This window comes from Tinamus guttatus, unplaced genomic scaffold (assembly GCF_059628265.1).
Source record: "Tinamus guttatus ecotype Peru unplaced genomic scaffold, ASM5962826v1 Tinamus_guttatus_pri_ptg000172l, whole genome shotgun sequence".
Taxonomy (NCBI): domain Eukaryota; kingdom Metazoa; phylum Chordata; class Aves; order Tinamiformes; family Tinamidae; genus Tinamus; species Tinamus guttatus.
The window spans coordinates 6,599,653-6,726,700 of NW_028288706.1; the positions used below are offsets into that span (position 1 = coordinate 6,599,653).

Genomic DNA, 127,048 nt, shown 5'->3' on the forward strand with positions numbered 1-127,048 from the left:
GGTACAGACGGCAGAAACCTGGCACAGAGGGAGCGCGCGCAAGGCGCCGCGTGAGGGGGTGGTGCCGAGACGCCCACCCACCACAGACACGCGGCCATGGCTGGGCCCTGCTCCATCGGCACCCCGAGGAGCCCCAGGTACGGCACTGGCAGCTGCTGCCCGTGCTGGCACCCACCTCCTGCAGACACTCGGCATGGGACAGGGTGCTCACAGCGGCCAGCACAGCTACACCACGCTCTTGGTTACACAGGCAGCTCCGTGCTACCACCTTGCCAGCAAAGGGGATTATTTTGCCAGGAGGAATGAACTGCTTTCCCCCCCTCATTAAGGCATGCTAATGAAGAAAGTGCTTGATGGAGGAAAAAAAAAATAATAGTATTCTAAGAGAAAAGAAAGTCATCACAGGTTGCTGTGTGGTGTTCAACTGCTAGAGTCCGCTAATTAGTAAGGCTGGGAGGAAAATTGCCTAGGATGAGAGTCTCTTGGTTTCATGAGGAAGTTCCTGTGATGGCAGAGTTACACTGCTACAAGCTGGGTGTGTCTGGATTTTTTCTTTTTTAATGGTGAATCCAAGAAGGAAAACATCTTCAGCAAGCAGTTATAGCTCTGGGCAAGCTCCGAGGGCAGCTGCTGCCCTGCACAGGGCGCTGGGCTCGCGCTGTCCCTTGCTGCCCTTAACCCTCTCACTTGCCATGGGAAGGACTCGCTGTCCATCCGGCTCCTTGTGCCGCCTGCATCTTTTCAAGTCTGGCTTCAATGTTCCCAGCACAGGCACAGCTTTTCCCCAGGCACAAATCGCCCATCCCTCGGCCACCCACTTGCCAGGGACACCCAGGGCACCATCACCTGCCACCTCAGCACCCAAGCTAGCTCAGATGCAATGTTGATAGAGTCTGTTAGGCTGAGACAAATCCAATTCAAGTGGAACCATACTGGATTTTAGACTAAAATATTTAAAAGAAAAAATACAAAAGAAGAGCCAGGAACACAGAAAGTGCAAGCTCTAATAAATTCAATAAGTCATTGGTAACAACTGAAACTAGTTTAACCCTGCAGCTCTGTCAGAGATATATACTTAGCACCCTCACTCCGGATTCACGCTCTGATCATGCAAGACTATTAGAAAAGCAGCCAGAGAAAAATCACACTGATGCCCGAGACTGCCAGGGACGCAGTGGAGACAGGCTGCATCAGCTGCATGGTAACTATTTGCAATTCAGCAGCCTCCATGGCCTTTTAAACACTGCACTAGGTGCATCCTTTGCAAGGGCAGAGCAGCAGCCATTTGAGAAACCTCACGGAGCAAAGAGCTACTGAAGAAAACCAGCCACAAGAACCCGCCCCTTTTACCAGCAGGGCTCTTGCGGTGGGCACTGCAAAACCAGCTGCATGGACCATGCAGAAGACTGTTTCCTATCTTCCAGTCAAACCAAAAATCTTTTTTGGTTGGATAAAGGTGCAAATAAGGGCTTCTTTGCTCTTTACTCCCAGCCCAGGCAAGGTAGGAGCAGATGTCTGCACACAGAAAGGCAAGGGATAGATAACTAGCATTAAGTGCCCCTAAAGTCGGTCTTCGAGTCCCCACAAACAAAGCATCATGCCACAGCTGGTCTGGAGGACATAGGGTAGAGGAAATAGCTGCTAAATGTTCCATAGCAACCAATAAACCTATTTTCTATCATTAAACACTTTGGCTAAGTCCAGCTAACTGCCATCTATGAAAGCTCGGTCTTGGAAAAAGAAAACTTTGAAGAGTAGTTCCATTTGCTGCTAAAAATGGATTTGTTTAGAACAACCAGAATGGCAGCATTTCCTGCACTCCTGTAACTCACTCTCATGAGCATCAAGGGCTTGTACTAACACTCCCACCAGGTCTGTGGGCACCTTCCCAGGCAGCAGGCTCGCCCAGGCCCAGCACCCTGCCCCCTGCTTCCCAGCTCTGCCGGGGGGCAGATCTGCGCCCATCCAGGCTGCCCAGAGAGCTCCTGCCTTCAAGGGCACGGGCTCTCTGGGCACATATCCTGTTAGAAACCTCTCCCCCAACCCAGAGATAAAAACCAGCATTCAACAGCTCGTCCCAAATTAAAAGACGGCTCAGACTCTCCCACGAGGACAAGCTGCTTGGTGCTGTTCCAATGCACTTTAGCAAGCCTGAAAGCCGTTCAACCACCAAATCAATGAGATTTTAAGCATGCATTGGGAACTTTGGGTAGACAGGAATGTACTTAAAGCCTCCATTCAAAATTAAAACACCTCAAAATGAGCAACTAAGCTGTATGTTTAAAATAATATAAGCTGTATTGTTCCAGTTCCCGCTTAATATACCACTGTGCATCAAACCCTTGGCAGCTAAAGGCTCTGTCGAGGCTGAGTTTTTTTCTCAGAGCTATTTGCAGCAGCATATGAAGCATTCATACAGCTCAACCAGCTTATCAAATTAACGAGGTGACACACACAACAGCTTCCTATTGAATATAGTGACCCCAAAACTAAGTTTTACTGTAAGTCTGTCACTTGGAGCTTCAAAATAACTAACTGAACTCCTTTGGAGGAGCAGAGGACACAAGGGCTCTCACAGCCAAGCACGGCCTGTGGCACAGGGTAGTGATAACAATTGCTCACCTTCTTCTACCTCCTTCCATCCTTGGCCTAGAGCTGTTGGGAAGCAGGAGGATGGGGAAACTTCCCCCTGCTTCACATCTCTGAAAAGTCACCTCTTCACCAGCCAGAGACACCCAGAACCCCCTGCCACTGGTGAGGATGGCAGCTCAGTTTTCTTGCAGTCCACATGGCACCAAACCTCCAGGTTTAGCCAGCTGTTCCTCCAGCCAGTAGCAACTACCATAGCTTCAGCAGGGCAGGTGCTCACTCAAGCAAGCCCCTGAGCACAGAGAAGCTTTCCTCTAAAGGCTAATTAGATTAATCATCCCTCCTTCCTCAGAGCACCTCACCCTTCCCTTTAGAGACAGCAAGAACTAATTAAGAGAAGATGATTTGCACATGACCTTGAAGGTCCACCCAACGATCCCGTCTTTGAAGAGAAGAGCTTGTCCTTTCTGTTTGCATCCTGTTGAGCTGTTGATGCTGAGAGATGTTTGAAGGGTTTGAACAGCATCTATAGGAGAGTAAAATAGAGGGAAGCCGGAAAGGGACAAGCGATCAAACCCTGGCACTGAGCAGCCCAGCTTCAGCTCTGCTAGGCAGAGGAGCGGCCGTGTCCCACGCCAGCCGTGCTGAGCACGGGCCTGGGGACCTGCTTGCTCTGAAGCCATTCCAGCATTCCCTGGGTGGCCAAGGAGGGCAAGCACAGGACCGTGATCCTCCTCAGAGCTGCCCTTGTTACCCTGCAACCGCAAGACTGATGCCTCTCCTGCCAGAGCAGAAAGGTGCTGCTCAAAGCCCCACTCCCGGCTGGGTACTGGAGGGAGAATGTCCACGTATGCTAGGGGAGGCACATTTCAACCTGCAAATAAAATTACATTAAAAAAAAAAAAGACCTGCAGATTGCACCCATCCAAGATGGCGTTCAGGCAACTCCATCTGTGCCTTTTGCTTCTTCCAAAAACAAACATGGCCCAGCTCTCCTCTCTCACTCTGCCTTCCCCCCGTGGCATTTGTTCCTCACAAATGTTTGTTTCTCCGAGGACAGATTAACACGGGTTGTGCGGAAGAGCAAGTGCTGCAGGACAGGGCACTTGCGGGCTCACCCATTAGCGCAGATGCATGAGAGACAGTGCAGCTTTCTCTCCCTGAGCTGCAAATCCTCTCTGTGACCTTTCCAGGGTCCCAAAATATCCCCCGCTTTGTCCTCTTCCGCTTCTCCCTTGCAAGAATGGCCATTTTTGGAGCCTTTAGCCTGCCTATGAAAAGGATTTCAATCGATGGTAACAAGGAACAAGTGTTGAGCTTGTTGTATCTAGAAGCACCCATGAGAAATGCGCCATTTAGCCTTAAAAAACATACATAAATACTGATGCCGGTGCATTAGGACACAGCCAGTTGGCATATGCCATTAATTCTGCAGGTTCTGTTCCTGCACGCAGACAAGGCGGCTGCCACTAGTGGAAAATTCAGGCATATTCCCCAAATGGCATATTAATAATGAGATCTTTTATAGGAGGATCCATGACTCATGCGACAAGAAAAATGGGTCATTCACTGCACCGAGGCTGAACAAAACAGCAGCTTTGGGGGTTTGGGCCATTTAAAGCAGCAAATGAAGACAGCAATGAGAGAGGGGAGGTGGCGACTGCTGCTGCGGTGACAGAGCAGGGCGAGTGTGCCCAGGCGCTTTGGAGCTAACCACCCTCCTGGGCCTTTCATGGCCTCGCGGTTGTGTGTTAAAACGGACCCACACGCATCCTCGCCAGGGCCTCACCCTCGCTCCACAAAACCACCACTCCTTCCCCAAACGCCCTGGCTCCAGGGCCAGCATCCCCTGGGAGCCCTGCACCACCACCCAGCTAAGCCCAGGGTAGTTTTCCATAGTAGATTAATATCTTCATTATTAGCATTCGGCATCAGTTTGGACCCATGCAAACTTTTCAAGGTGCTTTGGAGATTAATAAAGGCCATGACCCCTTCCTGAAGGACTTTGCTCTTCACACTGACTAAATATCATATTTAATTTCTTTGACCCTCCTCTCCGCTGCCTCCACCCTCCCATTGCCCACAACCCTCATGCTGGGTTTGCTCAGCCTCTCCTGGCCGCGCCAGAGCACGGACAGGCACAGGAACAGCACCAGGAGGGACCAGCCCATGGCACAACGGGCATGGAGAGGTCAGGGATGCGACTGGGAATGGCAAGGCCAGCCATGGCACTGAGAAGACCCGTGCCTACCGCTCCATGAGGATGCAGCAAGGAGCACGGGCTGCCCGTCCCACTCCAGGCTTCCCCTCCAAGACAGTTCCCATCGGCCAGTGATCCTCAAGAAGTAGAGTAAGGGGGTATAATCAAAATTATCACCAAATGGATTGTGATTATTAGTGCTAAACTTTTAGGAATTAGTTGGAAACTTTTTTTTAAATTCCATGATCTGTGTAATTCCTAAAAAATGTACTTTGAAGAGGAAAATTTCAGCTAATATTCTTCAAGCCATAAGGAAAAGCTCTCGTTTTCCTTATGTTCCTGACATATGATTTCCTCATCTGACCTTGCAGGACCAGCTGCTCTTGACTCTCTTGGTTGCAGAGGAAGACGGTTATTCCTCAAACCACCTTCCAATTAAACCTGCTCACCTTTTTACCTGGTTGCACCTTCAGACTTTTGAGCGCAGCCAAAAGCTGACATTTCCTTATAGTTCCTTTCAGGCTAAAGACATGCAAGAAGCAGCCCATCTTGCAAGTTTCTCCCCTTTCTCTGATATGAGCTACTCCAATTTTACATGATCCCAAGCAACTGTGAGATTACAACAAGCAGATGTCCAAAGAAATAATCAGCGCCAGTAAACACATACATCCTAATGGGAGTACTTGGTTTTGGCAGGGAGATGTAGTTATAACATACATCATACTCACGTACAATTTCCATTCAGAAATTTGCTTTATAATGATAATTCAGTCACGTGCACCACAGCCCAACCAAGCACAAACCTTGACAAAGAACTGCACAAACGATGCAATCAACAGCCAAGAATAATTTTCAAGGAATACAACTGAGTAAATATCAAGTTGCCGTGGTAACAGAAAGAATGGGACTTTACTTTTACACATTATAAAACACTCCTGTATTTTGCAACCATTTGCTACCATGTTTTGCAATGAGGTAGGAGCCACCTCATTAGAAGACACCATCCAAATAATTCTGAGAAGGATCATCTCTTTCTGCAGTCTTCCTATTGCACAGAACTAAGTGATAACCTCCATGGTGATAATCTCCCAGGAATAGTCAATGTGCTGAGGCTGAGTGCGCACCTCTCGCACTCCCCAAGTGCATACAGCCACCCCACGGGCTGGGGTCCAGCAGAAGTGCATGGAGGTCCGGATTTGCAAGACGTTCTCTAGCATGACCTGCGCTGTATCTGCAAGTCACCACTGCTAGCAAAGCCTGCTCTGCTGGGAGCAGCTTCTCACCGAGCAGCAGAACTAACGCTTCGTTAAAGGTTTAGGGGTTCACTTCCTTTCAAGCAGAGTAGCAGGCTTCTACACTATTTCCTCAAGAACAACTTTCCCAGCTTTACCAAGGGAGAAAATATGACAAAATAAAAATGAACATAAAAAGTCTGGACCAAAAAATGATCCCAAGAAATTTGGTGAGACCTTCATTTCTAGCAATTAGTCATGCCATTATCATTTTTTTGTGTGTTCATCAGATACTGAGAGTCCATTTATCTTCTAATCTTGTCAGCAAGTCTTTGTTCACACTCCTGGATGGCAGCAGACTTGGACAGAACATACAAGGCACCTAAGGAAGGCAGCTTGTTGTGGCAGGGCCGGAGCATCAGTGAGCACCCTGATCATCAGAAGCAGCACTGGCAGCACAAGAGAGAGAACGGGGTAGCTGGGCGACTGCCTTCATGCAAAGACTGTGGCAGATTCCTATTTATTGTGCCAGTTAATATTCATTTCTCTATCACCTGCCTTGGGGCATAGTGACCTTTAAGAAAGATTGGTTTAGGAGCAGAAACCATGGTGGGAGTTAATTTCTTGGTAAACCTAGACTAATCCTCCAATCCACGGCATCTGCTACACTTTCCAAGCAGGAGAGAAAGCTTAAGGCCAAGTTATAGGGCTTGCAGAAGAGAAAAGCTTTTAATAAAGAAGATGAACACCTCTTTTACGGAGCTGCGCTTCACCAAAAGGAGGGAAAGGCCCTAACCCTTGGGCTGAAGCTCTCCATTACAGCGATTTTCCCTGGCAAACATGAGCCTTCGGATCAACATCGAGCGCGCCAGACACTTGTTTCTTTAACACAGTGCTCAGATCACTGACGCTTCCAAATTTAAACTCATACCTCAGCACTTCCTGGGCCAGCTTCTCCCTCTGAGGAGGGAGGCAGGCAGGGAGGGGAGCAGACGTCTTCTGACCAGAAACAGCTGCGGACACGGTCAGCCGGGCGCAGCTGCCAGAAACCCCACGCTCGAGCTCCTGGGCTACGAGACAGGCAGAACTGCGGGGACAGAGGAGGAGCAATCGGGGCCCCAGGGCCAGCACCAGTCCCAGGTGCCCATGCGCAGCCTCCGCTGCGAGGAAAGCTCCGAGGTCTGGTGGGACAACTAAGGACCTGCTTGTGGGGAGATAAGCGCTTTGTGCTGGGTCTTCATCAGCTCCTTCAAAGCTCAAGGGGCTTTGGAAATTACTAAAGGTGCTGTTGGGCATTGCTGACTGGCAGGGTTTATAAACCAGCCTTTGGTCAGATCTTTGGCCATCATCCCAGCTGAGATTACGAACAGGAAACCAAGGGTGCTGAGATACCTGCCCACCTGGCCCGTATGCTAAGCTCAGCTAACACTGGGATGAAATTTATTTTTGAGCAAGTTTTCCCCATTAAGTTCATGTCTTTCCAGTCATTCACTGATAGCAGCAAGGAGCAGCTGTTTGACGATGGGGTGAGACCCTTAAGCAGAACAAAAGGAAAATCTCCGTTACGCAAACATCTGTTGGGCATCGGCTGGGAAGAGCGTAACACGGAGCGATATCCCACTTGTCTTCTTCATGCAAGAAGCCCTGAGACTTCACTGAACCTTCTTGAATAGAACACCATGACAGGATTGGTCTTCAAGGGCTTTCAAAACACATTTGCCCTTTTCTCATCCTGAATTTTGCTTATTAAATGTGGCACATAAGTATTAAATACTCATGCAACCCATGGATCAAAATCTCCACTGCAAACACATGTCAAACTCTGGGCAGATTTTACATATGGTCCCAAGTGATTCAAAGTGTAATCGAATTGGCAGCATGTTTGGCTGACTGATTGCAGCTGTGCAGAGCAAAATACCCCGAGCCCGAGTGGGGCCACGGTCAGTCGCTTTCTGTGCACATTCAGTCCATGCTCTTTAGTTTCTGTTGCCTTCCTGCAGAACCACTCAAAATCCATGCACTGAAGAGCTGGATCATGAGGGGCTGGTGAGCTGAACAGACCACCAGGAACCTGTAGCAAATTGACACAGAGCAGGACCTCCATCAGCCATTTACCAAGGCTTCATCTATATGCACCATGTGCCTTTTGAATTTGGTGGTCTCCTCCATTGAAAAAGCTCAAAGCCAGAGCTTTTGTTTAGAGTACCTGGAGAAATATACCTGATCGCTGAGCACCCTGGGGCTGTGCAGGCCTTCACCTGCAGCATGTGATGCACTGGCATTTTCAAGAGGTGGTATCTATAGCCTCTTCTTATTTCTTGTGAAACCAGGCTTTTCTGAGCGGAGTCTGTGTTGTGTTCTGAGAACTTCCACAAGGACTGTTCAGCATTAAAATATTACTTCATTTACAGATTAGGACTTGGTCTTCATGTTCGTAATGTCAATGCCAAAACTGTGATTAGCTCATGCAATACAGTCAGATCTCCTCTCTGGTTAGAGAGGGACTTTTTTCACTCAGCTTTCACCCATGTCCCTGAGCATACAGAAACTTTTGAAAAGCCTTCCAGTGCTGCAGCTCTGGGTGAATCCAGGGAAGTATTTGCTTCAGGGTGCCTGGCTTAGAACAGCTTCTGAGTGTCATTGTCACTTCCCACCCAGCTAACTCCAGATAAGGAGACACAACCTCACCCTTCACCCTGTTGGCCTCAAAATCTCTGCAGCATCCCTATAAGCAAATGGACTTGTTGAATCCCTTCACCTCATGAGCTTTACTAAATTACCATAAAGCAGAAAGCACCAACACAGGAAAAGATTTTTTTTCCTTTGAAGGCAGGATTCTGGAAGTTAGGGAGAAACCGAGGGAGATTTGCAAAACAAAAACCCTATTAACTTTGGTCTTGACTTTCAGAATTTCTAGTCGTGCATATTTAGTTCTTTTTTACCTGAAAATGAAGACAGTAATTGGAGCTGACAGTTTTCATAGGTTTTCCCATTAACAGTATTTTCAGCCACAGCAGGGCCCAATTCTTCCGTGACTTCAAACACTTCCCCAGGGGAACTCTTTAACCTTTCTTTTGAAATGTCTTGTGCCACTTACAGGGAAAAAAGAGTGTTCATTGACTTGTCCTATACAGAGTACCAGCAGTCATGAACTTCGAGTTCTTCTGAACCTGGGATGCAAAGGATCTGAGAGCCTGGGCATGCGGGTTGACTAGGTAAAACAAACCAGCAACAAGCCTGACGCAGAGCTTTGAACTTTGCTGACCAGTTACTAGGATGAGTCTCCACGTCCCAATGTGGCAACTTTTTCCTGCATTGCCCTGAATGTCCTGCAAGCTCTGGGCAGGGTGGAACAGCCCTGGTAGAGCCAGGGAGGTGCTCTCCTGCCCCGGGTGACACCCGCTGAGTAAGACTGAGCTTTACCCGAGAAGCTGCAGTCAAAGTTGTCTTCTGCTGGACTTTGCTGAATGGTTTTACATCATGCAGCTGATTTCAATCACAGCAATGAGACATCTCTCTCATCTCTCTGGGCCACTGGCACATTTACAGCAGCAACATCTGGAGCCAGGGTTTGATTACACATCATGGGCAACATGCCACAGGAAAGTAAGGGAATAAGGGAAACTGAAGATGGTAGAAGATAATTTGAGATCCAGCCTGTTCTAAGGGGCTACACACAGAAGGTGCTGCTTTCAGGTCTTCTGACTTCACCAACGAAGCCTCCAGAGGTTTTCTCTGACCTCTAGCTCTTGCTCACAATGTATTTTTAGAGTAATTACCATCCAATCTCCCTAAAAGCCTCAAACTCCCATCAAAGAGGGAAGAGTTTGGAAGAGAGCATGCTGGCCTCCGCCCAGCACACCATCCTCCTGCAACCACGGCCCGCTCCACCATCTGACCTCCTGCTGCCCTCAGAAACTGTGTTGTAGCCCAGGGGATGCAGGGCCTAGAAGTGGAGATGTCATGGGTGAAGTGCTGCACTGGGACATCAAAAGCTAAGGAGGTTCTAGCTGGCATTAGCCAAAGCATGGTGCTTTTTTCCAGAAAAGTATAATAAAAGTATAATAATTTGCATAGTAACTCAGTGCATGAGCATGCAATAATGGTACCACCCAACTTGAAACGCAGGACAGGGCCCTGCTGACAGCTCTGCCTGATGCCGGGCAGATGCCCCAACCCCGCTGTCCTCGTGCTGCCTGTAGCCCATCGTTCTGCAAGGCTGGCGCATGCTCTGGTCCAAAGATGACCTCTACAGTAGCACTCAAGATAGTTGCTCGAGCCATTTTTCAGCTATAGATCAGATTCTACACACTGACATTTTGTTAACTTGTTGGATCCAAGAACATTTTGTTTCTACAGCTGGTCTCTATATAATGTTATTATCTATATATAATTTATTGCTTTCATATGACAGAAGAAGGAAAAGCCTTGAGAAACCAGATTTGTTACTTCCTGCCTCACGTTTGCATCCCACTCTCTCTCTGGAAAGGAATCGACTCCTCGGCACTGCAGAGCCAGCACCTCCAGCTCCCGAGCAGGCCAGCACAACCCGGCCTGCAGCTTCTCAGCTGTTCTGCCAAAGGCAGCACGGTCCCAAGAAACTTATTTTCACTCGTAGAAGAAGGAACTTAAGGGAGAAAGGAATGGCAAGAGGAGACCATATGCACACCATCAAGAAGCCATGGTTGCCCCTCTCTCCCGGCCTGCACTGCTGGTACACGTGGGCAAACAGCGACGGCCAGTTTGCCCAAGCTCTAACCAGGAAGAACATCCCTTCGCTGTCGGTACCCAAAATGAGCCAGGGTGGAGCACAGGATCTGCTGTGTGGTGGTGAAATAGCCCTGGCCTGGAGACAGCCCTTGCAGCGCCACAGGGCCTTGGGAGGACAGCAAAGGCAGCTGGTGACCAAAGGCCAGGGCAGCCTAACAGCGGTTAGGAGTGGCAATAAAATTCCATTAGGTCATTTATGTATGAAATACTGGAGAATCCCAAGTGGCATGAATCAAACCTTGATGAGACCTACCTTGGAAATGCTGGTTCTATGACCTTTCCTGACGGCTTGGACAAATCCTCCAGGTTGTTGTCACACCAGGCCTGATCTGTTCAGGACATGAGTGCTGCACTGGGAAAAGATTCACCCTCTGTGCCAGGGATTGCTCTTCCCAACCCTCCTCCTCACACCACATCCTCAACACGCAACTTTGCGTCCTCAACACACCTCCCTGTCCTGGCAAGGCCTGGTTTTCCAAATCAGCAGTTATTCCCCAATGTGGGAGACAGCATATTGTGTCAAGAAGTTGTCCAGAGAAAGTCTTACACATAATTCGCTGTAAGAGCACAGGTATTTGCATGGAGAAATATGGTGAGTTTCCCTCAACTCTATCAGTTTTGTATTTCCATAGCAAAAAAAGAAAAAAAAAAAAAAAAAGAGGTTTTGCGTTCATTGAGGAAATAAGTGAGTTTTGCCTTCTGGAATTTGGCAGGAGGACTAAACATTGTCTGCACGCACGTGCCTCTGTCTGTCTGTCTAGGTGTGTGTATCCTGCATGTTGACTCAGAGCATTTCCCAGGGGTGCAAGGTTTCACACACAGCTGTAACTCCCGTAAGGACAGGCCAGATGGGGACATCACCCGCCTCCGTCGGTCACTGCAAGGGACGGTTTCAGGCTCAGGAGACACTTTAGCACAGTTGAACCAGCAATACAAACAGCACGGGGTAAGCCCGTGGCCAGCAATCGCGGCAGATCCCTGCAGATAGAACAGGTTTCCTTCAGAACCCTGGCTGTCCCCGCAAGCCTCTCAAGGTGGGTAAGACCTTGCAACCTTTCAGCTGTGCCAGCACTGCGGAAGCGCCCTGATTGCTTTCATAGCATGAGGTGGCTTCTGGCCATCAAGGCATCAGCATGTCTTGACTTTGGCTTAGATTAATTCATTGCAGTATCACCAAGAAATGTAAACAAGGAAGCAGCGAGGCCCCGGGGAGCAGGGCAGGCCTGGCCGGCACCGGCTCTACCTGGCCGCTGTTCTGCAGCCCAGTATGCAGCAAAACCACAGGGAAACTCGAGCCCAGGCCCTCCAGCCTCGCGCAGCAAAGGGCACTCACAGTGCCCCAGGCTCTGCTCGCGGTCGCAGAGGGAGCCAGGATCAGGGCCAACCACGAAGCAGCCAGTGAATTCAGGATTATCTGAGCAGGGAAGCATCCTCCTCGCTGCCAAGGGTTGCTCAAGGGACAAAACCATTGTGGCGTCCAAAGCACGTGCACACAGGCAAGGACAGGGGAGAACCAGCCACAGCTCATGGCTTATGCACAACCTCAGCCCCTGCCCCGGTCACACCACGCATTTCACCACAGCTCCTGCTTTTATTGCCCGAGGCTAAAAGTCGTGCAGCCTGCTTTCCACTCCCCCAAGAGCATATAGATTTTACTATATATATAATATATATATATATACACACACACACTACATATATAATACATATTCATTTGAGGGACTGTTGTCTCCCCTTGCTTGAGTACCCTCAGACACAAGTGCTCCCACCTGGCACAGCAACTTCTGCCACGATGTTTTCAGCCTCACTCCAAGCTCCCAAGAGAATGGAAACACGTTTTAGCCAAAAAGCAATGACAACACCACTGTAAATTATTATTAGCTCCCAGTGGGCCTTGGCCTCACTGTATTTAACGCAATTGTTCTGGAAAGTATTAGTTTGGAAATGTTACATTTCTTAGCCGGCAAAGGAGACACCACTACAGGGCTGCAGATCTATGCTTCCCCCTCACCTCCATGAGGGAATAGCTGTGCATCCGTGTCATGCACAGCAAAGCAAAGCAACAGCCCCCAGCAAGAGCTGCCTGCACCTCCTGAGAGAAGTCAACACATTTCCAAGTTGATTTTTAAAAGATAATGCAAAATATTTTATTATTTTTACATTATAGTTATGATTTTACTACTGTATAAAGAAAAAACAAAACACAGCAAAGCCATCCAAAGGGCTTGTAACCATAGTGGTGCTATAAATACCCGTGGCAAGCTTAGAGGAAGCAAATACACAGAGTTAGTATTGCATTTGCTCTTCTAGAGCAGCGAGGCGGGTATTACCACAGCAGAGTCCCAGGAAGAGCAGCGAGGGCAGAGAGCTCCTCTCCCTGGGCTCTCCTGGCCCAGGGTGGCCATGGGCACCAGAGCCGCCCTTCACCCCTGGATCCACTGGCAGCATGTGAGAGCCAGCGCTGGGTGGGGAGACACAATGCAGCCACTTACCTGGCGCACAGCAGCAGCTCTCCAGCCCAGCAGAGAAGGGAGCAGTGCAGGCACAAGACTGCAGCTACTCGCAAAACCCCCTCTGGCCCAGCCCAGCAACTCGCCCTGTTTCCTTCAGCAGCACCAGAAAGATGGAGGAAATTCCTCTTGCCGTTTGCCTTTTATTTCAGTGGAGAGAGAATAACTTCAGCAACACAAAGCCACTTCGCATAGCCTAACCAGAAATGCCACCTTTCCTCTGCTCTCCAGCCTCCAAAGGCAAAACCGTTTCCTAAACGCAGCTATTCTGGGGGAGGAGCGGGGGTAACTGTTTGGCATAGGGGTGAAGTGTCTTCCCCAGTATGATGCAGCACTACACTTGGAGCCAAACCCTGGCTGGGCTTTGGGTGTGCTGGCTCGGTGTGCGACGCAGTCCTGCACCCCGCGGCCCCCGCTGCTCCTGCCCCGCTTCGCTCCTGCCCGGTCACAGGAATAAAATACATGGCTGATGTTTCCTGCTGGTTGTGCAGCTGGCCCAGCTTGGGGATGCTCCGCTGACGTACCCAGCCGGCGACAAGCTCACGGTGCTTCCATCGGACACAGCTATGTACAGGAGCCGGGCCGGGCTCTCGGGAGCGCGCCGGCGGTGCCTGCGCTGGGCACGCAGCCCGCCGCGCTCGCCGCTATTCAGCCGCCAGCGAGGGGATCTTGCAGACGAAGGGGAACTCCCTGCCGCAGCTGTTGTCGTTCCAGGACCGCAGCGCTGCCAGGGGGAAGAAACAGCGGCCTGAGCTTTGTCTGCCCCGGCCGCTGCTCCGCATCGGGGCGGGTTGCAGCTTGCACGGGTGCAAGATGACAGTGGTATAACCTGCAGACTAAGGCAGAGCCACGGTGCTCCTGGGCAGGAAAGGAAGCAAAATTACATGGCAGATGCAACTAGTGCCTGGGTACAGGGGAAAAGGTCTCATGAGGAGCAGCCAATGAGCGAGGAGTTGAGGTTTGTGTCCCACGGTCTCTGCAGGTCACATTTACCTACCTCCTGTTATTCGCTAGGGAAAGCAACTTTGTGCTCCTCCACTCTGAGTGTGTAACACCCTGCAGTGACACTAAGCAATAATACCAGAGAGCATGAAGTGTTAATTTTTGCACACGCAGGATCTTGCTGCACTTCAGTGAGAACCCTGTGGCCTATAAAAGGGAGGCAAAGGCTGGCAGACTGATGGATCTTTGCACAAGCTCTGTGCAGGAGAGGGAAATGGGAAAATATGACCTTTGACTAAATGCAGTAATTCTGTATAGTGAGTGATGTTCCATTCCTGCCTTCTGTTCATCAGGACTGTGATTGGAGAGGAAACGCATTGGAGTGGGAGATAAATGGGTTATGAGCAGGGAAAGCAAGTGTGTACGTGCATGTGGGGAAGGGGGGAGTGGACCCCTGCAACAGGGCCACAGTAACCAAGAACACATCACCTCTCTGAAAAAAGCAAAAACAAACTCAGAAAATATTAATACAAATTTAAAATGTGAATTGTCAGCCTGCCACCATCCTCTTCAGAAGAGGCTGAGCTGCAACGGATTGAATTTATTTACACGCAAATAAAAAGGAAGGCATCCATGGGCCGGGGGCACTCACCGCTGCTGTGCCTGTACCAGATCTGCACACAGTCCTCCTCCGCCGGCATGGCGTGGATCCCGTCGTCCGGCTGGTTCCCGTCCCAGTAGTTGTAGTCGTACGGGGAGCCGTCCGTCCACTCGAAGTGGCCCTCCTAGAAACGCAGCCGCTCAGCTCCCGTGCTGCGCCGGGGCACCCGACCGGGGACGGGGACCGGGACATCCCCGCACCAGGCGAGCAAGCGCAGGGAGCTGGCTGCGTGCGGAAGCACCAGCCAGAGCAGCGACCTCCATCGCGTATGCTACAAACTCAAACCCGACTGCTGCAGGTTTCACTTTCTCATTACACACCTCCAAAATTTCAGCTTTTCAAAGGTTGTAGAGCATCACAACAGCGAAACCTGGTGACGCTGACAGTTCTTATTTTGAAGTTGGATACATTTTCAGCTTACAAAGGGGACAGCACTAGACTGTGTCGAGCTGAAACTTCATAAGATAATTTCCAAGTTTTTTCAGAATTTAGAAAAAGCCAAAATGCTCATGCAGCAAGAGTTCTACCAGGCTTAATGGAAAGACATAAAAAAGAGGCCAAGGAAAAAAACAGATAAAAGAATTCACAAAAATAAGTTTTAAAACTTGACTAACTACCTTGTTCAGGTTCTTTAGAATGGAAATAACTTTTATATTTCAAATAATGCTGTGCTCCAATCTCCTGCCTTGCTTACCCTGTCTTCCTGCTAGCGAAGCAAGGCTTTACTTCAGACTAAAATATTGCGAGAGGGGACATGCCTAGCATAGGGAAGCACAGCCTATTATTAATTGATTAGTAATGGCATGAATAATCATTCATGATCTATTAATTCTAGTAATACTTCTATTTTAAAAGCAGAACAGAGAAGAACAGCCACCTTTCCCTTGCACACTGCATCGTGACTGATACACCACATGCATCAGGTGGAGCAGATTAATGACTTTTTTGAGGAGAAAGGAGGAAAACCAAGCAGCTTTACAGGGACAAAATGCAGGTAGAGAATTAAAAAACAAGAATAAAATCCGCCGCGTTGCTCGGAGGCCGCACAAGGCGGCTCCTCACCTGCCGGAGGTCGTTGAGCCCCGTCCAGACGTCGGTGGGGATCCCGGGCACGCGGCTGTTCACCAGGTCGTACACGAAGACGTTCTCCTCCCAGCTGCGCATTGGGAGGTCGCGTCAGCCCCGCGCTCGGGGCGGCAGCACCGGCGCGCGCGGCGGCTGCCCTTACCTGTGGATGGAGGCCAGCTTTGCGGAGCGGATGCCGATGGAGAACTCGGCACAGTAGAGGTCGGCCTCGGCCCACGTTTTGTTGATGGGGAAGTACCTGTAGCAGTGGCCCTCGTACTCGGTCCAGAAGAGCGGGCAGGAGTAGGCCTGCACGGGCTCCGGCACGGCTGCGGGAGAGCGCAGAGGGGTCGCGGCGAGGCGGCGGCCGTCCCCTCCGCACCCCGGCAAACACGCAGCAGAAAGAAAAGCATGGTGAACAACAATACATTGGCAAAAGCCAGGGGTTTTCCAGGAGGAAAGTGTGGGCTAACGGGCCACAGAGGTGAGACTGTACCATGCCATCACCACAAGAAAATGGGGAAGCTGCTCCAAAGAGAACAACACTCCCATGCCAGCACGCCAATGAGTCCCAAACCATCAGCAAATACCCTTAATTCCCTTCTGGAATTCCCTTGCCATTTCCAGGGCTGTTCAAAGCACCCCAGCATCCCCCATGGGCTGCACTCCTCACTGCTAGGCTGGGTCTTGCCCAAGTAGGAGAGACCAGCCTGTGCAAGGGACCATGCTATTCAAGGCCAGAGGGACCGCATTTTCACAGGAAAAGCCCTCGGGGGAAAGAAATGCCACAGAACCATCCAAGCGGGTAACAGGCTCCAACCCGAGAGGTTGGACTAGAGCAAGAGAGCCTTGGGTGCGAAGGACACTGGGTGCAAACAGCCTTGCAAGGGAGCAATGGGTGCGCGGAGCCCAACGCTGCCCCAAGGCGTGCATGAAGCGACAGCTCCGAGCAGAGCACTCACTGTGCAGAACAAGGAGAAATCAGATGAATTCTAAGCGGCCGCAGGAGCATTAGCTGAGCTGAATAATTTCCCCCTAGTCCCAGCACTGGCGAGGCACCTCCTTGGGAGATAATTTTGTAATTCATCAGTTCTCTCCACATGGGAACCTCCAAGCATTCACAAACGTTAAGCAATTAATTGCACAAATCCCTCCTGAAGCAGGCGTTGCACTCGATTTGCAGATGACAGAACCCAAAAAAGCAAAGATGTCTTTGTTTTGTTTTGCTTTTCTCCAAAAGGGTGCTGAGAAGTGCTAGGAAGGGGCCTTCCCCCCTGCAGAGCACAGTCCCTGCCGGTCCCCACGCTGCCGGTGCCCAGCGCCAGGACCGGGGCACCCTGCTGAGAGGCACAGCTTCCCTGCATGGCCCTGATGGCTTTACAGGCTAGGGAAAAAACAAAGATAAGAAGCCCCTGGATCAAAGCAGGAGGCAGAGCGGTGTCTCCGCCGCACACCACAGTGTGCTGATGCTCTGCGTCCCCAGGATTTGCAGCAAAGCCTCCCCAGCAGCACTGCAGCCCATGCCTGCACGCACGGGGCGGCCTTGCCCTGGACACATTGCCCTGGCAGTCACCACAAGCTCCAGCAGCCCTGTGGGAAGCAGCGTTTTTAGAGAGGCTGTTAAAAACCTCACCAAACTCTTCACCTTTAGCAGCACGATGGCAAAATCAGCAGCAGCCCTCTGCTTTGGAGTGCTAATTGCACCGGGGACTTCTGGGGTCCCAAATGGCCATCGTGGGCCAGCGGCTGATCGTGTCGTCCGGCAAAAGTCACCTCCTTTTGTTCTGAGCAGCCAAGAAAGGTCAGAGATGGGGCCGGTCCTTCTTTGATATTCTACACTGCTTTCCCATTAGGTATCATTAATTTGATGAGCTTCAGCGAACCATAGGTGCCTGAAGGAATTTGAGGTTAAATATACCAAAAAGGAAAAAAAAAAAAAAGGGGGGGGGGAATGCCAGTGTTTAATTAGTATCTTTTCTGTTCAGTCAACATTGGAGGCTTTCACATTCACTTTGGAAGCAAAGTTCTACACTTGCATTTATCAGCCAGAAGGACCACAGTACCAAGCTTATCTGGGACCATTGCGGGCTATTTTAAGCAGAAAGGTCGTAAGAAGTTGTACACATGGTTGTGAGTATGAGTGCACTCACTGCCCTGTAGGGACACTTCACCACCTAAGCAAGCAGCTGAGGATGCTATTTTCATCTAAGAAGAAACAGGGGAAACATTTGGAGGATATTTGGGTCAGATTGTGATTTCTAAGCAGCAGGCACTGCCCCCAGCAGCATCAGGTCACCCTGCGGAGCAGGAGGATGGGGGGTCCCCACCACTATGAGCCCCTCAGTTTCTGCAACAACCTCAAACCATTTCCTAAATCCTGGGGAAAGTGAGGACAAGCTCCTTTCTTAAGTCACCTGGTCATGGCTGGCAGCACCAGCTAAATCAGTGTCCAGGATTGGCTGAAGAAATGAGGTAAAATTACCTCAGAAAAGCCGGAAAACAAGAATTTGGCGTCAGAAAAATTGTTTTGAGCTCCTGGAATCTGTTTTGCTGCTAACAAAACCAGAGCCTTTTTATTTACTAACGTGCTGAGAGCCACTGCACCATCCCCAGGATCTCTCTAGCGAGCAAAATCACTTGTCAAAATTCTTAGGAGCTGGCACATCCCCAGCAAAAAGTCTCACTTCCCCAAAAGGCCACTTTCCAACCAGAAACAATTAATTGAGAAAATCCCAGCCAGTTTCAAGCTTTTCTTATGCCAGGAGGCTAGGGAAGATGACGACATGCTGGCTGCACAACTCCTGCCGAGCTGGGTGCTCTCCCTTATCAGGACAAGGATGCATCCCACTGAGCGGGCAGCAGGTTTGAGATAGGGTGTGTGGGGCTAGAACAAGATTGGCAAGAGACCTCCATGCAAGTGACATTCCTGTAGTGGAGGACAGGGACATCAAAGCACTTTTTGCTGCAGAAGAATCAGTTAGTCTGGCAGCAGATGCCATCCTTGCTGCTGAGATCCTGCTTCCAGCACCAATAAATTCACGCTCCCTCGGGACCCAAAAAAGTGCTGGACCTCTTTAGCTCCTTGAAAGCTTTTTGGACTGGAGGGTCTCATCAGTCTCAATGGGCTCACACCAAGCTGAGGTCGAGGACAAGACCCAAGCGGGTCCCCAGGATGTGGGGCCACCAGCCCTACCCATGGAAGCCCCTCATGGGAAGGACCAGCAGCAGAGGCCGGGTGGCTTTCGGTCCCTGCATGGTGCCAGAGGAGCCAGGTTCTGTGAAGCTAGGGCTGAGCCTGGGGCAGCCAGCGATGGACCCGCAGATCATTTCATAAATGGGCAACATTTTGCAAGCATTTTTCAGTCACGAGCTGCCAAGTAAAATCCTAAACACCATCTGATCTGAAGCGTGCTGGAAAAGTAACAACCTTCCCAACAGGGTTCTGTTTTTTAAAATCCTGTAGCAAAAAAACAAGCTGTTCTTACAGAATAAATGTGCCATGTGTGTTACCAGACATGAAGACCCCACAGCTGCTCGCAGCAGCCCTCCTACCACCCAGCACCACCTTAGCACTAACAGATAGTAGCAATCTTACATTTTTTCCTCCCTAATTAGCTTTGGCAAAGCTCCCATCGTTTAGCTGTCTAGCAGGAAAACCAAGCTTGCACCCATGATTTTTCTCACTAAACTCACCAAACACACTGCGCTCTGCTCCTGTTCCTGCTCACACCTGGCAGGGCAGACCAGTGAGAGGCAGCAGTGCTCGGATGTGCTGCCCGCAGGCTCCCGCTCCCGCTATCCCCACAAAATGCTGCGGGAAACACGAGGAGCACAGGGGGAATCGTCCCTGCAGCGGCTGCTGACGGGGGAAAGAGCAGCCTGTCCCATGCACAGAGAGACGAGCCCGCGGGGAGGAAGTAGGAGCAGAAGTTTGGGGCTGATTTGTGCATGCTGGGGGGGAAGCCTGGGCTTCTCGGGAACCTCGGAAAGCCCCTGGCACGCTCTGTGAGCGGCACACAGCTCCCAGCTCCTGCCGAGGCGGCTGCAGCCCTCGGGGCCCCGCAGCAAGGCGCCGCGCTCGGCACTCACCTTGGCTGATTTTGATGTTGGTCTGCGGGAAAGCGTGGGTGGCGAGCAGCGCCGCGGAGAGCACGGCGCACAGGTCCCCCCGCAGCCCCATGGCCGGCCGCGCGCTCTGGCTGCGGATGTGCTGCTGCGGCGAGGCCGGGGCGGCCGCGGGGCCGGCCGGCGCGCTGCACCCTCCCTTCATCCCTCCTCCCGCCCTCCCGCCCGCGGGGCTGACACGCCGGGAGGCTGGCCCGGCTGTGGGCTCTGAGCCCCCCGCTCGCCACGTCCCACTGCCCCAGCAGCGCCGGGACCCGGGGGAAAGCGAGTGCTGGGGGGCTCCTCTGCCTGGACCGACTGCACAGCCCACAAGGGACCTTGCTCATCAGGTTGTGTATCCTCTCCGCATCCCGGGAAAGTGGCGGCTTTGTGCCCGCGGATTGATGGGCACCGGGCTGCTGGCACAGCACAGCTTGGAAAGGGAGCGCGGGGCATTGATCCCTGCATTTTGGTGCCTGCAAAATGCACCCGTCTGGCCCAGCGCGAGGCCAGAGCCTTTCAGATACAAGGTGGACTTGGGCAGTCGCTGGGGCTGCGTTAGGGCAGCAAAGGCTGGCACTGCGGTAGTGCAGGCAAGCCAGGACCGCACGCTGCTTCTCCCTTCTCAAACCAGGCAGAGACATCAAGAGCCACGGCTGACAAAGAAGGTCTGCCCTTATGCTAGGCTCATGCCTTCAGTGCCTTCAGTTTTATCTGTGCCTTCCCGAGCCCCTCAGAAAAGCAGGGGAAAGGTAGTGTTTCCAAAAACCTGGAAGAGGAAACGACTGGTGAAGCTGCAAGGACCATGAGTGCTTCAGCATCTCGCCTAGTTGCCAAGTTCACACTGTTGTTAAGCCATCCTATAGCACCCAGCAGCCTTCAGAATCAAGCAGCAGCCAGCACTATGGATGCTCTACGATGTCTCCCTTCAGTGGTCAAACTTCTAACTGGAAATAAACTTCAGATTTTTCAAGATATTGTTTCCACTGGCAAGAGCACACAGGAAAGAGGTAGGAGAGTTGTGAAATTTTACAGCCCTGCTCATTTCCAGCTGACGCCTTCAGCCAGCACTGAATGACCTGCCTGGAAACCCAGGCAGGGCACTATTCACTTTTTAGTCTTAGCTACAGATTCACATTTCCAGTATTTTCTGCGACTAGTTTGTAGAATCCTTGTTTTTACAGGCAAGATTCAGAAAGCAATAACTTAGGGTAACACAAAATGTTCAGTATTGCAAAATATCCAGACTTATCCAAGAGATAGAAAGCTCGTTCAGTCACCCTCACATGCTCAATTCTCTGCGCAGTTTACAAATCCTTCCAAGAACACTTTCCCTAGGAGCTCCATACATTGATGGGAGACCAGAAGGGAAGGCCGGCGAGGTACCCGACCACTAAAAACGAAGCAGTTCTGACTGCTTGAAGACAGCTCGTGCCGTCCCCTTCGCCGTGCGTGGTGGCCATCACGAGCAAGCGCAGACAAGCTCGCCCCCCAGCACAAAACTTGCTGCTTCCGAGGGAGCAGAGATCCCAAACAGGAATCCAACAGGCGCAGCCCCCGTGGCGCCTCATCCCCTCAGCGCAGGCGCACGGAGCGCTGCGCAGGGAGCAGCCGGCCTGCAGCCCTGGCCCCGCTGCGGGACGGCGCCGAGGACGCGTGTGTCGCTGCCGCACGCTCCTCTCAGTGAGGCTGTGCGGATATTTGGCAGCGTGCACGTGTCACCACCTCCCTCCCTGTGAAGTGAGGCCGCCTTGCGGCCCCAAGGGCAGCTTTGGGCACAGGAGTCTATTTTGCAGGTCTACTTCCCCCAGCGAGCACGCCGAGCTTACGCCGAGCACATCACAGGTCCCACATCAGCTCCAGGGGGTGCACAGAGCTCCCACAAACCACCCACTGAGGAGCATTAATGGCAATGCTAGTGACTGCTGACCCCACCACAACCACCTGGGCTCATCCCACGTAGCAGTAACTGACTGGCCTCCTACCATGCTCATCTGCCCAGGGCTCCCCTGGGGTTCCCTCTCCTCAGTGATTTAGGGGGAAAGCCAAAGAACAGAGAGATTTGCCACCCACTTTACTGCGGGGCAGAGGAGGTGTTTCACCTGCAGGACTGCTGTTAACTCACAGGCAGGCAAGACTTAAAAGCCATTGTCCACAGAACAGGCACTTGGAAAGAGGGACCTCAGTGGAGACCCTGATATAACCCATGTCCCAAACTCTGAAGCTTCATGCTCTTTCTCCAGCTGGGATGGAGAAGACCTAAGATCCAGGCAGACATCAGCACCTGTGTGTGACCACAAGAAGCAAGAGCATTCACCTGGTGTGGACCAAAGAAACAGGCAAAATCCTACCTGTGTTTACCCTCAGCCACATCAACCAGGTGCTGGTGCAGCCAGGAAGTCACCAAGGCCTCTTGCTGCCCTGCGTCCCAGGACGTGCCATGCTGACTTGGAGCAGTGTCCACACTGTCCCTCTCGGCCAGCTGCTGTGAGTCTTCTTGATATAGAGAGGAGAGCACATCTCTGGCAGGAAACCACAGACGCTTGAATCAGCCATTCCTTGGCCAAACCCCTCTCATTGGGCCAGTGCTGGAGATTTTCAGTTGAACACGTGTTGAAAGACAGCATATTCTGGAATATCCAAGAAGAGCAGATGGGTGTAAGACACACACTACAGCTTGCCGTTCAACCCCTGGGATTGTGCCACTGCCCTCTCCCATCAGACCACATTACGTCCCACATTCAGAGCTCGACGCAGCAGCACAGCTTTGTGCTTGGAGCCCAGCGGCTCCAGCCAGGCCCCCTCCCACTCTCCAGTTGCAGACTTTTGATGCTTTGGGTCGGCTTTCAGAAGGACTTTGCTCCTACACTTCTTACCTTGTGTTTGCCGCGATTTCCTCCTCCATGACAGCGGGCCCAAATTCAGCTGTCGCCTGTATTATGCGGAGGTCTGTGTCCAAGCACAGAGAGGAACGAAATGCCCACAACGCTACCCAAACCCAGGCAGGCTGCAGTCTGAAGGTGTCCTGTGGGGTCCCTGGCTGCAGAGCAAGCAAGAAAACACACACCCTGGAGCACAGCAAGCCCTGCTGCCCTGCACAGTTGCGCTTGCTGGGACAAGGGCCCGGCGGGCAGCGAGCGCGCGGGGCCGTGCGGCCCGACGGGGCGCAGCGCGGGGACCGGCCTCCGCCAAAAGGCCCCAGGGCCGCTGCAGGAGAACAGCCGTGCGCAGAGGGTGCAAAAGGCCACGGGTTGCTATAAAGCAATTACACAGGTGACTTAGGGAGCAGGACGGGGCCAGAGCCCTGGGGCTGTCCTCCCACCTCTCGGCTTTGACTGCCAAAGCACCGACAACGGCAGAGGAGGCAACCCAGGGCCCAAGGCTTTCCATCATGACCTGGATAAGCACTGCTGAAGACAGGACAGATGCTCCTTTCTCCGAAATGAAGATACAGAAAGACATTAAAGTCACAGGTCAGGTCCAGCTTCCTTCAGGCTGATGTCCTTTTAATTTGTTTTTGAGCAGGCTGCAAGGAAGATACAAACTATTACATAGTCACAGCAACATAGATAAACTGAGCAATGAAAATAATCTGGGGCCCAATTTTGCAAAGAATGGAGACCCAGAGTCCAACACAAAACCTTTTATACATCAGATTCCCAGTGTTCTGGGCATACCCTGTATGGGAGCTACCCATGGGAAGAACAGCACAATTGAACCTTTTTTGGACGAATCTGCACCAGCACAGCTCCCTGACAGCACCGACCCGCAGCAAGCACGAAGGGGTCACCTCCAACCTGCAACTTTCCTTGTGCCATAAAAGCAAACATTGGAGCTCAACACACGGATGAGCGGTGCTACCAAGCATCACCTCAGGATACGTGGCACAATCAAGTAGATTTTTATTTTCAATAAATATACCACCTGCATCATGTCAGACAACACGCTATGAAAAAAACATACAGAAGCAGCCAATAGAAGGGACAGCTTGACCGCAGCTACGCTCACTGGGCGACGCAGGAAACTACCTTGGTTAACACATGGGACACGGGAAGAGCCGCTGCAGTCCGTCAGAGTTAAAACCGTGGGGTTGGGGGGCGTCTCCTGCAAATCCCCCACAGCGGGTCCTTTCCGTGCACCCTGGCGAAGGCTTTGAGGGCCAGGAGCTGTCATTCCCCGTACAAATGTCATTGGCAACACTGGCTACACGGTGGCAGTATCTATGGGACACACAGAGGCTGCTATGCAGGGGGCAAGGCACCAGCCCCGGGCACCCCAGCGCGCACACATATGTGAACGCGCTACCGGGGCCAGGCTCTGTTACTAGCACAAGGACAAAACCAGTGTGGGAATTGATTTCATCACAGTCTACCGCTTAAAAAAACATATATCCTAGCCTAATCACCACGTTCACCGACGACAGCACAAGGGACTGTTATCTCCGAGAAGGCAAAGCATGAACGGAGACCGCCAAGGACAGGGGGGTGGCTCCAAGTCCTGCTGCTGGCTCCGGACCCCGGCTGGAGCACCCCGGCCCCACTCCCAGTCCCAGCCCGCTTGGCGGCTGCCGCTGCCCCGCACGGGGCTGAAGGGTGCATGCCGGGGCGCGGGTGGGATTTCACTCTTCTCGGGAGGGTTGGGGGATTTTTTGTTTGTTTTTTAGTTTTCCTCCTCCACCCGGCGTCCTGATGCTCAGGTCACCTCGAGGGAGGCGGGGGAGACGCGGTCGCACTCCTGCCGGGAGCGCAGGCTGTGCCACTGCTCCACGGCCGTGCGGTGCGAGCCCAGCATGCGGCGCCAGTGGTTGGACTCGGGGGCGCCCGTGGCGTACTGCCCGATGACGATCCTGCCGATGAAGTCGTTGCTGCTCTTCACGTTGTGGCCATACACTGGGGAGAGAAGAGACGGGGATGGGTCAAGACCCGTGTGCAGCAAGCCTGGGGAGCCCAGCGCCCCGGGGCCACTCGGAACCGCTGGTGCTCAACGTAGTGCCTCAAAAACGCCAGCGAGACCTAAGCAGTAGTTTGGAAAGAATAAAATAAGCTGCACCACACATTAAAATATAATTTAAATAAATGGGATGTTCAAAACCACAGCTCGCTACCATGATGTTCAGCGTGAAGAGGTGAAGCAGAATTGCACTGTGTGAAGAAAGGCTGAACCATCTCCCTCAGTATAACAATGTGGTCAACATGCACCTGGGCAAACGAGCAAGCAGTGTTTCGTGTTGCTTTCCTCTCACTGCTAACAATAACCAGTGCCTTTCCCAGCTCATGAACACGAATCACCGGTGGACCATGTTGCCAGAGGGACGTTCACAAAGCAGCAGTTTTCCATAACTGTCACTACAGCAATATTAAATGCCCAGGAAAGAAACCGAAGGGAGACATACACTGAGCACCCAGCCTTTCGATCGGCCTCATCTCATGGAGCAAAAAGTTGCGGAGAGCAACAAGCTGTAACTACGGTCCCGATGCTGGATGATGCTGAGCACGCCGCGGTCAGGAGCGAGAGCACTGCGCGTTTCTCAGAGCAAAGCCCTGCCTCGGCACATTAGGAAGTTGAGCAAACAGGCTGTGTGAGCCAAAGCCAGCATATCCGCAGGCACCGGCTCCACGAGGAAGGATTAAAAACCTGCTCACAAAAGGCAGGGATTTTTAAGAACAAATGTCAGCAGGGGATCCAAATCCCCTGTGCGACCCGGGCACAGGCTGGCAGAGCCAGAGCAGGGTCAGAGGGAAGGCAGCCTGCATCCCCAATCCCAAACCTTGCCCAATCTTTCCTCCAATTTCACGCACTACATTAAATACATTAAATACATTAAAACTTGGAGCATTTCAAGTCCATCTTTAAAGCTGTAGAAATGAAGTCAAGGCACATCATTGTGTTAGGAAGCCCGAGTCTGTCCTGACTGGTACCGCTCTGGGGGCAATGCCACCAGCTCCCACAGGCACCTCCACAGAAGCACCAACACAAAGTGACAGGTTGGTTTTAACGAGAATGGGCATCTTAGGAGTGTGCAGGGAGGAGGTTTAAGGCATCCATCTAAGTAGCACACATCCTGTCATAGTTATAAACGAGCTCTCCTACAAGGTAATGGATCACCAACGTAGCTGCCATGACTATGCTAAATGTCCTGGTACGACTTATTATCCTAAAGAAAACAAACATTATGATAAAATATTATGCTAAAAAGCACACAGGAGTACTCCAACCCAAATACCTCCCTTTTTTTTTTTTTTTTTTTTTTTGCATAGGCTGATTTTCTTCCTTTTTTTTTTTTTTCCTTCTGTATTTCAAGACAACAAGAAGCAGCAGCCCAGTCCTGGGAGACGATATCAAGTGATTCAAACCATAATGTCCTAAAGGCCATCGATTAATCACAGTTTAAATTAGCAGGAGCAGAATATCCCATGCATACAAATTCTTCAGAAATAATTCATGTCAGGATTGTAAAATAAGTAGATGTGTTAAATACGGGCACCAGTGATTATAGTGTTGATCCAATTATGTTGGATTCCTGTGACTTAGAGTGTCTTGTTCAAAATTCTACCTTTTGAATATTAAAGTCTTTTTTTTTTTTTCATTCTAATGAAACTGTTGGAATCCATAGGACTCATCATCACCCCTGCTGAAGAATGTGCATGATAGTCTCATCGTTGCAGGTAATTACCATGCGGATTCCTTAGGGTATTAATGTGCTAATTACACAAGCATTGTTGCTTCCATCATTAACTAGTTTAGATAGCACAGCTGCAGACTTATTGCTGAAGAACAAGGAAGAGATTTTCTGACTTTTATGACGGGAGCTTCAAGACTAAATGCTTAATCATGACCCACTTAATCATGGTGCTATAATCCACCCTGTGTTTACTAACTTGCATCTTCACCAAGGCAGCTGCCTTACAAGATAAGATGTCTTTATGTGCCAAAAATCCAGATTCATGTAGCAACTCATAGATCTTTAAAATTCCAGGCCATGCCTTTCCTGAAGGCTATTTGGTTTTTTTCTACTCTTTAAATAGCCAACATTTGCTGAGCAAATGTATTGATGGTCAGATGCTTGCATCTGCTGTAAGGACCTTACCGAGGAGAAGGTGCTAAATTTTGCACTGTGTAAATAACCTTTTCTCTGATCATGTTCAAGAACATTTTTTCCCCCTGCTACTGTCACTGGTTCTTCCAAGAACCGCTCAGGAAGAAAAACTGTAAGAGTCCATAAACACAAGTGAGAAAAGCTGAAAAGGAAACCCATGTCTCTGGTGGCTGCACCTTGGGTGTGCAAACGGGTCAGCGCAGGGTGTCCAGGGCTGCAGTCCCAGCGGCGCGCAGGGGCCCTCAGCCCTCGCCAACACCACAGCTGCTCTGTTGTGCTTCTGCTGCCGCTGTGACCTCTTCTCTTGGTCCAACAGCTGAGGAGCCCTGAGGCCGGCTCACACACACCGGCTGTCCTCTTCCACCACCCTGCTCACACGCCATTCAGGGCACGCGTGCAGTCTGCTCCAAAGCTGTTCACTCATTCCCTTGCTGCAATGTGCTCACGAGCACTCTTGGGGCTCAGACATGATTCAAAAATGCCAACTTTTCAGGTCATAACAGCTGCGCATTATTCTTGGGGCAAACCCTGCTCTGGGAAGGAAACCTGCTCCATAAGGTGAGATCTGACATGGGAACCTGCAAGGACACAGACCTGCAGCGAGGCACCCACGCCGGGCCTGAGGCCTGTGCCAACAGCAGCTGACGGCTGCACCCCTTCGCCTGCCTGAAAGGCCTTCAGACTAGCTTTAAATGTGCTCTTGGCCTCAAAAAACAGTAACTGCAAAACCCTTCAGAAGCACAAAATTACCATTCGGCTTCTTCAGGCTGGCCCAGACTCTGGTTATGGACAGGTAGGCATCGCTTTCCATTTAAGAAACCTATTTTCCTGATGGAAACTGCACACCTGATCTCATGAGCTCTTTTTTCCACCATTGCAGTAATTCGCACAATAACAACATCCATTTCCAGGCCAACACAGAGCAAAAAGCAATTAAGGAAGCAGAGGTCAAACCAATTCCTTCTGCAGCTGCTCTTTACTGAGCGTCGCTTTTGGAAGCAGAAAGGTTTCTTTAAAAAAAAAATCTCTTCATAATGGAAATGCTGAAATATAAGTCAAAAGTGGGTTCACTTATGCCCATTAAAAGGGATGGATTCTTGAGGCCCAGCAACGTGATGTAAATGAAATATTGGTACATTATGTATTTATTGATGCCTTCTTCCTAAATGGAGCCCCTGCTCTCTGTGCTCAGTGACTGTGCCCCTGGGCTCCTGCCCACGCTGGAGCAGTCGTGATCTCGCTGCTGGGTTCATGACTTTGAAAGAGGCTGTGCTCTGCGCACGGGTTTCCTCAGAGCCATCAGGTTCCAGACAGTCAGCAAAACAAGGCAGTTCTCTGGGGATGTGGTCCGGCTGGGTCCAACAGCCTCTTCTGCAGATCCAGCACGTGAGACACCACCAGACTGACCACCCTCCATCCAACGCCTGGCTCTGCAGGGAGCTCCAGCATGAGCTCTCCCTCATCTCCCACCAAACCTGACCACACATGACTGCTTGTAACCAGCTCGACAGTTTTGCTGGTGATGATATAATCTGTTGCTCACTTCTGACCCAAGACTTCTGCTGAACTGTTTGGGTTCAGGCACCTGACCCAACCCTGTTGGAACCAGGCGCAGGACAACTGCACAGGCCTTTACGGGAGCTGAGCCGGATTACAAGACACGATCCCAATATGAGTTTAGATCTTGCTCCGTTTATTAGCGGAAGTGCACATATATTTATACCTACAAGCATCTGAGGGATATCCAGGTTAGCTACGATTGGTTGCTAGGGAGGTTGCTATGTCCCGGCCGCATAGGCTCTTTCCCAGCTCTGCAAAGTTGTTTACCAGAGACGGCTAACTACTCTTTCCCACATAGCTCCCCATTCCCAGCCGGCCAAGGACAACTCACTAACACTCCCCAGGACATTATCAGCAAGGCGCAGGTGGTGCAGATTCTCAGCACAGTGCAGATTCCCAGCACAGTGCAGATTCTCAGCACAGCATTTCTCTACAATTCCCCCTTTTTTCTTTTGCACTAATAAAGCCTTGCTGGTAAGTGAGAATACCTTACGTCTAATACATTCAAAAGCAGAATACCTTATGTCTAATACATGCAAAAGCACAGCCAAAAACTATAAAGCATAAGCAATAGAACAACTAGTAATATTAGCCGCGATTTACTAATACATGCACCCATCCCCAAGTCCGTGTTGGTCTGCAAGGTCTTTCCAGTCAAGAGTCCGACGTCCTGCTGAGCAGCGTCTGTTGTCTATTGATCTGCTGATGGGCAGTTCAAGGACTCTCGATCATTTCAACACCGAGGTTTTACCAACCGCCTGGAGCCGTAAGGTGTCCTCGATCTCCAAGCCATTCCTCTATAAGTCCTCCTTTTTTCTTTTGCATTAACCAGGCGTTATGAGTAAGGGAGGATAGCATTCGCCTTAAGCATGCAAAGGCACAGCTGACTAAGCCTAGGATTAAAAGCATAATAATCAAAAGCATCAAACTTGTTTTAAGCAAGGATTTCAGCCACCCACCAATACCCAATAAATTAGTTAACCCATCCAGTCCAAAGAAGCCCACATCTTTTTCTATCTTCTGGGTGTGTTCCATCAGCTGTTGGATTTGCTGGTGGATTGCCTTAGAGTGGTCTTGCAGATCCATACAGCACATTCCTTCAAAGTCTTCACATCCGTGCCCATGGGCTAGCAGCAGGAAGTCGACGGCTGCTCTGTTTTGTAGCACCGCATGTTGCACCTGTGATAAATCTCACGCAAGATTAGAGAGGACATGACTGGTGACATTTGCTTGTTTAACCACCCAGCAAGATAGGGTGTCTAAGACTTTGTGAGCTCGCGCCGCTGCCGCCCCCGGTACAAAGAAGGATGTCAAAATTACTTCCCACTTGGACCAGAGTCGGACGTTGTCGTTACAGTCCTCCGTCTGGGTTATGCTACGTGCCATTCGTCGAGTTCTTCTTTTGACCCTGGTGCTGTTAGGATGGACCCAGGGCAAAGCCATACTTACTTGGCCTACTGTACATGGACCCCCTATGGGCTTTGATGGAATTCCGGACCAAGCCCGGTTGCCGCATATGAGAAAATATCCTGCAGGCAACGTTCGAGGGGTTACAGGGCTGGATCCCGGATGTGAGGAATTGTGGGACATCTTACCACACCATTTATTCCAACGACTCCCGTTGCTGATTGGGTACAACCAGGTGGGCGCCTGAGAGCTACTGCGACAATTATTACTATAACCCGAAGCGCAACCCTTATGCGATGCATTAATATAAAGGCAAACAGAAGCATTAAGAGAATCTATTAATTCTATCTCCTGTGGTTCAGGCCCTGCAGGCAGGTTGTGGCTCCAAAGATCGAAACGGTTGATTCCCGTTGCCAAGTTCTCGAGTACTGTCAATCTTTTCAAAGTTTGAGGATTCCCAAAGACGGCATTGCCTTTACTGCATTCCAGAAATACTTCCATGTGGTCTCGTTTACAGGTACCCCAACTAGACATGTTACAAAGGGAGTACTAGGGGTGGCCAGACTAGCGCAGAAGCGCGTGGTATTTAGCTCTCGAGCTAAGGTCACCCAGATGTTTTGTCGAGGATCAAACAACCGTGGCTGGTACCCTGGAGCCCCTTCCGTCCCAGAGCCCAGTACCCAGAACATCAGCAACGCTGCTGCCCACCACTGTCCTGCATGTCCCTTTCGACAGGACTCTCCCTCGTATCCGTGGGTCCTTTCGCAGGGCGAGTCCATCTGCTGGGAACCCATAGTGGACCTGTGGGTGTAGAAACACACATATGCCCTCGACCATTGAATACAACTTCTGCTGGACCCTCCCATAACCCGGTCCGAGGGTGCCGGTAGTGCACGCTCATAGATGATTCTTGTATCTTTTGACTACGGACCCGCTGCGCGTGCACCCACATGGGGGGTTCCGTGTCATCTCCAAACACACAAAGATGGTTTAATACAAACAGTGTATAGGACAACCGTTCTTTTGGGTCTGTCATTTCCTTAAATTTCATCAGGTAATCTTTTAAGGTGCGATTAGCCCGTTCTACCATGGCTTGGCCAGTGGGTGAATTTGGAATTCCCCTGACATGCTTAATACCCCATTGTCTGTCACTGTCACTGGCATATGCCGGACCGTTGTCTGTCTTAATCACTTCTGGGACTCCTAATACTGCAAAGCAAGCGGTTAGATGTTTTTTCACATGAAGGGCTCTTTCCCCAGGCTGAGCGGTTGCCCATATTACATGCGAGTAAGTATCGATAGACACATGCACATACTTAAGTCGAGCAAACTCCGGAACATGTGTTACATCCATTTGCCATATCTCTAATGCCTTCAGGCCCCTGGGATTCACACCAATGCCCAGACCTGGCCCATGATGACTACTCTGGGGACAGGCCTGCACAATTCCGCGGGCATCGGACATAGTTATACCATACATCCGGATCAGGCCTTTGGCATTAGTGTGGAACTGTTCATGAGCAATATGGGCGATTTCAAAACAACTCAGTGGCCCATGCTCACGCACCAAGCTCACTAACCGGTCAGCCCGATCGTTACCCTCCCCCAAACCTAGTGTCCATTGATGACTCCGGACGTGGATGATACAGAATGCTGTCGAACGCCACCTCACCGCTCTTTTGATTTGTAGAAACAGCTGGAACAATCGCTGGTTAGAAGTTTCTTTCAAAAGAGCATCCTCAATTCGCTGTACTACTCCGAGGACGTACAGGGAGTCCGATACAATATTCAACGGGGTGTCCTTCCAGTGCATCAGCGCCCATGCGACAGCTGCCAATTCTAAAGTCTGCAACGAGTCACCTTCTACCGCTTGTAGCGTGTGGGCTTTCCATAGGTCTTTCTCCTTCCAGGTGATGGCTGCCCTTCTGGAAGATTTTCCTGCATCTGTGAACACCGTGAGGCCATCACGCAGAGGTCTTTCTACACACTTTGGTCTTTCTACCCACGAATAGCTGGTAAGGAAGTGGCCAAGCTTTCCTGCAGGCCTTTCCGAAGTTACCTCCCCAGGGAACTCCAGGAGCGCTAGCTGCAGCGCAGTGGAGTGCCACAGGGCCCACTCCAAATCTGCCGCCTGCAGGGGAAGGTGGATCGCCGCCGGCTCACCCCCCCGAGATTGCCAGCACCCGAATTCTCCCACGGCGGACCATGTGAGCCACCGCTTCCAACCGAGGGGTCACACTCTTGCACGGTTGAACTGAGGAGAAAATCCATTCTAAAACTGCAAGGTAGTCTTCTCCCCCTTTTTTCTTTTGCCACTGCATGACTACCGCCGTAAGGGAATTCTCCCGTGAAAGAATGAGAAGGCGCAAAGGCAATTCTGGAAGATACTGCGGGCATAAGCGCGTAGCTACTAACTCCCCTAATCGTTCGACACAGGCTTGCTGCGCTGGCGTGAGCAAAATCGGCTTCCCAGCATCTGTACCTTTGAGCAAAGGACGTAGTGGCTCAAGGTCCTCATTAGAAATACCCAGCAATGAACGCACCCATTGTAGATCTCCCATTAGGGTCTGCACATCAGTTAATGTACGTAAATTCACATGTAAGGTAACCTTTTGAGGAGCGACTGTGGATTCTGTAATAACCCAGCCAAGGTATTTCCATGGGCTGGTATGCTGTACCTTTTCCGGAGCGATGACCAGACCGGAGCTGCTGAGTGTGTTGGCAATTGCTTCCTCATCCTCTGTCGTGAATCGAGTCTTTCGGGCAAACAGGATGTCGTCCATATAGTGGTAGATGATGGTATCAGGCCATCGTTGTCGGAGAGGCTGTAAGGTAGCAGCGACAAACATCTGACACATGTTTCGCATACCTTGAGGCAGGACGACCCACTGGAAACGCTGTGCCAGTTCTGCATGGTTCACCGAAGGTAGCGTGAAGGTGAGCCTCGAGGAATCCTCCGGATGTAAGGGAATGGTATAGAAACAGTCTTTTAAATCCACAATCAATAGATCCCACCCCTGAGGTAACATGACAGGGGATGGAATCCCTGGCTGTAGCGCACCCATAGGTTCCAGTATCTGTAATGACACAAGCATACCCTTTCCCCCAGGTTATCAAGTCCAAGGCTCCCGTCCATTTTCTCGTGTTCCAGGCTCTCAGCATCACCTTACAGGGACCCGTTTTTACTTCTGTCAGGGCCCCCTTTAGCCCAGCCCTATGCTTGACCATCCGAGGGACCAGGCTACCCTGGTGCAACCTCAAAAATTTAAAACGTATACTGCTCTTGCCAATTTTTCGTTTTTCGTAGCTGGCATTTCAGCGTTTGGTTCATATGTTCCACTATGTCATGGTCCTCAGGATGCAATGGTATGGTGAAAAAACAATCTTTTAAATCAATTAGTAAGTATTCCCCTAAGCTCTGTCCAAGGATACAAGTCAGAGTACGGCTCCCAGTCCTCCATCGGTGGGGGAGGTGGGCGGGGGAGGTGGGGGGGAACGCCGTAGTCTGAGTTATTCCTGGCTTTCCCGTTTTCAAATTCTGCACTTTCTTGTTGTGCTTATTTAGCCCTCTCTGCTGATATATATTACACAGTAAAGATCTAAAGACCACAGACACAAACAGCACAAACACAATTTCTGTCCAGTGGCACGACCTCACATAGCTGTGCACTCCACTAGTGAGTTCCACTGGTTATCGGCAGGACACTGAGACTGAACATTCTCTCGATTTGGCAGATTAGAGGGTTGCTGACAGGCTCCTAACTCGGCGGGCGTCCCCGCAGAGACAACGTGGGTCTCAGTGTTAGGAGTCTCACCCCGCCTCTCTCTGCACTGTCTGTTTACGCCCGGTGCATCCTGCCACGTAGGGCCAGTACGTGCCAGCAGGCAGACCGGGGGGGGGGCGGACAAACTCCGCCTTCAGTCACATAACCTTCCCTCCTGGGTGCGCAAGTGCGCATGCCAGTAAGTGGTCCCAGCTGTCAGTCTGAGGGTCCTGCCTTTCTCATCTCCCTCCCTCTCGGGTGTTTGACCTTCAAATTAATTTAGAGGATGTTTGCAGTTAAGTTGGCTACAAGCTCGGTCGAGCAGCCGCCTTCAGCTGCTTTTGGAGGAGGTCGGCTGTGAGCCTGGCTGGGCAGCCGCCTCCGCGCTCCTTATCTCTCAGCCTGGGCAGGCAAGCATCTTCTTTCTTAAGATCTTGGATTCTATTTTGCACAACAGTTTTATGACTCTACGGATCATACAAATTTCCAGCTTTCAACCATACCTCGTGTCAGCATCAATATACAAAGGACACAACACATAATAGAGATGAACATAGCAAATAGAAACAATAGCCCTAATAACGGTTTCCGTCCTCACTTAAAGCATTACAGTTCTACAACCCCCACTTTTAAAAGATGAATCAAATTCCTCTGCACCTCCCTCCTGGCTTTCATCAAGGCCTCAGCAACATAAGTCTCCTTGATCTCATTCGCACTTTATTCGCCCCCCCTTTTTTTTTTTTTTTTTTGAGTTTATCTAACAAGTCCTGGACCCAGCCAGGCCGTTCTTCAGGCGCAACGGGGGGGGGTCCGGAAGCGGAGGCACAGACGGTGTAGGCACCGCAGGTGCAGGCACCGGGGCAGGCACGGGCGGGGGGTTTGGCGATGGATCTCCAAACACCAGCCGTTGTCGGTGGCGTGGCGGTCCCGGTCCTGAAGTGCTCGCAAAGGCGGACATGACTCCGGCGGCCACTTTGCTTTTGGCTTTCACATCGGATTTGAATACTAGGTGGGCCTCGGCTTTGAACCCATTCTCTCTGCACCAGATCAAAAGCTTGCAGAGGGTCTGTTCTTCAGTAGCTTGCTCCAGGGATTGCATGAGCCTATTCACCAAATTTCCGTAGGACTTCTGCAATCCCTGCTTCACCATCGTAAATGATGGGGCCTTTCGTTCTGACGGCACTAAAAACAGCGCCTGCTTCCGTGAAGCATTATACATGGGCATCGAGTAGGTTAGCTGAGTCGCGGGGTCACCATAGAGATCCCGTCCCATAAGCATCTGCCCAGTCACACCACACAACGGATCTCCCGAGATGTTACGTGCGTTCACCACCTCTTGGATTTGTTTCTCCCACTCCCGTTCCCATAACAGATATTGCGCGGGAGTGAGGAGGACCTTCGCTATCATTACTTCTTGCCACGTACAACCCGTGTCCTTAGCCGTTTTACTACCCCCAATGGTGGCATCGCAGAGAGAGTCCCCTATCTCCTGCCACTCAGTGGCACTATACATAAGTTCCAGAGTTTGCAGATGTCCCATCTCTTGTGCCCATCGTAACAACTCATAGAGTTTCTTCGTACTCACAGCCGCCTCTCGCTTGGCGAGAATATACAATAGCAGCTGTGTTGCCGCCCCCCAGTCCATGGTTAAGGCGGTCTTCGCGGAGGGGCCCCGACGGCTCAACCGCCCCCGCCCCTAGACCCTGTGCCCAGCACTGTCCCGGCGGTGTGGGTACCTCACACCGGACGCCGCTTCCCAGCTCCTCAATCCTCCGTCACGCTGTGGTGACCCTGGATTTTCCGCGATCCTCCGTCAAGCCGCGGTGACCCCGGATCTTCCACCCGCGGATCTTCCCCCGTCAGCCGTGGCTATCCAGGATCTCCGACCTGCCACAGCACCTTCCCGCCACCAGGTCCCGACGACCCTGCCGTTGGGTCCCTGTTCGGGCGCCAGATGTTGGAACCAGGCGCAGGACAACTGCACAGGCCTTTACGGGAGCTGAGCCGGATTACAAGACACGATCCCAATATGAGTTTAGATCTTGCTCCGTTTATTAGCGGAAGTGCACATATATTTATACCTACAAGCATCTGAGGGATATCCAGGTTAGCTACGATTGGTTGCTAGGGAGGTTGCTATGTCCCGGCCGCATAGGCTCTTTCCCAGCTCTGCAAAGTTGTTTACCAGAGACGGCTAACTACTCTTTCCCACATAGCTCCCCATTCCCAGCCGGCCAAGGACAACTCACTAACACTCCCCAGGACATTATCAGCAAGGCGCAGGTGGTGCAGATTCTCAGCACAGTGCAGATTCCCAGCACAGTGCAGATTCTCAGCACAGCATTTCTCTACACAACCCAATCTCCTTTCACTTTGCTTCTGCACCGAGACGCCCAAACCGAGCGCCCCTAAAGGGCATGACTGCAAAGTGTTCAGGATTTATGGCTTCAGTGCAACAGTGCAGATTCAGCTAGTCCTTAATTCATCCTTCAGAACACATTAGCAGCCCTGAAATAACCAGGGAGAAGCACTGACTCACAGTATTCCCTTCAGCCAGCTCCAGGCTGAGTAGCGCAGGGACGAGCCCAGCGGGAGCCCCTTCTTTAGCTGGGGCCACCAGTGACCCCCGAGAGCCCCGCGTGGGAGCAGGCGCGCGGCAGCTCCTGCGCGCGGAGCGCAGCCGTGCAGGGCTCTGCTGCCGCCTGCCGGCGCGCGGCCCCGGCCCACGGGCTGCCGCGGCGCCCGCGGCCCCAAGACCGGGGGCAGAGACACCTCCACCTACAGCAGGGACTGGGAGCTCTGGCACAACGAGCTTAACTCTTTCCCACTCACCTCCAATGTGATTTCTACCATCTCACTGCAAAAGAAAAGAGAAATCCCAAGCAGGAACCTGCCTCCGTTTTTCATTTGCGCTCTCATTTAGGCTAGCTGTCAATCAGAACATCTTCTCCCAATTTATAAGCCAATTAACATATTTAGAATAAATGCCACCCATTCCCTTAACAATTTTTCCCCAAAGCTTTGTTTAATGCAATCTTCTTGCCTATCGCATATATTAAAAGGCCTTGAATAATTAAATGCCACTGTGCAGAACACATGCACCCAACTCCACACTGCACCGCAACACACTAACCTGGGCAAATATCCAGTCCAGGGCAAACTTGAACCCAGCCATAGGAACAAACCCCATCAGGGCAGAAACTCACCAAGAGTAAGGCAGCCCAGCCCGAGTCAGTGCAGATTCCAAAGAGCAAATATTCAACTTAATTTTCATGGCTGATTTTGCTGAGAATATTGGCTGCTTGCATCAACCATTAGGCTTGGAAATGGTTTAAAAATAAAAATAATATTAAATAATAAAACCTTTACCCGTTATTTTCTTCTACCATTTCTGTTGCCACAGTCTGTATAAGTTTCATCTGATGCTGTAGACCCACCAGATCAGACCCTGGATAAGCACCCACGTGGTACATGGCCTTGCCCAGCAGCTTTCCAACATCTCACCCTGCATCCAGGGACGTGCACACACTCCATGCAGGTATGTTTTCTGCTACGTGATTATGATACAAAGTTCCCAGAAACCTTCAGCAGCCGTGAACCTCGTGCAGTCCTGCTGCAAGCTGTACCCAGGAATACCCCTGGAGTGCAGCCAAAGCATAGGAAGGGGGAAGAGAAAAAAACAAAAACAAGCAATGACTTGCCCAAGACAAGGGTTATCAAGTAGCAAAGTCTCCCTGAGAACATAGGTCTCATGAGACCACCAGATCTCCCTGAAGGGAACAGCAATCCTGTTAGCACAGACCCGTCAACGCTCGCTGGTCACCTCTACCGTAGTCGTGGGGCTAGCGAGGGCAGCCCTTGGCAGAGCACGTGAGTGATGCCAGCCCGACCCGAGCTCCGGCCCTCGCTGTGCCGGCTGCTGAGATCTGCCCATCAGCAGTGGGCCTGGCAGGTTAAATGGGTCTGAAACTGCGCCTGAACTGCTTGACATCAATACTAAAAAGCTATTTAGCACAAAGAGCATGCTAATAGGAACAGTGGACCAAACCACTGATGATACGTGCTCTGAAAGCCACAGCTGTGGACTAACTCTGCCCTTTGCTCCTTCAGCAGGGCCCATAAAATTTGATAAAGATGACAGAAAAGCAGGGGAGAAGATGCAGTGCTTTCACATTTATCCATCTAGTTTCCATCAGGCTCTGATCTGCATGTAAAATTTGCTGCTCAGCATCTCCTTCATTAAGCTGCTCCCTGCAGCATCTGCGGGCACTGAGCTGCAGACAGAGGGTAACCACCAGAGCTGGTGGCTGAGTTTGCACCTCCACCACCCAGCTGCTGCTTCACATGGGGAAACACCACCAGGGCAAGGAAATTCTCTTTTTGGACAACCATCTCAAAAAACCACATGGGCCTTGCCCTCCCACAGGTGCAGCCCAGTGCTTTTGCTTGTATCATGTAAGGGAGCAGCCACCACTGCTCCTGCCAGCAGCAGTGCTCCAAAAACCTGCCTTTTGCATCTGGCCTCTGGCAGAAAGTAGAGCAGAAAGTCCTGCAGGAGAGAGCAGGGGCCCAGAAGCAGGAGAGATGCAAATGAACACGTTCCTCTCGTTGAGGTCTGAAGGGATGAAGTTAGCTGGTCAGGATAAACCGCAGTAAGGGATCGGTGCTATTGCCATGGCCAGGTCCCGCCGCAGTGCTGTGTGGGTCACAAGCCACAACCGGCAGCCAAGGTTCAGCCACTCGCAACGGGAGGACCAGAGGTGTCCCCCGGCCCAAAGGGCTCAAGGTACCGTTTGTCACATGGGAAGGAAGAGCGCCTCTGTGCACACCAAAAACCCACGAGATGGGGAAAAACAACATATGAACTGCTACTTGACATTCTCCTGGTAAGTGGCACTCCACAGTATTCACAACAGCAAATCAATTATGCGAAGGCAATTTTTTTTTCCGCTGTGCCCAATCGTTTGTTTTCTAATTAAACAGGTCTAATCAAACTAGAACCATCACCTGGAGAAGGCAAGATGCACGCAGAAATTAAAGCAGAGAAACGCAGGGCCCTGTGCATCGAGCACGGTAAAGCTCGTAGCAGCGGCAGCCGGGTGGCACCGAGGGCCCAGGCCAAGGGCCGTGTCCGCTGCAACATTTAAACCCTCGTCCATGGGGAGTATTTCATGCTGAACATTTAGAAGGGAAATACCCAATTCCTTTGCCTGCCATGGCTTATGTTATCAGTTTTCTGTCAGATGGCTGTATTCAGAGCGTGGGAAAAAAATAAGAGAGAGAAGAGAATCTGGCAGGATGAGGAAACATAAAAGCAGTAATTATACCTGACCCATGAAGGGCCTTCAACAGCATCCGTTTTCCCAGAGCTTTAGAGACAAACTGGTCAACACGGAGACCCTCCAATGCAGAAATCCAGCATCTAAAAAATGAAGTCAGCCACAACTGTGTTAGAGAGGTAGACTCTGTCATCACACTCATACACCCTCGGACAGATTTGGGACCACAGACAAGTGCTTCCTCTGGGGAAACTGCTTTGCCACCCAGCATCACTAGTGCCACAGAGGTTTTTCGTCACTTGATGCACAGAAAGGTAATGGCCTAGTAAGAAATGTCAATGATTTCCTTCACCATGGCATGAAGAAAGCAAGGTAAAGCACTGCGATTGAGAGTACGATGCTGTTTGAATGCATGCACTTGGCAAAATCAGCAAGAACTGGTGATCAGCCTGAAAAGATAAGGTTCTGCTCATTTCCTTAGGAGGAAAAGACTCCAGAAAAAAATCCAGAGACCTACAAGAAAAGTCAGCCTCTGTTATGACTATAATGATGTACAGATTTTGATTCTGCAGACCTCTTATTAACAAATTTAGTCAAATCGAAGAGTCTCATTTTGCCTTCTAAGCAGGCAACATATTGGCTCAGGAAGCATAAACATCTTGTTGCTTTCATCAGTATTAACACTGTTTCACTGCTCCTCATTAAAGCAGTCAGCCTGACGTGAAAAGCCAACCCCATCCCTGGAGCACCTTCCCCAGGTGGCATCACACTGAGATGGAGGTCCTAGCTGCAGGATCTCACTCAGCTTCCCTGACTGAACCATGAACCAAACCTTGCTGATGGCCCTGCTGTTATCTACCCCATTTCAAAAATGTCAGTGTTTCTGTTTAACATGAAGACCAAAAAGCTACAAACGGAATCAGTAAGATGGACAGCAAAATAAACCTTCTCCCTCTCATGACAATATCAAAACCCGTGCAGCGAGTACATTGCAGAGTGGCTCTGCCAGCGTGGTGACACCGTTCACACTAAAGCCTGAAACACTCGACATGTTTTGGGAGGAAAACAATTAATTCAGAGCAGCAGACACACTGCGTGCTGGCCGTGGGTACATATGGCCACATGAGGCTTTGGTCAGCAGGGGGAGATGCTGAAAGCTCCAAGGATTTCAGTTCTGCATGTACTTTGCAGACCTGTATCCTCTAGGAAGGAGGCTAATATTATCTGCAACCCTAAGGAAAGAGAATGACATTTTTGAAGGCACACAAATGCCAAGTGCTCCTGCTTCCCAGACAGCATTCATTATACTCAGTCTCATTATGGTTTGCAGACAGCCAAAGTGGGATATAGTGCTACCAAATGCCCTCAAAAACCCTATACCAAGGTCATTAACAACCTGCTTCATTAGCAGCTTTCCCAGCTTTGATTGAGTGCTTCCATGGAAGCATCATGTGCTGGTGAACTATGTAAGTCACCAGCCACAAGACTCATTAAATCTTCCTATCCTTAACTGCATTCAGCAGGTTCCCGAAGGGAACGCAGTAGAAAGGAGAAAAATGGAGAACAGTATCTTTTTACTGCAGCAATTTGCCAAAAGTCTCGTGACAAAAACCTGCAAGAGCTTCATACCACCCATACTGCAGGATCTTTTACAGGAGAGGCACTATCTGATTATTTTTATAGCAGGTGTTATATTTCTGAATGCTTTTTTCCATCTTCTAAATGCAATTCTGTGCCTGGATGCAGACTCAAGGGGTGCTGCTCCTCGCACAGGTCCCTGTGGCCCAGGGAACCCTACACATGTGCTTGGACACATGCCCCTTATTTGTGCTCACGCACACCACTCCTAGCACCCCAAACACCAGAGCACCCCAGTGCAGCACAGCAAAGTCAAACACCCCTCTGACAGGGATCTGCTCTTGCCTGCATCCCTGTAAATCAGGACACCTGAGTTCATGGTACTGAATTCTGGTCCTGCTCAAGCCACAGCTGCTGGGTGACGCAGGTAGGATTCATGTCCTCCTCTGCCGGTCAGATACAGTGGGATTTAGCCCTCCCCTCGCACGCACAGGGGGTCTGGACTGGAGGAAGCTGCGCGGTGCCGGTGCTGGGCACGCGCTGCTCCGCGCTGCGCTCGCTCCGTGTTCCTGCCCGGCGCTCTGCGCTGCTCGCTCCGAGCTGCACCTTCCCTCCCTTGGCGCGCGTGGGGCTACAGGGGAAGAGCTTTTGCTGCCAGTGTATTTCACCTCCTCTTCTCCCGTCACCCAAGAGCAGGCGTTGTCCTCGGAGGACCTGCTGGGTCATGTTGCAGGGCCACCAGGCCCGGAGAACAAGCAGCTGGGAACGTGGGAGGTGCCCAGAACAGCTCATCTCCTCGACAGACCTCAACAAGGACCATATGGTGTCCAGTGCATAAACACAGGAAGTATTTTATAACACCAGACACAAAGGCCAAATTCTCATCTAAATTAAACAGGTATAAATCCCCCCCCAAAAAAATCTGTGCTAACATCAATGCGCAGTGGAATATATCGATACCACTATGCTTCAGAAATACAGGGTTCTTGCATACATCCAGGCACAGTTCTCTAGCAGAAAGTTACTTAACTATCTATGCCTCTATGAGATGCCATGGTGCCCAACATGATAGCATTTTAAAACAGAAACCACCTCCTTCCTTCCATGTTTCAGCTCAGGAGAGAAATAGTTTCATTTGCCTCATATGTTAGAGAAGATAGTCGTGTTTCTCCCCCCCCCGCCACCTCTCTGTGTATGTGAGCAAAAGAGTAAGTGTCTGTGTATTTTCTTAAGGAAATGAAAAGCAACAGGAGAAATGAGATATGAGCATCTGAAACATCAAGTCCAAGTGTGGGCGTATAACAACCCGAACACTTGGCGTTTGCCGCCCCTGCAAACCAGCTCCTAGGGATGCTGCTATGCTCAGACATCTGAAGGTCCCGCTTTTGCACAGCAAGGCAACTCAAAGGTTGGGTGTATTTCTGGAAAAGCCTGAGGCTAAAACCATCATCAACCTTCAACCTGTTCAGCTAACTGGAACATTTGGAAACCGGCCTGTAATAACAAGATGCTGCTGCCAAGGCTCGACACCTCGCATCCCAGCCGCGTGATGCAATGAGACTCGTGCGACTCAGGCAAACACCAAGAGCATCAGTCTGTCCCCAACAGCTACTCCACGAGCCTGGAGTAGATAACGGGAGTCTAGAGCCAACAGACAAAAGCCAAGAAGGGTTTTAAGGTTTGAGGAGCTTCCACCACATTCTCATCAGCCAGAGGAAAAGCCAGGACCAGATTCAAGGTGTCTGGAGACCCCACTGTGGATGCAAACCAACGGTTAGCGTTATCTCAAGCTGTGATGGGTAAAGATGGGTTTGTGAAGGCTTCGACAATGCTCAGGGCCCAGGCTGAAGGGCACGAGGAGCGCTGCCAGCAAACACTCTGTGCCCCTTCACCACCAGCACCCGCTAGCTAAGGGCTCAGGTGCTCTCCAGCACTTGGGCGGGTGCAGGAGAAGGCTGCTCTCCTCCCCAGCCCTTTCACCAACCACGATTTAGCACCACAGACTCGTCACATGGATCAATACCACCTCAAAACATTTCCTAGTAAACATCCAAAAAATGTTCACAAGGGAATGTACAAAAAATCTGTCTGTAGAAAAAAAAGTCTGTACCAGATCATCTTTAGCAACCACAACTACGAAGGGCTCCATGGGGCAGGGCTGTGCTCACTAGAGCCTATTACTGTTACTAGCAATCATTTATTCCAAGTCCGGATTTGCCTGATATTGAAGTCCTGATATTGAAACAAATATCAGTCTCTGACAGCCAGTCAGGATTTCAAGGAAGACTCAATTCTTTTCCTCTCAGTTCTAGTGGCACAAAAGAAATGCACATCCTTAAACAACAGGCAGTATTTTTCTCAGAAATGCAGGCAGAATTTATTGCTATCAAAGCAAACTGAACTACCCCAAGCCACACCAGTGGCAACAGATACTAACAATAAATTTTTTTCTGTGAAAATTCAAACTTCACCAAAGGATCCTTAAATTCTCCCAAAGGCCAGGGGAAATGAGGTAATACAGAAACAAAAGTATATCACTATTGACAGCAATTTATTTCAGTCAAGTACTCTCTATTAGCTAGACGCTAATTAGAGCCCCGGGATAAAGCATCCAAATGATCTAGGGGTCTGAAGACAAGAACCATTACAGTATTGAGGTATACACTTAATGGAGAGGCACTATGAAGCGTTCAAAATCTCACTGCTCAGCCAGGCTTCCTGGGGAACCCCAATACGTTTAACAGCTTGGCCTTAAATCGTAATAGAAAACAGAGGCATGCTCTCTTTTTCTTGCAGAGTGGTGAGAATCCATCCTGCAGACGGCTTGAAAGCAAGAGGATCCGTGAGCTGTGCGGGCCTCGGTCAATATTTATTATTAGGATTTCATGAGCCGTCATGCACACATCGACAGCCACAGCCCACGTCAGCACCTCTCAGCACCCCTGGCTGGCTTCACGAGCATCAGGGATCTTGTTATCTAAACATGCACAAGAGCTTATTGAGACAGAGAAGGACACCCATAGTCACCACAGACCTCGGGGATAAATATATTACATAAATGTTGATATTAAAGGCTGTATTTTAATATGGTAAGTGATTAAAAGATGTTAGCGAGTCACTGAGATGTGGTTTGCCTTGGAGGATTAATGTGTTTTATGGGGCCATCTGGGCTTCACTGCAGCACAAACAGCATTGGCGATTATTAACACCATTATAATCATTAACAAAACACTGCTGTGTTTGGATTTCAGGTGTCATCTCCTTCCTGCTCGGCCCCAGAGGGCCGAGTCTCTCTGAAGGTTGGCTCGACCTGGAAAGCCTCCCTGGGCCACCATCCTTCTCCTGGGAGCGCGAGGCAGCCTGCCCCATCTGTCTGCCAGGGGCAAAGCTGTGAACTAGCTGTATTTAAACACCAAATGGCAAGTGGAGATGTTCGAGGTCACGAGAATTAAAAAAATTATAAAATTAAAAAGGAACCCCACAATCACACACTTCTCTTACAGTTTGTATATAGATGTTCATAACCAAGGCAACACATTTGATGTGTAAATTAAAATCAGACATCTTCTCCACTAGCTGCTGCCTCACTAATTATATTTTTTTCTTGTCAGGACATTAGACTTCGTTCAAATATCAACAGCTTTCCTGTTTGTGGCCTCTGTTGATTAGGAGCTGTCTGGAGCGGGTGTTCTCAGCACTGCAGGAAAGCGTGGCTGTGCCCATCGCCTAAAACTCCCCGTCATCCACCTTTCACATACAAGCAACTTCCTCCTGTCCTCCAAAAATCAGCCCCAAATTGGATATCTAGGGAGACAAGTGCTGTGAGCATCTGAGGTGGGTGGACAGAAGGCAAGAGACAGACAACTTGTGCAAGGTGTTCTGTACCAAGGTGGGAGGAGAAGTTTTTTAGTTTGTAAATGCCAATAATTTACAATGTTGGTTCCAAACATGCACAAGGAAGAGAAACTGATCCAAAATCCCCCCAAATCTTACTAATGTGAAGCTCATTCTATGCACCTTACTTTCCAAAGACGTTAAGCAAACAGAACCTGCAGTGAGACTGGCCGCTCTTGCATCATCCATCCAGCCCAACGTACAGCTCTCCAGAGCATCAGGAGGAAAAGAGAGGGAAGAAAGGTGTCCACACTCCGTGTTTGATGCTCTGCATGGAAAGCCTTCTTAAAAGTCATGGGAAAACTGCATGCAATTCTTACCACGATCACTGAAAACCAATTTGATGCGAGATGCACAAGAAAAACCATGAAAAGAAACCCTTACTTTGCCCAGGTGGTGCTTGGGTTTGCAATGTGGTACCAGCTACATGGAGAGAGCCAGGAACCTCAGCTGACAGAGCCTGGCACTGCTCCATGGCCATCAACTGAAACCAATACAAGACAAAGACAGCTGCAAACTGGCTCCAAAATATGAAGCCACTAAAAAAGGCTGTTTTAAATTATTGAAGGTATTCTCACTTCTGACTCCCACGACTGCCTTTGCCGGTCTTTATCCAGTCAAAGCATCACTACCACCCTCAAAGAAGGATTACTCCCTTTTTGAATTGGGCTTTGACTCCAGACAAATTTAATTAACTGACCTAATGGAGCAGACTTCAGGAGGAAAAATAAGTTTAAAACAAAGCAAAACACCCACAGAAGAGCCAGCACTGCAGTCAAAACTCCCTATAGGAAAACCCAACAGTGTGGTTTATCCTCCCGCTTTGTAGGGATGCAAAGCAACAGAGGGTCCGGGCTCTGCCCCTTACATTGCAGGGCACAGGTCCTCCACTCTGGAAACCAGTTACACTTTATCATTTTAAGTAGATGATCCCGAAGAATTTTATGGGATGTTCAGCTGCACAACATCTCACCAAACTATGCATGGAATACAACCTTGTGAGCAGGCCTGGCTTGTGCTTGGTTTATCAAAAGTCCACACTCACAGAACATGAACCTGGTGCCAGGTTTCATCCTGGGGATACAATCGCATTCATGTGCACAGTTTGGACCATTTATGCTAGCACAGAATAGGTCTCAAAATCTTTATCACCATTGAGTCCCCTTATTCCCACACCACTGGAGATGTCCCTGCATCCTTGGTTAGCCTCATCCAGAAAGACGGTCGCGTCTCAGACACCAGACCCAAGCAGGGCAAACACAGCGTGGTGCCCAAGCTGCGTTTCACCCTCCAGCCCCTTCACCCTGGAGCACCCCACGCTGCTCCAAGCGTCCCAACGCCAGTACGCGCTGGCCTGGGATTATTTATTGGGACTTTCAAAGCCAAAAACACATTACTTAAAACTGAAGCAACCACTTCAAGGCATGTCACTGAAATCCAAACTGCATCACAAACTATTATGAATCAGCTAATTTTCGAGTGATTTCCTCTAAAAGAAAAAAAAAAAAAAGACTAAAAATATCAGGCATCCACATATTAATGCCAACTTCATCAGCTGCAGCGAGGAACAGTGAATTCCACCCACCCTCCCAGATTCCCTAGACCCGGTATTCTGCATTTGCCTTTTGTTCTTCCAGGAGAAAGAGGGGAAGACAAACGAGTATTTCACTCCTGCCACAAGATTACCTGACAGAAGACGCCACAAACAAATTCATCACTGTGCACGGAAGGTATATTCAGGATGACGCGCATGCAAAGCCCTTATTAATTGCAGACTTTTTGCCAAGGAAATCTCTGAGCATGAAGGGCTTAAATTGCTGATCAGCATCACTTTTGTTGTGACATGTTTGGAAACAAACTAATGGGCTGGAATGAGGCTCCTTGTATGGCCTGCAACACCTGTTTCTCCCATGTAAGAAACAGAATTATTTCAAAATATATCTTTTCCGGATGCAGATTTTTGCTCTCCTTCATGAGATGGTGAGCAACTGGGGTGGGATATTGGGGAGAAGAAAAATTTAATTTGTGCATGTGCAGCACAGAGGGGCAAGGGCAGGCACAGGATGGGGGTGCCACAGGCCGGAACCCCCTAGGCTGACGTGGCCCCTCTGTGCTGTGCTCTGCTGACTCTGCCCTAAACACTGTCCCAGGACATGGGCTAAGCAGGACACCGCAGCAGGGCTTCGAATCCCATCCCCGTGCACACTGGATGGGAACGCACCAGCTGGTGACAAGGGGACACCAGCGGCAAGCATCAGTCCAAAGGCAGATAATGCCCCTTGCCACAAGCAGTCTTGGGTTTTGGGACCATTCATCACTTTTCTCTCCTTCATCCTTAAGTCAGCTGTTGCTGAGAAGTCCAACCAAAGCAGCCTTCTCCTCTGCTCCAAAGTGTTCCTGGTGGCACCATCAAAGGTGGCTGTCAAGGGGTGATCCCAGCCAGTCCCTATGCAGGTGGCACCACTAGGAAAAGCTTCTGCAGAGGAAAGAGCACTTCCCTGAGGAGTCTGTCAATGGATACACCTTTCGGGCCAGCTAGAAAGGCACTGAGCCACTCGGGCTCCTCTGCAGGCCCAGAGCAGCCCTTCTGCTCACCCCAGGTAAATGGCGCAACGTCAAGCGGAGAGCAGTGACCCATTTACCTGTAAATACTAAGCTGGCATTTTCCAGTTCTTCCTGTGGCACCTTGAAGCTGAAGGATTCGTTGTAGAAGGGATCAATGGTTCCCCTCATGCAGGAGGTTTTCTTGGTTTTTGTTAGCTTCAGACCATGAACAAGCTGGATTTTCACAAAGGGATCTGCCAAAACCACAAAGCACAGGCTTGGCGTTACGGCATGTGAGCTGATATCCCTGGAAAGTCTTTACCTTTCTTAGAGGCACAGCACAGCCGGGACCACCGCAGCAGAGCAGTATCATGCTGGAAAATGACATTTGGGGACAATTGGGGCTTTTAGCATGGTGCAGCTCCCTGTGAGCCGCGCTCGAGTGAGACAGAAGTTGGGCAGCGGGATTAAAAGCGCTTCCCACTGAAGCCACACAGAGCATGATCAATGACAGCCTTGACAGAGGCCAAATACACTGCTCGCTTTGAAAAATGCCACAGGCGGACGCTGCAGCAAGCGGGGGTGGGCGCGTGAGGCCATGCGCAGGGAGCGATCGAAACGGCAGCGAGCAGCACGTGCACGTCGCAGGAGAGCCACACGACCTGCAGAGCGGTCAGACACCGTCAGTGACACCGCTCACAGGCACGCGGCGCCTCCGGCGTCCCGCACCCCTCCGCTGGGCTGCCTCGGCCACAGAAAACATGGGAGAAGCTCCTGCTCTGATTCAGCATTTTGGGCTTAAAGTCCAAGGAGGATATTAACACCACCCGTTTGGTCTTAGGATACATGCTCTGAACACTGTTTTTCATTACCCACTACACATAAAACACCACACACTACAAATACCCCAAGTCTTGGGCCAACAGGAATTGAGCGTGGGGAAGCCTCGGCTCCCCTGCAGTGCAGGACCTTGCTGCCCATGAGCTACAACTTGGAGCACCAAGCCCCTACCTGAGCCCTGGCTCATGTCCGTCTGCAGCAGCTGCTTGGCTCTGATGATGTCCACGTTGAGTCTCCCCGCGCTGGGCAGGTAGTTCAGTGACAGCAGCAGCTCTCCCAGCTCAACTTCGTTCTGCAGAGAGAAGGGAAGGAGGGAGCTCAGAACAAAGCCCAAAAGGAAGGGAAGAGCAGGAAGATAAATCAAATAAACCCCATTTGTCTAAGTGCCCAAACAATTTTCAGTCACGCTCTGAGCTGCAACCAGGGACCATCTGGTGGCACCTTGTATTGAGGAGACCTAAGAAAAACCTCTCTTTATGGACAAGGAACTGCTCTTTAATCTGTAACTGTTCACTAGTTTGCAATAGCTGTTGCAAACAGGACCTACAAGAAACAGTGCATACAAGGCCAGCAGTTTCTATCTGCCCCATTGAGAAGAATTCCACAGGACACCATTCGCAGGGACTTCACCTCAACCACAGCTGCAGGCCCAGCACTGTGAGCTGCTCCGCAGATGTGACAGCTCAGAATAACCTCTCCCCTCAGCACCACTCGTCTCCGCGAGGTGCTGCAATCGCCCCAGGATGACCAGCACGTGCGCCGCGTGTCCCTGTGAATGCAACCACCCCGGTTCTGCCTTCACTCCAATGTCCCAGTCTGGCCTGTGGAGGGGCCTCGCTGCCTCCTCACCCTCTGGAGCAGGAGGGCTCTGCGGCAAGACGAGGGCTGACCCTCACAGCCTGTCCTGAGGAGAAAGGAGCTGCCACAGCACTGCAATCCTAGCAGGAGGCTTGAATGTCACCACTATTAGGTGACAGCAATCAGACAGCAAAGACAGCAGCGATGAGGAACAGTCAGGCCCCCAACTGGCTCAGAGGACCACAGCAGCAGCAGAGGGGACAGCACATGAACTTGGTCCCAGGAAAGCCTCCTCACCTTGGCAGCACCTCCTGAGCCACATCACAGCGGTGTTTACCAGCATGCACATTGTCTTCTGCTGATACAGTATTCTTGTTTTACCTTGAAAGTATCCTTCACCTCTCTGCCTTCATGAATGCCCCTATGAGGACTCTATTGGATAGACTGCAATCTAAATCCTTTCCATCTCCATGCAGACCTGGCCCAACACTCACACATGCTCACGCCTCCTGTAAGGCCTGTTGGCCTCTGGCTGGGTCACAAGGCAACTGTCGTGCCCAATTTTTGCACAAAGTGAGGATCTAAGAGAGGTGATCACCTGAGATGATTCAAATGATCAATTTTGTCCTTACTTTGATTTTCTCTAAAACTACTTCTCCCAGGTCCACATACAGCAGGGTGGGCAAAGGCCAGCAGGCCTCCGCAATCCATATCCCTGAGCACAGTCCTGCCTCTTGCAGCAGGGAACAGTCCAGGAGCTTTGCAAACACTTTCCACAGCCCTCTGCTAACGCAGGGTGAGGGAGTGGGGCACAGGATCCTCCCTTCTGGATCCAGCCAACACCAAATTCCAAGGGGTTCACACAGGGGTTGCAAAATATCCCCGTTACCAGCACAATAACCAACTGCTGCTCCCCCAAGACATGACACACAAAACAGCCTGTGTGAGGAGCCCTTCCAGCACTGCTTGTGTTTGCAACAAACCAGTAACATTTTTAATGTCCACCCTGCTCTTTTCGCTGGGGTGTTGGCTCCACACAGAAGCTAACTCTTGGGAACTCCAGAGGCGCAGATGAGGAATCTCTTAACATCGTTAGCAGCTGGGAGGAGGCAATCAGACAATTTGTGCTGTGAACACCAAATTGCTGTGGTAAGCAGGAGGCAGCCTGGCACGCACCGGGGACAAGGGTCACCTGAATCCACACCAGGACTCAGGGCAATGCCCTGGGGCTCCCTCCAGGCGACTGCAGCCAGGAGCTGCAGGAGCTGAGGGCTCCTCGGCTGAACAAGGCTGCTGCCCAGGGCTGCTCTGGGTCCCCGCTGCCAGGAAAGGACAAGATAGGGAATGGGGTGAGATCTCACACGGGGTCTGAGCTGCTGAGAGAGGGCTAGTGCCCCTGGGACACAGGAACGCAGGCAGCTCTGGAAGAGCCTTCTTGCATATTTGGGTTTAACTATGACTAAGGTGAACTATAATACGCTGTACTTTTTCCGGGTCCTTTCATCAAGAAACTAAAACGCTGCTGGCTTTGCCTTGCACAGCTTGCTGGGAGCCTGAGAGGCGCAGAGGAGCCCCTGGGCTCAAAGCCCTTAAAGCAGCATTTCCATCACCATTATTATGCTGATGATGCCCCCATCCCAGGCACCCCTGGAAAAGCAATTTCCTGTCTGATGAGGTGCCGAAAAGATGCCCAGGCCCCGCATCGGAGCTCTGATTAACATTTCTTCCCTTGCTGCTCCTCTCTGCAGCTCTACCGGCTGTATCACCTACCCCATCACTTGGACGCACAACCTTGGGCTCGTCTTTGATCCAGACCCTTTTGTAATTACCATCTGGGTTGAACCGTGCCCAAGGAAAGGAAGTGCTTGCTTCTCTGTCCTCCCTGAAACACAACAGGGCCATCTCAGGGGAAGAAAAATTTTTCATTGATGCTGTTTGCACATCTTGTTTAGATCAGGGCAATTCTTTATTCACAGGCCCCCCAGACTGCTTATTTTGCATTGCCACAACACAAGCAAAATCCCATAGCTGAAAACCACCCTGGGTCCAGATGGGAACCAGAGCACATTACATCAGCACAGACATCTATGCAACGCTTCTAATGAAGTTTCAGATTGATTTTCTTCCTCAAGGTTATCTGCAATGGTACCTCCAGGCACATTAGAAAACCAATGGCTGAGAACAGTTTGCTCTAACAGGCTTTCTGCAATATCCTGTAAAACAGCCATTTATGGAAGGCCAAGCTATTACGGACGAGAACCTGAGAAAAACACATCCACCTGGAAGAGCAGTGTTAGCTGCTTGACGGATGCTGAGTAGTTACATAGCTAAAGGAGTCACAAAATACCCTCTCTGGCCTAACGAGCTCTGCACAGCCAAAGGAAACCATCTACTCCTGCCCACCTTCTCTGTTTCCAGGGCTAAGGCCACTCCTCAGGTTTCCAATGCTGCTCACACATTCTGGGAACCAGCTGAAGAAGCTCTAAGAGCACATGTTATTTTAGCGGTTGCACAGGTCTGGCTCCTGCAGACACGCTGGGTGAAGGAAAGGCCTCGCTGCTCGGCTGCTACGTCCTTGATCCGCGTTACCCGCTGCGATGCCTCCAACAGCGCTCTGACTAAGCAGCCCTCCTGACTCTGCCTCCTTACCAGACCCGATGCTTTCTTTCTGCAGTAAGATCAGCAACCAGACGGAGCTGTGGAGCACGACCCCTGCGACGCCAAGGGCAGCATCACGGACACGCAATGGCCGCGTGAAGCCAGTGTCTCAGAAGCTGCAGCCTGGCATCGCAGAGGCCACAGTCCCAACACGGAACTGTGTCCGTCTCTTCCCATTTGCGAGCCCACAGGACTTCCCAGAGGCCTGCAGACCCTTCCAGGAAGCGCTGGAGCGCTGGCGCATGACCCTGCTAAGCCCCCACTGTCAGGGCAATGATGGCACCTCCTCAGCAGGCCCAACACCAGCGTATCCTGCTCCTCTCTCTGCAAAAGAGCCAGAGGATCTGGGGCTGAGCTACGTCCCAGGGAGCAGAAGAGGCACCAAGAGACCACTGGAAGCAGATGAGACACAGGAGGAGAAAGATCAGAAAACTACCATGAGCAAGACTTGTCAGTGCCAATTTTAACATCCCGTTAGTGAGCAGGGTGCCAGCAATTCTTCAACTGAGCAGCTGCCAAGGCTTTGGACAGGCTAAATCCCAAAAACAGAAGCCAGGTGGAAATCCCCAGACTCACTTCCATATTCAATTTCCTGCAACTCTGTAAGAGCACAGGCCCCACTCCACACTGACACAATGTTGGATCAACCACTGCCTGAGGTCTCCCTGAGCAAGTTCCTCTCACTTTCTCATCAGTCCAAAGCTTTATGTCTGTACAAGATGTGTTTCAACAACACACAGCGCTGTCAAATGCCAAGACAGCTTCTTCTTGGGGATGTACTGCATAAGCCAAGGTGTAACGCTGACAAAGATGAATTTGGTACGTGAGATCAGTAATTACCTGCATGGCAAGCTCCCGTACTGCTTTTCCTACCCAAGGCAAAAACAACAGCACAACAACACGCATTGTGGGCTTATTCCCAAGATGGGAACTGAGAATCTCAGCAAGCTGCCATAGGAAAGCTACCCATACCAGCAAAGCACGTAGCAGTCTGAACTTAACAGATGACAGCTCCTAAAATGACAATCAGTCTACTGCATTCATAGCACAAGGTTGAAGCAGGTCCAATACTTATTCCCTTTTTTATAGAAGTGGCATAATCTGAAGGGAGAAAGAAGGAATTATGCTATTTTCCCCACTACAACTAAGTGTTTTTTTAATTTTACAGAATGATCTCCAAGCTCTCATTACTGCTGGTCTAAAACATTTATTCCCGCCTACTCAAATCTGCCAAAAAAGAAATGAATCATATGTCAATAAAACTTGGGGTCTTGAACATGTGTTTCAGAATTAGTCTCTATAGAGAAACGTGTGAATCTGAGCACAGTTACAGCAAGGACTGCCAACTTCATTCATGGTAATTAAGCATCGCCACACACATTTCAGGCATATTTAAGGAGAGCAGAATGTTCCTACGGGGACTGGACAGACGAACTACTCCAGCTACTGCACTCTAGAAACATGTTAATTATCCTGGAAGAAAAAGCCTTCCACACCCACCAGGAGTAAAGAATTTGGCAATACCTGCGCTGACATTTTCTGCAAGGAAATAAGTTCTGCTCATTTCCTGGCTCTGGTTCGACACTGTATGGCAGCTCACCTGGGCCTCCTCTTTGGAATCAATTTAAGCACTGAACGTACAACCCAAACCAAAGAAGCATTTACGCACACGTATGGCCTTTTCCCTGAAGCTAAGCGTGACGTATGGAACTGACACCTCAAGGGTGAGGAGAAGTCACACCACTCACCCATACTGGGAGGCTCCAGCATGATGCCTGACATGCTGGGCACAATGCTGCGTGACCTGATGCATCAGACTGGTTATATCCAAGTTAAGTGTTGGGCAAGCAACCCCCTCGGGTGATAACAGAGATGTTCTGCTGATGATCATGATGTGCTGGTACCCATCAACAGGTGGTGGGGCTGTCTGCTGCAGGAGCTGGACCGTGCCCTCAGTTTGGAAGACACCCATCCATCCCCATCAATCAGCACGTGCCAGAGCTTGCCCAGGGGCTGTCTTGCTGGTGCCAACCTGACTAGGTTGGCATCAAGTACCAGCTCCAGCCTGGCAGCAGCTCTGTCCCTCTGTCCAAGGCCTGTGTGGGACAAGGATTCAGTTGCCTTCATCAACCAACAGCTCACATGCAGCATTTTCCAGGTGGACCCAGTAAGTGCAGAACAGACATTCCCTTAGCCGGGAGCCTTACCACGGCTTTCGCTGCTCTGGTACGAGCCTTGCTCTTCCTTCTTGCTGCTTCTCCTTGCAGCTCCTGTCGTCTGCATTCATCTCCCATATCCCTCCAGCTTGACGTGCTTCTCTAAGTGCCAGCAAAGCCCACACATTTTGTGCCTTTTGCTTTTACGTAGCTCATCCATGCCTCAATTTTCCTTTCTTGCTTATTACTGCTTTTCTCAGTACCTGTCTCAGCTTTTTCCCTCAGTCTGATCTCCATCCCTGGAGGCAGCTGGTGCCGTCAACTGCTGCAAATTGCCACCGCGGCCCTGAATTCCACCTGTGCAGACTGATGATCAGAAAGGCACGGCCATGGGCTTGCATTGCTCTTGAGAGCCCCAGGACACCTTATGCAAAATACATTTCTATCATGTGTACTTTTTTTTTTTTTTTCTTTCCAGTCTATCATGATCTCACAAGCCAAAATAGACACTTTATTCTAATAAGAAACTAATAATGGCTGTCCCTGTACTAACCAAGGGAGAGTATAAGAAAAAAAAATGTCAAATTTATCACTCCAAAGGCAGAAGAATGCCCACGTGAATTGTGAACTGCCAGTTCAACACTTCAGCTAAGGCTCTAAGGCTTGCGAACTGCAATCACATGGTTGCAGGAGCCAGGGAAGGACAGCTCTGTTGTGCCAGCCTTGCACTCGAATCCTTAGCAGGGAACTTTAAGGTGAGCCTGCATATGCTAAGCTCCTGGTTTGTGTTTTTATTGGGTCCTGGACCGTCACACTGAACAGCCCTGTCCTTGCTGGAGAAGTGGTGGCATGGACTGGGACTTGTTTCCAAAAACGATCGGGTATTACCCAGCCTCTCAGGCAACACTCAAATCTAGTCCAAAATGCATTTATGCAACATGCCACTTAGGTCAGATATAATACACACAAAAAGTTTAATTACTTTCAGGAACATGATAAAAATAAATCTATCACTACTTTACCATTTTTTGCTCAAGGATTATACCGTAAGTCTGCATGCTTACAAAATAGCTGGAGCATCCAATCTTTCTCAAAAGGGACTGATGTCCCAGGTACTTTCTTGCAGCAAGCTGATGCTGAACTGATGCCAGTGGTTCTGCTCAAGGCCCCAGAGCACAGTTACATTAATAACCACAGAAGTGACCCTGACAGTGTCTTCACAGGGCCTGGGCGCAAACACAGCTCACTTCACAAGAAGGATCTCCCAAAACCTCCGCTGTTGGGCTCAATGATTTTAAAGGCCTTTTCCAACCATATAAAAGCTACAGATTTCCAAAGCTGTTTTGCTTTTTTTCTCATCACGGTTGACATAGGATCCTTTGCCATTGCTTCTCCTTTGGCCATGAAAGGACACAACTACCCCACCCTCCCTGCCGTAATACAGTTTGAAGACCAGTTATACGCTCCGTGTTATTTCAACCCAGCAGATGCTGTATTAAATATATGATAATGACTAATTTCAAACTGTATTGCAAAGTAAGCAAAGGGGCCACACAAAAAACAGCAAGCAAAATCATAGAAAGAATCTGACAAATCCCATTACCTGAGAACTAGGAACAAGGGCTTTCCACCAGTGTCCACCTTTCACAAGGTCTACATCGCTCAAGGGCATCGACACTTTGCCAATAACACAATGGCGTGAGAATTTGTCAAAATCCACTACTGTTAAAAGCAGAGTTCTTCTTTGAGCTTCTAAAAACGGGATTTCAAATGTGTACCTCTCTTCAAACACCGGGTTCTGGGTTTTGCGTTTCACTCCCGTCTGCTTGGAGTTCTTCTGGTCTGGAAGGAGGCAGACTTTCACATAGGGGTTGGAATGAGCCATGTCTTGCCTTGAACCATCATAAGAGATGGGAGGAGGCAGATCTTTAGCCTCAATGACTCGGACTATTAGGTAATTATGCAACAGATCATACTGAGTGCTAAAATGCAGCATACCCAGCTGATACTTCGATAAGATTTCCTCATCCGTCAAGGAGTCCATATCATCGCTGTTTGAGTCAAGAGAGTACAGTCTTGGTTCAAATTTTCTAAAATAGTCATCTGGGGTATAGGTTTTTCGCAGGATAGTTGGTTGCACTATTTCTTTTTTAGCTCCTATAATTCCAAACTCAATAGGTTTAATGTCAATTAAGGGAGAGCTGGGCCTCCTGGACTCTAAACCTAAACAAGAGAAAGGTACAAACAGGACTGTTAGAGAGTCAGTTCAAGTCATGACACCGTGAACAAGAAGTAGCAGCATCTTTAGTTACACCAAAGTGCAACCTTGGCTACACTTTTGCCCCTGTGGCCACTTCCACATGCAATCCCCATGCACATGCTTTGGCACGAAGAGCAGGGCTGCCCCCATCCCGATACAACAGGATCAGATTTTAACCAACGTGCCCCCAACTTCACTTGATTCCCTGTCTAAAGGGTGAAAGAGCAGGCAATACACTGCTTTTTTTCCCCACCAGAGCTACATTAGTGTTGGCAGGGCAGCCTTACTTGAAATGCGCCTCGTGAGGCTGTACGTGGAACGCGATGTGTCCGAGGACGACCGCCGCCTGTCAGCGGAAGCATCCTGGAGAGCGGGAGGCAACTCGCTGATCATATTATCGGAGTCTCCATCCTTGTCCTCATTCTGGCTGCTTATCCTGTTGCAATGAGAGACCTTTGGGTGATTCAACCCAGCAAAAAAGACTCTACAAATTAAAAAATGCCTTGTGATATTCTGGGCCTAACTCGGGAACACGTCATAGAGGAGCAGGGCAGCTGCTTCGCCTCTGCTCAGCGGGCAGGAGGACGAGGAACCGACGTCGGACCTCTGCAAAGCGAGGTGCTCCACCGCCTGCCTGGCTTCAAGCAGGGGTGTGTTGCCATTGGAGCACCATACGGGCCACGCATGACTCAAATCTCAATCAGACACATTACAGTCATCTTAAAGTAAAAGAATTAGCTTCTGCTCTAAATTCATGGCTACGCTTGGAAGCATGGCCATCATTAGGAAAAAAACAGCATAGAAAAGCACCACACACAGCCCTCCCACACCACTATGCCCATCTCGCACAGTAAAATACTTCTTTGCAAATATATTACTGAGGTTTCCAAGTTTGATCCTATAAATACAAATTATTAATAGCTTTTTATTGACATGCCTTTTAAAGAACTCCTGGCTGCTTTTTATGCATTTGTATGAACCAGAAGAGGCTCCTCCTGCCTTGGGCTCTTTGCAGGATGGGGGCCAGGGCAGGAGGGAACTCGGCAGGATCCAGATAACAAAAGCAGTTTGAGCGAGAGCTGCAGCATCTCTGAGAAGACTCAGGATCCACCAAAGAACAGAAGACTGATCATAAAAGAGCCCACAGCGAGCGGCTGATAGAAATCTGCTAGTGGAAATGAAATCAAGCAATATGATGTGACACCTACTGCATCAAGTTAAAATAAGTCTTTGAGTTAAACCAGGAGACAGACTAGCCAGAAAAATAGCAGCAGGCCACAAGGAAAGCCTCAGCACAAAATGAGCAAGCAAACAGGAATATTGTTTGAGTTTTGCTCCTGATTCACTCTTTCTGCGCTCACGGGTAGATTAGATATAAACGAACTATGGTGAATCACTTGCTTTACTAATCAAAAACTAAAATACATCAAGAAAAATATTCTGCCAAAAAGCAGCAAACTAACAGAAAAGGCCCTCGACTATAAAATGTATTTAAATTTAATTTCTTACCCTAATCTACCCTGCTATCCCCACAGTTCAAATCCAGATCCAGAGCACATACAGGTGTCACCAACCTTGAGTTACACAACTCTCAGAATAAAAACAAAAATCAATTTAATATCAAATCAGACACATGTTAAAAAAAGGCCATACAGTATCTGAATAACTTTGCAGCCTATTAAGGGTAGTTCAAATCAGGCAGTTTGACATAGTAACAGTCTCAGGAACACAGATCTTTGTCTGGCCCAAATGTAGGTCTACACAATCACAGGGAGCATTTGGAGGTACTTGCGTTTGAGAAGCAAATGTACAGACTGAGGAAAATGCAGGGTGAAGAGCAAATCAGGAAGAAAAGCATTAAGAATGTTCTACAGTGAGTAAACGCAATAGTGAGCTAATAACATACAGATGACCTTCAGTAAGGAAATTGCTACTGAGCCACAATAATTTTTCCTCAAATAAACTTTGGCTCTGTTTAAAGTAGCTCTGTTTCTGTTTAATCAAAACCTTTGGGAAGAGAAGTTGAGTTCAGATTTCAATTTAATCTCACAGAATGTGCACCATTTATCTTTGACTTTTAAAATGCAGAATATTTCATACTACACAGGGCAACGCACACCCTCATTCCCAGATGATTGCTGCAGAGACTAGGATACAAGCAGAACTCATGAAATCACCGTAACAAGCTACCATGCCTTCAGGTCAGCACTATTAGATTCACTTTAGCAAGGAAATCTTTGTCTAAGTTGCCACTGGAGGCTACTGTAAGAAATTCAGAGTAAAAAAAATTAAGTCTCCCAAGAGGAAGGGCTTAAACTTGCAGCTTTAAAGCTCCCTCTTGAATTTCCAGGACACCAGGTGTCTCAGAGTTGCCAAAGACAGAACCTACACGCAAAAAAAAAAAAAAAAAAAAAAAGACAGATTATTAAACACAAGGATTCAAACGTTCACTAGCAGGCAAATGAAGACCATAAAATCAATTTTTCACCGAAGAGAGTGTGGGGAAGGAGAAATCTGAACTCCAAATTATATCAGTCAGTGTCCCAGGAGCTCAAAGAAATGGCAAGATTGAAAGATCTTAGTTGAAAAGCTAGAGCTATTTTTAAAATACTTTCAGGCTGTGAGAAGGGAATACAATAAATTGATTTGTTCCCAAATACAGCACAGGTATCTAAACGCAGAACATGGTTTTGTCAAATTCATCTTCTGTTTTAGGGGCTTCCACGATATCTAAAAGCCTTTGTTGTCTTTGTTTTCTGTTGTAGGAAAAAGAAAACAAAAGGAAAAGAAAAAAAATAAAATCAATTAGCATAGACAGACCTGTGAGTACTTCAAAACATACCCATTAAATAACTTCTTTTGAAGCCAAGTCCCAACCTCTTCTCTAGTCAGGCACCCAACTCCAAACATTCTGTTTCTTTCCCCAAAAAAAACTCTTAAGTGAATTTAAAAGTGTATGACAAACATAATCTACACAGCAATTTTCACCTTCTGAATTTGGCATTGACAGAGGCTGCCTGCAACCATTTCCACCCTAAACATGGTCAATCAGCCTGGCCTTCCTTGCATCAGTCAGCATAAGGCTACATTTCTGTCCCTGCATTTTTCCGCTTCATCTTCCAGGTCCTCATTTTTCCCCTCAAACACATCCCTCGTCCTGCCTCTGTTCTCCTTACCCCATCCTACTCATTTCTTACAGTTTTTCCAGTGAAGTTACCCTAGAAACTTAAGACACCATCAACCTTCCCTGACACTGCCTGAGCCAAGTGCTGCTGTAGGACAGGGGCAGCAGTCAAGGCCACTCTCCACTTCCATGGCCAAACCGGTTGGCAGAGGGGCTCAGAGGCCACAGTTTTACACCAGTGCCAGAGGAGACGGGGACATCCAGACCAATGCTCCAAGCACAGCTGTGTCCCCTGCATCTCCTTGGTCACCGCCCTGGGCATCGCCTGCAGGCACCCAGTGCACCATAGGGCCCCAACTGCACCAGGTCCTCTGAAGCTGACCAGGAAGATGGGCAAGGCGGGTGGGCATGAGGAGCCAGGCAGGAGCTGAGAACAGCAAGGAAAGGGATGTGGTGGGAGCACTGGGCTTTTCAATCAGAGCTCAGCATTTTCTGCATATGGTCATTCCAAGAAATTGATGGAGGAGGCTTTCAGATGAAGCAGGACTGTGGGAAAACAATGCAGGCTGGAGAGAGCACTTCATGAGTCCAAAGGTCTCCATACTCCCTGCTTGTGGCAAAGTCCAGCTCACCTGCAGAGCCTGTGAGTTTTGAGGCCACAAGAGGAGCAGAGACCTTCAGTGCTTGCGATGCCCCATAAGCCATGCGAGAGGATCAAGCGGCCCACAAGCAAAGCAGAAAAGGTCCTGGCACCCCAGGTCACCACATGCACATGATGTCCCCTCTGCTCCGGAGCTCACACGGGAAATGCTAAAGCTCCTCCTTTCACAGCAAGCCTAGCTGTTTGTGCCCAGCATGCGGTCGTCTCTGCAGCAATCCTTCCATGTCCAATACTGCTACCTCATCACTATGCTCTCTTGTGCACAGTGCTTTCCTAGTTAGCATTGATTTTGCTTCCATTTCCCATTAATTGCAGGTGAATCCATCTCTGGGCATAGATCAGACTCTTAAAAATGCTGCTCCACATTTAAAAACCTCCCTAACACATCTTTAACATCTCTATTCCTTATTGCTTTGGTATTAGTTACCACACTATTCTTCAATGATACAAAAGAGTACATGAACAAGCCTGAGTCAAACATGAGGCAATTTATTTCATGTAGCACCAATACATGGACCTTCCAGACCTGGCAAGGAATAAAATAAGTACTTGCAGGAGGAGATAAAATTAACTGAGTGCCTTTGCTGCCTGCATGCCACCATCGCAGCATCCTGGGATGCATCTCCCATGTCACGGCTTCCGCGCACACCAGGAGACAGGGCACGTCCAGCGGGTGCTCTGCTCCCGGGGAGGAGCACGGCCAGCTGAGGGAGCAGCCCCTGAAGGACTGGAGACCTCTGCTCCCTTCCTGCCTTCACTAACTGCTCCACGGGGCCGCCCCTGCGCTTTGGTTTCCCAAATGAGGGGGAGTAAAATGGGGAAGATCCCACTGACTTTCTTGGAATATGTTTGCAAAAACACTACTAATCAAAGATAAAACCTGTGTGTTACTGCTGCTGTTGTTTATTGATTCAAGGGGGAATCCTGGACAGCACAAAGATGATTCAGGAGATCAAGTCTTGCTAAATGAAACTTTTGATGAATTTTCTCCTTCAGCACACAAAAACCCTTCACCTTGCTGCATGATAATCACCTGAACGCCAGGATGAGTTCTTCCACTCTTAAGAAGGTCCAAAAACAACCCTGCCAGCATCGCTGCTAAGCTAACAGACTCCAAAAGGATGGCCCATTTGAAGAGGAAATGGGACTTATCATGAGAAGCATCCCCTTTAGCACAGCTAAACCAACCACCAGCTCGCTGTGCAGGGTAAAACTCAGTGCTTAGAGAGATACCCCCTGCCCTCCAAGTTAGGAGGGCTGGTGGTTATATACTCTGCCACGGCGCTCCCACCCCCGGCAAGAGGTTCCTCCTCCAGCTCCCGAGCGTCCCCACCATCCCACAGCCATCCTCCCGTCGCGGCAGAGCTGGAAAACGGCACAGCTAAACTTACAGCCAGGCGGGAGTCTGAGCAGGAAAAGGTCCCAGGATTTCAACTTCATCCTCACTGGTTTGACAACAGCTACAGTCGAAACACTTCTGACAACAATTCCTACAAGTCCAGCGGCACAGCAAGAGATCTGAGATCCTAGCGAGCAGACCCTGAAGCCATTGGAAACCAAAGCACAAGATTACGACTGGTCACTAGCCAACAAGGAATAACATTCACATGTATTTATGTGTGTTTTGCCACGGCACAACGTTAAGGCCTGTATTTATTCCCTCTCTATGCACAGGCGAGCGCTCCGCTGTGGCTCAGTCCACCCTCACCAATGCTGTAGTAAATAAGCATTCGCTGCAGGTATTTCCCCATTACTGCAACATTTTATTGGAGATGCCAGAAAGAGGGCGATTTTTACAAAACACTGTGGTGCAACACACAGGGCTGGAGTGGGAAGTTATTACTCTTAATGCTTACTCTTTAACCCACATCAGCAAACTAACAGATCAGCAAATGCAGGACAGGAGTTAAAAGCAGGCGAGCGAAGTCACTGATTTAGTTATACAAGCTATCCCGTTTAATTTGAAAAAAATCCTCAGCACAGCAACACAAATACATCTCACCCCTGTAGATGCATCAGCACGTAACATTTGTACGAGCTGCACATGCAGAGCATTGCAGCCCTAAAGATTTGTCACAAAACAGATGAGCAAAGGCAAAATATCCACACGCCTGCCCCTCTACTGTGATGGTTCATTAAGCCCAGAACCTTCTATGATTCTTTTAAATAGGTTGCTTGAGCCAGAAAAGTTCCATGTCTTTGGCTCCATGTGGCACTAATCCTGCTGCCCGTGACTGAGCTGCTCTGCTTTGGCACACACGCCTGTGCGAGCAGACACACACGGATTCCCCATCCACCCTGAGGGACATGCTGCTGCGTTGCTTCCATAATATTCCATGGGAAAAGCACCCTTATGTACGAAGGAGTTGCATCTTTCTCTGCTGCCTCTTGCTCTGAGGTTAAGATAGGCTGCAAACATTTCCTTATATTCGCATAAAATGTGGTCTTTCCATGAATAAAACAAGAATATTTTGGAAAGAAAGGAGGAAAAAAAAGAAAAAAAGAAAGAAAGAAAAAGAAATCACCAGGCCCCGATTGTGGAGCCCAGCCTGCATGTAGGACCTGAGCAAAGAGGCAGCAGGCAGGAGATGAGCCCCTGAGGAGGCAGCGCGAGACCGAGCCCGAGTGAATCATCAGATTAACTCACCTCGTTTATTGGCTCCAACTGTCCTTTTAGACATCCAAGACGAAGCAAAAGGGAACAAAATGAAAAAGGCAATAACAGGTTAGCAGGGCTCAAGTAACTTTAAATTTTCTGCCTGGCATGCCCTAGCCTGGACGAGCTTTAGTTTCTAGCTAGCTACCACCTGCGACGGCAGGAGCGAGGAGAGCTCCCAAACCAGCACCAGCTGCTTCTCCCTCCATCCCTTCCCCACTGAGCTCCTCCTGCTCCTCCTTCCAGCAAGGAAACAAACTCCCCAAACCCATCCTGAATTACAAACACCCCAGGACAGATCCTCCTACCTGCAGCCCCTTGCTAATCCCCATATCACTTGCGACCATTTTTTATTTTTTAAATAACTCATCTCAGACTGCAGCAACTATTTGCTGCTGACAGGAAACCACTTCCCTTCCAGTTGCACTCCACAGCAGAAAGAGCCCTCATCCAGATTCAGCACATAAAAACACGGTTTTGACCCCAAAACATTAAAGGCAACATTTCCAGGAACAGGAGACCCAGGTTTAGAGCAGTTGCCATTTTGTACACATCTCTTTGAGGCTGCTTGGCATCTTCAGCCTCACCCTCAAACTGGAATTAAAAAGAGAAAAAAAAAATACAAAAATACAGAACGCTCAGAAGTTACGTGCTCAAAACTGGAGTCACGCACTCCAATTCTGCACAGCAGACTCTTCTCTAAAGCAGCAGAGAAAATCTATAGCAAAAGAAGTTCTCAGAAACAAGGGCTTTGACCCCAGAGCCATGCCCAGAGCATCGCACAGGCTCGACAACATCTCTAGCTGAGCACTCAGCAGCATCCCAGACGCCTGCTGAAACGTCCCTCCTAGCTCTTGTTCCTGCTGCTCTTTAGGAGTTTCCTAGCTGTGCTAGCTGCTTTTCTGAATCCTAAAATACAAAGGAAAAAAACCTCCACACGTGAAAACCGGAGCATCCAGCTTCATGCTCATAGTATAGACAACAGCCACCTGTTATGAAGAAGCTCGGATGCAGGATTTACTCCTAAGAATATTCCCAGGGATCATACTTTAGACCCCGAACTCTCTCCAGCTTCTCAGACACGGGTGTTCGGTAAAAGGGCCATCTCCAAAGCAAGGAGCCAGGAAGGCTGCAGCTCAGCGCAACAGAACAGTGACGAGACACCCGTGGACCAGCTGTTTAAAAAAACCCGAACAGTTTTAAGGGTTTTCTCATTCCTTATTAATGCAAAGTAGCAGCCAAGGCGGCAGCGGTTTCGCCAAGCCACAAGAGGACTGTTCAAGCTGCCGGGCCCTGAAGCCGCTGGACTCGTGCCACAGCCCCGCGCCGCGGCACGTGTGGGAAGGGAGCACGAAGCGGCATTTCCCCGCGGCCTGCGGTGACGGCCACAGCGGCTGGCAAGTCACGGCGCTGCTCGTGGCCAGCGCAATTAACGAGAAGCCGCCGCTGCAACGGGCCAGCGGGCCCGGAGCACCCGTGGCGGTGCCACTGAGCCCCTCTGTGGCCTCCTGGACACCTCGGCCGGGGTTGATGGCCAAGGTGACAGGACTCACGTGTTACTACGAAGCGCAGAGGTCCCGGGGCCGCAGCGATCCCGTGGTGCCCCCACAGGGCAGCCCGGCTGGGTGCCCCTGGTCATGCACAAACCTGCGACCACCACCTTGCAACACCCCCCGCCGCCGTGTCACAGCTCCCGCGCGGAACGTTACCGTTAGCGGGGCGCTGCCAGACGGGGACCCCGCCGTGCCGTGTCCCCCTCCCTGGGGGGACCGTGTCCCTGCCGCCGCGTTCCCCCCTCCCCAGGCCGGGCCGGGCCAAGGCGCCCCCGACGGCAGCGCTGCCGCCCCGGGACGCGCTCCGTGCTCGGCGGGGCCCCCGCGCTGGAGGGGCAGCTGCGCTCGGCGGCTCCCCCCGCCCGCGGCCGCCCCGTCGGGGGGTACCGAAGGGGTCCCGGGGAGGTGGGAGGCACCCGGTCGGCGGGGGGGGACACGGGGCGCTGCTGCCGCCAGCGGCACCCGGGCCGCGCCCCTGCCCCGTTAAAGGGGGCTGCAGCCGGTGCCCCCCGCCGCCATGTCCCGCCCGTGGCCAGCAGCGCCCCGCGCCCCCCCGGCCGCCCCTTCCCCGAAGTTCCCGCGAAGTTGCGCGCCCGCGCACGCGGGGGCTGCGCTCCGCACCCACCTGCAGATACGCCATCCCGGCGGGGGGCCGCGCCCGCCGCCCGCAGCCCGCGGGGCCGGCGCAGCGCAGCGCGGCCGCGGGGCCTGCGCGGTGCGGCCGCGGGCGGGGCAGCGCCTCCCCCCCGGCGCGGGGGCTCCGCGGCGGCGGGCGCAACAGGCGGCGCGGAGCGGCGCGGAGCGGGCGAACACTGACCTCCAGAGGGCCCGGCCCGAACTTCAGCGCCGCAGCGCCCAGCCCCGGCCGCTCCCGACGTGCCCGACGGCGCGGGGGGCAGCGCGGGACGCGGCGCGCAGGACACGCGCCTCCCGTGGGAGGCTGTGCCCCAGAGTGGACATCGGAGGAGCCCACGGCGGAGAGCTGCGTTCCGCTCTCCCTCCGGGGCAGACGTCTCCCGGTGCAAGGTGGCACCCTCCTGAACACCAGCCCTCCGCTCCCAGTGCCCTCAGGGATGTTTCCCCCTCCTCAGAGGTGCCCAGCATGCAGGGTACGTGCGAGCGAGGGGCCTGCAGGGGCAGGGGGACCATGGTGGCCAGCCTGGAGCATCACCAAGGCCAGCGCAGCCGGGAGCAGTGGATGTTCTGAGACCAGCCCAGCTGAATGGGCTCCATTTTTCTGATGTGCTGTAAGATCCTTGGTACACTCGCATGGAGCCTCTCTGGGGCTGGATGGCTTTGAGAAGCTTCTACACCACTGATGTCATTGAATGACCTATTTAAGTTCTCACCAAAGTCAGCAAAAAACTCCCCATTGACTTCCGTGGGAAGGGTTTTATTTTAACTTAAAAAAACATTCTCCTTTTCCCGAGGGAGGGCAGCTACCGCTTTAGAAAAATAACGAACTACCACAGTGGGCTTAAGCAAGAACTGCAAGAAAATAGTAGGACTTGGCTGTTGGAGACAGTTTTAAGCACTTGTGGACACTGCGGGGTCAATCGCTCCTTAGTTTTGGGGTCTGCCTTTGAATTTGTTTTCTCCAGTGAGCTGCTTGCTGCGTGGCCATGTTCAAAATGTCAGCCGTGCCTTTGATTGTCATTGCTCTGCTCACCTTGACTCACGGTGGCCGTAGCACAGCTTGCAGCAAGGGAGCACATGAGGTTTCCCTCCTGTTACAGCATCATGGACAGGAGCTGCACTGCTTAAGGCAAAGGTTTTTGACTCCTTAAAGCCCCAGTACTGTGAGTCACAGCAGGCAGCACCACATAAAGATGATGCTGTTTTTGCTTATTCCTTTAAAACATTTGGGACAGACAAAGGCAGTTCCGATGCCATGTTGGCTATCGCTGCCTTGCCGACAGAAGATCTTCGGGCATCTCTGACAAGTCCAGAGGATGGATGTCCTTCCTCCTCCTGAGGCAGAAGCCCTTCAAAAAACACCGACCATGTGAAACCCTCTAAATCCTTTTTTTTTTTTTTTTTTTTTTGCAAAAGAAGAGCAATAAAAAAAAGTTTATCGGAGTGGGCCAGTGCTGCTATTGATTTTTACACGGAAGGAGCCGCAGGCTGCAGTGGCAGGCAGCCGCACGCCGCACGAGATGGATGCGTTTCCATTACACACTCATGCGTAACCATGCGCTCAGCAGCCTCTCTGGCTGTTGCTGTTGCTTGAAGCCTTCCAGACCAAACCCTCCCCGCAGAGCCGCTCGCTGGGCAAGCGCAACCCCCACACCGCCCGCCACAGCCCCTGCGCCGCCAGCGGGTTCTCATTGGGAAATCTAATTTGTGACATGCAGCCGCCGAGGCCTCGCGGGCGCCAGCTCCTCCCGCGGGCGCACGAGCGGAGCCGCTCGCGTGACCTCCGTGTGTCCTCCACAGCGCGCAGGCCGCGCGGCCTGGGGCGCCCCCTCCGCGCACGGCCGCCTCAGCGGGTGCCGCTCTGGCGCCGCGCGGTTTCTGTCACGGTAGATCTCTCTGCCGCGAGGGGCAGGCGAGGAGAAGAGCGGCTGGGCTAGGTAACGAGGCGTCTGACTGCTGCTCGTGTGCAAGTCCCTATCAGCATCACTGCAGCCGGCAGCAGGATGAGCGTCGCCCTTGGCGGCTCCTCCAGAGCCTCCTGTCCCCACACCTCTGTCACCTTGCAGCTTCCCAGAAATGCCACTTCCCTCAGGGAACTTGAGACCTGTGGCCGCAGCCAGCAGCAGTGCAAGACCCAGCAGCAGCAGAGCAGGGGCAAAAAGGGGGTAGGGGGCTTGTTGCTCCTGCTTGCAGGGCCAAGCCCAGCTCTGGGAAGAGCGTGTCCCCTGCCGGAGAAGGGGACACTCGCCAACACTGCGTGCTTGCCCTGGCGCCGCCACACGTCGCTGGGTTGCCAGCCCGCGGCAAGGAGGGACAGCAGCAGACGTGAAGGTCAGGCTGGTGCAGTGCTGCGATTCAGGGGCTGTGTGGGTGCGCGGATCTCGCGAGGGAGACGCGCTGCCGGCATCCTCCATCCAGGCTCACCCCACGCCTCGGCCGGGAGCGGGCAGCGGGCGCTCCCCGCCTGCGCCCAAGCAGCCCTGGGTGTTTCAGGCTTTGGAGGAGAGAGTGCTGCCCACGCAGGGAAGGCCCTGTTTTCCATTGCCTTTATCACTGCTCCTTGTTAAAGCGGTTTGCTCGAGCCGCCAGGGTCAAGGAGCGAGCTGTGGGATTTCTTTTGCAGGCTCATGTTTCTAACTGCTCACAGACGCACAGCAGAGCTATTTTTATTATATAAATCATCAGAGAGAGAATACCTCATAGTCCCCACTGAAGCAAATTCCTGAGGAAGAGAGTTCTATTTTTATAGAAAATTTCTACTCACACAGTATTTTTTGTTGTTGTTTTTAAGCTAAGGAACAAGTCACTGGAAGCAGTAGTTTCCTCAGCGCCGTCTCCGAGCCTGGGGGCAGCGCTTCCCTGCTTTCTAGGGCAGGACGCTCACACGCTTGCTTCACGTCCCATCTTTTGAGCTCTCGAGGATAAAATCATAAAGTAAAGGCTGGGAGATCACATTACATTGCAAACTCACTCTACGCTTATTTTAGAAGAACAGTCTCATCCTTCCCCAATTTGTTAAAATAACTGTGTGCAAAGGCATTTGCTCTTTAATTCCCAGTAATTCAAGAAGTCACAGTTTTAAGCATTTCTTTCCTGTTCACATGGACTCTCACAGAGTAGGAAAAGGTAGGAAGGAATCGGCATCCACAGTTTGATCCCTTCCAACAAGATATTAGTGCAGAACCAGATGTGGTTAAACACACTTTTGTAACTAAATCAGCCAGGCTTTTTCACTGAGCTCCAGGATCCTGCTACATTTTACTGCTGCAATTTTCCCCAAAAGTTTTTCCAAAGCATTTAAACATGACTGTTCAATGAAAAGCTTTCAAGTTGCTAAGTCAATGACCCCAAAAAACCCAAAAAACTCCTTAATGACTTTGGAGAAACAAAATCAACAGCAACAAAAGCAGCTTCTGAGCAGCATAGGAGCCGTTGCAGAGGTGATTTGGGGATCGCAAATTCAAAATCGTCGTCTGCAAAACCAATGCCCAGGTCTACTTCAGGGCTCATCAGGTTCAAAAGCGCAAGACTGTTTTTAATAAGAGACTCCTTTCGCTATCATCCTGCCACATCACTGCAGACTGTTACGTTTCTTTTTTTCCATCTCATTAAGCTGATGTGTAAAATACTGTATCACAGAGTAGACCTGAGTCTGGTGGGTTAAAGGGGTGATTTGTACCCTAAAGCACTGCAGTGCTGTATGTACAAAATATATAAAATTACTGAATATTTCTAGCTCTTGGGAACTCTGCTTTCATCTGTTGAAACTCTTTCTTCCTCTCTCCCATTGCCGCGAGTTTACGCTGCAGGATCCAGCTTTCCCTGGGACATGATCTCAGCAGAGGAGGCGGCTGCAAATCCAGGAAATGCAACTGAGAGAAATGAGCCAAGTCCTCGCTGAATTCCGATTTCCTGCTCATTCCGAATCTCTTTCCGGCATGTGAACGGAGAGGGAGACAGCTGCACTGCTGAGCACCCTGCTCTTCGCCCTCCAGAGTGGCCCCTGGAAGCCAAACCTGTCCCTGCCATGATCCCAGCCAGCCTTATGGTCCCAGTCTGCAGCCCCTGCCAACATCTGGCTCGTAAAACTTGTCTTGGCTGCTGGAGGTTTGCAGCCGGGCGCTGGGCTGAGGGAAGCTGTAATCAGAGTTTTGACGGGGCAGCCATCCTTGCTGAGCAGTGGTGGTGAGAACTCCCACTCAAATAAACCATCTAGAGGCTTCACAGACACATGCTCCAGTGACTGCCAAGCAAACTGCTGTCAGAGAAAGGGGAAAACACCTTTATCAAGGGACATCTCGGGAGGCAGCACTCCAACTGCTGCCTTTTCCCATAAAAGTTACAAATCCAGGAAGCTCTGGCCGGAGAAGCTCATGCAGGTGGTGCAGACGGGGCTCGGACAGGCAGGGGCCGCGCAGCAAGGGCCAGCTCGGTGGCCGCGGCCCACCAGCCGGCTCCACGGGGCCACCACATTCCCTGTCCTCCCTTCCCTGGCACCTCCACGGCAGCCACAAGCCACGCAGGACCCCAGCCCGCAGCATCTCTTACTGCCAGCTCCTGGCTGCCACTTAACGACAGGGTCATTTAGGAGGGCCGGAGCAATTCTTCCCCAGGAACCGCTTGTGCGCTGAAAGCTCTTTGTGTGCCTTGTGTAAACAGCTTTGAGGAACGAGAGCTATTTCAAGAGGCAAATTCAAAGCACTTTCGCAGTCAGGCAAGCCCTGGGGCCGCAGGCCACTGCAGTGGCGTTGGGGCAACCGTGCTGCTTCCCAGAGCGCTGCTGGCATTTCCAAGGAATGAACCATGCAGGACACACACTTCAATACCAGTGGGAAGAGTTTCTACAGCCCGTCAAATACTACTGCTGTTTTCTCTCTTTTTCTCTATTTATTTATTTAATAATTGGCTGATTTCATGAGTTGTGGTAATCCGTGTTCAGTTTGGGTAGAATGAGGTCAGGGAGCTTCTGGAAAGTGCTTCCAGCCTCTGCCCACAGGAATATTTTTTGGAGAAGTGCCTGCAATGCAGAATCCTCCCAACTAGCAATTTCTCCTTTTCCCAATCCACATACACAGACCTGCAGACTCCCGGGATGCACAGGATCATTGGCCCGGGGGATGGCTAACAACACCCCCCACAGCTGCCTCAGCTGCCACAGGGCTGCGGGTGGATGAGCACCAAGCCCCCCTCACCTCCCTAACATCTAGTAACACCTGTAGGGTGCCTGTGAACACGCCGATGTCTGTGCGCTTAAACGTGGTCCTAGGAGGAGCATTTCCAAGAAGCCCTAAGATATTCCAGAGCGCACTGGACGCTGCAGAGTCTCTTGCACCAGAAATAGCGGAATGACTCATTTCCTCTGCAGCTCTGCTCCAGCGCTCCACTCGCGCAGGAAGCTGGAGCTCTACCACGGCCAGGCCAGCAGGAAGCAGCAATCCCCAAAGCAGTTCTCAGCAGGCAGAAACCCACCTGAAGGGCCTAAATCCTGACCACTATTTGTTTCGAAAAAAGCTATCCCGGACTAGCACCTGGGATTGCACATGAGAGGGATCATGCACAGTTCTTGAGAACTCCCTCCCAAGACAAAAAACGCTGTAATTGCAGCATCTTAATCCTGCACAGAGCAAAATATCGTACCCAAGAGCTGAGAGGCTCTCTCTCCACTGCTCCCTGCTGCGGCAAGGCTAGTAGCTTTGCAGGCCAACACAGCTCTAAGTTTCTCTTCTCTCTGCTTGAAACAGGCAAGCAACGCTCTGAAACACAAGTGGGGAAGTGGTCGGTCTTGCCCGATTTGGCTGCATTTCCTCCAGTTTTCTGCAGCCAGGCTTCACAGTGGGTCAGGAGGGCCCTTCCACTCTCTGGGCTGGCAACTTGACACAGGGTAATTCACCTGCTCTAACCTCATGGCTGGTGACCTTCGCAGCATAACCCCTCCTTACCTCACCCTTATCACACCCAGCTTATCACCAGGGCTCTTTGCAGCAGGGACAGGAGCCTATGGAGCAGTCCGAGTATTCGGACAGCACCAACAAATCATTACAGCACCCAGCATCACCCAAAGACCTGGTTATTCTGAGCGCATGTTTTGTCCTGGTTTTAGGAAAAGAAATCCCAGCAAACTCAAGTTACAGGCCTGTGTATATAGGAATTTTGCAGGACTGAGCAGCCAGCTATTTTCTGGATCAGTTTTCTTGTCCTTTAAGGAGAGAAAAATAAAGCTTTCTTAACACAGGAGACTTAGACACAACATTTGATGCATCTGTTTCTGTAAAGCGCCCCGAGAGCTTTGTGCGCAAATCATTACTTGAACACCAGCAGGCTGTCACACAGACGCAGAACACATATTTCACCTCTACAGCTCTTGTGCAGATTTAATGCTATGATGCTTTGAATCTCTTAAAGAGAAGTCGCTAACGTGCCGATTCTCAGTTGCATAGTTAAAAGGGGTTACCATAGGCACGCACACAAGAGCTAGGCACACATGGCATTGGAAAAATCCAAGATGTAACATAGTTTACAGGCAGATCTGAGCACAGTCAGCCCTCTTTGCCCTCGCTTCCTTGAGAGCTGTGCACTACCCAAAACCCTCAAGTGAGTCGGGGCCCGCACTCTGAGGCGCCAGTAGCGCTGAGGATGAATCCATGGGCTTAAGTCCCTTCCCTTGCCCATACTCCAACAAGCAGCTCCCTGCACGAGCAGCCGGAGCAGAGCAGCGCTGGCCACTTTCCACCAGCCACTCAAATATCACCAGCGAGAATTTCACCTACTCCGGCAAGATTCAGCAGGCAAACATTTTAAGAGGTGACACAGGAAATAAAACAGCCTAAAGGGTGAGTTTCTTCTGTCTGATTTTTTTTCTGAATCTTACAAAAATCCGATGCCCAAATAGGAGTCCTTTCCCCTCCAGGCAGCTTTAACTCACGTTAGCAGCACTTAATCAGCAATTCACCACTGACCTTGGCTGCATTACAAGGGAGGTATTTCCACAGGGATGGAAAGATTTTAAACAATTTATTCAACAAGTTGGATGCAGACAGGCTTTTCTTTAAGCCAAGCATGCAATTCCTTAAGACTTTTTTTGTTGTTGTTAAGGAAAGGTTTATCATGAAAGGAAAACCCTATGTTTTCCTAATGATTATCTGCTGAAAAAGAAACTCAGGATTCAAAGAGAAGGACTTCAAAGCAGGGAATGAATGGAGACTGGAGGATGGTTACTGCTTTCTGAGGACACCATTAATATGAGATATTTTTATTAAAGGAGACGAGGATCTAAATACTGTTCCTCCACTCTGTCTTGGGTAACTGAGTGTTGACACTAAAAAAAATGACATGCTTTAAATCTGTGGAAGTGAGAAGTCCATTAGCTAGCTGGACCTTGCCAGAGCTTTCTAAAATGGTTGCTTCACCTCTGACAGAGATTATGTTCTGCAAGACAAGAGGCAGGCACACAGAGAGAGCTGCAGGCAGTTATTTTCAGCATAGGTTTGATTTAATAACTAAAAGGTAGAGCTCTTGCTGATATTACTCTGTAACAGGGAACACCAGCACAAGCTGCAAGGATATAGGTTTGGTATCTTACCAAAGACTAATAAAGGACAGGTAATGTGCTGGCCCATCTACACAACTCCTGCTGGCTTCAGTGGGAGTTTTTCATATTTAATAAAGTGCAACCAAGGCATTTTGGAATGAAGACGCGTTTGTACATACCATGCTGAAAAGCTCACAGCGATGCTGTGAAACGAAGTCCTAGCTCTTCATCAACACTAGAAAAAGCAGATTTTCTGCAACAACCTGAAATGGAAGCCAGGGAGACGAGAACTGCTGCTTTCTTATCCCAGCTGCATCCAGCCACCAAGCCCAGAGCCACCAGCCGATTGCTCTGCTCCGCATCCCTCTGCGCAGACTTTCTCGTCTCCGGGTTCCTGCTGCTTCCGCAGTCTCCTCCTCCTGGCTGCAGGTAGCATTTAATGAAAAAAGTTAAAGAAAGAATTTAAATCCTGAGGCACAAATGTTTTAAAACAGCTGTTTATTAATACAGTGAAATATTAAAACAAAAACACCAACTTTTTATGGAAACAATAAAAGTGCAAATGTATTTTGATATTAAATAGGAAATGAATTTATAAACGTTTCATTAAAATGGGCTGACACTTTAAGCCTATAAACACTTAAAAAAAATAAAACACAATAGCAGCTGAACACTTTAGTTTAAACTTTAGTCTGATTATTAACCAGCAAGAAATAGTTGTACCAACAATGTTCATTGCCAACAAATGTTTTCAGCTTCCATTACTCTGCAAAGATTCAAAAATCAAAAAAGGAGGAATGTTTTGAGACATTTAGCCAGACAGAAATAAGGATACCTTTGAGAGATACACAGTGTTTTTGAATACAAACAGAAGGCACATATCTATTCATTTTGGTACTGTAAATAAACATCCTATTATAGGTGTGATCCCCCCAACCAGCATTCAATAAAAACATAACTTCACTTTGCACAGAGTCTTTGTAAAATTTGCTTGCAATAAAAGAGAACCAAGAACGCACATCAGTGCCAAACAACCTGCTTTCTTGGGTACTTGAGCTTTAACTTCTACCTACAGACAACCGTGTTGAACCTATAGCACAGTGCAACACTTGAGGCCTTAACACTGCAAAGACACACTCATAACCTCCCTCTGCACAGCAGCACTGGGCTAGGAGGACAGGGGGTTACTCTTGTAGGTCAAGCTCTCAGATAAGGCCCTGAAACAGCCCCGGGACACTACAGGTCACACTACCACTGTCGCAGCTGTCGTGGCCTAAGATCAATATCTTAACAGCCCTCGACTTTCATCAGCTCCTTCTGTCGAGCACTTCCATGAATGCATGTTTTATAGGAGATAGAGAAAATACACGCAATTTTGCAGGTGTAATTTGGTCTAAGGTCTCCTCAGGCCTCACCTCAACAGTGCACACTTGGCCCCTTGCCCCAGGAAAGTCTGACCCCAGGAAGGTCAAGCTTCGAGCAAACACAAACATTTTCTCCCATCATCAACATCCACGAACACCTTGGTGAGGTGCTCAGAACTGACACTGACGACTGGCGCAATTCTATGCTATTAATAAATCGAAATCTTTGCCCATGAGCTTGGCCCAGACGGATTCAACTAGTCCAGAGTACTGTCAGAACAACACCTACTTCAACGTCTTTTCACTCCAAAACCATCTGACTTTCAATAGATCTCCTCCAGCTTTAACCCTCTGTCCTTTGGCTTATTTGCACTGCTTCTTCACTGCAGGTTTGCAGTCATTCTCACTCCTTCTCAGCCCAACTTTAATTTTCTGAATCATTTATATTGTCCAACATTTCTCTTTGCCTTGCATTTCTTTATGTGACGTTCTTTTTCCTGGCATTACTAGACTTTTAACGAGAAAGTTTTTACCAAGTCTATTGCAGATCTCCATGTATTACAGCAACCTGGCATACACACTGAATATTTGCATTCCTTTTCAAAGGAAAGTTCACTTTCCAGAGAAGGAGGTGCACGAGGATGTAAAGAAACTGCTACCTGACGGAGGTGACGATGGTGCCAAACTTAACAGAAAAGACATTTCCAGGTCAGGAGATCCCAGCAACCACAACAGCCCGGGCTGGTCATCTAAGCTCTTTTTGGGCAAAAGATCCAATCACAAAGGTTACAAAACTGCATCTCTTTTCAGACACCAAGTAACACAAGTCTGCAAAAATAGTACATGTTGTGGTCTACTACCAAAACCACCACCAAGGTAGCTCACTTAGCCTTAAATACCATGTGCAAAGAACATTTGATCAATACTACCTATAAATACACTATCTGTATTTGTAGAAAGAAGCACAGTGCTTCATTATAAAAATAACCCAACTCGAGGGTGTGACTTAGGCTATAATTACCTGAAAATAGGACTGCAAGAGCAGCTAAAAAAAAATACAAAATACAGACAGAAGTAGGTAAACATCTGCCTGAGGAGTGTTTCCATTTAGAAAAATAGATTTTTATAAAGCTTCCATAGATTTAGAAAACATCTGTTTTGTGCTCTGTTGCATAGAGGGCTGTGAATAAAGCACACTGGTACATCTGAGTACATCAGGGAGCAGAGAGGTGTGTTAGTAACAGCAACTTATTCTGAAGCTTCCCAGAGTTGCATTTAGTAATTTACAGCTGATTTAAACTGCTCACTGAGAACACTGTATAGCAGGTAATAAGGCACATACTAAAGTGCTGATGCTCAGAAAGCCGAGCAGCACATTTAAGGTTTTAATACATGAAGCATTTGAGCATGCGGCCCAATATGTTAACTTAAAGCAAAGATCTGATATTCGGATTTTGCCACTGTTCAGCCTTGTAAGCCCCTTTTGGAGGGGCTCTTTCCACAAGAAGTGGAAACTCCCTAGCTGGCACTTACTTAAGACAACACCAGAGCTCATAGACCAAAACTGCCCCCCGCTGTACCATGACTTAGTGCTATAGAAATCTGAAGTACCCTGAAGTATTTTGCTTCCTACTCCCCTCAAGGAGATAAGGATCTGCTATTTGTGCCAAAAATGCCATCGGGTTCTTTGGTCCGCTGCAGATCAAAATGCTGCTGCCGTCAGGGAGGGAATGAGCCAACCCTCCCCAAAAGCCCAACAAGCCCTTGCAGAGGCACAAGGGGCCGTCAGCTGGCTCACAGCACCGAGATTTGGGCTGGTTTAGCCTTTACACTGGAACAAATACAGAATTTGTTAAAGGTTTTTTTTGATTTTGTTGGTCCTTGAGGCAATTTCTCAAAAAAACAAAAACAAAACAACAACAACAACAAAACGCTCAAAGCCTGAAAAAAAAAAAAAAGGAAAAAAAAAAATAAATTTCAAAATCAAGAACCCCCTAAGTGAGCCCCGGAGTATTCCCTTGAAAGAAAGTTCTCAGGGTGGTTGAAGCACCATCCCAGTTAACAAAATAATAATGCCTCTTCTAGAGCAAATACTTAGTGCAGCCAATTACCCTAAAATGAAGATCTTAGTCAAAATAAAGTGCTATTTGTTTCCTTTCATCTAAATTTCAATCCTTCAGCATAACCTTCGTTTTAACATGGAAACTTAAAACTAGATTCTTCATAGAAACTTGAATTAAGTTTTTCACACTGTTGTCAAGGAGCTTTAGCTTTATCCCTCGCTTCAGTTTTACATTAACCTGCATATTCTACTTAGCACATAGTACTAGATAACACAGAAAATTTAAAGCATGTCACCAAGTGTTTCAACTCGTGAACAGCCATACTCTAATGTGCATCATATTTAATAGCATCTTGTAAAATTAAGAGTTTTGCCCTTTGTGCTCACAAGATTTTTAAATCTCAAATGGAGAGATCAAGAAGTGAATCCCATTAAAAAACAAAAAAGCAATTTTGCAATGAAGGAAACAAGCTAAGATGGACTTCCAGATTTGTCAGTTTAGGACTGCTAGAGCTGCGATTGCAAGCGGTCAACCACAGGTGGGGCTTCCCTGACAGAGCGTTTTCCAGGATCTCCACAATTCCCATGCGAATGACCAACAATATTAGAAACAGAAGAAGGAGCGGCCCATCACGCCTGGGTCTGGGGTTTCCAGCTCTGCTCCGACGCGGGCTACGCGGCGGGAGCGCCTTCTCCCGCGCCGCTCACTCTGCGGGCAGCTCGAGGCCGGGCTGGGCGGCGTGGCGGCACGGGGCGGGCGCCCACCACCGGTGCCGGGGGCTGCCGCAGGCAGCCATGACGCGCGGCGCCTGGTTCCAGGTGTCGAGCAGCAGGCGGGCGGCCAGGTCCAGCGTGGGCCCATCGAAGGGGGCCAGCAGGTTGACGGGGGCGGCCTCCTTGAGGAAGCGGGGCAGCGCCAGGGCCTCGGGCAGGGCGGCGTTGCCCAGGAAGAGGTGCATGAGCATCTGCTTGCGCAGGCAGTCCCTGAGGAACAGCACCAGCTCCTCCAGGCGCTCCACCAGGAACCGCTCGTCCCAGGCCTCCAAGGGCCCGCGCAGCAGCAGGGAGAAGAGGGCCGTCTTGAGCACGTAGGAGGACAGCACCCGGCCCCACTGGGAGCACAAGGGCTCGGCCAGGCGCTGCCCGCGCAGGTCACGCAGCCCCTTGAGGATCTGCAGGCACTTGAGGTGGCAGGAGGAGGCCGGGGCCTGCTCCTTGAGCCAGTTCAGCAGTCGCTGCTCATGCCGCGAGGTGTTGAGGCCCCACAGGACCTCAGGGCAGGCGGCGCGCGGGTCCTCGGGCGGCGCTGTGAGGTAGAGCGAGTCGCCCAGGGGGATGGCGGGGACGAGGCGCACGGCCATGGAGAGGTGGCAGCAGAGATGGTCGGAGCGCGGCTGGAGCAGCAGTGTGGGTGGCTGCCCCGGGCTGGCCGTGAGGCGCACGTGGCAGCGCTCCTGCAGCCGGTAGCGCACGGCGCCCAGGCAGCGCTGCAGGTGCCCCTGGAACCAGTGCAACACCAGCGCTGACGACAGCAGCCGCCGGCCATGTGGCTCGGTGCAGAAGGCCTCAGCGAAGGCGCGATAGTGGCGCGGCCAGGCGGGTGCCACCAGCCCGCACACGAAGGCACCGGGCGGCCCGGGCGCCAGGGCGCAGCGCGCCGCGGGCTCCAGGCGCGGCGGCAGCCGCAGCGGCACCAGCACGTCAAAGCAGTCGGGGCTGCGCACCTTGTGCTGCTCGTAGGCGCTGCCGATGCACACGAAGCCGCCGCGCAGGCTGAGCACGAGCGGACCGGGCTGCAGCCCCTGCACCTTGGCGGCGCGCACCAGCTCGCCCACCACCCGCCCCACGTGCGCCTTGCTGTGGCCCAGCACGTGCGGCGAGAGCCGCAGCTGCCGCACGTAGAAGAGCTCGAGCAGCCCCCGCCGCGCGGCCGGAGGGGCCGCCGCCGCCGGGGCCGCTCCGCCGGGGGCGCCGCGCCGCCGGGGCCGCCCGCCGCAGCGGGCCAGCAGGTAGCCGAGCAGCAGCAGCGCCGAGCCGGGCAGCAGCGACGCGCCGTCCGCGCCCGCCTCCGCCTCGCCCGCGGCCGCGCCGCCGCGCAGCGCCTGGCACAGGCAGAGCAGCGCCGCGCACACGCAGGTCACGAGCGGCCAGAACACGCGCAGGTTGAGCGTGTAGACGGGGGCGGCGCGGCGGGGGCGCGGGCCGCCGCCCGGCCCCGCGGGCGGGGGGCGCCCGCCGCCCTCCCCGGCCGCCCCCAGCGCGGGCCGCGCCCCCCCCGGGGCCCCCCTGCCTGTCGCCGCCGCGAGCCCGTCCGCGCCGTCCGTCCCGCGCCCTTCCCTTCCCGGCGCCGCGTCAGCCGCCCAGTGAGCTCAGAGGAAATGCCGGGGGCGGCGGGCCCGGGGGCGGACGGGCCCGCGGGGCGGGGCGCGGCGCCGCCCGCTTCCTCCGCCCTCCTCGCGCCGCCGCCCGCGGGGCCCGCGCGGAGCCGCGGCCGGGGAGGCGGCGCCCGGGGCCCTTCGCGCGGCGGCGGCTGCGGCCGCGGGGGCCTCGCTAGCGGCGGAGGGGCTGGGACACGGCCGTCCGCATCAGCAACGGGGCGGGGAGCGACCAGCACGCGCCCGTCACCATCACGGCGCGTTTCCAGAGCTCTGGAACGGTACATTCCAGGGCACCGTAATGGTACCTTTTGGGGTACATATCCCCTTTGTTGCATCTGAGCACTTCAGGACACACACATGCCCATCGCAGCATTTAGGGACACGTGTGGCCTTCTAACAGCAGCCTGTTTCTGGACACACATTCCACAGAGTGTTTGGGGACACACAATGGGAGCACGCGTCGTGTTCGGTGTCGCGGGCCCTGCCACGGCCTCTCACTGACATTCATTCAAAAGCCTGTCTTCACATTTGGTAGCTAGTACAAAGTTAGTACAAAGCCGTTTTTATTTCTTGGGCCCAAATCATTCAGATGCTAAAAAACTAAAGGGGCAGCTAACATAACCTTGGGAGTAGGGAGGCATTTGGTGCCCGGGCACTGCGCCGTGCCTGCTGCCACGAGAGCAACCCTGGTTCCCTGCGACTGCAGCATCAGCCTCAGCAATCACCAAGGGGAAGAATTTGGGACTCTTCAGAACGATGCAAACAGAGCTGGCATGGCTGTTGTCCCAGTTGGTTGTGCCGTGAGCCCACGGTTGCAGTGCCAAACGTTCCGGTCAGCTGGTAAACGCGAAATCTTCTCTTTGTTTGCAGAGCTCCCGGGCACTGCCGACGGTGGGTGATTCCCTTCCCATTGCAAGCTGGGGTCAGGAGCAGAACAAGCGGAACATGGTTTGCAGTGTGCATTGAATCATGCTCACCAAGGAAAATTTTGCTCATTGTTAAAGCCTGTCCTTAGTTTCTGGGAGCTGGAGTCCCATGTATTGAATCTGAAGGTTATTCCTTTTCTCTTGCAGACTGCAGTGTCTGCTGCTCTGCATTGGAGCACATAGATCCCCCATGCAAATGCAGTGAGGCAGCAGCCCATGCACCTTATACGGGGATGCATTAGCACTGAGCTTTTATGAGGGGTTGTTCTTTTAAGAGAGGGCAGTGCAGTTTGGGGATCAGGGACTTGTTTGTCTGTGCAAAGGACATGCCGAAACAGTCATTGCCTTGGATTACATGCTTACACTATCACAAGGTCAGCCAACACAGTCAGAAAAGACTGTCCTATGAAAGGAGGGCCTTGACCCCACCTCCACACACACACACTCATGCCCTGGTCATCCTGTCAGCCCCATAGTACAAAGTTGTTGTGACAACAACTCCAGCCCGGGAGCATCTGCTTCATGGAGGTATCTGCTTCATGGAGGTAATGTACGCACCCGTGACTGCTGCAACGGCTTCCGTGGCTATTTATGTGCCTTTAATTAGAAACCCCAGCGACGTGGATGCAGGGTTACTGCAATAAATACAAACCCCGTGGAGTCTGTGAGACCCACAGTGAAGAGAATCCTGTCCATAGCTTCCTTCGTCTTCCCAAATACTGACGCCACTGGAGATTGAGAAATTACTGTTACTCATTGGATAAACTGTGTGCAACAGCTAAGATAGTGGAGGGTGGCTATGAGCCAAAATCTAAGAGGAGAACGCTACCATAAGGAAAACAAGAGGAAAAAATACTGGAAGCACCATTAGTTCCTGGTGTCTAGGACCAGGAAAGCCAGATCTCTGTTAAAAGATTATGCCTAGCTCCAGTTGCCAGCACAGGAGCCATCAGGATGGTATAAGGTCTTGCGAGACACATGTATCAGCCTAATGTATTTTAAGACATACAGTGCTTAGACCATGTGCTTATACTGTTTACATTTTTTTTAATCACCATGTGATGTTTCTGGGCTGTACCAACCCCTCTGTGGTTGAGCTGAGTCCTTCCTGCTGGGCCTTTCTGTTCAACAAGGTTTTGCTTAAAAAAAAAAAAAAAACTATTTAAATCTGAGAAATGAGCAAATAAAGTTCCTGCTGCTGTAAAGCTTTGCAGTTTGTAGTTATCTAAGGGTCTGAAGGTCACATTTCAGATTGCAAATGAGAAAATTTCTGCCATACAGAAAGGTAAAAATCTGGTAATCAGGTTGGTCTGACATTTTTCATACACAGGACAAGACTTCTTTATACAGTGCTTTTTTTCCCTCTGTCATTGCATTTCCTGACCATGGAGCTCGCTCTTCTTTCTTCTACAGTTCATCCCCACTTTCAGCAAAGACATTTGAAATCTTTACATTAGTTTAGGAGATAATTCTTAAGCATGCAGTTTTCTGGAAGTGCGCTAGCTCTGTCTCAGCTATTGCTGTGGATGGGACCATCATGCCTGGCTTCTGTTTGTTTAGTAAATGTTTACTGAGTTTTGAAGCTGTTTGTTGAAGTTTAGGGAGCATCTGTTCAAGCTTTCTGTTGTGGTTTAATTCCAGGTGGCAACGTGATTATCACGTTACTGCAACATAGCGGCATCTACGCCGTGTCACGTGCCCGGTGAAGGGGAAGGAGCGGTGCTTGAATACAAGGGGTTGAACACAGCAAGCTGAAAATGCTTTAACAGCTTAAGAAAGGAGCTAAAACGAGGAATGAATCAGAGAATTAAGATAAGTAACATACAGAGCACCACAACCAACACAATAGTCTGTGCCCATGTCCAAGGGCATCCTTTCCAACGGCTGGGTTACAGCCGAAGCCACAACCCTGCTCCTCAGAAGAGCGCCAGTCCACAAGTCACAACTACAAAAACAAACAGAAAGTGAGACACTGGGGGAGTTTCCAGTTGTTTCATTTTTTCTTGTACTTCTTGACAAAGGAGGATAAGAAAACAAAACCGTGCATTGCACTGGCTCTTGCCTCTGACCCATCACAGCAAACGCTTTGTCCTCCACCCCTATAAGGCAGCCAAAATAAATAAAATACAGCCCAGTTGTTGTGATATGAAAATGATCCTTTCAGATGTGTTATTGAAAGGCATCCTTGAACTCTAGAAACCCATCAGTCCATGTAGCAGCTTGGACTTTTTTACACCCTCAAACCCAGAGGGATTCACACGCGTTTAGGTCTTGCCACAGCCATGCCAATTTGAAGTCAGCTTGTCCTCTCTTGCTGTGCAGAGCTATGTGCTCCCCTAGTCACTTCTACTAATGTTGAACCTGAGAAAAGCTGCAATGATGCGACTCATCTCTCCTCTGCATGGTCTTCCCTTACCTGCAAGATCTGGACCACTTGTGATACCTTGACTTCTGCTGTTGCTGGAATTGTTTTCCTCTTTCTGCCTCTTCCAAAGAAGTAGCAGTTCATTTGGATTAAAATAGGATTAAAATATCCATAATCCCCCTTGTTTGCAAGTTATAATGCTGACATTTCTTTCTTTCCACTTAAGCAACAATCTTTTTGTTCCAGCATAATACTAAAGAAAATGTTTACAAGGCTTTTAATAGCAATTATGTCATCCAGAAATATAATAGGTTGTACGTTAATAACCATGAACACCTAAATCAGGACCAGAGAGAACCCACATGAGTGATTTTTACTACCTTTGTTTAAATCATCCATTCTTTAAATAGATGTTATCTACACACTTGTTTTGGAATGGCCCATATCCAGGATATCCTGCTCACTAAATAAGGAATAATGTTATACTTCATTCACATACAAATTTGCACTTAAAAAAAGAGATATCCTCATCCCAGCAGATAACATCTGCAAGGCATTTCTGAAGGAGATTTGCAAGACAAAAAAGAAGAGGTGTCGGGTGTCTAACACCCATTAAAGCATCTCCACAGTTTTTAGTATTTCATACATATATGTAACTGATACGTTGGTGCTCCAGTATGCGAGACACTGTCTGGGATGTAGGAAAAAGCACTTTGCACTAGAGAACTCACCATCTGAACAGGAAATAGGTAGCGGAAAGACCACAAGCACGTATAGATGCTCCCAGTTATCTTAACATTTTACACAGAGTGGTGTATCTACAAAGCAGATTTCCTACCAGATTTCCCAGGTCAGTAGATGCCCCAGTAAACCAGCATTGCATATAATCAGTTTCAGGTGCAGAAGAATCATTTGGGAAACCCTTCCAGCACTAGTGAAATATAGCTGCTCTTCTGCCCTGAGTGGCTTATACCTGCCATGTAATTATCAGACACCGTTAAACAGTTTACAGCAGAAAATACAAAAATTAAAAAAAAAAAAAAAGAGCGGAGGGTGTCTGAGCAGTCGCTTGACTTTACGCTCCTGATTACTCTTTTGAGCATCTCCTTTGCAAGCTGTTCCTTTGACTACCAAGTCCTACTGGATCCTCATTCTGCATGTTCATTGCCATAGAAGCCAACAGGAACAAGCAGCTGTTTTGCGAAGCACGGAGTAATGGTCCCTGCCAATCACAGCAGCAAATGACTGAGCCCACATGTAGGGATGGGGCTGCTGGACATGGTGCCTTCCTGCCTTCAAAAGCTAAAGACGCTCAGCAGCCCAGGGCAGGGAAGAATCAGACCTCCAGATTACATGTGTGGAGATAGAGGAGTTTGGGCTAGAACTGTTACTACGTGTTCTTTCTTAAGATATGTTCTATTTAATAAGTGGGATGTCCTTGCTACCCATGGCAGTCTGTTTGCTCACTAACTATCCGCAGGGTGAAACACTTCTTAATCAGAAAGCCTGCAAGCAGACCTGGCTTCTATAAACCACAGAGAGCCCAATACAGGATTTCCTTGCTTCGGAAGGATCAGCTTCCGGAATAATTCAAATTACAGTCTCTTGTCCAAGTCTGCCCTTATTATAGCCACAAATACCCTGTGCTGGTGAACAGTAAAAGCTACAACTGGCTCATCTCCAAGTTGGCACATTATCCTTATCTGTTACGCTGACAGGCAGGAAGCCATGACTCTATATTTCCAGCTAAGCAATGAAATAGGAATAAAAAATTCCCTTGTATCTATATTAACATACGTTTCTGTACCGAGTTCTGCTTGAGAAGCTGTGAGCGTGGTGGACTGCGATCACATGTCCCTGAGAAAGCTGCAAAGAAAGCCAACCATGACATTGGGGAAAAGAAACGTGCTTCAGCAAAGGGAGGGCAGACATACAACAGACATATGGAAAGGGAATCAGCAGCAATTGCAAATGGAAAACACTCACCCTTGGGAAAAGATCAGAAATATTCCTTATGTTGAAAATGGAAACATGAGAACTCTCCATATCAAGATTATCTCAAGTCCTACGCTTGCTGTGCAAGTTCTATATATAATGTTACCTCCGTATGACAGACAGCAGTCGCACTGATGCACAGTTTCCAATGTTGTATGTAAAAGCTCCAGCCAGCAATCCCTGTGACGGCTCTCAGGGCAGCTGGAAGGCTAACACGCTGCGCTGATGGCCCAGCTCCCTGCTGCAGTGCGCTGCCAAAAGCCGCACTGCTGCCGTTGGGCCCTTACCTGAGCCTAAGGTGCCAGCAAGAGGTGCAGGCGCAGCAGGACACGGCAGCAGGGCCGAGAGCCTTCTCAGACCTTTTCTCTGCCATGGCCCCCAGGATTGGCAGGGCTTGTGGGTCCAGGAAGGCCCAGGGAATGGAGCGTGTGATGGAAATGAAGCCACAACAGGTTTGGAAAGAGTCAGGTAGAGCCAAATCTTGCTTATGCTTGAGGTGAACTAGTTTAACAAAAGCTTTTTACTATCAATGTGATTAAACCTGGATGCATATTTGTCCAAGTGTAAACTTGACCACTACTCAGATGGCTTAGCTTAATTAACAGTTAAGTCACTTAGACTTGTATTTGCTTCTACCCAGGAGTGGCACTGTAGCCTCCTAAACTAATGGAAACGACCACATAGCTGATCCCTAATTAAAGCACAGTAATTTAAGTGAGAATGATAATAGTTTCATTATACTAGTTTTAGCTTATGATGCCATTTGCTCAAATTTAAAATCCATTTAGAAAGATGGAGTCATTTTAAATAGGTCTGGATTTTCAATACCTATTTGCTGAACACGACAGCACTTAAGAAAGGAGAGAGGATATAACATAGGCTTCACGTTCCCATTTATTGCTTGCTTTAGCATGGTAGCCATGGTGGAATCAGCCCTCGCCACACGCTGGCTGCTTGGGGCACTCCCGGCGCGCTCCCTAACATGGCGGCGCTCCCCTAACATGGCGGCAGGGGTCTCGCCAGGCAATCCCTTCTCCAAAGGAAACCCATTGCCTGCTCCCACAGCACTCGTGGCTGCCTTTTAGTTCTTACTTTACCTCCAGGGGCACCTCCTGGGAGGCTGGGTCCCCCTGTCTCCACAGGAGGGACGCGCCGGGCCCAGCTGAGGTCCAGCCGTTGCAAGGAGAGCCCCTCACCACTGAGGGCCACATGTTGAACTGCCCATGCCCCTCACTCTGCCATGGCTGTCACTTCCCCGGGCCCCGATCCAACGCAAGCATCAACATCTCATCTCAGCGGAGAGATTTTTCACCATTTAAGAAGCATGAAACACTGAGGGTTGTCTTGGCCCACAAGGAGAGATTTCAATTCAGGCAGCTTCAGCACCAGCCTTGGGCTCCAAGATAAATAATATATCCTGTTTCTAGGTTAGCCTTGTTGGGTTTATGGATTGTAAGCCTAGGAAATATATTTAAACTATTGCTCCCAAACATATTAGAATCCAATGACTTATTCATGAATGAATCCTTCACTGAATTCCTCTCCATTGTTTTAATGAATCATTCATGAACTTGTGGAAACGCATCATATTTGGAGCCATTCACCAAATACACTGAATGAGCAATTTTGCACTAACGGGTTACGCAGACGCTGCCTCCGGTATCCTCTGACAGTTCGCACTGTGTGTCTGGTTGCTTACGTGTTACGTCACTGATCTAGCTTCCCCATTAGATGACTGAATAACAACACATAATTAGTCAAATGCAAGTATTTGTACAGACATTTCCCAAGTAACTGAACAAAATGTCCATTTACACCATGTCCATTGTCCAAAGAAAGGAGGGAAAAAACAGAAACAAATCTAACCTGTTTTATTTATGTTGAGCTACTCAGCTATCCGTTCCTGTGAAGCAAATAGCTTGATTTATAGCAATATCACCATCCCTCCTAAGTGTAAATGGCTCCATCTACAGCCAGGTTCCAGCCAACACTTGCTCGCCATCAGGATTCTCACAGTCTCATCTGCACGCCAGCGTGGCTCATCACCCCCATCACAAACCAGATGAAACAGCTCATCTCCAAGGACATTCTGGTTAAATAAAAGGCACACTGACCCCACCTTGGGCAGCAACAGAGATATGAAGTATTAATAAAAAGGCACACACTGATCTGCGTTAGCACAAGTACTTCTGTTCTCCCATCCATGAAAGAGCTTAATTGTTACAATAAAAGCTGTTATCTGTATTTCGTTATCACAAAGTCACAGAAGGGTTGAGATTGGAAGGGACCTCTAGAGATCATCTAGCCCAACCCCCTGCTCCAGCAGGGACACCCAGAGCACGTGGCACAGGGTGGCATCCGGGTGGGTTTGGAAGATCTCCAGAGAAGGAGACTCTACAACCTCTCTGGGCAGCCTGTTCCAGGGCTCTGTCACCCTCACAGGAAAGTTCTTCCTCACATGGAGATGGAACCCATTGCCCCTTGTCCTTGGCCACCATCGAGAAGAGTTTGGTCCCATCCTCCCTACATTCTCCCCTCAGGTATTTGTCCATGTTGATATATTCAGCAACACAATTTATTTCTTCTTTCTGCAACCTCTAGGAATAGGGCAGTGCTGGTAACAGTTACAGCTGGACTTCCCAGTAAGGTAATAATGATTTAAAGTAGCAACTAACCTTTATTTTAGAAGCCAAGAAAAGTCCACACAAAATCAGTCACAACATGCCCAGGAAAGACAAATGAAACACATAAAATCTGCTTAAGAAGTTACTTGATTTAAGGCAATTTCAGATGGGTGGCTAAGACTTCTGAAACGTCATAGCACACGCATCTGAACAAATGAGAGAGAAGCCTGGACATGGGTCCAGGTCCAAATATCTCCAAAGGCTGAATGGACTTGGATTCAGTTTGAATTATCCTTGACAGTAAATTAAAGGAAAACTCTACTGAATTAAGGCCATTACAAGAGATGGGGAATAGCATTTTTAGATTACTGAATGTTTACATAAGAAGCAGATAAATACTTCATATGCGGGAGAGCCCAAGAATAAGTGTTGTCTGTGAGGAATGGGATGCACATGGAGCAAGAACAGTGTGTGGCATAATAATTGCCAGATGCACCAAAATGTGCTTGTGGTTTTAACAATGTGAACAAACACTGCCAAGGAAATATCCTCTATAACTCCTCCTCCTGGCTTTTATGCTACATTTTTATACCTAACACATGCAGCTCATTTACAAAATTTGTCCTATTAGTTTCTCTTGACCATGATAAAAGTCTTCTCAAGTGAAATGCTGGGTTTTTTTTTTTTCTCCTCCCCTCAATAAATCAGAAAGACAGGTATTTTGGACAGCCGAAGGGTGTCCACTGGTTATTCTCATCATTCTTCAGTCATTAGAGCACTGCCTGGAACAAGTACTCAATATGAAACCACATCAGAGGTACATCGTGATGCATTTTCTGCAATAAAGGCTGCATGACATGCATCTTGATACCAACAGGAAAGCAAAAAAAAAAAAAAGCAGTGATGAATTTTCCTGTTACTAGGGCAACCACCAATATGAAGACTCGGTTACTACACCATTTCTGCTTGAATACCCAATCCATGGAGAAATTGAAAGAAATATTGTTGCATGAGGTCACTCCTAAAGGTTACTTCAATGTGGTAACCTCAGGGATGCACTTTTATTCCAATGCTTCTGCAACATCTTATTTGTGTGATGTAGCAGGTAGATCCAGATGGCTGCTTAAGCAGTTATTAATTGCCAGCAATACAAACTGAAAACCAGGCCATACTTCACCTGATCCATTTCAGATTTTTCCATGGATTATGCAACAGCTCACAGGAAGGCTCAGGGTTACTCACACTTGGTTAGGAATATAAATCCTCTTGCTAGTCACAAACCTAAAACATCCACTGTGTTAGAATTCATGCCACATCTGCTGGAGAGAAACCTGCTGTATCAGTATTTTGTGCTCCATGTTTCTGTATTTATGACAAATGATAAGCAACTACAACCAGATCTAGAGCCTGTCTGTAAACACATGTATCTGTCACTTCTCTTTGCAAGGCTCAGCTCTCTGACAAAAGAGAGCTCATTTCTCATGCATTATCCCTCTAAACATATGTCCAGTATCTTACTAGATTCTCACATTTTGCATAAACAGCAGTATTCGTGTCACTTAAAAATGAGATATATTTATTTCTCATTAGCAAATATTGCTGAGATATTTGAGTGGGAGGAAATGAAAAGCAGACAGTTATTATATTGAAAAAAAAAAATCAGCCACCCGAGAAGCCTTCCAGCAAACTAGCCTGTTTCTGCCAAAGTCAGGGAGCCAGAGGAGCCACGGCAGATAACATGTCACTCATCATCAGCAATTCACACCCCAGCTGGGGCCAGGAATAAGCCACTAAGCTACAGCTGCAGGAAGAGTCTCAACAGTGATTTTAAAAATCTTGCTACTATTGCTGAATAAGAAACACTGTAAAGCCTGCACACTTTTGGCATATAACAGGAGCAAATGTTATATGGTTAATGCAGATGCTAGGGAGGTACAACTCCTCTCAAAGGGCATCCTCAGTCTATCCCTACCTCTGCCACTTCTTGCTAGGGGACCACAGCAAGTCACTCAAGCCCCCAGAGACAAGGCTGGCCTGGAGCAGCCGTTCGTCTCCATTGCTCCTGGACTTACAGCTCAGAACAGACTTTCATTTTTAGTAGACCTGCACCCTGTAGACTTATCTCAGCTCTAAGACAGATACTTTTGCAGCATTCCTATGGGTTTAAAAGGACCAGTGTAGAGCCTTTGGATGCAGAAATGCAAGGGGGGAGGCTTTATTATTCTACAGACTTCAAATTCAATGCCAGTATAGAAAGTCGGTCTGTATTTTGCATGCAGCTTAAACACGCTTTTTCAGCATTACAGCAAGTGCCTCTTTCTACTCTTGTGCTCTACACCAGGGATCACGAGGGACCCACTGCCCCATAAACACCTTCACTGGTAACCCAGATTGCCTGACTGGGAGCACTGGTATATGCAGAGACATTACATCATTTTTTCCTGCTCCTGTTGTTGCCATTTTGCTTGAATAAAATAAACACATGAAAAGCACATTTTCAGAAAGTGAAGACCCACCCCACGAGGACGCTCGGAGGAACACTGCTGGAGAGCAAAGGCCACCTCATACCGAGGCTTGGGAAAGAAATCATCTGCCCTTTCTTCCTTTGTGCCTGCTCTGGAACATGTCTCTTCCCTGGCAGGAGGGATACATCAGCCCTCAGCAAGATGAGAGACTGCTTTGGATCAGACTAGGCTGTTACTTAAAGAGGGTAATTTAACCCAGATATAACGACAAAGATCAGAATGATCATTTGCCTCGGCATTGCCTGCCTTTCGTCTCCTACAAGCAAATGACTCTCACTCCACTAAATGTTTTAGCCATTTGCATACACAGTTAGAAGTCTCTGACTATAGAGCTGCCCTCCAAGCAGACTTGAAAGAAATTTGTGGCAGCTTGCTGGCACGCAGCTGGCAGAGCTTGCCCTAAAACGCACCGCACAGAAATTAAGATCACCTTCACCCCCTGCTGCCTCCACTCCGAGCTGAGCAATCACAGGCAGATGCTTTGCCCATGGCCATAAAGAAAACATAAAAGCATTTATAGTGCCAGGAATAGGCTTTACATCCCATAGTCCAGAAATGATATTTTAAATAGCAGAACCCCCCTGCATGCATGTTCCACTTGCTTTCATTAACACCTGGGTCTACACATGCCCAGCTGTATCATCAAACCTATAAACCATCTAGCCTAGACATGGGTAATATTGAAAAACAGATTTCTGACATGTGAACTGCTTGGTAGAAAACAGCTGCAGGGAAGGAAGGCATCGGGGCGAGGAGTCTAAACTCAGGGGGAGGCTGCGGGGGCGGCTGCTAGACGCACCTCCTGCTTGCAGTGTTGGTTTGCGAGAGCTCCGTAAAGCTGCGCTCTGATTTACACCAGGCCTGGCTGCCGCTGCTCACGGAGCCGAGCGGGGAGGGCAGCGGGATGGCAGGAAAGCGGCTGCTTCTCCGGAGAGGAGGCCTTTGGAGTGGGGTGTGCTGCATCCCGGGAGCTTTCTCTGTGATCTCGCAGGAACACGTGGCAAGGAGAACCTACAGCTCTGCAGCCTCTGGCCTGGGGACACTGCGGGGGCCTATGGGGAACTACCGTTCACTGTGGGAAACGAAGGAGCGGCAGAAACCCTGCGGGAAGGCCGCAAAAGGGAAGGGATGCACAGCCTGCTCCAAGCCCTGCTTCCAGGCCGCACTCCCGCTGCTCAGGGCACTCCTTCAGGAAGGGGCTCAGGGGGACATGTCCACAGGGAAGGTAAAAACAGAGAATTAACAGCTGCCTACAACTACATGAGAGGTATTTCCCAAAATGGCAGAGCCAAACTCTTCCCAGCCAGATGGCAACACAGGCTGCGGCAGCCACCACAGCCCTGCGCAGCTCAGGGGGATGTTATGAGGAAGCGTCGCTAGGGCGGGAACGTGGCACTGGAGCGGGCTGTGCCCGGGGACTCATGGAGACAAAGTCACCGCGGGGCTGGTGCTGCCGCGGTACCTGCGGCACGCGAGGCTGCGCGGGGGACTCATGGAGAGAAAGTCACCACGGGGCTGGTGCTGCTGTGGTACCTGTGGCATACGAGGCTGTGCCGGGCGGCCCGCAGAGCTGCTGCCGCCCAGCCTCGGCGACCCGCGCGCTGCCACGAGGGCAGCGTTTCCTCAAAGTGAAGGACAAGGATAAGCAAACACAGGGTCAGGGCTCGAATTGTGAAATGAAGGTATTTAGCCCCAAAATAATTTTTATAAATATCAGCATAAGGATATTGTCCCACCTATCAATACAATGATCTGATGATGGTGCTTTCTTAAGCCACATAGAGCCATTCACTGGTCCACTTATATGAGATCCGTTAAAACTGTAACATAAGACAGTCTTTCTCAAAAGCACTTGAAACAAACAGGTTACAATCATTGAAAGCACCTAACAGTGAATGCATTTTTGTTTCTGAAGCCATCACGTTGTTTTAAAGACCTGTCAGCCAACAAACCTTTTTCAATTAACTGTTAATTCAAATAACCAACAAAATCAGTCCCCCTCAGAACACAACCATCAACAAGCTTTCCTTTGAGGCAAATTAAATTCATCTGGGAGCACAACTGCCACAGCACTGACATGCGCTCAAACCTCTTCAGCTTTTGAACCTCAGCCACTCTGGGGTCTCTGAATTAACAAATGGCAAAATGGTACCTTTGAACAGTCTCCTCCCCAGGCACTCGCCTTCCTCCTTTAAACTGGCCAATATTTTTGACTTGTCCCTTTAAAAAGCATCACTCAGGAGACTGAAAATACCTGCAGGATTCAATGCAAGTGACATGCCACAGCTTTGAAGCAATGATAGAAAATAACTAACACTCTTTGGAAATGATATCTTCCCCGAAGTCAAAGGGCCAGGGATTTCACAGATTAAGTAATGCCTTAAATGCTAGGAAAGATCGAAGAGGCACAATCCACATTGCCCCCAGCAATAGAAATTGTATGGCATATCCTCAGTCGATGCATAGCTCTATCTTGCTCAAGCGCAACTCAGATTCATTCCAGCTGAGGATCAAGCCCATTACATCTGGCATGTATCTGTAATATTTACTGTCTCAAACACTGAGCTAGTCCTTGGCCAAACAATCTTATGAGCCTCGTTTCGCACATCACATGGCATAACGTCCATTCGAGTCATGGCAGCATCACCACATTAATCACTGTGGCCAGGATGTGATTCCTGCCTAGCCTGGAGACGGCAAGAGGCGAGCACACACTGCCCGTAGCCGTGCTGGTGTCACGTGAGCCCTGCCACCCTGGTGGCTTTCTAGAGCTGTTACTGAAGAGCCACAAATCTCAGGATCTGCTTTGAATTTTCAAAGCCATCCTCCTCCCTTTGCAAGACAGGGCTGGCATTGGCTGTTTGCTCTCCTTTGCTTTTCCTTCTCCAGAGCCAGCAGCAGTGTCTGCAGACAGAGCAGAGGTCCTGCTTCAGAGCGATCAGCGTATCCAGGAGAGCCCTACACTGCCTGGCTGCATCGCCAGCCTCTACGTAAAGCACCGTCATTACTCGAGTCCTTGATTGGGAGCATCTTCAGAGGACAGAGACCAGATTCTCAGACCACTGAGGATGAAGTTCCCCTCCTGGAGGTGAAACTCCTGATCACACCTTTGGCTACTGCAGAAGTCAGAAGGAGCTATCATTATTCCAAGGGGAAGTATTTAATCACGGAACACATTACAAGACCCAACTTAGGTGCTTAGCCTCAGGTTCAGAAGGGCCCAGCACCCAAAAGCACCTTGAGACACTTGCTTCTCATTCTGACGGTGCAACATTTTGCAGACCCTTCGTTTGCTGCAAATTCCTTTTTCTCTGTTAGGAAGCCGTGGGTCAGCCCAGAGTTCATTGAACATCGCTCTGATAACAGACTCACATAATATACCATATACCCACACTTCGGCCTCTGCAGGGGTGGCCAGCACTTAGTTCTGGTTGAAAGTAAAAAAAGAAACGGCAACCTTGCAGCAGCTGTGCCAAAATGGAGCACTGCACAGCACTTCCTCATCACTAGCCCCCTTGTAACCTTCAACCACCTTTTGCACTCTCAGTATCTGACATAGTTTAATAACTTTATCCCCTTTGCACTATGAAAACAAAGAGTAACTCCACTTTCTAGGTAAAACAAACAAACAAAAACAGCAACTATGAGTGAGCAGAAACATATAGCCATCATCACTGGCATGAGAACGGCTCATCCACGCTTTAATTTTGTTTCAGTAAACAACAAATCCAGATGCAAAATGTAAATCAGAGTTCTTCATCTGATTTTTATTTTATGCTTAGCATTTATGCTCGCTGCTAGAGACAGTTATTACTACCTGACAGCCTACTTAAAAGCACTTTAGATGAACTCTGTTAGGAGAGCATGTTTTCAGCTGCTGAGGACAAGGGACTTGCTATGAATGCTCCTAGTTACTGCAGATATGAGCAAATGCACTGACCTCACATGGAATTTCCTGCTATTTCATGTTCCCACCCTTCAGCCAAACTAAACGCATTAAAAATGCAATTTTTCCCTCAAACATTGTTGCTTCAAATGGGCAGCGTGTGATGGCCTCCAAGGCCACCCACAGCTTGAAACGCGGATCACATGAACGATGCTCTGTCAGCAGCAAATTCCACAACCGTCGAACGCCACCGCAGACATTTTCAGAGAATCGCTCTGTAACTTGTGCCTTTGAGAATTCAGACTTCAACAGAGTATCATCTAGGAAAGCACCACAGATGCTTTGTCTAATATTCAACCCTGCTGTAATGGCCAAGAGGGGAGGAAACGGCCTGGCTCTGTTTCTGCTTTGCACCACAGGACCTTTGTGCGTGCGGGGGCGCGACTCGCGGCCCTGGCTCAACGCGGCCTGTTCCTGCTCTCCCCAATCCAGACAGCGCATTCAACAACGATGGTGTCCCGTGCTGCCCCCTGCTACTACAGCCTCTACAATGGAGTATTCACCAAGCAACCTCCTCCCCTGCCTTTTCACTCAATTAGCAACGTCCACAACTTGCATAACCGCAAGGTATTTTCAAGTAAGTTTTAGTTCTACTTTATCAAACAATTCTACATCACAGACAGACTCAATACTTTGTCACTTTTGTTAATGAATAGTCTCAAAATCAGGTTCTCAGAAACTTCCCGAGCAATCACACTCAAGCACTGCATGTTCTTTTGGCACTTGCTACCCCTCTAGCTGCTCTAATTAACTACTCTTGTGGTGATTCTTCCCAAGTTACCTATTCATTTTCCATGTGCACCATATCAAATCTGTTAGTGAAATTAAGATAAGAAGTCTGGTATGATTTTTGTTTAAAGAATTGGTCAAATTAGGATTTAGATTACATGTTAGTCTAGTAAAACCCATCTTTAGGAAACTCATGTTTACATGCACAGTTTGCAACTGCCCGGGGCTGAGATGAGGGGAAAGAAAATGAGAAGCCCTTAGAGCTCGTTTCGTATTGCTCAGCCCTGAGGAATCAGTGACTTAGCTTCAAGTTTCCAGAATCAAGTTATTCCAGTGGACGTGCAAGTCGGTCACAGATAAACAACCAAACACTACTGTGGTTAGAAAGTTTAAGTAACATCAGTAGCTTGAGTTTAACCAGGCCAGATTTGCAATGGTGTGATAGGAATTATTCTTAAAGAATGCACAAACCATCATTCACGATAAATCATAAAAAATAAGACTTGCTGTATTAAGATTTAACTGTCAGTCCAAATTCCTTCACAAAAAAATAAAAATAAAAATAAATCTCTCCCAGAAACCCTTCATGTTAAACCTGTATCTGTGCAGATCCTTCTATAACAAGGCTACACAAAAGATTTAGAGATGTACCTGGAGTATATGTTGTCTGACACCTTACCAAACTCCCAGATGAAGAGTCCTGCATTCCTGCTAAACACTCCATATTTCTTATCCTCCTCTGGTTTCAAAGCATCTACAAAGTCCATGCATCTGGATGTGCCAGGCAGAATTCAAGATTGGCAACGCTGGCACCACTCTTCACAACAGTTGTGGGAAACACTGCTACTGTTTTATGTCCAAGTTCCCAGTTCTTTCATTTTAAACTAGGTTTATTTAACCTCCACAGTTGACCTGTTCAGTTAGTCATAGCTAAAAAATATTGCAGTTTTAGTAGGTGAGACAGCTTACGATAGTTGAGAAAGCCTTGTCTGACCAAAGTCTTAGGAACAATATTATTCAGAGGCCTTCCCTTGGCACAGTCAAAAATCATACTTCTCAACTGTAAGAATGCAAGCCTTTTGCAGGGACTTTTTATGTTTTTATCAGCATCTTTTATATTCTCCATATGCATTTGTAAAGTCATTTTGCTTCCATCATGATGCTGTAGGAAAGCATGTCCAGGAAGTTCTTAAGACATAAAGAGCAATAGAAGCAATTACTTTCTCAAATCCTGTCCGCTTTGGCACTGGAAATCATATCCATGTCTCCATCTCAAAAATGGAGTAGTTGGTCCAGTAGACAGAAGCAAGCTTAACAATTCCTACCTCCTTATAAATTTAATCAATCATGTTTTAAAATAATAGCAAAAGGAATCAAAACTCAACCCTTCTCTCTGCCTGCTTGGAACCTATAACAATTTATAGCTCCAGCCTCTCAAACGTGTTGAGGGAAGTCTCATTCCCTACTGGGTTAAGATTAATTAATTACATTGCTGTTTTCTTAACTGGATCTTGTTATCTCTGGTCAGTGTTAAGAGAGCAGATATACACAGAGCTGTCTTGTGTATTTCTACTGCTCTGTGCCAAGATGTCAGCAAGAAATATGGGGAAATTGGTTCTTGTTTCTACACTGGGAAGACCAGAGTCCTTACTCAAAAGCCACTTAAGTCTAGATGCAGAGAGAGATAATCTTAAAAGGTGTAACAAAATACTAGATGCAATTCTGCAGGTGCTCCAAATGGCTCTGCCCACCTGCTTTGTATCAGGAGTCTGTTCCTTCTGCACACACTCAGGACAAAATCAGGTAAATAGAAAATCTGACTAAATAAAGAAAAAGGAATCGAGCTTAAAAATAATAAATAAAAAGCTTTCAAATGAAAGTCTTATAATAACCAAACTTTATTCAAGACAGACTGAAAATAAATAATTAATAGGATTTCATTTACTCACCCTTAAAACAGAAGTCAGAAATGTCCTACTTAGCATAACTATCTTAAGGTAATAGGTTCCAACTTATTTTGAATAAACATAAATGTGAAGGCAACAGAGAAGGCATTTTCCATTTTTTATACAGGTATATACATGATTTGCATACATATATTTCTACTGCCACCTTTTGAACAGCTTCAGAAGAGCGAGCTTTAGCTCATACAGACACAATTTTGCCATCTTCACTCACACTGAGTTCCACTGACCTTAGTGCACACACTTATTGCACAGGTGGTCGATATGAGAAAAGCCTAATCAGATGTTTCACAAAGAAAATTTTTAAAGTCCTTATAAAATAACTAATAGTCTTCCACAATTGCACACACTTTTGTGTCATAATTTATTACCACAGTCACTATGGAAAATATCACTAAATTCTTTCTGATAAAAATATAGCAGCTTTGCATCCAAGCTGTATGGCTGTCTTCAAAACTGAGTAAGCTGGTGCCTGCAAAAGAAACAATACAAGATAAAATACATCTAAGTGTTCAGTAACATGTTTTGTTTGAGACAAAACTGTGGTAAGCCACAGTTATCATTATCTTGATAATATATCTATATTTGTAATTTCAGTCATCCTAAGTAAAACTTAAGAAAAGTCATCTTTACACAAATCTCCACAAAACATAAGTCCACAAATTTAATTCAAGAGGGGAAAAGAAAAAAAAAGTTGGGAATTCACAATTTCCTCCTATGAGCACAGATTTTGATTCAGAACTTCAGCTTTCCTAACACAGTTGTATCTGACTACCAAGATGATGCCTTAATTTCCCCACTGTATGGAAAGAACTAAATATTTTTGAGATATGACTAAATAAAAACTTTAAATAAAAAAAAAGCAAATCTGAGCAGAGGGCACTTCTCAGGAAAACAAACATCACTTTAACATTTGATGCAAGTTCAAACTGATTTAATTCTGTTCTAGAAAAATAAAAGTTGTAAGAGGTAGTGCCACTTCAGTTATCTTGCATCTAACCACATCAGTTATCTTTCTATCAGGAAAGAATCCAAGTATTATTTTTTATTTCTCACAACTAAGGAACATTATCACACCTAGATCCTTGCTAACAGCACCAGTGAGTTAACACTGAACTTACTGATTCTGCGTTGTGTTCTAGCCCAATGTCATGGTGCTCCAGTTCATCATCCCGAAACTGCTTTATTACCTTTAAAAGGAGTAAGTAATTAGTAGGTTTACCGTACACAGAAATCAAAGCAGCTAGGAAAAAAAAAAAGAAAAAAAAATGTTAGGTTATTAGCCTTTACTTTTATAAGCAATGTTTCCCTCATACGTCAGCACAGGCTGGGTTACTTCAGATACTGTGTCTGCAACAAGAGGACAATTTGGGAGCAGAAAGACTTGGCCACAAGTTAAACTATGCACAGCTGAGCAGACCCCGGAGCAAGCGGCGCACCAGGGAGCTCAGTGTGGGCTGCAGCAGAAACACCTCCTCTCTCACAAGTATCTACAAAAATGCGACCCAATTTTATGCTTAAGATAGTTGTGAGTTACTTTTCTTGCAGATCTAATAAACATTGACTCCCTTCACACTCTGTATTCAAAACCTGAATAATTCAATTATATCCAGTATAACCATTACTATGTAATTCATCACACCACTTTCTTTTATTTTGCTCTTCCTTTCAGTTAAGCGTAATTAAAAAAAAATACAACTATTCAAATAAAAATACTGAATTAAGTGCTAGTTAAATACTAGCCTAACACATTTTGATGTTTCATCAATTTAGAATTGCTGAAGGAACAACTATCCTTTTAATTTAAGGTTTCTGTTGCTTTCAGAAATCTAGTTTGTAGAACATAAAGGCCTGCTATAAATTCTGACACACTGTCCTAAGTCTCATTACATCAATCAATCAAACTCCTTTTACATTATAGTCCCATACCTGCAATAATTCTCTGTACTTTTCTGGATCTTCCTCCATAAGAGTTCTGATCTGATTATTGTAGTGATTGGATATGCTCTCCTCCACTGCCACCGTGCAAGCCATCGCACCTTTCTTTCCAAGTAAGGCACTTCCAGCTCCTATGAGGGTGGTACAAACACATCCAAACAATGAAACCCAGAGCAACACAAACAATTTATACATTCAAAGAGTTCATAAAACAACAACAATAATAATCCAAGCTCACCTAAAACAAAGCCTGCTACATTCCAGATAGGCAGTAAAACAGTAGGTCGAACTCTGTATGCAACCATCAGCTCATTAAATTTTTTTAGGTGCTCTTTTTCTTGATTCCACATTTGCTGAAACAGAACCGAATCACAGTAAAGCAGACCACGGAGAAGTGTGACCCTTGAACAAAGCCAATCACAGAAACAAAACATGCAGCTCAGGCCGCGCTAACTCTAGCGCTAACTCTCTGCCGTGCACAAAGGAAACAGGAGGAAGGGCAACACCTGCAGATACCCGGGCGCTCACCTGTATGAGCGGCCCCACCGCCGACCTGCCCAGCACGGCCATCTGCCCCGCGTAGATGCGGTTCGCGCCGTACTCGCCGGCGTGGTCCACGCGGATGATGCGCCCCACGAGCGCCGCGTTGGTGGCGCCCGCGCTCACCCCGCCGCGCGGCCCGGACGAAGCGGCCCTCGCGGGCCAGCGCCACCCGCCGCCGGGACCTGCCGGAGAGACACGGGTGAGGGCGGCTCCGCGGCGGCAGCGCGGGGCACCGGGGCCGCCCCGAGCCCGTACCGGCCCCGCCGCAGAGCGGCCGCAGCGCCACCCGCGCCGCCGCCATCGCGCTGACCCCGCCGCCTCCTCGAGCGCCTCGCAACGTCATCACCCACCGCCGGCCGAGCGCCCGCGCTCCGCCCCCGCCCCTCCCCACCGCGCCTCCCATTGGCTACCTGGCCCTCCTCCGCGGCTCTGGGTTGGGCAGTGAGGTTGTCAGTCAGAGCTGGCGTGCCCCGGTTCCCACGGCAACCGTGTGACGCGCCGCGCTCAGGAGAGCGGCGCCAACAAGCGGCTGTTCTCAACAGTGACGGAAAGAGGAATATATAAAACGGAGTCGTTTATTACCTTCTTGAAAAAGGAGACAGAAAAAGTTCCAAAACATTCTATAAAAGCATACAGCGTGTCACGCACTAACTGTATTACAGTGCTCAAGTAATGCACAGAAGGATCTTCTGAGGAGAAGGAGGGGTTAACAGAACCACAATCTTCATAGGAACAGACTGCTCGGAAATGTTCTCCCGGAGCCATGCAGCTCCGTCCATTCATTTAAGAGTTAAGAATCACCGTGAATTTGAAGGGTACTGGCCTGTAAATGTTTCTGAATATTGTATTTCTGCCTTATAAATCAGTCGTTTAACTCTCGAGCATTCACACCCCAGGTTTTAAGCAGAGGGGCTGGTGTCAGGGCGATCCCCACCTGTGCTGCAGGGCTGTCCACCCCTCCGTGCCCACACGCCGCTGTTTCTTCCAGGAGTTATTCAGAATTTTCATCTGTTGGAGGCTTTTTTTTTCTCCCCTAAACCCTTTTGGTCAGTCCTCTAGTGTTCAGCTGCAGTTGTTAGTTCAGAGCAAAAGATCCAAGTATCTTCTCTAAAAGTTAAATATTTTTTAAAAAAACAATTAAAAGCCTTTGCACTATTTTCCCTCCAATCCACAATGTCAAAATACTAATTTAACTGTTTGGCTTTCAAAGAGAAGCGAGTTGCAAATATGTAAATACTCCTCTGACTTCCCCCTCCGCTTTCTTAAGTATAATTTATAAAAACATTTCAAAGACCTTTTAAATGGAATCTCAGTTCTGGGAACATTTTACCCCAAATACCTGGAAATATTGGATTTTAACATAAACAATAACAACCCTGAAACTCTAGCAGCAATGAAGCAACCTATCATTGACTTTTTTTGGACAGGGCTAGTACAGTACAAACAGGTTACATTTCAAGTCTTGGAAACTTTAAGCCCTGCTCACATAATCAACAGTAGAAATGTAAATATTCATTATAGAGACTGCAGGGTTTGGGTGCTCAACATATATTCAGCTTAAATGCTGTAGATGATTCTACTCTAATCTAGTGGTTCCAGAAGTTTCAGAAAGTAAAGCTGTTCTGGTTTTGTGTGGTTTTCAAGTATGCTTCTGAGCTTCTGTTATCTTTCTGATCAGGAACATCTTGTCACGACTTTCCTGGAAAGATACAATAAAATTTACCCCTTTTACATAAACAGAAGAAGAAACTACAAAATCTCAACTATCTTCTCCACCTACTAAGCTGATAGGTGGCTCCCCACACTCTCAGTTATCTAAACAATTTTAAGTTTACAACTGTCTTGATTTTATTCACCTCATGTTAGGTCACACACTGGTAGCTCTCTATTGTCCCTTGTAAAAACATCTGACACACCTAAAATTTTAAAACGCTATTGCTAAATAGGAGTTATGACAGGGAGCCCTTCACAAAACAGGAAGTCTATTGCTCCTAAACCAGTTGCTCTTCGATAACTCTGCTCAACCCACTGATTTTCTTACAGTGTCCCATGCAAAAGAAACAAGTACAGGAAGAAGGCTACTTCCTAAAAAGCTTTGAAAGCTTTACTAGCAAGGCTAATTTTAGAACATGGAATATGAATGCTGTCAAACCGGTACACGGCAGCAGCCTCTAATGGCTGGTAAATGAGCATCTCTGCACTAGCAGCATTCTCTGAAAGGTCTGGCAGTGGTGACTTTCTCTGGCTCTTGCTGTGCTGAGAGTACCTGCTGCAGGCAGTGCTGGGACCTGCACTCAGCAAACAGACCAAACGTGAGGAGTTGGAAGAACGGGATGCTTGTTTGTGAGAGTGCAGGAGGAAAGAGAGACAGAGTTTGCGTAAAATGGTGGAGGGGACAAAAGCACAAGCTTCAGGTCCTACTTTGGCAGGATCAAACACACATGCATGTAGGAAACAGGACCAGGGTAGAGAAGAGAGTCCCACAGCTCAGAGGCCCACTCTGTCCCCCATGTGTGTGGGCTGATGTGGTCGGGCTTTGCAGCTCCTGCTCATACTCGAGTAAAACAACCAGGCAGAAGTGCTTGCGATTTTTTTCCTATATAATTTATAAAACTTCAGTGTCTGTCCAAACACCAAATAATTGCAAGACTAAGAATATGGCTGTTCTCCACTAATGCAACACACAAACAAAACTGAAGCAGTATTAAAAAAAGTCTTACCATAGCCAGTTGCTCTCTCAGCTGCTCAACAACTCGTTTGTGTGCTCCAGCCAAGGCAATGAAATAGAACATAACAATGCTGCAAACAAGAAACCAGCATTACATGTTTACATCATACGAAACACTGAATGAATCAGCAAAGGGCTGTTCCGGGCCAGAGGAATTGCCATTTCAGGCATTCACTTCAGATAGAAGCTACTGGGGAGGGAAGCAACGAAGAGCACGGGAAGACAGGACATAGCCCTGACTGAAAGCAGCTGAACCAGACGTGGTTCTGTCAGCAGGGAGGGACAAAGTGCTTGAGGATGCAGAGGCAGGACATCCTGCAGACGTGACAATGCTCGCTGTGGGTTGAATTTACAGTGAACAGCTACAGAGTAATATTACACTAACTCCTTATTGCATGTATTTCTAAGGTAATCAGTGACCCAGAATATCACCTACAATACATAAAACCATGAAGAGTAGCAGCAAGAACTAGAATGTCACAAATACATTTGTAAACCTCTCTCATTCCCCCCTCCCCCCACCTTTCAAATAATAAGAATTATGGTAGTAGTTCAACTTCTGCTCTATCTGTTACAAGGGCTTTATGATAAACTATTAGAAAGAACTTTGGAACTCCAAGTTTAACCTTGCCTTCACCTCAAATATAATAACCCACCACCGACCAAAATGGAGGACTTGGTATTTCCTGCTTACACAGTGACAGTGCAGGAGAACACATAAGCACATGTCCAGGAAGAAAGGGTGAGTTAAACCCAAAATAAGTCACACAGTTTCTCAAGTGCAGAGTTTATAGAAAGTCTCACGTAACAAGTCTCTATGATCTGAAAACGGTCAGGCTGAACTGAAACAGAAAACAAATCTGTACCCAAGATTTAAAAAAGAAAAAAGAAAAGAAAAAGATCACACCTTTTTACTGTAAAGGGTAGAGGTGATCAAACATTGGAACAGGTTCCCCAGAGAACCTACAAATTCTCCATCCCTGTAAATATTCAAAACACAAATGGACACGGTCTTGGGCAACTTGCTGTAGCTGAATCTGCTTTGAGCAGAGGGGCTGGACTGAGTGCTAACCAGAGATGCCTTCCAACCTTGACCATTCTACGATTCTATACTGAAATTTACCTTATGGAATGACTTAAAAAAAAAAAAAAAAACAGTTTGTGGACAGGATTTGAGGGAGGGCTTGAAATATCAATTAGCAGTATGATTGGTAGCTGAAGTTTTTGAGAAAGACAAGTGAGGGACATGGGATATCTGGGAGGAAAGGGCATAAAGCTAAGGAATATGACCAACAAAGACAGAAGAACTGAAGCTTGCTATGGGCTGGGAAGCCTCTGACAAATGACAGTAAGAATGGTCTAATACTTGTTTGGTATCAGTTCAGTAAAGAAGGAAATGAACCATCCAGTTACACAACCGAGGTGTCCAGAGTACTTACCAGACAACCATAAAAAAAGGCACTGCAAAGGCTTCTGATGCTATACCATAAAGGACCTTCTGCAAATCAGTTGGAAACCCAAGTATGGTATCTGGAACAACTGCCCAAGAAGTGTTAAAATTCCTGAATGGCCCACATGCCTTAGAGGAAGGGATACTGGAAGAGAACGGAACAGAAAAGAGGTGCTGCACCAAAGATTAAATAATCCAAAACAATTCCTACATTCTTTTCCTCATTGTGTAAAAACAAATTTGCCTCTAAAAGTTATTTTTATGCCTGTGGGCTAAGTAATAATTCATTAAACACAAATATATTTTATTCTAAATTATGAACCTAAAGTTGCATGCCTGCTTTTATGGAACTAGCAACCTTAGCATTACAGCAAATGAGAAGTTCATAAAGGTTAAATTGTCACTTACTATGCTATGCTGACTCCCACAGGAACAAAAGCCAAGAGGAGCCCAATCAACAGCACCACCAGGAAGAAAAAATTGGAACTTGATGCTCTGATAGGCCTAGCTGAAGGCTTACGTGTATGAAGCAAACTAATCTGAAGAAGGAAAGAGAACAAGAGTAGAACAATATGTAAATATCTAAATAAACATGCAAGTCCAGTTATACTTTCCCCATCATCTCAACTCTCCATCCTCAAATGTGGTACCGTCTATCATCACACAACCTTCCTTCGATGCACATGCACTGAAAAGGGCTAAGGCAGAAATACTTCAGGTTCTAGTAGCTCTCAACATCTCCTATTTCAGGTCAAGGGTTTGTTCCGAAGGGCCTCGTACACTTGCACAAAGTCAACAGACATCAGTCATGGGGTGTACGATCTAGCTCACAACCTTTAGTTTTGAACTACCAACAAGAAGATGTGGAAATGCTTTACTGTGAATTTGCTGCACAGAAGGAACTCTCTGGTCATAAAACAAATATTCCAATATGCAAAACACAGGTCTTAAACTTCCATTGCATCTTGTGTTTTCCCTTTTGTTTAGGCTGATTTTTTTTTTTTTTAAGTTTTACTTGGCAGAATCTTGTCCAAGTTTTAAGCTCTGTTGCTAGTAAACGTACCATTGCAAAAAAAAGCATTATAAACTAGCTGTACCATATAGCTAATATATAGTAATGCTAATATTAGCTAAAGCTAATATACAGCTGTATATTTTTTTTTACAGAGCTAGACAAGTAGCTGATGCAGCAGACACTGAAAAGAGTTTTTCTTAATCACTTCAAAACAACCCTCTACCTTTTTTAAAAGAAAAAAAGTAAAAAAAGGAGCATGGAATTCCATTACCCTGTATCCTTGGGTTTTTGTTTTCTTTAAAAGCTAACTTAACTTACAAAAATCACAAAGGTGCACTTAATTGTCTTCATTTACTACACACCTACATTACCTTTTTAATATAAAAGACAATAAAGTATTTTATGGTTGCTATTGCTGGAAGAAGCGGTGAATAGAAGGTTCCAATCCAGCAGAGAGTTTGCCCATAAATGATTTCCAGGACATTATCAGAAATTCCAAATTCCTGCAAACCGTACCACTGAATTAACTTACAGGAGCAGTGGGTAACTAACAACCTAAAATAAAGAACATCATTAGTTCGAGAGTGAAGTTATGCAGTTTATCTGAATCCCAACACATTTGAAATGCGTCTTCAGAACATGCAGAAAATCAACATTAAAGCATTAGACAATGTAATAGAAAAATGCCTGAAGAAATAAAGATTCACATATCATAAACCACACAGCTATTTGACTAGCAAATACAAGTGATCAAATCACCAAAAGTTTGATTCCATTTTATTTTAAAACTGGAGATCTGGTTAGAAATATAGGGGATAAACAATGGAAAGATGAAACTAGTATTTTAAAAGTCATTCTACAAAAGAACGCTCAAAAGGTAGCGATACTCACTTTCTAGGAAAGTCTATAAATAGAGTCGCAGCCAAAATCATAATAAAATCAAATATCACCAATTTATACATTTCTTGCCCAACTTGAGTTTCCCAGCACTATAAAAAGACGATAGGAAAAACAGGATTAGAAGTCTAAATTAAAAAAAAAAAAAAAAAAAAAAAAAGGAACTACAACAACAAACTTCTAAATGAACTAACAACATGAAGTTCAAATCCTATTAACTCCCATTTCTAAAAAGCTTTTAACTGTTCTAGAGTTCCCAAGCTTTTTGTCTGCTTGTTTTGTTTTTAAAGAGGAAAGACCTTTGTCTCACTGGTGCAAAATGCTGTAAAATAAGTAGTGTCAAAACATAGCCAATTCAAATAACCTGTCACTGGACCAATATCCATCAGAGTTTTTAGCTCAAGGAAAGATCTGTGATATATATACACAAAAACTTCACTAGTTTATATCAAGCAGTAAGAATCGGCATAGGGCATAATATGAACAGCAACCTCAGATTTGATTCTGAATACCCACAGGCAATCAAATCACATGAAAAAATCTCTAATCACAAATTCAGATGATTAAAGACCAAGATAAATCTACTTACAGGATAGAGTTCGTAATTGTACCCACAAGCACTGCACTTGTCAGTGGCACAGCTGGAGATCTGACTCCACAGCGAGAACATGAGAACACCGATATTGGCCAGGCGCACAAAGACACACCTGAAAGAAGGGCAAAACCCCATTCCAAATCCGTCAAAAAAGAGCCATTCTAGCACCTGGCTCAACTTACACAGGAGTCCAAGGAAGTTGCACGGGGCTCTAAACGCAGAAGTGTTACACACAGCTTTAATAAAACGATCAGCTAGAAACCAAACATATTTCTTCATCAATATGTTCAGCTGCTTTTCACCTTCCCTTCTTTACACTATGGTCCAATGCTTCTTTTCTCACTATTGTTCCTAGAGTGTTTCAGTTGCTGACCTCAAACCAGCAACGGGTTGCTATTCACTCAAGCGCTGCTTTAGCGGCCAGGTAAGAGTTTTTTGTATTCAGCACTTCCTCTTAGGAGGCTTCAACACCTTCAAAGGCATTTAGCCAAACGTGAAATACTAAGCACAGGGACTTGACAGAGCTCAGATGCTTCAGCCTCCATCTTACCACCTTTTTCTACCAAACTCCAGTTTTCCTTTCCTTATAGTACCTTGAAGTTTCTTTCACCCTGAAGCTTTTAACTTCTGCCTTGGGCAAAGTAATGCTTCAGTGTCTGCTCTGCAGCATTATACTATGAGTGACGCTGATTGCTGTGAACTCATGTTTGCTCTTCCAAGGAAATGCTGCACGCAAAGCAGCATGAGTCTATAGCTCCTGACTTCCCTACTAATTATCCTGGCTGTAGAAGATATCCAGCTCACAGAGTTAAATAGGATTGAGAGGAAAAAACCACAAACTGAAATGACTGCACTGCAATCAAAATAAGACATCCAGATTTAAAATTAAAATTTCCAACTAAACATAAAAACAGTGTCTTCCCCTGTCTTCCAGGGACCAGGCCATCTGTTCCAGGGAGTCAAAACTATCTGCTTCTCGACATCAGAATGTTTACAATACTTCTACCAGGAAAAAGCTACTAAAATGTCCAAGATAACAATAAGAAAATGCTTACCTCAGCAGTGTGAGCCTGATTTCAAAGGCTGGTGAATAATCTTCAAGCCTGATTAAAAGTGAAAAGATCTGAGGAGCAATGAAGTTGGCCAACGTGATTACGATGGAAGGCAAATACTGTACCAAGAGATTAGCTTCAAAATTTATATTGTTGCCATTCTGTGCAAAAAGAGATAAGAGAAAGATAACCTCACACAAACACATTTCTGACATTATTCTCTCCAGCTACCCATAAGCCATCCCTGTACACAGGTAACATCTTTGACTTCAGCCTCCACACCTAGCTGGAGCCACAAGTCTGCTCACTACTCTGAACTCTACTTTTTCCACGCACCTTCACCAGTAACTACATCCCCTTCTCTGGCTGTTAATATTTCAGTGCTTCCCCCAAAGCTTCTGTTTGACAAAGTTCATTCCTTCTCCCAAGATACGTATCAGACACATTCAGTGTCTCCAGTTACTCCCTCTGTACCCAGAGAGGCCCTCCCACTTCCCTGTTACTTTAAGAAGCTTCTCTACACACTCACTTCAGCAAGGTCAAGACAAACTCCTGAAGCTCTTCTCTAAGTTGTTTGATACTGCTCTATCCTCACACACCTCTGACACAAACATCTCTTTAGTCCCCATTCCCTGCTTCTCTCTCTGCAATCCTAGCACTTTACAGAAGTTAGGAGTTAGGTCCACAGACAGCACATCTCTTCCTAGAGAGAACCACTGCCCATCACATCACCAATACTGAGGGGACCAAAAAGCGCAAGCTCTATTTATATAAGGTTAATTCAATTCTCCAGGTCCTCCAGAGATGTAGTTACTGATTATTTCACACAGTAGGCTGCTCTTTTACTGCCTCTGAACCACTCTTCCCAACAGTTTGGCCTGCAAAGGGTGAGCAATGCACCCTAACCAGATTCTCTTCACTAATGATGCAAGAACCTTTCACTAATGATGCAAGAACCTTTTTCTTCTGTAAAGTGCTCCCTGCTTAAAGTCTTCCTGTTTCCCCACGCAGAGGTAACTGAAGCCACAATACTGATCATAATCTTTACTAGTCCCTCTTTTTGCTCTTCTTTTTTTGCAGTTGAGCAGCAAACGAAATCAATGTACTGACCATAAGGAAGTTTTTTTTTTTTGTTTTTAATCCAGGTAAGTTCTGTGGGCTAGTTTACCGGGCAGACACACAAGCATTTCTAGGAAGAGGTGAGAACAGTTACAAAGGAATGAGGGCTGCTTTTCTTGGCAGCTGCCAAGACATGACACTATAGTCTCTGTTTCAAAGGGAGATATCACTGCTCTGCTGCAACAATATAATCCTTCTCACTCTCTCCTGCTAAACCAATTCTGCCTCTACAGAAAGTGTTTGCAGATCCCTTGCAAGGTGCTATATTAAGATACTTGACTCTTTTGCAATAGTTCCTCTTGCTCTAGTCACCAGTCTCGTATTTCAGTTTGTCCTAATATCATGTCTGATACTTACAGTGGAGCTATTTTCTTGAGAAAAGACAGTTGCTCTATAAATAGAGTAAAAACATCCTGATAAAACTGCAAGGACAATTATATTTATAAATACTCTCAGAGAGTAGATGCGCAGCTTGTCTTTCATTGTCCTGTCAGCTATTTTTTGCTTCAGTCTTTCTTCTTCCAAATCTGTCTATAAACAAAAGGGAAAAAAAAAGGTACATTTTTCCAGTGCAGCATGAAATACTGTGTCTCCTACCTCCAGGAGGTACAACCTACAGCCTGCTCCAGGACAATCACTCCACAGCCTGCCCAGAGCCTCTAACACAACAGTGCCTTTCCATTGACTTACCCCAGTTCAAGTTTGGTCCCCAGCTGGTGAGCTCAGTCTACTCAGGCTGGGAGCCCTCTATCTGAAAACAATTGTCTGGTAGTCCTCTTATCTTTGCTATACTAGTTACATATCTCCTTGAGGACAGGAAGACAACTTCCCTGGCTGTAATGAGAGACTGATCTCTGGTGGCTTGGTTCTAACATGCCAAACAGGTAAATCAGCTCATTCTCATCTTCATGCTTCTACTTTCTAGGTAGGTTAAAAGTCTCCAGCCCTACGACTCAAGCTTGTTCCTTTTGTGAAGGAAAAAAGGGATGGAGATGGCACAGAAAGAAGCACACCTTTGAGCAGGCTGCTCAGCAAACTTGCTATGTTTCATCTTGGCTGAGGCAAAAAGGTAATAATTGCCTGTGAAGGCAATAACCCAGCAATTTGAGCACAACCTCATTAAGCTGGGTATTTTCTGTGGCCATATTTCCATCAAGCAGGAATACTAAGGGGTAGAGTTTTCTAAAAGGGGGTTATACAGACAAAGAAAAATGAGTACAAGTTGAAACACAGAAGTTCCATCTCCATGTGAGGAAGAGCCCTGGAACAGGCTGCCAAATAGATCATGGAGTCTCCTTCTCTGGAGACCTTCAAAACCTGCCTGGATGCCACCCTGCACCACATGTTCTAGGGGTCCCTGCTTGATTGGGGCGGGTTGGACTAGATGATCTCTAGAGGTCCCTTCCAACCTTAACCATTCTGTACTGCTTTCACCAGAAAGGCCTTTCAGATTCTCTCTTTAGAGCGCTTTATGATTTTGGACACATAGTAGCTGCATTTGTGTTTTTGCATGTACATACATGTCATAAAGACACCTTGTAAAGAAATTACAGTACCTTTTTTAACCAGCTACAGTTCTCTCAGTGTATGGAAAGAATCGCCTGCATTTTATTTCTCCCCAGACAACTGCTTACAATATTGCAGACTTATAACCCAGCATATGCAAACTGATTCCCAATAGTACTAGGGTTTTGTCCACAGCTGGAAATACTTTTCCTGATAGATTACGTAGGAACTAGCACAGGAAGGATAACTGGCATGTGAGAAAGGGGCAGATAAGCACTTTATGGGTTTGGCTTCAGTCCCTGGTGGATGGGAGGAGGGCCTTCAACCTCTGCACCAATCCTTCTCATTTTGCACCACAATTCTTGCTATTCAGAAAGCAAGAGGATGTGGGTTCCCCACCCGCCTTGACTACATGCTACTCTGATCTTTCTTATCCCCAGTCTGTTTATCAAGCTATATCAAACAATAATGAAAGAAAAACATTTAAGTTATACTCACTTTCAGCTCATACTGCAAGCTGCGATGTTTGAGCCGTGCTGCACTTAGATCTGTAATGCAGAAGTCCCAGCCTGCAAACACTTTGTTGCAGTAACTCTGAAACTGATCTTCAGCATGCACCAAGTTCTGCTTAAATCCCTCCACAGACCTAGAAAAAAGATGCAGCTCTACTTAAAAAGCAGTATTTTATCCAAACAAAAACAAAAACAAACAAACAACAAAAAAAACACCTCAAGCAACCAGGCTCAAAGGTGAAGTGATAGAGCAGGAATAGCAACCAGTCATATCTGCTTTATATCAGCAAGACTTTAGGAACCTTTGGAGTGAGGTTCAGCAGCAAAGGCAACTGAATCCAGAATTGATCTGTATTACTTCCCTCTGCATTTGCCCACGCTCACACATTCCCACTGCATCCAAAGCTTTTCTGACATGGCAAAGAACTGGCTCAGGAAACTGAGCTGGAAAACTATTGTATTTCTTTTTAGTTCATTTTAAATAGCTTATATCTTGAATAAACAGTTTTTTGCTGGCTCAGCTCCCCAAGAGCCAGCATACTCAAAAACGTAACAGAATTCATCACTTATATACAAAACAGTTCTGTGTTCCCTACAGGGGGGAATGCAATGTAAACTCTACAACAGGTAGCAGTAAATAAAATATAACATTTTTACCTTTTTATTATCCAGAGGAGACTTAATCCAAGGTAAGCAAATGTAGTCAGCAGGTATGCTAGCGGTAAGTTGTACCTAAACATACTGATCCATGCAGCATCTATTGTGTAATAACCATAAAACAAACTTGTCACTTCCAGGAATCCCTGTGGAAAATAAAAAAAGCAAAATTTAAATAAAAATTTTAACACGAGCAACAACTAGTCAGTTAAATCCCAGCTAATTTTAACTAAGCATTTGATAAAATAAACAAATGTACTACTCAGTCCCCAAGCAACCCACCTGCTTCTAAATACTTACACTGCCTCTAACAAACTAATATAGACACTGTGTGCTTAAATCCTCCATCAAAGAGCCTGGGACAAGAACACCAAGAGCCTACGCAGAGAGCACAGCAAGAAGCACGCTCCAGAAAACAAAACATTTAGCAGCTGGGGAAGAGGAGCATGTGACCAGCTGGCCTCAATGTACTCAGAAAAAGCCAGTTTGGAAACTCACCTTCCGGTGATACTTTAACATTTTACCCCAATAATGCCTTACCATTTCTGAAAATTATCAGAACATCACTTCACACTTTACATATGATACGTGACTTAGAAACTTAAAAAGAATATCTGATCACTTACAGTGCCAGTGAGCAAATCTTTGAGGTATGTGTAGAAGTAAACAAGGCCTTTATTACCACTAGGTGAATAAACAGTGCAGTGAGGCTCTGCCAAGAAAGATGGGAAAAGTCAGTAGAACAGCAATGCCCATTAAACTGTGAGATGAAGTCAGTTCAAATGCACATGTTCCTGAACAGCAAGCACTTTTCTTTTGGGGAGCCAGCAGGGAGGACCCAGAGTCATGCAAACGACAAGAGAACATGGAGAAAACTGTTACCTATGCTGCTTGCAGGAGCTTCAGCAAAGCTACTGTTGAAAATTCCATATTTAGGGATGACAGTGGGAAGGGTAACAAAGCTGAACATCAGGATAAATATCACAAAATTCAGCAGGACCAGAAAACGCAGAAAGGAGAAGTAGGACTGGATGCCAGTACCAAATTTTCCTGGAAAAAAAAAAAGGTGTTACTTATTAAGTTGTATTAAGGAAAAAAACATATATAAAAAAGGCGCAGATCATGATTTCAGTTACACTGAACTAGGAAAAAATTTACTGTCACTAGTTGCAAATATTCTGCATTCATAACAATACTAGCAAAATGGAAACATAACTTGATCTTTTCATCCAACATATTTCTGTCTACTCCTTCATGGATTTTATTATCAGCAATAACAAGGGAAATAGGCAACTTCTTAGATGAATAAAGTAACATCTGAAACTACGCACACATATGTAAAACCACACACTATCAATAACAGAAGCAGCCTGAAACAGCAGCAACCATCGTGGCAAGACAAGTACCTTCAATGCTGTGAATATCATGCCTCCAAAGCTCCAGGTAAGAACACAGCTCCTTGGCTTCATCGAGGACTTTTCTCCATGATTTATGGCTGGTTCTTTTCCACTGATTCCATCCAGATAAAAATTTTATATTAGCCTCCTGAAAGTCCCTAAAAAAACAAGAAATATAACCACTAAGCAGAACTACTTTTGCCACTACACGTAACTGCACAAGAAGGTGGGATGACACATGCTACTTGTCTCTATCTTCTCCTCTTGTTAACTGTGATACAATGTTAATTCAATCATAACAAGGCCTCTCATGGAGAGGAATCCAACTAACAACAGCCCAACATAGCGATGTGAAGCTGTACTTCCTGCAAGGAGGTTTGGTGAAGTTTCTGTTGAGAATTTCATATTCACAAATGGCAGGAAAAATCAGCAAGGACACTTTCCTTAGAACACCTGACCAAAGTATCTTCATCGAGGTGCTGTTAAAAAAAATTAATTACTTAACATTAAAAGTTGCGGGGGGGGACCTGTTCAGAATAGATTTTTTTCTTTTATAGAAAATTAAAAGACCTCAAAGGTACAGTGAAAAGTCCAAATACGTTGTGAAAAGAAAAAAATATATACACATATACACATGGCACTATAAAGACAATTACACATCCCATTTGGATTTTACCATTTTACCTTTATATTGCATCTTCCAATTCTTACTAAAAAATATTAATCTTATAATGCTTTGAAAAAGTACCTGCAAAAATGCTGCACAAAAATAGAAGACGAGGATTCCAATTTTGTAAATGATTTGTAAGCAAAGCTACTTATGTGCATAAGTGACTCACTGAATTACTTGCACACAGCATTGAGAGCACAGCAAATGCCAAGTGCGCTGTCTTGATAGGGTCCCTCATCTACTCACCTGAAGGTAAAAAAAAAATGATATTTTGTCAGGAAACCGAATTAAACCAATTTGCCACAAGCAAAGAGGCAGCAGATGACTTCACCTCTAAGCGCAAACACAGCTATTCTCAAAAGATTCCAGTTAGTGGAAACTACAGGCCTCAGCACGCAGTGCAGATCCATACGGCCTGTGTTGGCTCTGCATTTCACGCAGAGCGTGGGCCGCACGCCCCCTGCGTTACAGTTGATCCGTGACTGCTTCTCAGAGTACTTTCTGTTGGGCGTTTTGTGTTGGCAGCTGCTGCCCTGACCCCCATCAGAGCTGGAGAGGAGAGAGCTGCAACTTCTGGCCTCCCCACATCGTCCATCGAACACCGTGCAGAACTTTGCGCGCTTCCCTTCGCCACGGCCCAGGTCTTCTGCAGGTCCTCCCTGCAGCCCGTGGGATTACACTGCTCCAAGGCACATAGCAAGGGCGCAGCTTCCCAGGTCCGTTACCTGTTCCCAGCCCTTCCCGCTCCCTGCTGCATTCACAAGAGACGAGCTCCTGCCCTGCCCGGAGGACACTGCACCTTCACCTCTCCCGGGTCCAGGCCGGGAAGCACCTGGTTTAAAGGTCCTGCTGTTCTCCCGGCATCGCAGGAGCACGCGAAACACCCTAGCCCTGGACACGCTCCCTGTACAACAACGGAGAGCCTGCACAGGCAGGTGGGCAGCGCAAAGAGGAAGCAAAAAGAGACATAAAGAGACCTCAAAAAGTTATTTCCGTGCAGAGAGATGTGCCAGAGAACTCACAGACACACAGACTGGGGGGGGGGGGGGCATTTAGGAGGGGGAAAAAAAGGTGCCAGGAAGAAGAGCACAGCAGCAGCAGTCCCAGGGCAGAAGGAGGAGCCGCTCGCGAGGAGTGGGGCGCCTCGCAGCTCACCTGAGCCGCCGCTTCTCGGCGAGGGGCAGCGGCTGCTCCCGCAGCGGCAGCGCGGCGGGCTCGTGGCGCGGCGGCTCCGCGGGCGGCTCCCGGCCGCCCCCCGCGACGGCGCGGCGGCTCCGCACGGAGCGGTAGCTGGGCAGCTCCTGCAGGAAGGTCCCCGGCGGCGCGGCGGGCACCTCCTCGGGCGCCGCCAGCCCTGGGGGCGAGAGAGCGAGCGGCGGGGCTCGGGTCAAACATGGCCCCCGGCGTTCCCCGCTTCCTTGTTGCCTTCCCGCCCCGCGCCCCCTCAGCGCCCACTACCTGCGCCCGCCGCCCAGGCGCCGCTCATGGCCGCGCGGGGGGACCCGCCGCTCCTCAGCCCCGCGCCGCCGCCGCCGTTTCCGCAGGCAGCGGGGCGAGGCCGGGGCCGGGGCTGGAGCCGCCCCTCGCGCGCGCCTGGCCCGCAGGAGGCGCCCGCCCTCGGTGGGGCCCGCGGAGCCTCCCCGTGCCCTGGAGGCCTCGAGGCTGCCGAGCGTCGCCGTGGGGGGTGGCCGAAAACCGGGCCATAGGGCCGGCGTTGCGGGATACCCCTCGACCCAGGGCCGGGCAGGCTCAGGTGTCTCCCGGGTTTCCGCGTGGGCCCGCACTGGAGCCGGTTGTGCTGCCTTGTCCCCTCGTGGGGTGGCGTTGGGACAAGGGTGCTGAGTGTCCCCAGCGAGCCTTGCAGGGGGAGCGCAGCTTTGTGCCCCCCAAAATTGCTCATTGTCACCCTGAGTGGCAGGGGCAGGGGGTGCCGCTGTTTCTCTGTCACCCGTGACAGCCAAGTTCACTTGTTTTCTAAGTTATGCTAAACATCCCAGAGAAAGCTGTTTTGTGGGATAGGTCTCACCTTTAATGTGAAAACACCATTTTTCTGAGGAAAAATGTTAAGTAGAATGAAGTTTACAATTGATTTCATGGTGTCACATACACAAAAGAAAAAAAGAATCTAATTACTCAGACTGTGTTCTAACATCAGTTAAATTTGTAAACAAGTTTTCCATGCTTTTCTGATTCACTTCCTTTGCTAGTTAGGAAAATGACTCATCAGTGAGTTTTAGGATGCTGAATCCCACCTATGGAGAGGACCCTTCTTAACTTCTCTCACCTGTGCTCATTAGCGCAGCTGGGTGTTGTGGTTTTTCACATTATTTTATTAGCAGTAGTAGGCTATACAGCAAAGTCACTTTTCTTCATGATAAATATGTGAGATTTTATTGATTAAAAATGTAGGTTGAGTTTGTCATGTGCTTAAAATATTTTAAAAGAATGTGGTTGGAATGTATTATTGCTAGAGGAAAAATATATTTATTTACTTGGAGAATTATTATTAAATAAATAGATAGGGATTTTTAGTAATTTCCTTACTGAGCTAAGCTATACTTTAGAAATACCTGCTGTAGATATTCTTAATGGTGTTTTGATAGATAAGTCTAGGATATCAATGAATTTTCTTTTAGGTATTTTCAGGGGAAAATAGACTATAACATGTCTGGAGCTGGGCTGCAGGTCACCTTGAGTGTGTGTGGGGCTGACCTGTTTGTAACAGAACTTCAGTACAATCCATATACGTTAGTAATTTTGGTTCCTTGAGTGGTCATCATCTTTTCTTGTGAAATATCATTCACAAGAATGATATTTTTTGTGAAATATCTTCTTGAAAATTCAGGAGTTGGAGATTGAAACTCTGAGTAGCGTTCTTGAAAACCCCTTGTGTATTGTTTGTTTTTTGTGCTAACTCTGCAATATATACACTAGATACATACTTGCTTTGCATCATCATAGCCTAAGCAAGCCATCATTTTTGTGGGCTAGTTCTGCCTTAAATAAGGGTATGTATGATGTAGGTCTTTCCTAGTGATATCTGGGCTTGCTTCTTTTTTTTTTCAATGGTTCCTTTTCTTCTAAGAACACATTTTTAAGTGGGGGAAAAAAAAGAGGAATGAACCACTTGATTAATAATATTGTCTTCCTGATTTTCTGTGTGCTTGAAAATGTGCGGAAAATCTCGCTGTCAAGAACTGAATGTCCAAAAAGGAGACAGAGGAGTCCTAAAACTTTATTCGAATAAAGGGAGAGTCCACCGGGCATATCCCTGTGGGGTCTCTCCAAATGCTGGGGGACGCAGCCCCGCTTTTATCCTAATTTCCCGACCGAGGGACGCCCTCTCCTTTTCCCCATTGGCCAAGGTACTCAGAAGTTACAGCCTTCCCGGCCCGCCTACACTGAACTCCGGCCTCCTGCCATCTGTTCTCACCTGAGCTCACCAACTCCTTTGTCCCCCTTGCTGAAGAATGTGGGGCAATTGCCCTATTTCCCTTCTTTGTAAAGGCCCCATCTCCTTGCAGATGGCTCTTTTTGTCCTTCTGGGCTCATGGCTCCACTCAGTCTCCCCTCCCTTTGTCCTGCTCTTCAGCCAAACTGTGGAGAAACCCCCTTATTGATTAATACAAAAACTTGAGCATTCCGCTCAATCCCTCCTCTTTTTTTTTTTTTTTTTTTTTTTTTTTGAACAATATTTGTTTTTACAAACTAGGTTATTAACTAACAACCTGCAACCTGCATTCAGTATGTCTAGTACCCATGGGTAGTCTTCATATCCTCCTGGATTCTCACAGACCCAGCAACCCAGAGTTTATTTTCCAGACCTACTCCCCGTCAGCGGTACAGATCTACGGAGAGTTAGCCGGGGCTTTCCATCCTCTTCCTTCAACTGAGAAGTCCAAACTTCTGGAGTCTTGGAAATCTTAACTCTAGTATGATGAGTCCATCCATGCTCAGCTGTCTTGATTGATGTTTCTGTGGTTAGTAATACCTGATAAGGTCCTCGCCACTTTGCTAGCAGTGGTGCTTCTTTCCATTCTTTGACCAAGACCCAATCCCCTGGTTGGATATCATGGACTGCAAAATCCAAGGGGAGGATCTGTGTGAGCTGGGCTTCCTGTCGGAGAGACTTCACAAGAAAAAGTATTCTGGCCACATATTGCTTTAAATATAATACAGTCATGGATTTCCTTTGGTTCTTCTCCCTCAGGACCAGTTAGACAAGAAGCTGGGTTAAACCCTCCCTCGCTTCAGAAGCCCCTTCAGATAGCAAGGCCCTGACAAGGTATGGGACCTTGACATCATGGGATCCCTCTGTGGTCAGTTTTTGGACCTCAGTTACTATTAGGACCGTAGCTGCGCAATTCTGCAGACAATAAGGCCACCCCTTAGCCACTGGGTCTAACATATAAGCTATTGGTATTCGCATGCCTCCATGCTTTTGCACTAAAATTTCCTTGCCACGACTCTGTTTGACATTCACATATAATTCAAATTCTTTTTCTGCATCCGGAAGAGCTAAGGCCGGAGCCTTGCTCAACTTATCTTTTAATTTTCTAAAGCTCTGTTCTCCTTCTTGTGTCCATACCACAACATTGGGGCTGTTTTGGGTTAAAAAGTCATACAGTGGTCTAGCTAATACAGAAAAGTCTTCAACCCAGGCTCTGCAGTATCCTACTAGCCCTAGGAACTGCCGTAGCTCTCTCTTAGTCCTGGGTAATGGCACTTCTAAAATTCCCCGAATTCTTTCTGGGTCAAGGCATCGTAAACCTCCGGTCAAAATATGCCCCAAATATTTGACCCTTCTTTCCACCATTTGTGCCTTCTTTTTGGACACCCTAAGCCCTTTTTGGGCCAAGAAATTAAGTTCCTCTACTACCCCCTGTTCTTCCCCTGATAGGAGCAAGTCATCCACATACTGCAATAACCTAACTCCAGGAGGTGGGGTAAATTCCTTCAGTATTTTCTGCAAGGCTTGTCCAAACAAGACCGGTGCCTCAGTGTATCCTTGCGGGAGAACTGTCCATGTCAATTGTTGTTTTATTGTTTTTCCTCCTTCCTCTTGTTCCCATTCAAAGGCAAAATATTGCTTACTATCCTCTGTGAGAGGACATCCCCAAAATGCATCTTTCAAATCAAGTACTGAATAGTACTGATGTGAAGAGGGGATCTGGTTTAGAATAGTGTATGGATCTGGAACTGTGGGATGTCTTGGTTTGATAATTTCATTTATTGCTCTTAAGTCCTGTACCATTCTATAGGTTCCATCTGGCTTCTTGACTGGCAGAATGGGAGTATTGTATGGAGACATACACGGCTCCAAAAGTCCTGCTTCCAGCAAAGACTCAATAGTAGGTTGTAAGCCTTTCCTTCCCTCTCGTGAAATAGGATACTGCTTTTTAGAGACTATCTGCCCTGGTTGCTTTAAAGTAATTTGGAGAGGTTCCATGTCTAGTTTTCCATATTTTCCTGGAACTGCCCACACTTCTGGGTTCACTTCAGCATAAGCTTTGTCAGACATTTTGCACAAAGTTACAGTAGTGCAAGCTTCTTTATCATCTCTTACAATACTGATTTGCATTCCCAATTTAGCCATCAAATCCCTCCCCAGCAGATTGCAATCACAATTTGGGACAAAGAGAAAATCATGCATCTCAAATTTATTTCCCACATCCACTACCAGTGGCTGGATAATACGCACTCGTTCGTCTTTCCCACTTACCCCTTGGATAACCAAGGAGCCTTTTGACAATCGCCCTCCTTTTGGCATAAAATTCAAGGTGGATCGAGAGGCTCCTGTATCTATCAAGAAACACACTTCCTCTCGGTCCGGACCCACCCTACATGTTATCAAGGGCTCCCGTGTGGTGGATCCTTGGTATAATGGGAGCCCCTGACACCCCTAGCAATCCATTTCCATTAGTCGGTGAATTTCCTCTTCCTGAGGATCTCTTAGCCTCTGTGGGCATTCCCTTCTCCAATGTCCTTCCTCATTACACAATGCACACTGATTTCTTCCCAATTTTTGTTTTAGATGGATATCTTCTGTTGAAGAGACCATCCCCCTGCCCTGCCTTTGACTACGCCCTTGAGATCGACCCCTTCCTCTGGCCCTTGGGGGTCCCTCAGGGGGCCTCACAGATCCTTGTGATTGTCTTATATACTGAGCCATAATCATTGCCTTTGTCTTTGCCTTTTCCTCATCCCTTCTCACATACACCTGTTGTGCTCTCTTTACCAATTCCTCTAATGGTTTATCCTGCCACTCTTCATCCTTCTGCATCCTCCTTCTTATATCAGGCCAAGATTTAGTGACAAACTGTACTTTTAGTAATGTGTCAAAGGCTGGTCCCTCAGGGTCCAGTCCTCCCTGTTTCCTCAAAGCATCTCTAATTCTTTCTAGCCAATGAGAGGGGCTCTCATCTTTTCCCTGTTCCAAGGTCATAGCCTTTGACATATTATTAGTTCTGGGGACTGCCATTTTAATGGCTCTGATTATGTATGCTCGATAATCTCGAAGACGGGTCAAACTGACTCGATCATTTGGATCCCAATGGGGGTCTCCCACTGGGATCATATCATCCACAGTGGGTGCATCTATTGCATTTTGGCCTGCCTGCGGGTGTTCGTCCTCCCATAATTGATGAGCTTTTTGCAAGATCATTTTCTTTTCCTGGAATCCAAATAAGATTCCTAAAAGAAAATCCCAATCCTTCCAAGTGTAATCTGCATTTCCTAGATATTCATCTATCTTTTCCCCTACTCCTATGGGATCATCTAAATAAGGAGGTAGTTCTTTCTTTAATCCCCTTATATCTTGGGTGGTCAGTGGCACGATTACAAATCCAAATCCCCCATCCTGACCTCCCAATGGAACCTGTCGTAGGGGCATTTGCCGAATTTTTGTCGGAACTTTAGAAGTTTTTGGCACCTCGTACTGGGTTCCTTTTCTTGTTTTTGAAGGGGATAAAATGTCCTGTTCCTCCTCCTCTTCACTGTCACTAGAAGCAGGAGGTGCAGAGGGGACAAGACCTGTGGCTCCTGATGCGTCGTCCGACCCTACAGGGGGCCACCTAAATCCCCCTGGTAACTTATATTCTGGCCAAACAAAACAACAATATTTTATCATTAATTCCATAATTATTCCTAGGGGAATGCGTAAGTTATCCCAAACCCTCAAAAGTCTCCCCAAGGGACTATATGGGGATAAGTTAAGGTCATCATTCCTTTCCCCAGCACCCTCTTTTGCCTTCCCTTCGCTGCTCTCCCTGGACTCCCATGTCGGGGTCGCCACCCCTTTTGTTCCCCACTGTCCCATAGTACTCACCAGTGAGATTTCAATGGTCCTTTCCGTCAAACCTGGTCCTTTCCGTCGGACTTTAGCGCTACCCGGAGGTCCTTTCCTTCAGACCTAGTCCTTTCCGTCAGACTATAGCGCTACCGGGAGGTCCTTTCCGTCAGACCTAGCCCTTTCCGTCGGGCTTAGCGCTACCGGGAGGTCCTTTCCGTCAGACCTAGTCCTTTCCGTCGGGCTTAGCGCTACCGGGAGGTCCTTTCCGTCAGACCTAGCCCTTTCCGTCGGGCTTAGCGCTTCCCGGAGGTCCTTTCCGTCAGACCTAGCCCCTTCCGTCGGGCTTAGCGCTACCCGGAGGTCCTTTCCGTCAGACCTAGTCCTTTCCGTCAGACTATAGCGCTACCGGGAGGTCCTTTCCGTCAGACCTAGCCCTTTCCGTCGGGCTTAGCGCTACCCGGAGGTCCTTTCCGTCAGACCTAGCCCTTTCGTCACACCCCTTGAGGACCCCCTCCTGGTCCTACCTGCGGATCCCCCGATCCGCTTCTCGTCTGTCTCCGGACAGTCTCGGGAACCCAATCAGTCGTCCGGTGCAGGCTGCCGTCGAAGGGAGTCGATCACCAAAAGCTATGGTGAGGCGCGCCGTCGACTCCAATCGCCGTCTGCCGTTCCCGGAAGGTGGAAGGATCCCGGACGAGCCCCCATTTGTGCGGAAAATCTCGCTGTCAAGAACTGAATGTCCAAAAAGGAGACAGAGGAGTCCTAAAACTTTATTCGAATAAAGGGAGAGTCCACCGGGCATATCCCTGTGGGGTCTCTCCAAATGCTGGGGGACGCAGCCCCGCTTTTATCCTAATTTCCCGACCGAGGGACGCCCTCTCCTTTTCCCCATTGGCCAAGGTACTCAGAAGTTACAGCCTTCCCGGCCCGCCTACACTGAACTCCGGCCTCCCGCCATCTGTTCTCACCTGAGCTCACCAACTCCTTTGTCCCCCTTGCTGAAGAATGTGGGGCAATTGCCCTATTTCCCTTCTTTGTAAAGGCCCCATCTCCTTGCAGATGGCTCTTTTTGTCCTTCTGGGCTCATGGCTCCACTCAGTCTCCCCTCCCTTTGTCCTGCTCTTCAGCCAAACTGTGGAGAAACCCCCTTATTGATTAATACAAAAACTTGAGCATTCCGCTCAAAAAGCATTGGGTTAATGACCTAGAAAGAACAAATTTAAGTAAGACTGGATGAACTGAGGAACAAGATGGATTTCAGCAGAAATTTTGTGAAAGCATTTTCTCTTTTTTTTTTTTTCTTAAGTTGAGAAAGCTTTTTAGACAGTTTGAAACATTTCAGTGAGTTTTATGGAACACAGTGACCTTAGATGGAAAGCAGGAAAGCAGCCTTGAGTGGGTGGTACCGCAGCAGTCAGTGATATGCATGGGGAGCAATAGCTTCCTCTCGTGCAGTATTTGCCCAGTATCTCTTACTCACAAGGGCAACAGTGTGAGTCTGTGCTGAGAATCTAGCACAGATGACAAAGATTCCCATGATGATGGTCTGACTTTCTCATTTAATAAATTTAGAAGAGCATTAGAGCATTAGAAGAGCAGAGCTTTGGTGTGTGAGCGAAAGGCACCAGGATACCAGCCCTTCATTGTGTTATCTGTACTGCACGCTGCCTGGTCCCCATATGTAGGTCTGTCCAGGCCATAATTTTGTCCGTGTCTGCTTGAAAAGAAGATGTAGGGAGGGGAAGAGGGCAAGGAATATCAGCAGCAAAATCAATATCTCGCCAAAGGAGAAAAAATCATTTGGTGTTCTCTTCAGAGTACAAGAAAACAGAGACAGTATTAAATTTCCCCCCCAAGAGCTGCCGCTGTTTATGGCCTACAACAGTGCAAACTAATTTTTTTTTTCACCTTTAAATGAGGCCTTCTTGTAAAAGCTAAAAAGATACAGGGTCAAGATCCTTCTTTATCTCTGCTCTACAAATGATTAATCCAATGGTGAAGGTAACACATCCCAAGTCTAGGAATCATTTCTTTCTGTCTTATTGCAACGCAGGTCAAGAACAAAGTGTACTTTATATCAGGGGAGGGGAAGGAAAGCAAATAGCTTCGAGATCAAGTGTACATCAGGCAAAATATTCTACCACAGGTAAAGAGAAAAAGACACTATTTTTTTTTCTTTCTAAACCATAAGCAGTGAGGACTTAGGCTCCGGGAGGTACCGGGCTCTGGCTGAGCCTGGATGGGGGCGGGACCGGGGCTCCGGGAGGAGCCAGGACGAGTGGCCGTCCCCAGGGTGCCTGTCCCCAGGTACCTGGCGCAGGCACCTGGCACGGAGCGAGCGGGGCCAGGCCGCACTCCTGGGCCGGCAGGTAAGGGGCTGGTGTCCGCGGGTCGAGGGCTGGGGGCTGTGCCACACTGCCACTGTGGCTATGCGGGTTCTGCCCGGGTTTCTGGGGTGATTTCCCCAGCAGCGGCTCTCACTAGGGGCTTGGCTCTAGGGAGGTGCTCGCCTGTGGGGACAGTGGTGGTCTGAGCAGAGGTTGCGCCAGCGCTCTGATGGTGGGGTGGGAAGTGGTTTCCCCACCCTTCAGGGCTGGCAGAGGCACCTGGAAAGGCCCAGGAGGCTCCTGCAGATTTCTAGCGCTCGCTGCTCATTTAGAGGAATGCACCGTCTGGGGCTGGGCTGCGTGGGCACACGCAGATGCACCCTGTGTCCGCCAGCCCGGGGCGAGCAGGCCCCCAGAGCAGCGCCTCATGGCACACGCAGCCTTGGCTCCCCTTAGTCACAGAAGAGCTTTTGTTCTCTCCGTCTGGAAGGGTTGAGCCCATGCAGGATCAGCTGTCACAGCAATTTTCATCTGGCCCTGATATGTTTAGCCAGGATGCTGCTCCTCATGTGCGAGGCATTGCGGCCTTGCTGGGCTCGCTTGCAGAGAGATGCCTGTTCTTGCTTTGCTATACCTCGTGTGTTGGACAGTGCTTGCTGGTGAGTGGTGCAGCTCTTCAAACAGCAGGCTGCAGTTTTCATAGTTGCAATAGGTGATGAGAAGCCAAAAGCATCTTGTTAAAGAGGCAGTAAAGTTTCTTGTCTAAACATTCTTGTTTTTCCTGGTCAAACATTCTGCCAGTCCCTGAGAATGCGTGGGCTCACAACCCAAGTGTCATCCCTTTTTTTTCCACCTCCAGCATTACGTTTTTCCATCAGGCCCTAGTCTACAGAACACTCGATGTAAATAAAACCCGAGCCTTCACACCCAAGGTTTATTGCAGAGCCTCTGTCCCTAGTGCACCCTGCCGCAGCGCAGCTGTGAGCAGTCACGGCGCAGCGAGGTGTGCTGGCCCCCATTGACACCGATGCACTGTGGTTTTTCTCTGCGCAGCAGAAGCAGCAGCCTGTGCCTCGAGCCACGTTCAGGTGACTGCTTGACGCGTGGGTGCCGTGTCAGGGCAGTGTCCCATGGGCAGGACCTGGCATGGGGCAGTGAGATCAGCTGGTGCTTGTGCAAGGCAGTGCCATCAAATGGTGCCTGTTCCGGGCTGATGCATCGGTCCTTTGTCCAGTGCAGTGGAGTTCAGTTTCTTTTCCTTTGTATCTTTTGTTTTCTAATTTTCAGAGTTTAGGGTGTGGGATGTGCGAAAGTCAGGAGGACTTTGATTCCTGCTGTGAAAGTGGATCGGTGTCAAGGTGCTTCTAACAGGAACCAGGGCTTTTAGGAAGTGCTCCTGGTATTGCTTTTGAGAAAAAGACCTCTAATTATGACTTGTATGGGCTATAGCATCTGTATGGTCATTGTGGAAGAGAACTTTAACACACTAACAAGACACATCTAAATTACAGTGTCTGAAAAATGTATCCTGTATTTAGTTTATGTTAAATTACATGCCTAGCAATTTGAAAATACCTTGTATGGATTATGGAGAGCTAGAAAAAAGTTCTCATACATGATCCTTTGCTGGTTAAAACAAAGCAAACAATCCTTCCTCCCAGCTATTTTCTAACTTAGTTGATTTGCTACATAGTTTTTGTTTTCCCTCAGGGTCATCTGGTTGCGCAAATACTAATGAGATGACAATATGCTAAGAGGAAGCTGAACTAGAAAATGCAAACAGAACAATGCATTGTTTTATCTCAACAGCACTGAATACCTTTAAAATATTTCCTATTATCTAAAATTATCATGTGTGTAATTTTCATAACATTTTCTAATTGAGCTTGTGAATGAGATCCTGTAACTGATACCTCTCATTAAATTATAATTTGAAGCTTGCACATAAACTGCATAGGTGTTTGTTACAAGTACAGAATAAACAAGCTTTCTTTAAAGCAAAATTTTAGAACTGCTCTAGTAAACCTAATGTAGGCTGCCGTTCATTGAAAATGGAAAATTAATTGCAGACAGGTATGCTTGAAATAATACTTCTTTTTGTAACCAAACACTTCTTCTGAATACTAGTAGCTGGAAATGTTGGTTAGCAGAAGACTTCAAGAGCTTGTTTTTCAAATCAAGACTTAGTCGTGTTATATGCAACGATGGAGATAGTTTGTAGTTTGGAAATTCACAAGGCTGACTTGCACTAGTACAAAATGATGGTTTCCTTAGCATTTTTTTTGTTCATGATAATCAACGTCCCATTCCTGCTATTTTCTTCTCTCTCTGCTACATATACTGTTTTAGTATTCAGTTGACTATATTTAATTTTAATAGTTATATATCTCTGTTCCTTTTCACCCAGCACTCAGTTTTCCTACAGGATTAAGTTGGCAGCCTAAGGTTAGAGATAAGAAAAGCAAAGCACCAAAGGCAGGGAGATTTATCAATGGGATCTCTGGGAAAAAGGTTAAATAATGCAAAATTACTCTGTTACTTATTTCAGTCTGTACGAATAATGTCTGTGTGGGGCCCTTTAGATGGAGGAGCAGGTATTTGTGGTAGATTAAGGAGATTTCTATGAATTTCACAGAATTAATGAGGTATTTGAACTTTCATCCACTGCCAGTAAGCAGAAGCTTTGAAGTGTGTGCCCCAGTCCTTACGGCACTTGCCTGGGCACCAAAGATAAACCACACTATCATTATGGTGGTCTCTTTTTTGCGTCTTTCAGACGCATGTTTTTTGCAAAGGTGCCTAAACTCAGGAGTCCTCTTGTTTGAGACAGCAGGCAAATGTGAAGCAGGTGCTGATTCCCAGAAAAGTCTTCTTCCATGTCTAAGCAGCCACAGGTGAGAGAAGGGATTTAACTTAGAAACAAAGTGGTCATATGAAAGATTATAGGCTTACTGTGGAGGGTGAGGTGAGGCGCAGTGGGAGGGAAGAGGAATTTCAACATTTGTATTAAATGGAAAGGCTAGAACAATGCCATCATCGGTGGCTCTTATTAATCTATTGATCCTGCTGAGTCAGTACAAACACAATGGAAGCCCAGTGGAAGGTGGCATTTGTAGGTAATTACCACCATTTGCATAAAAGGTAAGTGTCTTTCACTTCCGTGTGTGATTCATGCTTGCTAATGTGTCGATTTAAGACCATGCTATCAAGTGTAGTTCTTGCTTAGCCTCCTCATGTAGCCTCAGTTTACAGGCTTTTTCGATTTTCTAAGAAACTTCCTAGGTTGCTGCAGCTCTGTCGAAACTGCTGTGAGAGAGATGGTAGAAGAGTAGTGGTAGGTATTGAGACCTAGTTCCTGGTGCAGAATTTAGTCTAATTTTAACTCTGGTCTGTCTCTCAAACTCACTTTTGGTTTCAGAAATCAATCTGCTTTTTCACTTAGAAGCAGTGTATAACATGTGAAACGGGAAAAGAATTCACTAATAAAAATAAATTAGACAACACCAGTGAGGAACTGTCTAGCCATGCTCTACAAAATGGGAAGATCTTGGTAAAAGAGCGTATTCAGCCTTCTGAATCGTTCTTCCATGAATTTTGTTTCTTTTTTTTTTTTTTTCAGTATTGTTAAGTAAACTATGGTGTTATGTTTCCTTGTAATTCCGGAACTTACTGTTTGCATTTGTCTTGGCTTCAAGATTTGTATAACTAGAATTTGCCTTTTTTAGTCATCCTTAACGAGGCATAATGGCACATAATGAGGTAAAGGACTTAAAGGTGTAAGTGTTATTCCAGAAACTTGATACCAGGCAAAGTGCTAGTTAAGCAAGACATTTACGTTTGATTTTCTAAATGAGGATTAGTGGTTATAGCAGGAAATTATCCAAATAGGAATGGATTACCTAGAATATTTTAAGGCTGTTGATTTATCCTGTGGCACGTGCTCTGGGTGTCCCTGCTGGAGCAGGGCGGTTGGACTGAATGATCTCTGGGGGTCCCTTCCAACCTCAGCCACTCTGTGATTCTGTGCGATTTGTCATATGAAGGCATTTATTTCTTCTAGGATTTGATCCAGAAGCATGGGTCTGCTTGGTTTGGAGACCTCTTTTCCCTGTCATGACAAGATGAGGGAATGTTAATGATTTGAATGGCAAGGGACCCACTCTCTACCTATCCTGTGGCTCTTAAGCCCGTTTAACCAAAGAGCCTCTGTTTTGTGTCCCTATCCCTGGTCTCCAGAAGGGGAACACAGGTTTGTCCAGTTGCTGCTGGAAGCTGGAGTGGACACCATTCTGCCAAAGCAAGATTGTTCAGCTTCGGCTGTTTGTCTTTCCTTCACAAATGACTGTTGTTACCTGCCAAAATTTCTTTACTCAATAAAATAACTTTTTAAAAGGGAAACTGATGCTAAACTTCACCATAGGTCAAAGAGAGGGAAGAGATTATTTATTCGTCTTTCTCTCATAAACTGTAACTGGTCAAGAATTTATAAACTACCAGTACATTGAACCCAAGATTTTACCTCTCCCTTGTGCACCTGATCTGATAGGAGAAGCTTCTCCCCGTTTAGGGGTGGGAATGGAGGAAGGGTGCGCGCCATGGCAGCGGTGCAGCCTGGCGGGCCGCTCGCACCCCTCGGCACGCGGGCGTGCAGACACCTGCAGCCACCGCGTCGCGTGGAGCTGTGGTGACCACGGCCTCGAGCAGGAAGCCTGCGGGGTTCCGTGTTCAGACCGTAAAAACACTTCAAGGTTTGGAATTGAATCTTCTCAGGCAGCAGGGGAAAACATCTGCATTTTTCAAGAATGAAATGCAAAGATTTGAATTTGTTCCACCATGCATGGGGAATCTATTTTGTATCCCCCAAACTTTGGAGATGGAGGAAGAACACTTTCCTTACAGCTCTGTAGAGGCTTCAGATGTTGGGCTCCAGGTTATACTATATATCTTCTTGTGGATTGTCATAGAAAATCTGGCATAAAATACATCTTAAGTCTCAGAGGAAATAAAATAATGGTGGAGTCACTGTTTCCACCAGAGGGTTCTGTCTGAGGCTTATTTGAGTGTCTTAGCAAGCCTTCATGGATATGCTTTAGCTCTTTAAAAGGACTAAGAGAAAGAAGTAATGGAAGTACTTTTAGGTCATGTTAGTCTGCATTTTTTTTCCTTCCTGGTTGGCGACACTTCCACTGAGCTGGTTGCTGTTTCCTACTAGAACAGCTTGCTTCTGGGGGCTGCCCATCGCACAGAACCCGCACCTTTCCTTGCAAATTCCCGCTCCCTTTGCAGGCTGCACAAGACCTGGCGAGCGGGTTGGGTCAGCGGTCAGCTCTCCAGCTTCCTGGCTGCCTGCCCAGCTTGCTGGGTGGCTGAGCCTTCAGTGACAGACTTGGGTCCCTGGGAAACCAGCTGAGAAATGGGGAAATGTAATTTGTGTTTCTCTTCAAAAAGAATTGCCTGAGAAATGCCATCCTCTGAAAAAAAATTTTTTTTTAGCTTTTTCCCTATGTTTGGAAGCGTAAAACATTTTATAGAGGGAAATTTAGTCTTCCAGGTGTCTTGTAGAAGATTGTGGGTTTTTTTTGTTGTTTGTCTTGTTTTTTGAGAATTGAATTTCCATGTCTTTAAGTGGAGCATAAGAACAGAATGTTCTAATTCCTAAATATTTTATAAGAAACTTCAGAAGCCAGTTCTCGTAAGATCATCGTGTGCTAAGCAGTCTCTGTCAAACAGAACTTCCCATGGTTTTTCATGTAAGACTCTCAGATTTCTGGAGAGATTGTTAGTTTTCTTTGAGGAAAAGGGCTGCTAGTTCCTTGTCTGAACACGTGGGAATTTTTGGTCTGTCTCTGTTGGTATAGGATTGTTGCCAGAAATACACGTGTCACCTAGGAAAAGTTACCTTTATCCTTTGAGCAGCTATGTTTATAGTTTCTTGTTGGCAGGAATCCCATCCCATTATTTAGGGAAGGGATGGGTGATCATAGTATATATTCAGGTTGCTGAATATTTGCTGAAGACGTGAGCCTAGTTATAACATGCTTCATCATGACATAATGTGCAAGAAAGTCTAGACAATTTGCTGGGTAAGATATAGAAGTTTTAATTCAATGTCATCCATGTTTATATGAAAAATCCCTGCAATTTTTGGGCAGTGTTCTGCAACTGTATGTCAGACTTTTGCAAGTTTTTTGCTGTGTAAATAACACAGTAATAATTTCTTAAGTGTTCATTTTGGCCAAATAGGAAGATTTTGACAGGCATTAATAAAACAGACACAGTGCCATTTTCCATTTTGGAGAAAATGTCACTCTTGTCATATGTCCTGTAGTGCGGTAGATACAAAAAAATGAAAACCAGCACAGACACATTTTTTTTTATTATTTGAGACTGAACTGTTAAATGATATGC

General features: G+C 48.1%; 5 protein-coding genes across 5 annotated transcripts; all 5 read right to left on the minus strand.

Moving 5' to 3' along the window:
- Positions 1 to 13,937: 13,937 nt before the first annotated feature.
- CLEC19A (C-type lectin domain containing 19A) lies at positions 13,938 to 20,151 on the minus strand. Its single transcript, XM_088523212.1, has 5 exons — positions 20,059 to 20,151; positions 16,133 to 16,298; positions 15,967 to 16,060; positions 14,896 to 15,028; positions 13,938 to 14,025 (listed from the first exon to the last, which is right to left on the minus strand). Exons 1-5 carry the CDS (start codon positions 20,147 to 20,149, stop codon positions 13,946 to 13,948), a joined length of 564 nt encoding a protein of 187 aa, XP_088379338.1. The 5' UTR covers positions 20,150 to 20,151; the 3' UTR covers positions 13,938 to 13,945.
- Positions 20,152 to 24,746: 4,595 nt separating this feature from the next.
- On the minus strand, positions 24,747 to 62,356 carry SYT17 (synaptotagmin 17). Its single transcript, XM_088523202.1, has 7 exons — positions 62,340 to 62,356; positions 61,084 to 61,232; positions 56,195 to 56,343; positions 55,251 to 55,870; positions 48,207 to 48,327; positions 47,294 to 47,449; positions 24,747 to 24,962 (listed from the first exon to the last, which is right to left on the minus strand). Exons 3-7 carry the CDS (start codon positions 56,298 to 56,300, stop codon positions 24,766 to 24,768), a joined length of 1,200 nt encoding a protein of 399 aa, XP_088379328.1. The 5' UTR covers positions 56,301 to 56,343; positions 61,084 to 61,232; positions 62,340 to 62,356; the 3' UTR covers positions 24,747 to 24,765.
- A 13,839-nt stretch (positions 62,357 to 76,195) lies between these two features.
- Positions 76,196 to 78,188, minus strand: ITPRIPL2 (ITPRIP like 2). Its single transcript, XM_088523239.1, has 3 exons — positions 78,117 to 78,188; positions 77,495 to 77,731; positions 76,196 to 77,410 (listed from the first exon to the last, which is right to left on the minus strand). The coding sequence occupies exons 1-3, from the start codon at positions 78,186 to 78,188 to the stop codon at positions 76,196 to 76,198; spliced, it is 1,524 nt and encodes a 507-aa protein (XP_088379365.1).
- A 17,102-nt stretch (positions 78,189 to 95,290) lies between these two features.
- Positions 95,291 to 97,743, minus strand: COQ7 (coenzyme Q7, hydroxylase). Its single transcript, XM_088522993.1, has 6 exons — positions 97,680 to 97,743; positions 97,410 to 97,606; positions 97,120 to 97,234; positions 96,873 to 97,012; positions 96,065 to 96,133; positions 95,291 to 95,415 (listed from the first exon to the last, which is right to left on the minus strand). Exons 1-6 carry the CDS (start codon positions 97,723 to 97,725, stop codon positions 95,338 to 95,340), a joined length of 645 nt encoding a protein of 214 aa, XP_088379119.1. The 5' UTR covers positions 97,726 to 97,743; the 3' UTR covers positions 95,291 to 95,337.
- A 932-nt stretch (positions 97,744 to 98,675) lies between these two features.
- Positions 98,676 to 112,922, minus strand: TMC7 (transmembrane channel like 7). The gene is made up of 16 exons (XM_088523240.1): positions 112,481 to 112,922; positions 112,178 to 112,403; positions 110,362 to 110,510; positions 109,838 to 110,005; positions 109,582 to 109,667; positions 108,956 to 109,101; positions 108,285 to 108,432; positions 106,638 to 106,811; positions 105,165 to 105,322; positions 104,104 to 104,221; positions 103,509 to 103,606; positions 102,989 to 103,172; positions 102,011 to 102,141; positions 101,592 to 101,747; positions 100,145 to 100,223; positions 98,676 to 99,123 (listed from the first exon to the last, which is right to left on the minus strand). The coding sequence occupies exons 1-16, from the start codon at positions 112,920 to 112,922 to the stop codon at positions 99,064 to 99,066; spliced, it is 2,523 nt and encodes an 840-aa protein (XP_088379366.1). The 3' UTR covers positions 98,676 to 99,063.
- Between the last annotated feature and the right edge of the window lie 14,126 nt (positions 112,923 to 127,048).

What these genes read in the sequence shown, in the direction of transcription:
- CLEC19A (XM_088523212.1), bottom strand. Translation starts at nt 20,149, where the DNA reads ATGGGGCTGCGGGGGGACCTGTGCGCCGTGCTCTCCGCGGCGCTGCTC. An exon ending in AAGCTGGCCTCCATCCACAG is followed by an intron (nt 16,061 to 16,132) that starts GTAAGGGCAGCC and finishes CCCAATGCGCAG; the next exon opens with CTGGGAGGAGAACGTCTTCG. An exon ending in CTGGTACAGGCACAGCAGCG is followed by an intron (nt 14,026 to 14,895) that starts GTGAGTGCCCCC and finishes TCCCCCTGGCAG; the next exon opens with CGCTGCGGTCCTGGAACGAC.
- SYT17 (XM_088523202.1), bottom strand. Translation starts at nt 56,300, where the DNA reads ATGATCAGCGAGTTGCCTCCCGCTCTCCAGGATGCTTCCGCTGACAGG. An exon ending in GGACATGAGCCAGGGCTCAG is followed by an intron (nt 47,450 to 48,206) that starts GTAGGGGCTTGG and finishes TGGTTTTGGCAG; the next exon opens with ATCCCTTTGTGAAAATCCAG. An exon ending in TGCCAGCTTAGTATTTACAG is followed by an intron (nt 24,963 to 47,293) that starts GTAAATGGGTCA and finishes TTCTCTCCCCAG; the next exon opens with TGTATGGCCACAACGTGAAG.
- ITPRIPL2 (XM_088523239.1), bottom strand. Translation starts at nt 78,188, where the DNA reads ATGTACCCCAAAAGGTACCATTACGGTGCCCTGGAATGTACCGTTCCA. An exon ending in TCTGGAAACGCGCCGTGATG is followed by an intron (nt 77,732 to 78,116) that starts GTGACGGGCGCG and finishes GCGGCCGGGGAG; the next exon opens with GGCGGCGGGCGCCCCCCGCC. An exon ending in TGCTGCTCGGCTACCTGCTG is followed by an intron (nt 77,411 to 77,494) that starts GCCCGCTGCGGC and finishes GCCGCGCGGCGG; the next exon opens with GGGCTGCTCGAGCTCTTCTA.
- COQ7 (XM_088522993.1), bottom strand. Translation starts at nt 97,725, where the DNA reads ATGGCGGCGGCGCGGGTGGCGCTGCGGCCGCTCTGCGGCGGGGCCG. An exon ending in GCCGCTCTGCGGCGGGGCCG is followed by an intron (nt 97,607 to 97,679) that starts GTACGGGCTCGG and finishes TCTCTCCGGCAG; the next exon opens with GTCCCGGCGGCGGGTGGCGC. An exon ending in AGTACAGAGAATTATTGCAG is followed by an intron (nt 96,134 to 96,872) that starts GTATGGGACTAT and finishes CTCCTTTTAAAG; the next exon opens with GTAATAAAGCAGTTTCGGGA.
- TMC7 (XM_088523240.1), bottom strand. Translation starts at nt 112,922, where the DNA reads ATGAGCAATTTTGGGGGGCACAAAGCTGCGCTCCCCCTGCAAGGCTCG. An exon ending in TTGTCTTTTATATTAAAAAG is followed by an intron (nt 102,142 to 102,988) that starts GTAATGTAGGTG and finishes TTCCTTCTTCAG; the next exon opens with ATTAGTTTGCTTCATACACG. An exon ending in CCTTTTTTTATGGTTGTCTG is followed by an intron (nt 100,224 to 101,591) that starts GTAAGTACTCTG and finishes TCTTGTTTGCAG; the next exon opens with CATTGTTATGTTCTATTTCA.